The 144,179-nt window shown below is 39.1% G+C and overlaps 1 protein-coding gene across 3 annotated transcripts; it reads right to left on the bottom strand.

Moving 5' to 3' along the window:
* Positions 1-3,426: 3,426 nt before the first annotated feature.
* Positions 3,427-110,219, bottom strand: VCAN (versican). 3 transcript variants are annotated; one of them, XM_059694161.1, is made up of 15 exons: positions 109,675-110,219; positions 96,674-96,749; positions 90,019-90,393; positions 86,416-86,590; positions 86,203-86,330; positions 69,798-70,091; positions 59,862-62,498; positions 40,754-45,982; positions 37,447-37,560; positions 35,517-35,630; positions 30,215-30,373; positions 28,644-28,726; positions 10,269-10,413; positions 5,529-5,711; positions 3,427-5,385 (listed from the first exon to the last, which is right to left on the bottom strand). In XM_059694161.1, the coding sequence occupies exons 2-15, from the start codon at positions 96,741-96,743 to the stop codon at positions 5,258-5,260; spliced, it is 9,834 nt and encodes a 3,277-aa protein (XP_059550144.1). In that variant the 5' UTR covers positions 96,744-96,749; positions 109,675-110,219; the 3' UTR covers positions 3,427-5,257. The 3 variants fall into 3 exon arrangements, with proteins under 3 accessions (XP_059550144.1, XP_059550145.1, XP_059550146.1); XM_059694162.1 differs by lacking the exon at positions 59,862-62,498 and having other exon boundaries at positions 109,675-110,212; XM_059694163.1 differs by lacking the exons at positions 40,754-45,982; positions 59,862-62,498 and having other exon boundaries at positions 109,675-110,211.
* Between the last annotated feature and the right edge of the window lie 33,960 nt (positions 110,220-144,179).

Here is a 144,179-nt window from a genome sequence, read left to right on the forward strand (position 1 = left end):
TCAAGGAAGAACTAAAACCTATCCTCCTCAGACTACTACAAAAAATTCAAGAGGAAGGAACACTTCCAAGCTCATTCTATGAAGCCAGCATCACCCTAATACCAAAACCAGGTAAAGACAACACAATGAAAGAGAATTACAGGCCAATATCCCTCATGAACATAGATGCCAAAATCCTCAACAAAATCTTAGCAAATCGGATCCAGCAGTACATCAGAAAGATCATACACCATGACCAAGTAGGATTTATCCCAGGGATGCAAGGATGGTACAATATCCGCAAATCAATAAACGTGATACATCACATAAACAAATTGAAAGAAAAAAACCACATGGTCATATCAATTGATGCAGAAAAAGCATTTGACAAAATTCAACACCCATTTTTGATAAAAACTCTCAGCAAGGTGGGAGTAGAAGGATCATACCTCAACATAATAAAAGCCATATATGACAGGCCCACAGCCAACATCATACTCAACGGACAAAAACTAACACCATTTGCCCTAAGAACAGGAACAAGACAGGGATGCCCCCTCTCACCACTCCTGTTCAACATAGTACTGGAAGTGTTAGCCATTGCAATTCGGCAAGAAGAAGAAATAAAAGGCATCCAAATTGGAAAAGAGGAAGTAAAACTGTCCTTATTTGCAGACGACATGATATTATACATACAAAACCCTAGAGATTCCATCAAAAAGCTACTAGACTTAATACATGAATTTGGCAATGTAGCAGGATACAAAATTAACCCCAAGAAATCTGAGGCATTTCTATACACCAATAGTGAACTTTCAGAAAGAGAGATTATAAAAACAATCCCGTTTACCATTGCACCGAAAAAATTAAGCTACCTAGGAATAAACTTAACTAAAGAGGTAAAAGACCTCTACTCAGAAAACTACAGGAGGTTGAAAAAAGATATAGAGGAAGACATAAACAGATGGAAGAACATACCGTGTTCATGGATTGGTAGAATCAACATCATTAAAATGTCCATACTACCCAAAGCAATCTATAAATTCAACGCACTTCCCATTAAAATACCAATGGCATACTTCAGAGATCTAGAACGAACTCTCCAAAAATTCATCTGGAATAAAAAAAGACCCCGAATAGCTGCAGCAATCCTGAAAAAGAACAAAGTAGGTGGGATCTCAATACCAGATATCAAGTTGTATTACAAAGCCACTGTTCTCAAAACTGCCTGGTACTGGCACAAGAATAGGCATATAGATCAATGGAATAGAATAGAGAGCCCAGAAATCGGCCCGAACCAATATGCTCAATTAATATTTGACAAAGGAGGCAAGAACATACAATGGAGCCAAGATAGTCTCTTCAATAAATGGTGTTGGGAAAATTGGACAGATATATGCAAGAAAATGAAACTAGACCACCAACTTACACCATACACAAAAATAAACTCAAAATGGATAAAGGACTTAAATGTACGACAGGATACCATAAAAATTCTAGAAGAATCCAAAGGCAAGAAAATCTCAGACATATGCCGAAGCAATTTCTTCACTGATACAGCTCCTAGGGCACTTGAAACTAAAGAAAAAATGAACAAATGGGACTACATCAAAATAAAAACCATTTTTGTTCTTGTTTGGCATTTGCTCTCTCTTGTCCAGCTGGGATCCAAGCATACAGAAATGAGTAATAATGGGGAAAGATTATACCATCTTGAATGACTCATTCAAAGAACTTGATAAACTTTCCATTTAGGCTTGTTTTAGAAAAGACTTACTGGGTGAATTCTGGTTTGTTTAGCAAATGGCAATTGCAGCACAATAAAAAGAGGATCCACACATATCAGCACAAAAGCATCACTGTGGGCCTTTTACTTCACTGCATTTGTAATATTAGGAAAGAGAAACACATTAAAGGATGTTAAAGTTATCATTGAAGCTACATGATAACATTTTCTTGCCTTCATCTAAAATACATTTTCTCCTGTGGGTCCTTTCCTTGGCAGGTATTCATGTACAGGTAATGCACAAAATCAACTCTGAAATTCTGTGCAACCTATTACATTTTTTTCTGTCCATTTCCCAACTCCATAACTTTATTTTACATGTTTTATGACTTCTGGGCTTTTAGCTCAAGGCTAATCCAGTTCCTACTTCCTGCACAGTATTGAAAATTCAGTTAAGATTGGCAAAGGTCCACTGGTCATCACATTAAAATGATGTGCCCTTCCCTATACAATCTCTCTTACCTCTTCTCCATTTCTGTTGCCCTGAAAGGTCACCTCTTCTTAAATAGCCACCTATGTAGTAGGGGCACATTCTCCCCCCCGCTCCCCCCCATATGCAACCCTGCTTTTAGACATGAAAAGAAAGCCACCTCCAGCTGACTTCGAGTAGTGCAGGTCTCCTTAAACTTCTCACTCTGTCCAGTATTCTGGGTGATGGAACATCTCACAGTCTGTATTATTTGCACCTAAAGCAATAAATATTTGCTTAATGAAATTATTAACATGCAAATTCTTATATATTCTTTTGGGTAATTTTTGCTTCCAGTTCTGTGTAAAAGATATGACAGGTTGCACATGGAAAGGACAAGCTCAGCAAGGAAAAGAATCTCTTATTTTCTGAATCTATTCCTGCCCCACTCTCCTTTGACATTCCCAGAAAGAAACCTTGATATAAGTTTCAACTCACCTTTGTCCTTTATATCTTCTGTACAACTGCAAAGCATATAATAGATTTGTTCTTCCAAGTTGTCAATAAAGATATTGAATAGAATTGGCTGTAAAATAAATCCCACGGGTTGTTTCCAGTATAAAAATTTATGTAGGCATAGACCTACATCTCCAGGGCCTAGTACAGTACCTGGCACACAGTAAGTACATAATAAATAGTAAATGAATGAAAAATGAAGGAATGGTGGTTAGGAACTTGACATCTTCCGATCATTATTTAGATATGATCTTCTAACCAGTCAATTTACCTCCTAAATATATAATAATTGGAAACAATATATTTTATATTTTCTTGAGAATGTCATGCAGGCTCTAAAGATTACCTGCATCCACTTCAAAGTAATTATTAACTCTGGACAATTACTTGGGTTGTCTACACCTGATCCCTCATCAGTCAGAGTAATGGCAGGCTTATTGGGAGACGATGCACAGAAAGCACTCAACCTGGTTCATGGAAAGCATTTGGTAAATCTGAGCTATCACTTCTCCTTCTGCACATGTCTCTAATACTTGAGACTAATGCATAGGTGTGGAGATGTAAACAGTATTGGAATCATTATGTCCATTTTTGCAGTGACATATACAATCATCTCTCTGTTAGCCACAAAATCATTTCATGTTAGCAGCTTGTACCCGTGATGGAACCAGAATGTGAAAATGTTGGTGCACATCAAGATTTAAAGTTGTAAATAACCAGACCAGTCACAGAATAGTAAAAGAAGGACTTTAGGTTTCTTTGGTGAAACAAAAGCAGGTATAAAAAGTTACAAAGTTTTTAGATTTTCATTCACAAAAAAACACACACAATCATTCACATTTTACACTATACATGGTATAATATAAATACAGGAAGTATTATGTGCATTGCAATAAAAGAGGGAAAAGTAAAACCTAATAGGGCCACACATGGTTGCTCTGTGCTCTGGAACACTTGGTGGTGGACTACAGTTAATGCAACAACCAGGGAACTTGCTCAAAGACACTGTGAATGATTGTAGCCACTGTGCTACCTTCTCAACAAAAGAAGGTTTCGTGAAAAGAATCAATGTCGGGGCTGTTCTTTTGCTATTTGCATTTCCTAAGTTGTCTACTTTTCTCAAGATTATTCTTACTGAAATTAGGGAAAGACTCCTAAATGCCTTCTTTTCATGACAGATGTTTATTTAAGCATTAAATTAAGTGGATAATAGTTCAAAGTCATCTTCGGCAGTCAGTTTATTCAAATAAAGGGGAGAAAACGAGTGGGAGGTGATAGGAAGACATTTTAACACATACACCTAACTATGTCTATATATATATATATATGCTCATTGCTTAGAATCGGCAAACACCATTTGCTGAAAGCTATACACTTTTCCACTCTTTTCATAATAAACACTTGATGCATTCTATCCATCACATTATTGAATCAGGGACAAAGTACCTAAGATTATATGGTTCCAAACTGTGTGAGAGAAGTACAAAGGCTAACACTGAAAAATAACTAGCACACTATGTCAATTTTCAGGTTTGGGGGAAAATAACATCCAATAAATTAAATCAGTATGGCTTACTTCATTTATTTATGTATGCTTCACAGCTGCAGCATTCATACATGAACATTCAAAACTTTATAAAAGATTAAAATGGTTATATATACAAAATTTCTTTCTTTGAACGTGTGTTGTTTTAACAATCCCCCACCCTCCAGAGCCCTGGGTCTATATCCATTTGAAATGTGTTGATCTGGAACCTTGCAAGTTAGTGTTACGAAAGCCATTAAAAAGTAGACCTGGTTGAGTTAATAATTAGCACTTCGACCCCTAAAAATGCTCCTGGTCAGAGAAAAGTCCTCCATTCAGGCCTTTCTTGTAAGTGAAGAAAAAGGAATGCAGCAAAGAAGAGTTCCGCATTGCAGTCCTTCATCCCATCAGGTCCTGTTAGCCAGGCTTCAGCAGCACGTGAAGCCAACTGCAGCTAAGGCTGAGATGGTGCAGTGTGGCCTACAAGACTCTGTGTTTGTTAGTTGTCCAGGAAAAGCCGTCCTCAGTCTTGCTGGCAGTCAAAGGGCACGTGAAACCATTTCCAGCCTAAACAAACTACCCAAAGCAGCCAAACCAATGATTAAAGACCGCGGAGGCTCCATAATCATCATTAAATATGCCAGAACTCAGTGTGACTTCTTATTTTATATACAGGATTAAAATCAACATTAAATCATCTTATTTACATTGCCATTGGTGCTGAAATGGAGCTTTTTAAATAGTACAGTAGGCTGGTATACATTATAAAGTGGTCTGCACTGGAGGCAAACAGAAAACTGAAGACATCAGATAGGCTGTAAATGGTTTCTCTCTGCCCTGGTTCTCTTTCATCTCATTTGCTCTCTTTTTGAATGCCAATGCTTTCTTTTAAGATGTTTGGGGAGCGCAGCAACCCCCAACTGACTGGACGGTGGTCCATAAATCCAGACCAACGGATAATACTTCTCGAGGTGATAGGAAAGGCACAGGAAGTTAGGACTTTGGCTGAAATGATGAAAACACATGTTCGCCATTATAGGGATCAGCGCCTGGACTCCTGCCACCTTCGGCTCCAACGGTGATCGTGTTTTGATGTATTTATTGAATTGTCCTTTGATGAGGAGGAATTTTTTAAGTATTTCTTAGAATAAGTCCTTTGGTATGCAGATGCTACATGGAAGGAAAAGAAAGAAAGAAAGAAAACACAACAATATTACTTGCTCCATACCCTAAACTACCAGTACCGCAGCTGTAAAATGGTGTCTAGTAGCTGTTATAGCACGGTTGTCCATTCCTTCTAAAGTACCACTTACGGTTCATGCAGGTAATCTTAGGCATAGCCCAATTTCCATTCCCTAGGCAACGAATAGTTGGAAGGTGACGTTGAATGAAACCAGCTTTGCAGTGATATCTAATCAGGGAGTTGATTTCATAACGAGGTTTCATCTTTCCAAAGGTCTTGGCATTTTCTACAACAGGGGGCTGGCCGCAAGCAACTAAAGAAAAGTAAATCAAGTTATTTCCAAAGAATCTAAATATTTCTATCAGTATGAGCCTCTTTTTATCTCTTTCGCTACTTATGAAACCAATCTAGCCCCATCATAAAAAGCAATCAGAACTCACAAATTGAAAATATTCAAGAAAAAAAGGGTAAATAATGAGGCTCTGGGCCCAATTTGAATCCCAGATTATGTCATCTTGGATTGCATTTTATTAAAGAACCATTTGGCTAATGGTCATTTTTTCTGGAAAAATTCCAAATTAAAAAGTACCAGTTTCATGTAGCCAGGTGGTATTGTCTTAATCACTAACTCAGTTTTTATTTATTCCCCATTTTCACTTGGAACAATAATAAATTTGTGAAAATTAACTATTACTGTCACTTTCCTGAAAACACTTAAAATCTAAAACAACATCATAGATTCAAAATATGGGTAAAAAACATGGCCAAATTGATACTCTTAAGTATCAATAAAATATCTCTGCTTCTATTTACTCTTTTTTGACTTCTCTATGAGACAAAGGGAAAGTCGGGACTTAATACTCATGCTTGATTTTGTAATTATCTTAAAATTTAAACTCTTGAGAAGGGTAATGAAGGTAAATTTTGGAAAATTTATAATTTTTAATTTACAATAAAAATTCTAAATATCAACAAACTTAGCAATAGTAAAAAAAAAGAAACCTTGCAATCCAGAAATTCAAGAGGCTGGGCAAATTGATTCAACTGAATTTGAACTTAAAGTTTTATTCAACGTGGTGTACTTGTTCTAAATGATATGCTTTAAAAATTAACATTTGTAATTAGCAAAAAAAGTTATCTTTAATGAAACATGAGCCAAGCATCGCTTTTCACTCACATAGGACTTGTCACTCAGATAGACATAACCTAAAAATAGATTATAAAATCACACTATATATAAGAAATTAGAAATATTTGTACATGTATTTTATCTTCACAAATTCCTAAAGCAGAGATTTCTATAATAACATATCATTTTCAATTAATAAACTACACAGTGTATGTGGTTCAGTGATAACTCAATCTGGATACCTGCACTTCTCTTGTTATACTATGAAAAGCCTATACCAAAGTCTAGATACTAGCAAGTATCAGATAGAATGAGACCAAACTGACATGGAAGGTTAAAAATTATGAACTAGATAGTTCATTATACTTAATTCTGTGCTATGTTGACAAATTAGAAATTATCTTTATAATTGTGGGGAAAGTAATGTTGAGATTTCTTCAAAAACTAGTTATATATGAATACCTATATGAAAGCTAAAATAGTTCAGTGAATATGGTACTGGCAACGACAGCAGATAGACCAGAAGTAGATCCATACATGTATGCATGATATTTGACAGAAGCGACATGGCAAAGCAGTGAGGAAAAGTAGCTTTTGCATTTGGACAATTGGGTATTTTTACGGAAAAAGTTTACTTGGTTTCTTACCTCGGAGAATACAAGGAAAATCAATTCTAGATGGATTAAATATATAAATATAAAACACAAAACTATAAAACACTTAGTAAACAACATAGAATATCTTTGTGATTTTAGGGTAGTAAAGGTTTCTTGAGATGAAAAATGGTTTAAACCATAAAGGAAAATGTAACGAATTGAAGAATTCTGTTCATCAAAAAATGGCATAGGGTAAGAGTAAAGACAAGCTACAAACTTGGGAGAAGATATTTTCAAAATATCTAATTATCAAGATATTCATAATCAGAATATAAAAAGAACTACAAATCAATATATAAAAGAGAAGCAAACGTTTTTAAAAAATAAGTAAAAGACATGAACAGAAACTTTACAGAAGAAAATCCATAAAAATAACCTATAAGTGTATGAAACAATATTAAGGGAAAGTATCCAAGAAAATGCAAATTAAATAACAAGAAATAACATTTTATACCCACCAGACTGGCAAAAATTTCAAAGTCCAAAAATACCAAATGTTGGCGAAGATGTGGAGTAACAGGACCTTCACACATTGCTGGTGGGAGTGCAAACTGGTACAACCACTTTGGAAAATAATTTGGCTGTTTTCTAGTAAATTTTATGGTACATATATCCTATGACTCAGCACTTCACTCCTGGAAAAATACCCTATGAAAGCTCACAAAAGTCTACCTGGAACAAGTTCAAAAATGTCCACAGAAACATTGCTTACAACAGCAAAAATACTTACTATAGCCCAAATGTCCACTGGCAGGAGAAATGATAAATACGATGTTATATAGTCATACAATGAAATACCATACAGCAGCAAAAATGAAGAAATACAGCTACATGCATCAACATGGATAAATCTCACAAACATAATACTGAACCAAAAAAAAGCAAGGCACAAAATACATACAGTATGATTTCACTTATATAAATTTTAAAAATTTGCAAAACTAAATAATGTGTTGTTTACACATACAAACATATGGGGTAATACTAAAAAGAAAAATAAGAAACTAAGTCATCATCGATGGTTGGAATTGGGAAGAAAATAGATGGGACTAGAAGGAACCTACAGGATCTCCAGTGGATAGCATGCACTGAGGTGTTCTTTTAAATATACATATGCCTTTTGTATACATTATAGTCCTCCTTTATGGGTATTTAATTAAAAGTAGAACTATTTTGGTCTGTATGTTTTAAGATGCCTAAATTATCAGAAAGGAGAAATGAGTATGCTTTTATAAAAGTCTATAGACAGTTATAAAATTCACATAATTCCCCAGAGAACTAATTAACAAAGAATTAAATCCACATAAATAAAAACCAGACAATAGGGAGATAAAATACAAAGATCATTTTGTTTTGTTTGTTTTCTCCTTTAATGAGGTAGAGATTCAAAATGTTATGAATCTCTTTCCCCATTGGGAAATGTAAATTGTGATGCTGGTTTTGGGAATCCTTTTTAGTTATAGGACAGTGGTTTTCAACCTGGAGTAGTTTTCTTCCTCCCCCTCCACAGGAACAGTTGCAACTCCTAGAGGCATTTTTAGTTGTCACAAAGCAGAGGAGAGGGGCGCGTAGTAGGGAGAATGCTACTAGCCTTCTGTGCAGAGAAGGCAGAGAAGATGCCAAGCATTCTGCAATGCCCAGGACAGCCCCTCACAACTAAGAATTATTGGACCCAAAAGGTCAATAGTGCTGGTGCTGAGAAACCTGCTACAGGAAAAATTAACATAGCATATAAGAATGTTAGCATCATAAAATGAAAAGCATGACTCCAAGGACCATTTGGAGATCTGAGAATGCAAACATGACATTTGGATAAAGACAAACAGCTCATTAAAGGCTTCTTACATTACAAGCAGGGAAAACAGACACTTGGTTTGCTATTTTCACAAGTCCCATTGCAGACGTGCTGAGGCAATGCACAAAGTCAGGAAAGCAGCTCATGTTGAAAGGATATTCACAATAAATTCTACTTTAGATCAGAGAAGAGCAAAGTAATCACAAATAACAATTGAGTTTTATCTGAGCTTTGTGTATCTTAATGTTCTCTTTGTTCTAATAGCATTTCTCATTTTTGAAGTTTCCTGAAATATTTACAGAGTTTGAATTTGTATTTTTATTATTTTTATATTTTAAAAAATCAAATGGATTTTATATTTTGCATGTGTACTTTGAACTCTTACTTGAGGTCTAGCTCTAGAGACTAAATATTCACGCATTAACACCATTGCAAACAGGTTAAAAATGTTTATGGAATTACTATTTGTTTAAGGAAGAAGTCTATACAGCTTGCCTTAGAAATTCAAACATACTGGTCAGTGACAAACACAACACATTTTTAAAAAATCAGCATTCTTAACTTTATCTGTTTAATGTCAACCAAGCAATTCTCCTCATTATGGGGCTTATATTACAACTGTTTTTACTTGATTGCATCTTGAGGACATTCAACCACTTCACGGTTTATAAGCATACAATAAGCTTCTAAGGAAATGATTGAAAAACTCAAAGTCTGCAGAGACCAGGCCTTTAGAAACAGGGAGGACTGAATAAGGACTGCAATCGACTGAAGACCACGGCCCCGCTGAGGAGAGCAGAGGTTTTCAGCTCCAGTGCTTCAAACCATGGACACATTTGAAAGGGTCAAATGGGTACCAGTTGTTCTTTTCTTTCAAGTAAAAAAAAAAAATCTATAATATTTTATGATTTAACAATTTTGAAATGTTGGCAACCAATTCTTTAACGCTTTCTTCATCAAAATAAACAGGTCTTCAACCCTCGTGCCAGCTGGTGTGTGTGTGTGTGTGTGTGTGTGTGTGTGTGTGTGTGTGTGTGTGTTTAAAGGTACTTGGAGGTAATTTTTCTGCATAAATACTACATTGTTATCTTAAGCACCTGAAATCTATGGTGTCAACATTACAGAAAACAAACTTTTCAATTGCATGGAAAGAATGAAATATTGCAGAGCAACAGATGATGCACATGACATATGCAGCTCGTGTCTTAACGAATGAAGCTTAGTCTTACTGAGTTTACCTGATAATGAATAGGTGGGTTAAGTAGACATTATTAATGGGGTAATGATTACCTGTTCCTTTCTTGCAAGTATAGGTGAGATGGTAATTGCAGGGAACATCATTCCACTCGCCGTTCTCATGCCAAATGATGACAACACAATCTTCTCCAGAAGAAAAGAAGCTGTCTGGCTGGTTGGGCCTCCAGTTCTCATATTGCTACAAAAGCAGAGAGAAAAAATGATTCCTTGATAGTAGCATATTACAAGCATGATAGTGGCACTGAATCACAATCAAATTAGAATGGACTAAACAGTTTCGATTTAACCATCTAGCTAAAATGATTTTGGTGGTAAAGAAAAAGACTTTTATACTTGAATGGATAATATATGTATGTATCTCAATGTCTCTCTTCAACAATTATGTATTTTTCCTTTGGCAATGAGATATAGCTGAGGAATTTTATTCTACATTTCTAAATATATAATCAGTACTCAATTTAAGAACTTAATCATGTTATTATTATTGTTAATTATAGCAGCATTAATGAAAGTGGAACAAATAAAAAGATCATAATCTTATCCCTCTGATCCATCATTTCCCTCTACCTTTATGTGCACATAGAATTTATATGATTGTGATTATAGTACAGTCAAATTTGTATGCTCTCTTTTTTATGTTACCACTATAAAGTATCTTTCTTTGTCTTTTTTTAAGTGATTGTTTTATCCAAATTCATTTATTTGGTTAAAAATTGAGACATATGATGTATATATTTTATGTATTTACCTGTTATACATGTACACATCACTTTATAATTAAACTTTCTGAGTTACTCTGTTTTAGATGTGATCTTATGTGCACCATACAGTTGAGTTTTGCTTTATGATCTAATCTGGAAGTTGTTTTCCTCTTAATAGGAAACGTTTACCACGTGTATACATGTTGACAAGATAAGCATTTAAAAATGTATCTTGCTATATGCCTGGCCGGAGTGGCTCAGTGGTTAAGCATCGACCTATGAACCAGGAGGTCTTGGTTCGATTTCCTGATCAGATTGTGGGCTCGATCTGATCCCCCGTGTAGGGCATGCAGGAAGCAGCCAATCAATAATTTTCTCTCATCATTGATGTTTCTATCTCCCTCTCCCTCTCCCTTCCTCTTTGAAATCAATACAAAAATATATTTTAAAAAGTAAATATATCTTGCTATAAACATGTTTGGGGTTTTTTTGTATAATGTGTATTCAGAAACTAATTGAAAAGAATTTTATTGATTTGATGTTTTTCTACTGGTACCCTTATATCTCTATCTTTAGATGGTATCTATCAATTCCCCATTCTGAGCAATGATATATAACTGGAAATCTATTTTGCCTTGATCATAATAATAAATGCTGTTTATTCAGCACATATGATGAATGAAGCCCTCTTCTAGATACTTGTTATGCATTATCTCTTTCATTGTTCTAACAGGATTGAGAGTAATTTCAACCTTACAGATATTAAGCACCCAGGGACTCTTTGGTTTATGTTCAATTCTTTGTTACTTTAAAATACTGCCTCCATATCAACCAATAATTATATGAAAAACACAGCCCCTATCCCTATCCAAAAATAACAAGCATTGATGAGATGAAAATATTATTGAACTAAAAATAAGAGTTCACTTTGCTAGTCCTGAGTCTCCTAACTAGAATGTGGAATGGGACAATTTTGTTTGTTCAATGTCTTTCTCACTCAACTTAAGTATCACTTTCCTACTATGCTTTGCCTACTGTGGTTTAACACAAATCTAACGCTGAAAAGACTGTGGACAAACTTCCTTCCAATGGTAGAAGTAGCTTTATGTAATAGTGGCTAACATGATTATCTTTAACAGATCTCTTAGCCTTTCCTGGAATGAAATTTAAATGAAATAAGTCTGTGATCTGAAACAATCAGTTAAGAGATATTATTTGAGAAAGTTAAAGTCAGAGAAGAAAGCACTCTGCCTAAGGATTAAGGCGATTTGTTCTCGATTCAGAGAATGCAAAAAAAATGGTGCTACTATTTACTCCCAACAGCACCATGGCCATGTTTATGTGTTTTTAAAATGCATAAATATACTAGAGAATACCTATACTTTTTATTTCTTCTCAGAAAAAAGTGTCTTTTAAAACTTTCAAATATGCAATAAAGCTAAATCTTTGATAAAAGAATTAGTAAGAAGACTAAACTTTGAAAACCTCAAGATTAAGAAATCTACTTTTCCTTCCATCTCTTTGCTTAGCTTTGCTTTAAAGTCTTCCTGAGTCATGCCAAAATTAAGATAGGAGGCTAGAAATTTTGGCTTTATTGATTGATTGATTTTTTAAAAGAGTCTTTGAAAAGTGATAAAATTGCAAAGAACCAAGGGAGGCTTAAAAAATTGTTTTGTTAGTTTTTGGTTTTGCCAAAACACAGAATGAAGGTTGTTTTTATTTCTCTGGTGGAAACCAAAATGCAGAAATTAGATGGATTTATATCCAACTCTAGAAGACTTCATCAAGCCCTGAGTTACTCCCAGAGGGCCCTGGGTAGGAAGCTCAGGTCAAATTCACCAAAGTACTCTGACTGGCAGGTCTCCCTTGGACCAGGAACAGACCTTTGCTCTGAACTGGGTTTCTAATGACTTACTTATTTTCCTTTTCTTTGTATACTTCCCTTCCCTTATTATCTTTCACCTGCCACCCATCAACCCTTCTTCCCCCTACTCTCCTTTAATAAATAATAGACAAGGAGCAACAAAGAAGAGATACAAAAGTCATATTCAGTCTGTTGCTGATGTATAACTAATTTGTTTAACAGATTAATTAAGATAGAATAAAAATAATAAATAAAAAATCGAAATGTCTTAAAAATAATAAAAATCTATGATTAATTCCTTTTATGATCAAAGATTCCAGGCCTTCTTAAATATTTAATTGGAATTTTGAGCTCAATACTTTCTAGCTTACTTTTTAATGAACTTCTTACAAGCAACCAGAAAATGTCCTCAGAGGTGGAAAATGTCCCAAATCCTAAAAGTATCTGTGCGATGCTTCCCCTTTCTTGTCCCTACCCACACTGCCCATCTCCCTTTCTTGCTTCATTTTTCTTCATAACACTTATCGTCTAACATCCCACATGATTTACTCATTTATCTTATTTTTTCTCACTAGTAGATTATAAGCTCATTGAGGACAGGAACTTAGGGTTCTTTTATTTAATACTATACCCTCGGTGCCAAGAACTATGCTAGACACATACTGGTATTGTTTAATAAATAATCTGACACTTATAAATAACAAACCACAGAGTGTGTTGCGTTCTCCCCTATCTACACCTACCCCGAAGCAAAGATGTTGCTTGCTGCTGGCTAATAATGGGTGAGACGGGCAATCGCAGATACCACAGGTGGAAGTAAACAACTTCTCTGGAAAACAGCTGGCAATCCATATCAAGAGCCTCAAAAAGTTCCTACCCATGGACCCCATAATTCCACTTCTAAAATTCCATCCAAAGGTAATTTTAGCTGAACAACACTTTATCTAAAATACTATTTATACTACCAGTAAACGGGAAACAACCTATAGGGTGAACACATATTCAATCAATTGGGGTATAGCCAGACAAATGGAATATTGTATAACCATTAAATATCCTGTCCTTGAAGAATATATAAGGGGACGGTAAATACTAAAGTGTTAAGTTAAAATTCAAAAGCAAAACACTAAAAACATACAATGATCCAAATTTGACACATACCCTCTGATGCGTGTGTGTGTGTGTGTGTATGTGTGTGTGTGTGTGTGTGTGTAAAAGGCCAAAAGGAACTGCCGTAAGATGTTATAAAGTTTATATCTGGGTGATCTGAGATTGAAATTATATCTTATTTTTTGTATCCTTACATACTTTCCTACTTCCCTAGAGTGAGCGTGAATTATTTTTCTAATCATTTAAAATGAGCATTGTAAAAGGATCTCTGCACTATCAGAAAGGAGTTACAGGTTTCTAGCTAGCCCTTTTCCAATCGAACCTCAACAAATACCACTTCAAGTTACAGGCATTGGCTGCCCTGGATTTTGCAGCTGACATTTCCTCCTGATCTGAACAATAACCATCTCATTTTCACACTGAAATGAGATTCAGATTCTCAGGGTGCAAGCTGCCCAGACTCAGACCTCTGGTAAAAGATTTAATTGTTTTTGGTGGGAATTACATTTGGCTTGCAACGGTGATTTAAAACGTGTGTTCTGTGTTGTTGCTTGGCAGAGCTGTGGCTTAATGGTGCAGGACCAAATTTTAGGTCTGTGGTTTTTACAAGAATGTCTGATACCCACAAGCATGTCACACTATTACCTCATATCTGATAGCTCCATTGTGCGGATTTATTTTGGCTGGGATGCTTTGATTCTGCTCCATGTTATTGCCAAATGGAGTTAGCAAAGGAAACTCGAGTTTTCTGAACAACTTTCTTTGTTCCCTTATAAATGCTTTACAGCCTTATTTAACATCACTTGCAGGGAGAAAGAGCATAAAAAAAATAAATCTTTGACTTTAGGTTTAATAATGTGTGTGTGTGCGTGTGTGTTTTCACAACAGTTAAATGTGAGGGAGTGATCTCTCCTCAGGAAAGCAGTTCTGAGTTAGAAGAATGTAATAGAGCCTCTTTTACACACACAGGGCTTCATGCACAGAGAAATAAAGATTCTTGGAATGAGCAGAGAAAAATTCACCACTCCTATATGGATGTTTTCCCCTTCACTTGGGATTATAAGCATACATCCTGGGTGATCTAGTCTGGATCGGTCCTCTTCTAGGGCTGGATGGGCAAACTAAGAATTGTTCCAGAAAACTAGCATGATTTGGGGAGAATTCATTTTAACTTCATTGAAAAAATAAATGCTGATCAGACTTTCCCCCTGTTTGTCTGTGTCTCAGAGACTCATGTTACCCACCCAGAACCCTGAACTCTTGCTGTCTCCCCCAGAGACCAGGATTAGATCAATACGACACCAGAAAGAGGACCCTAAATTACTTTCCATCTCCAATTACTTCTGATGTAGAGAAAACTATGGCATGAAACTCGAATAGTTGATTAGAGAAAAGCCAGCTAAAATGGAACATTTTCTACATGTTCTGTGACAAACTAGCATCTATTAAGAGGCAATATGTGATAAAGTTACTTTTCTTTAAAGTTCCAATTAAATGACTACCAGTTTCTACCTGTAAAAAAAAGTGGCAAAAGAGACAATCATTTCAAATTGTATTTAGTAACTTCTCAGTTATTGTTTTTTCCCTTCCCTCCCCATTGGATTCAAGTAAGTCAGCTGCCAAAAGCATAAAATGACTAAAAAAAAAAACCTAGCCAAAATCGAACATCTAAGTACAGTTTTCTCACATGAAAATTGTCTCCATAAACCAGAGAACCCATTTTGAACCATTCCTAATACTGAGAAAAACTCAGAGTAGACTGAAGTTATTCATCAAATTTTATTCCACTTTATAAATGCTTAGGTTACTCCAAGTGATCCATATTTTACTGTCAAAAATGTATTCCTGTCTTACATTAATATAAGGATGCAGAGTTACTGTGCAGGTCTACGGGAGCACACAGAACTTCTCTGCCGGCCACATTCTTCACTCTCAGAGAGTGGCTAGTTCCAGAGATCTCACAGGGAATTTACTAATTTTTCTCAAGCAGAATTATTCTCTCCTTCCTAGCTCTTCACAAGTCTCCAACTTGATTCAATTAACATACTACAGGAGCCCTGACTGTTTTTGCTCAGTGGATAGAGTATCGGCCTGTGGACTGAAGGGTCCCAGGTTTGATTCTGGTCAAGGGCATGTACCTTGGTTGCGGGCACATCCCCAGTAGGGAATGTCTAGGAGGCAGCTGAACCGATGTTTCTCTCTCATCGATGTTTCCAACTCTCTATCCCTCTCCCTTCCTCTCTGTAAAAAATCAATAAAATATATATATTTTTAAAAATAAACATACTACAGGAAAAGTGTATGTAGGGGTGGGATCTCTGCTTTTGAAAGTTATGGGCAATCTACTAAAGACAGACAGGTTTACATCCTTTCAAGGTGAACTCAGATTATATAGTGTCTAGGAGTCCCAGCTGTGATTCAGAGATACCAGACATCTTTTATCTTTAAAATACACACCACAAAGCCATGATCAATGGCCCTAAACTCACCTCAGATAACTAGCATTACAAGTAAGAACAAAACAAACTGATGATAAAGTGTAATGTAACTAATTGACCTTTTCCGTATGCAGCAATAGATAACTGCCTTTTCATTCAGTTAAGAAAGCATTATTTCAGAAACATTAAAGAGTTAGAAATAAACCAGGAGCTTTCTTTGCTTTACTTTGAAAAAAAAAGGAGTTTGCTCGGGTTCAGTTTTGAGCTCTGCTTTCAGTTAAAGGAAACACGACTGACCAGTATCAGTCAGTTACTGCTGTAACAGTCACATCCCAGCTGCCCCTTTAGGTGATACAGATATAAGCAAATTGATTTATGAGGAAATATGCAAACAGCTGGGTGGTGAAAATGAAAGGGTGGAGCAAGGAAGGTTCTTGAAGCAAAGAATGGCTTTTTCTTATCTGTCCATGCAACATCCCAAAACAGTGCTCACTTTTCCACATAAAGCTTTTTTTAAAGTCTTTGCAAATATTATGCTAAGCGAAATAAGCCAGTCAGAGAAAGACAAGTAACACATGATCTCACTTATATGTGGAATCTAATGAACCAAAAAAACAAAAACAAACAAACAAAAAAAACAACCTGATGAACAAAAACGATCCAGAGATATCGAAGCATGCAACAGACAAATGTATTTAAGAGGAAAGGGGTGGGGAAGTGGAAAGAGATTAACCAAAGAATTTATATGTATATATGCATAGCCTATGGACAGAGAATAGTGTGAGGAAGGACTGGGCTTGGGACTGAGTTGGGCGAAGGGATCAATGAGGGTGCGGAGAGGGAGCGTGACATCTGTAATGCTTTCAATAATAAAGATAAAAAATTTTAAAGTCTTTGAAAAAGAATGTCAATTCAAAAATAAAAACCTTAAAGATACAAGGTCATGCTTCAACCTCTACCAGAGAAAGAATTCCCAGAACATTAAATGGTCTTATTTTTAAATTCCTTTTATCAGCATCTTAAAACTAAGAAGTTTTCAATCCAAACATAATAATTAGCCCTTCTTCATAATATTTGATCCATTTCAAATCCTTTTCATTGCAATTTTTATCATTTCTTAACTTTATCAAATAACTATCCTATATAATAAAAGCCTAATATGCTAAGTGTCTGGTCAACTGGTTGGCCATTCAACCAATCAAAGTGTAATATGCTAATAATAAGCTAAGGCTGTTCAGCCCCTAGCTATGGCATGCACTGACCACCAGAGGTCAGAGAGTTGACTAGTCGACCTGTCGCTATGATGTGCACTGATCACCAGGGGGCAGACGCTCCGACCGATAGGTTAGCTTGCTGCTGGGGTCTGGACAAGACAGACCGGGACTGAGCGAGACAGACCAGACACACTCTGGAGACCTCCTGTGGTCCCTCCCCAGCTGGCCAATCTCCCGCATCCCTCCCCAGCCCTGATCGTACACCAGTGAGGTCCCTCAGCCTGGCCTGTGCCCTCTCACAATCCGGGACCCCTTGGGGGAGTCAGAGAGCCGGTTTTGGCCCGATCCCGCAAGCCAGGCCAAGGGACCCCACTGGTGTACAAATTCGTGCACCGGGCCTCTAGCCTATATAATAAAAGCCTAAGCCACTGTTATGGTGGAATGACCAGAATGACTGATCGCTGTGATGTGCACTGACCACTAGGGAGCAGGTGCTCAATGCAGGAGCTGCCCCCTGGTGGTCAGTGCGCTCCCACAGGGGGAGTGCGGCTCAGCCAGAAGCTGGGCTCATGACTGGCGAGCACAGCTGCCATGGCAGGAGGCTCTCCCAACTCTGCAGCAGCAGGTGCAGTGGGCCAGGATGAGCATGAGTGGCGCTCAGCCCCCAGCCCCAATTCAGGCTCCTCCCTGGCCTTCTGCCACTTGGCACACTGCTACATCCCCCTGAGGGGTCCCGGACTGCGAGAGGGTGCAGACCAGGCTGAGGGATTCCCCCCACCACCCCCCAGTGCACAAATTTCATGCACTGGGCCTCTAGTAAGGAATAATCAGTGGACACTAACTAGTTCTTCTAAAGAGACATTCTGTTTAGAATCTCTTAGTTTCTTTCCCCCTACTAAAAGGAAAAAAGAGTTTTCACAGACACTAGATAAAATGAAAGGTCATCCTTTTGTATGTCATAAATTTAAGATTTACCACCATCTCTCTCTCTCTCTCTCTCTCTCTCTCTCTCACACACACACACACACACACACACACACACACACACACACACAACCTGTGTAGTAGATAAGTTCCCACCATAAATATAATAGAGAATATGCAAATGGTTAATAATTAGCATAGTAGACTGCAACAGAGCCCTTGAGATGGGAAAACTAAGCTATTCATTAGACAGATTTGATAGCTAATCAAACAGTTCTTACACACTAGCAGCCATTGGGTTCCAGTCTGAAAAAAAGGTACAAATCATCTCATATTGTAGCTCTTCAGGGACTCTAATACATAACTGAAACTGCAAGTCTTGAACTCCATCTACCTATGTATCACCTACCTGTCCTAAGTATATTTAAATGTTTTTCAGCTGAGATGGAGTCACCTTTTACTCTTTAAAATTCACTATAATTTAGAGAACCTTTGATGGCCAATTAAAGACTCTATGTTTTAGAACTATTATGAATATTGTCAAGCACATTTGAACAATTAATCACGCACATTCCATTGAAAACAACATTCTTGACATTTGCTCGGGGAAGCTATTCTATGATATAATATATTATTGTAATTTGGGGGAGAATTTACTAAAGCATCAAGTAAGAATTTGGGTGTGTTGTTTTTTTTCCATGAGCTGTCCAGTCACCATTTTCACCTACTCTGCCTCCCCCCAAACACTGCTAATTTAATTCATTGTAAAACATTTTCATAAGAAAACCAGAATAGTACTCTAGGTTCGCATACCAAGGGAACTAGCCAAGGAAAACTTTTCACTGGTTTATTATTGTGTATAAAGTAAAGATACGGGAAAGACTAGTGCTAATATTTGCCTCAGTTGCTAGGATTTTACTAAGCACGTGACTCCATATGTTTGCTTCATGCTGCACTTGAAAAATCATCTTTTTTACATTTAACTTGCAAGTTCACAATATCAAGCAATTTGTGCTAGAATTTTTAAACTCTACGCTATAAAAACTTAATTCACAGAGACTATTATTCCTGTATAGATTTAGTTGGCGGTCTGGGAATGTGAAGTTTTGGAACGCAAAATACAATATGGCCACTAGGTGGAGATAGCCATCCATCAATCTATTATGAATTACCAACTCACTGTTAACAAAACATAATTTAGAATACAGCCCCAGAAATCATGTTCATTTACTCCACGTGGCAAAGAAAGATGAAAGGATCATCTGTGATATGTCGTCTCAGATGTGAGGGAAAGCATGAAGGAAACAGGGCTGGAAGAGGGGCCTCAGCCTGATCCTATTTGCCAACTTGATTGCATTCGATTCTGTTCGAGGCCATTGTAGCCAGAATCAGAATTTTCTATTTGACTAAAATGTTCATCTACAACAGCTTATTTTCCTGCATTTGGCCTTTTTAAAGTATCCATGGTGTACATCAGTGGTGAAATCGTATCAGAAGCAAAGCCAAATCTATAGAATCCGCCTAAATAAAATCCTTAGAACAGGGCAGGCCATCAACACCTCTGCACACCAATGAATGTCAGCAGTGTGATTCACATTTAGTTTGGCGTTAGGTACAAACTTATCTGAAGTAGCTGTGAAAACATGACACCTGTACTAAAAGCGGACTTCTCTTGTGTGCAAACTCCTATCACCTGTGCTCCCACAGCTACAAATGACATCCCAAAGCAGTCCATGCCAGGGGTAAGCAGATAACCACCAAAGTATAAAAGCAAATGCCAAAGAAAAAATACTTTGCCAAGAGGCCAGCTTACTCGTTTGAAACACACGCTGATAAGGACCCACCTCTTCCCTAAATAAGGAACTCAGAATGACCACGCTGGGCCACCCCCAGCCTTTCAGAACACAGGTCAAACATTTATCTGAAAGAAAGCTCGGGGGAGTACTTATTACAGAAACCAAAACATTTGGGAACTTTAAAATGCCCTTTTCCCCCCTCGATGGCTGTGGGACACAATAGACGTTTGTTTGCAGTCTGTGGAGGGTACATTAAACTTTGTTTTATTTAACTTGTTTGGGGCAAATGACCTCCCTGCAAGGTAGGGCTAGACCCTCTCCTGATCCTTGTAGTTGCATAAGGTTACTCTGGTCTGGGTCCTTATTTATTTATGTTTTAAGGGAGGTTATGATTCTGCTGTTGTCTTTTAGTTGAACAACCGAAAGGGAAAGAGCAGCTTTGTTTCAAAGGAGAAAGACACATTTGTTTCGGTGTCACTGCCTTAGGTTGGCAGCCTAGAGGCAGATCTTGCAAACATGAATATGCTGAAGGGAAGAAAAACGAACTTGGGGTCTCCTGATAGTTGTTAAAGTGGCAGTGTGCCCATTATTTTCCTAGCTGGCAAATCTCTGTGTGGGAGAGCCTATCTGCCAGCTCTTGAGCACAGCACTAATCTTGTGTAATAGCGTGAGCTCACTGCCCTACAAAGGCAGTAATTATCAACAGCATTTTCCAAAGGATGTGAGTTCCTCCCACTGTGAGACCACTGGAGACAGGGCCCCAGGCAGAGCCCCTCTGAGCCACTTGCTTTCATTCAATCCCCACCGTGAACGGGTGGGTGCCAGTGGCTCCTTCCCCCCAGGCTTGTTTGCACAGGTCTTCCGTCAGGAAGTGCTCAGGATCCAAAAGCAACTGAAAGTGCCAAAACTCATTCAACATTTTTCTTCTGCCTTTTTGATGGTTATTCATTGCCTTAGCCTTATTAGCCATGAAATTTTGATGTCTGTATGTGACTTTAAAGTTTCAGGGAGCATGCTGGAAGAGCATCTGTGAGAAGGAACGGCAATGCATTGATCATTTACTTATAATCTTCTCAATTGGGAAATGATGTTCCGGGGATGGGCAAATGTTGTTCTTCCAGTGTTTGACCCTTCACTAGCCATCTGCCCTCAAGGAAAGGCAAGGTGGAGATGAAGGTTTTATGTTCCAGAGCTACTCTAGCGCACCTCATATTACCCGTGTAGAATCAGAAGGACCGGGGCTTGGTTTCAAACCAAACTGAGCTGCAGCACAATGAAAAATTGTCATTAAGAGCTCGGTGGTCTTCTGCAGAAAAGAAACTGAGAGTTCTACTAATGAGGAATGTGTTAGAGGCTGAGGAAACTGCATACATTTTCCTTGGCTTTTAGGTTAATATAATGAAGCCTGTGAGGTTTGACATAATTAAATTGACACCGTTATGCAGAGTGGCTTGTTCACAGAGAAGTGGCATTTGGAGCTAAAACCCATAGCACAGCTGACACACACCCATCTGCAAATACTTTCTAGAAAGGCTTAGATTTTCAGGTGGCAAGAGGAAAACTTAAGTTTTGGGCTTGAAGGTTTGTTTTGCATTATTGTTCTGCTAAAGCATGTGTAATCCTTTCAAACAAGCAGAAACCTACAAACAAGCTTAGAAAACACCGGAATTAGTTAATTCTCCTGATTCTCTTTTCAATGTCCAAGACATCTGGGAGAGGGAGGAGGCCAAAGCCTTTGTGTTTATAAAGGATAATGATGATCCATTCCTGCAAAAAAGAGCAAGAGTTTATGGCCTGCAATTTGTTACTCCTTTTCTCTGCCCCTTTTAAGTGTCTCTTCCTGGGTTAAGGGCTATTTCTTTATTGTTTCTACCTTTTTCAAAGCTGGTTTTTCTCACAATACTTTGCTTGACAGACTGATGTGTTTATTTATGAAAGAAGAAAAGGCACTCTGGATTTAAAGTCAAACCCACAACCAATCTGGCTATTCTTACACGTCAACTCCAACCAGTAGGGCGAGTGGGTGCCCCAAATTCTAGGTGTGCCAGCTCACCAATGTTGGACCATGCTTATTAAATGAAATAAAAATTCAGTTATGTTCTAGAAATATTTTAAAGTAGGACTTTTTTTAAGTAGCAAAGGCTATCAATTAGCTTTTTTGTAATCTATTTCGTAAGTATCAAGGGACAAGATGAGTTGGCTAGACATTGATGGATCTGTGAGTTAGCAACTTGTTCAAGATTACTAATTCAGGAGATTCAGACCCGTGCAGAGGAGAAGAGGTCTGTGTGGACATGGAGAGCGAGGAGGAGGAAGTCATGACTACTTCCTAGGAAGCCCTGACGCCAGCAGCCTTGCAGGGGTCAGCTTAAGTGCGAACAAAGTGAGATGACTGAAGGGAAAATGTGCAAGAGATGCAGAAAATGTCGAAGAATAAATTCAGGATTTGGTGAGTTTTTTTTAACCAAACACATCAAACTTTCCTAAAGCTCCTCAGCATTTTAAACAGGGAACTAACTGGGCTGTCAGTTCTATTCAATCCTCCACCTCTGGACAATGCTACCGAAGGTGGCATTTTTCTTTCAAGTCGCTGTGTCTGATCCATGAAGCATCAGGTCTCCCGTGGTGACGGGTTAGCTTTGAAGGTGCTGGGGAACTCAGGGAAGGAATGAGAGGAAGGAATTGCCTCTGGAAGCCTCATTCCTGGGGGTCAGAAGCCGGAGGGAGCAGGATGGTAACAGCTTTAAATCTCTGCTGTCCATGGGTTGATTTTAAAGAGGTAAGTAGTGTGATTAAAGCACCCAACTGTTTCTAATATCTCCCTGATTGTGGTGTCCATGGACACTCTGTAGTCTATAGTTCAAGGAAAGCTGTAAAAATGATTTTGCTAGAAAGTAAAAATGTTTCCATAGTGTTTCCTGACGTCTGTGCTTAAAAGGACAGTCACAGACAGTGGATGAATAAATGAAGCTCTGTCCAACCTTAGGCAACAATTATCCTTGGTCAAACCTGCAGAGGGGCCGTGGTGGAAATGTTTGCTTTCCACCTTTCCTTTCCAAAGCTCATTGCAAATGTATTCTTGGGACAACCATGGACACAACTGTTATCATTCCCAGTGGGAACACCTATGTCCTTTGCGTTAATAACTTTTGTAAGACACATTATGCTCGGCTATAACTTTCTGCTTGTGAGGAACATTGTTTTCTTGTCACCATATTTTGAAATCTTACCTATTATGTTTTAATGTTTTTCATCTTGGTACAACTTTAAATAAAATAGTTAATTTAGGTTAAGCAAGAATTGCCACAAAGAGATTCAGCCAAAAGACTTACTTGGTCATTTCAGGATTCATAAGATAACAGTGAGTTGGTTGAACAATTAATTTATGGATATTGATTACCATTCAAAAAACATTTGTTAGGTCTCTATTTTTGTCAACAACTCTGCTAGGTGTTGAACAAATAGAGATGAAAGTTAATCTCTGCCTCAGAGAGCACAGTGTCAGGAAATTTACACCACAGGGGTCTGTGGTAGGATGGGAAGAGGCACAAGGAACCGCAGGAACACAAAAGATGAGCATTTAGTCACACCCAGCTTGGAGGGCTTCCTGGAAGAAGACCTTTAGCTAAGCAAGGTATTGAAATGCTTCTTAAATAAAATGTAGTAAGGGGCATGAACATTCTAAGCACTAGGGCAAGTGTGTGCAAAGAGCTGCAGGAGTGAGGGGTGCTGGCTTATTCTTTGAGATGGGATTGCTTAGGAAGTGACAGGTGGAGTGCATGGACTTGGTATGCCATGCTCATCATTAGAGCTTTCACTGAAGGCAATAGGAAGACACTGAAGAATTTTAAGAAGGGAGTAACAAGAGTTTAAGGCAAGGAGAAAGGAAGGTCACAGGCACCGCAAAAACAGATCTGGGGGGAAACACTTCAGACTAGTCATTCATTTAACAATTAGTTAAGGCAAGAACTTAAAAGTCAGATAATAGTATAGAAGCTAGATAAGAAATATTTGCTTAAGTTTGCCAGCTTTAATGTGTATTTAACTTGGATGGTTTAACTTAGTGTCTTTGAAGACATTACTTGGGTGACAAGTGAAGTAATTCATTATTGAGGTTATTTGTCAAGGTTTCCAACAAAGCACTTGGGGCATTTCACTGTTAGAGATCAATAGTCGAGTTAAAGAGTAACTGGTAGTAGAAATAACTGCTGGTAGAAATAACGTAGTAGAAACCCAAGTGACAAAGTGAAAATGTCAATGTGTTAAGAGAAAATAACCTCCATAGAAATCACAAGGCGAAGCCTATAACCACTTTTATCCATGAGCATTCTTTTGTGAAATTTATTGGGCAAATGCATCAAATAAATCATTTTTTAAAATATAACAAAAGCAAGAGTTTTGCACTTGGTTAATTATATATCAACATCCTATTATAGAGGCCAGTAATGTGGAGTGAATTGACCAGGATCTGAAGAAGAGAGGCAATTTAGGTAACTTGGACAAATAACATTGTTAAATTAGTCTAAGCATGTAATTAAATTAGTCTAGCTGTAAAGCATGTTAAATATGATATAATTATGCTGCAAGTTGGAAGCAAAGTTTAATTATTTCAAGAGAAGAAATTATTGAAATTGAGACCTAATATAAACTTGTTTTTACTGAATATTAGACTGAGTAACCAAAGATAATATACGGTAAATAGCAAAGGTTCTTTTTGTTTCAATACTGCTCTACCTCCCAAGAAGGATAAGCAATGATAAATCTTTCAAACAAAAAGTGGGGGAGGGAAGAGGGGGCAATCACTCTAAAACATAAACAAAGTCCTTAAAATTACACACAGTCAAGTTAACACCATTTCCAAGGGTAAGCAGATACTGCTTTCTTCGATGAAGAGTTTACTACTAAGGGTATTTTCAAAAGCAAGACACTTGGAGTAAACAGCGAAACAAAGGAGAACTCTTTTATTCAGAGGCCTGTGCACATATGGAACCTGTTAAGGGGATGGTGGCTGTAGAAAGAACTGTAAACGAGGGTGAGACACCTAGCCTGTCTCAGAAAGGAAGGGATGGAGGCAAGGGTGGTTTCAAAAGCAAAAAGTGGGCCAGAGATCAGTCAGATGGGAGGGAGACAGGCTGTTGGGAAGATGGTCTTTCTGTTCCAAAATGTTCAAAGTTAAGGGACACTCCTTACCACACTTTCATTTCATACAAAGAATGAATTGAGAGGAAACCGAGGGCCAGTCAGAGTTTTTTTCTGGAGTTACTTGTGTCATTTCTTTGATAAACTTTGCTTGTCAGTGTAATTCATTTTCTGCCTTCTTCAAACCAAGGCCCCCACTTGGTGTGCTCTCCATCACCCTTAGCTTTCAATTAAAAATGTGAATTAATTAGAGTAAGGTTCCTGTTTACAATGTACAGTTATCAATGGTTATCTTCCTCTGGAAATTCCTGGGAAAGATCAATATTTTTCGACAAAGTGCAATGATTGCTTATTTACCAAGTTTAGACTATGAAAATGATCATTTCACAATCCACTGAAAATTAACAGACACAGACAAAAAAAATGATTAAGTTGGCTTGCTTTGGCTTAGTGGAATAATGGCATCTGATGAGCCAAGTGAACTGGAATGGCACCTGACAGGGAAGATAAATTCCCTAAGATATGTTACAGGTCTTACATGCCTGCCAGGTATGTCAATATTCAGTCTCATTGACCAAGCTCACAGAGCTTCTAGGGCCTTATCATGGAAACCATGAGAAATAAAAAGCCAGCAAGAGAAACACTTCTTTGAAGAGCCGAACTGCTAATGGAGAGATCAGAATAAACACGTAGGAACATGCAAAAATGGTAAGAATGAAGACAGACAAATCAATTCTATGTAACCAATGAGAGATTGCACATAGTCAGGGACTTGGCCCAATCAGGTGAGCATGTATGTTGCAAATGACAGGCTTTACACATACTCCACTCAGCCAGCTGCAGCTCTTCTAGGCTCAGGGCCAGCACATACAGGGAGACTATGTGGTCTGGTTCTGCAGGGCACGAGTAAGTACCAACCTGAATGGCCACCTGCATCCTTGGCATCTGTAATATAGTTGGAAGCTCACAACTACCTGCACTTTCCACTGCGCTATTTATAAAGGAAAGTTTGTGAGAGGAAGACCCATTGGTGGGTATCCTATAAACCCAGTTTATCCCAAAGAAAGCAGTATGCATCCAATAAGCAAAAACACATTAAATGCCTATACTATATAATCTGCATTAAGAGAATTATGGAAACAGTTTTAACTATTGTAATACACAGAAAAATGTCATTTTAATTTTTATGTATTCACTTACAAATGAATAAAAACAAGTCTCTCTTCCATTAAAATGAATATAAGGACTTAAGTCATACCAATAATAATCTAATTGACCAAATTGATCCCCTTAGGTACAACAAAAAGAAAACATACAGATGCAAAAACTGCACATACACCACTGAGCAAGGACAATTAGAAGACAAGACTAATTGACCCAAGAGGTGTGGTTCATATATCTTATAGCAGTGGTTCTCAACCTTCCTAATGCCGCGACCCTTTAATACAGTTCCTCATGTTATGGTGACCCCCAATTTCATTGTTACAAATTGGACATAATTAAAGCATAGCGATTAATCACAAAAACAATATGTAATTATATGTGTTTTCCGATGGTCTTAGGCGACCCCTGTGAAAGGGTCGTTCGACCCCCAAAGGGGTTGCGACCCACAGGTTGAGAATCGCTGTCTTACAGGAATATGTTTTATGGACAATCTACTTTCCCTATTACTTCTGAATCCTGCCAAAGAACCTACTTATGAACTTGAACGAAAAACAGTATTGATTAAACATAAGGGATCATGACAGGGCAAGCTTTATTGCAGGATTGCTAAAGGAGGTCTGTGGCTTTGGAAACAGGTCTAAGTTCAAATACTGGCTTCACCACTTGCTAGCATTGTGACTATGGGCAAATATCCCAACCTCCCTTTCTTTACCTGTAAAACACCTAATGCCCCCTGAGAGGTTATTGTGGGGCAAAAACAAATGCAAAGTGCTTAGTAAGAGATCGACACAGATGAACTAGGGAGTATATCCACAAGGGCACCAAGAAGCTTCCCTGAACAGAGTACAGCTTCCAGAAACAGAGATTACTCTGGCATTTGTTCTAGAGCGTGATGGGGAACCTTTTGAGCTCGGCATGTCAGCATTTTGAAAAACCCTAACTTAACTCTGGTGCCATGTCACATATAGAAATTTTTTGATATTTGCAACCATAGTAAAACAAAGACTTATATTTTTGATATTTATTTTATATATTTAAATGCCATTTAACAAAGAAAAATCAACCAAAAAAATGAGTTCGAGTGTCACCTCTGACATGCATGTCATAGGTTCGCCATCATTGTTCTAGATGAACCTTACATTTTGCCAAGCTCTATAGATATAGGTGAATGGCAGGTACTGAATGAAATATAAGCAGCTAAGCGGTTCACAGCCAAGAAAGAGCTTAACAACTATTTTCAATTTTTCTTCTTACTTATTTACTAGGTAAATTAGAATTAAATTTACACTTACTGTAGCCAGTGGATCCCAACTTTGTCTGCACTTGAGAATCAGAGGTTCTACAGTAATGACTTTGAGCTGAGGCCTAGGCACTGGTTGTTTAATTGCAGTCTCCTGGTGATTCTAACAGCCAGGGCCAGAACCACTCGTATAGCTAACCACACTGGAACTATTTCTAAAAAGCACCTTTGCCAATCCTAACTCAGGAACCTTAGTACAGCCTACTCAAGACTGTTGCCAGTATAACCACTCCTTTCTTTATGAAGTAGAGAAAGCTAAAAAGCATATAATTAGTCAGCAGAGTTTGAGTGGAAGGAAATTCATAAGATCATCATTCAAAAAAATTTTTAAGATGAAAAAATAGGGCATTTTGCTTGGATAAAAATGAGCCATGCCTTATAGCAGATTTCCAGCGCAATTATTTAATAGAGAAAGGTATCTTTTAAAGGCATTTTATTTTACAGTTATTCTTTCCCTTTTTATCTTGAAGCTATGCAAAGCCAACATAACTATCTGAAAGACAGACTTGAGGCAATTCTGATTATGTGGCTTCCCCGTTCAATGGGAATGTGATCCAGTCCTCTTATCAAGAGAGCCACCGTGATTGCAGGACTGGTGGTTGGATTGATTCTCATGGAACTCTACTCTAACTCCCTTTTATTTCACTGAGTGACCCTGAGCAAGTCACTGAACTGGTCTCCAGTCTAATGCGCCCTCCACACAATGCAATCAGCACACAGTACCAAGTTCCTAGGAATCCTTTTCATCAGCAGCTTACCAGTGTGCTGCCATCAGTCCAACGGAAGTCATGCTCAAACATCTTGTCATTGAGGCCTATCCACTGGTAGTCGTGGCCCAAACCTGAAAGATGGTAAATAACATGGATATTTTTATTACCTTCGCAATATATGGATGAAACATACAAAAAAATATTTTCAGAATGAATCGTGCATCCTCTTTTCTGGATGGATTTTTGTTGTTATTCGTAAACATTTTTCATAGTCTGTCTTTTGTCCTTTTGCCCAATGTGCTTTAAACTAAAAAGCTAATTTTCAAACACTGTAAAACATTAAAACATGAGACATAGACATTATTTTTCTAGCACTTTACAATTATTTAATGGTTTTCTTCATCCTTACTCTGATAGAAACTTTTGATTTATTCTTTTTATTAAGTTATGCTATTGGTGACCATGCAGAGAGGCTCAGTGGTTGAGCATTGACCTATGAACCAAGAGGTCACAGTTCAATTTCTGGTCAAGGCTCATGTTGAGGTTTTGGGCTCAATCCCCATTAGGGGGCATGCAGGAGGCAGACAATTGATGATGTTTCTCTCTCATCATTGATGTTTCTATCTTTCTATCCTTCTCCCTTTCTCTCTGAAATCAATAAAATATATATATGTATATATATTTTTAAAGTTACAACATTGGCAAAAATTCAGTGACCCAATAAAACATGACAGATCTTACCCATGCTAACCTCACTTTGAAAGCCACATGTTTCTTCTCAAAGCAGTTTAGACAGTGAATATCTAGACCAAACAGTCCTGCAAAATTTCCTCAAAATTAATTGTTTTCACCATAAGATGAGTTATTGGCAAGCATACCATGCAAAAAAGTTAAGTGAACCTCTATCCAAATTGCAAATTAACAATCACATTTCTAAAAGATAGGAGCCATCATGAGAACATATTTAATTGAGCATAAAATAATGTTTCATGAGCAAAAAAATTCTACATATTTGTTACATGAAAGCTAGCTTGCCTTCCTCTTTGCTATAGTTTAAAGAGTAAGTAAACAGCTTTGGTAATAAGTTGCATTAGTATTGTCTCTGTCTATTCATGATCTTAATATGAAGTCCTCTTGCTATGGCCTAAAATAATAGAATTTTGGATGAGAACTAATTATGCACAGGAGATAAGAATAGGGTTCTATAAGCAATTCAGTTTGAATTACTGGGACAAAAATAACTGAAAGCAATTTTCTCTTTAACTTTAGACAACATATGCATGTATTCTAAATAGACTATGAAGGTAACCATCAGAAGAATTAGATTGAACCCTAAGATGCAGCCATTTTTGTAAGTAAAAAGCTGATCAAATAGTATGCTGTTTCACCTCTTATTGCAGGCCATCCAAGAAATGCCTTCCTATGTTATAGTTGAATATTCCCCCAAATGGGGGACTCATACCAGATATATGATTTTAAGTAGTTCATCGATGAAGGATTTAATAAGTGGAATCACAACTGAGAAAGTGCTTGTTCTTTTTAATTAAACAGGAGAGAAAGCTAAGAAGGTGGTGAGAATGAATGAATCTTCAGGAAACCAGTGTATATTTGGTACATACGATTCACAAATATTTGTTCTTCGTGAGACAGAATGCTGGTGAGATGGGCGCCCTGCAGACGGCATTCCCGTTCGGCTGCATCCCACGTGCGTCGATGGGCAAAGTACTTGTAACACTGCCCTTGGAATTTGTGCCAGCCATAGTCACATGTCTCCGTGTCTGGGAAGAAATAAGGCAGAGGCTTCTTAAACACATCTATGTCATCTAAACTTGGCTCACTGATCCAAGTGCTAACTGAAGACCCAAGGCAATATCAATGCAACATCCCTGAAGTAATGGATCCATAAAATGTGGCATGATGACAAAAATATTATGATAAAGAGAGGCCAAGTGATTCCTGCCAAATGGATGGCTGTACTGCAGGTCCTCAAATAAGATCTTGTTGTTCCATTCAACTTTGTTTTATTATAACATAGATGGGATGCTATAGGAACTTAACTGTTGTTTATAACCGTCAGCCTATGGTTAGACACAGGCCTGACACACTAACCTGAAATAAAGACATCATTTCACTTAAAGTCTCAGAACCCTATGGAGGATGTTAAGTGAGAACTTACTGTGCATCTTTGGACTGAAAAGACAGCATCTAACTGCAGTGTCCTCAATTAGAGCCAGCGTTAGCAGGAGAGAAGACTGGAAGAGAGGCCAGCCAAACCTCTTAAGCTGCAGTGTCTACTGACTTACTGGTGAAATAGTTGGGGCTAATTCCTTACCAATGAAACTTTTAGTGATAAGAATTTGGCTAATAGGATTCTGGATGCTTGCATGAGTACTTCAAAGGTCTGGAAGTAGGAGTAGTCCTTTCCCACTTCCCAGAGAGATAGCTGGTGGCCAGTCTCTGGCCAGGTAAGATTTACAAAGAGAAAAAAATTCTTCATCGGTAGCAGCTTCTGGGATACAGCTAAGGCTGTGTGCCTTCTTCCCAAAAGGAGCAGGAATGTAGGTAACTGCAAGTGCAAATGCATCTGGATTTTAAGTTTATTAAGAATTATAAAACCTGAGCTCTTTAACTTCAGTCCCAGTATTCCACTAAGCCCATTATATATATATATATATTAGAGGCCCAGTGCATGAAATTTGTGCATGGGGGGGGGGGTGTGGTCCCTCAGCCCAGCCTGCACTCTCTCCAATCCGGGACCCTTCAGGGGATGTCCAACTGCTGCTTTAGGCCCGATCCCGCAGGGTCTCGCAATCTGGGACCGCTGGCTCCTAACCGCTCACCTGCCTGCCTGCCTGATGGCCCCTAACCACTCTGCCTGCTTGCCTGATTGCCCCTAACCACTCTGCATGCCTGCCTGATGCCCCTAACTGCTCCCTTGTCTGCCTAATCCCCCTAACTGCTCTCCCCTGCCAGCCTGATCCCCCTAACGGCTCTCCCCTATAGCCTGATTGCCCCTAACTGCCTCTGCCTCAGCCCCACCACCATGGCTTTCTCCGGAAGGACATCCGGAAGATGTCTGGTCTAATTAGCATATAACCCTTTAATTAGTATAGATATACATTATTTTGTTTCCTCTTTCACAATAAGCAGACTATAACCAGTATTCTGGTAGGATGAAAACATTTCTTCAATATATCTAAATTATATACTGGCAGTGAGTGTCAGCTATACTTTCTAGATTGCCAGTTTTGATGTGTTTTCATAGGAAAGCAGCCTTACTCATAGCACTGCATTTTCAGTGGTAATCTTCCCTCAGACTCACCCACTGACAAATGAGGTTAAATTCTGTATTTAATAATAATTAATTGAAATACTTTTTTATTTCTACAAAACAATTCTCACAAATATATGTAGTTACATGCAAAAACTAGCAAAACTGTAAAGTTCATAGCATTTTAAGCACCAAGAAAACTTTCTAGATTACCTAATGACCATCCATTCCTCCCCTTACTTTACTGATCTATGAAGAAAACAAAACCTTACTCCATGAAATAAATGCTTGTTTTATGTACCAGACTTGGTGGCCAAATTGAAAGTCAGATTGACTGTCACTCCATTTACTCCTCTTTCCACAATTGTGGGAAAGCCTGTGGCCTGAGAGATTAAATTTATTTTTCCCTGGCTTCAGTGATTTAGGCCATACTCATACGACAGATGCAACTGATCTCTGAGAACAGTCTTTAGTTCAGTTTAGTCTAACTGGCCTGTTGTTTAGCTACAGCCAGCTGACTAATTGATTTAAATCATGTGCACTGGAAGCTTTGCGTTCTAGGAAAGTGCTGTATGGAGACCACTAGATCTCACGGGAAAGGACACAGGACATAGCTTGCTCACTTGGTATAAAAGTAGCACTCAGTGCCCAAGAATGAAGCATATTTTGTTACTTGGATGCAGTAATTTTCTTTTTGAGGAATTCTCAGGGAAGAACTCAGAGCTGAGCTATGAGAGGTGGGGAAGAAACCAATCTTCATATATGAGGGGGTTGGTTTACATGGGAGGACAACTGGAAAAATTTTTAGAACATTCTTGCTGCCAAAGTCAATAATGTGATATTATAATAGCATAGTGTTCCTTATCCTTGGAAATTATAATTTATTTTAAGACACATGGCTTAAAATTCTGGAAGATCCTTAACTTATTTATTTTTTGTGAATAATGCATCACAAAAAAGTCTTCTATAACACTCTTTCTTATCTTCTATTAACCCAAGTGATTTTTGTCTGGTTTTATCTTTTATCATTAAAATAGATTACCACTATATTTCCTTTAACCCCCCCCCCAAAAAAATACATGATCATACTCTTCTGAAAGTAGGTATCAGAAGCAGTCTGTTTGTTTATCCCATCTTACCTAAAAATAATGTAACACACATTTCATTTCTCAAAAGGCAACTCTTTTGGGTGACACAGCCTTAGAATACATCTGACATGAAAATACTTCTTATGTTTTAAAACTCCTATAATGCATAGGTTGCATTACAAAGTCCCAGATTCTGTTGTGCCTGTGCATGTTGGGATTGGGTTGGGGGAGGGTATGACACTTCTGCTCATGGTCACGGAAAATGAAACTGTCATTCAAACAATCTCACACAAAAAAATCGATTCGCCTTATGATATGTAGGCAACGTTTTCAGCACCTCTGACATATAGCTGTCAAGTCTTAAGTTGTCAACACTTGGGCACTTCTCACTGACAAGCTACGTCCCTGACTTTAGTGGGGGCCATCTGTGTGTCTCTCCACTGTTCTAAGACCCTCTTCCAGATCTCAAATCTGTTATAATTCCACCAAATTGCAGCCCCTATTCCAGAGTTACTGGGACTTGGGATGTTACTAATGAGAGAACAGAAAAGGTCAGCTGAAGAAACAACAACACAGTCATCACTGAATTTGGACAGAAAACTGTTTAGACAACAATGCTGCTGTGAATGAAGAAAACATTTGCTCTTAGGCAACCTGAAAAGAGCAGAAAAACTCCTTCAGAGTCCTGCCAATAAATCACAGGAGCACAGCTGCATTTGGTAAACAGACCAGGATGAATGTTGCTCATCATGTGGATGAAAGTCTAACTCACTGTTAAAAAAAAATAGAGAACGCACCTGAAAGTTAGGTGGCACTGGAAATGAGAGAAAAACCCAAAACCTTTTCTTTCTGATTTTCCTTTAAAGAGATGGAAAAGGTAACTGGCCCCAAAGTCCCTCTCAAGGATGTGTTACCGCATCAGGTACAGACATAAATAAAATGCTTATCTGTCAGAGTTACTTTAGAAGGGTGAAGATATTGAGAAAAACCTAGGCTTTCAAAGGCAGCTTAGGTTCATTTTCCCCACACTCGCATTCTAGCTGTGTGACCTTTAACACATACGCACTTGTTTCTCGCTGAGCCTCAATTTCTAACCCATTTACTCATAGAAATACTGTGTCAACCAAATGAAATGATGTACCTGGAAGCATTTTATAAACTATAAAGTATCCCACAAGTAGTATCTCTTTTTATTCTCTGCCAAGAATTATGCTGAGTCGCCAAGATCAAGGCTGTGTTTGTGTTGTTCAGAGCTCTATCTCCAGTGCCCAGAACAGTGCCTTGAAAACAGTAGGTGCGCCATTAACACCTGTTGAACAAATGATTTTTGAATTGATCCTTGTATTTGGAATAAGTGTGATTTTTTAATTGCTCCTCATATTTGGAATAAGTGGAGCAAGAATCATTTAAACAAATTTTAATAACTCGAGTATATTACCCTATGTTTTCTTTAACAAATAGCATTTTTCTCACTGTTTTCATTTAAGAAGGGAAACAGTGAGAAATTGCTTGGTCAATTTTCATATTTACCTTTTAAAATTCTAAAGCAAATAGATTCCTCCTTTGCAATAAAGAGAAAAGGAAAAAAATCTAAAAACTCAGCCATCAGCTATCCCCTTCGATTGGCAATTTAATACAGGCTCCTTTTAGTTTTGTTTAATTGTGGTGATGTTTGGATTAATGCTAAAAAGTAAAATGTAGGGCTAGACCAATGTGTTCTGAGTCTAATACATTTTCCTTTTGTCTGGTGGAATGGAAGTTTGGCATTAGGCACTTTTGTCAAAGCCAAATCACTGTATGACTTTAAGTAGAGGAAATTGGCGTTCCAAAGCTTAGTGTGCTGAGCATGTGATCTGTTTCTGATGCAGGGACTAAGAAATGTTACCATTAACCACCTAACATGTACTCTCACGTGGGCCATAAAATGCAAATTACAGGGATCAGGAGATTTAAGCCATCGTGAACATAGGCCTTTCTTTCATTCAGAAAAAGTAAATGCTTCTTCAGTAGGAAAATTCCCTATTGAGCAGATTCACAATATCTTTTACGTAGTGTTTGCCAAGTCCAAGTCAATGCGTTCTAACAACTATATAAACTCATTCTCCAGAGATGATTGACTAAGAAAAATAAGTCCCTTGAGTCTCAAGTGCGTAGGGGGAGAAAATAAAGGCAACTAACATTGAATTCAATACTACCTGGAACAAACCATGAACATGGATTAAGGTCTATTCCTAATTTGTCCTTTGGAGGAATACATATAACAATGTTCCTTTTGTTGGCTAGATGGTTTTAAATTTGCTCAGTGTGCCTGTCTGCAATTGCATCCTATCAGTGAAATAAAAATGATCAAGTCAACACTATTTTTCAGATGTTGTGAACTATGGACACATGAGGAAACCTCAAGTATTTAGGAACCTGTGGATTTCCTCTGCAGGAAAGACTATGCAGTATGGCCAAAGGACTAAAAATATCCAAGTCATTATGACAAAAGACTCTCCAGAAGTAACATTGAAAATGAAGTATCAATAAAGTTCATCCTACAAATGTTGCAATAGCTCTTACCTTGCTCACAAAGTGCACCAACATAGCTGGGAAGACAGAGGCAGCTGAACGTATTAAAGCCGTCAACACACGTGGCTCCATTGCGACAGGGGTTAGAGTGACATTCATCGAATTCTGAAATAAAATCATAAAAGGCCACAAAAGAACTTTCAAAACAATCGAAGGATTCTAGTTACTGTGAGGTTGCTAGATAAAATACAAGATAGCCAGTTGAATTTGAATTTCAGATTTAAAAGAAAAAATCTTTTAGTATAAGTATGTCCCATTTTATAGTTAGGACATACTTAGAGTGAAAAAATATTCTTTTTTTAAATCTAAGATTAAAATTTAACTGACCTTCTTATATTTTTATTTGCTAAATATCTGGAAACCCTAAGAAAATTTCAACAATTTAGAGGAGGATCACTGTGTCCATTTCTTTTAGATGAGTCACATGAGCCCTAAAATGGATCAGGTTTTAGTCTAGCCTACCCACTCCCAATCCTGGCTCATGCTCCGATTTCCTCACTCCTGAAACACCGACAATATCTGGCAGGCCGCCCAAGCCCTGGGCCCTTCCCTCTCCAATATCTCCTCCATTCTGCCGACGGTCGCCTTCTTTGGACACAGTCATAATATTACTCCTTGGCTTTCAGACATTCCATAGATCCCCGCTGTCCAGGACAGTTGTCCTTAGAGTGTGGTGCTGGGACCAGCGACAGCAGCATCACCTGAGAATGGTGGAAATGCACACCCCAGGCCCACCCCAGATTTATCTACTGAATCAGATACTGGGGCTGGGGTAACAACAATCTGTATTTACCCGGCCCTCCAGGTGACTCTGATGCACACTGAAGTCTCAGAACCACTCAACTAGAGCATGAGGCACAACTACTGAGCTATTATTTTGAGACAAGCACTCTTTCAATATGAATGTTAGGGATTTTATCCCAATATTTCCATGAGCCTTCTTTACTCAATCGTTAAGAGAAAAGCATCCTGGTACCTCTAAAAGAAGCACCCGACCGTTATTATATTCCATCATTTCTTTCATCAGAGATAAGGTCTACAATTAGGCAAATTTAAAATGGAGTCTTGCCCTAGCTGGTTTGGCTCAGGGGATAGAGCATCAGCCTGGGGACTGAAGGGTCCCAGGTTTGATTCTGGTCAAGGGCACATGCCTGGGTAGTGGGCTCAATCCCCACTGGGTGGTGTGCAGGAGGCAGTCAATCAATGATTCTTTCTCATCATTGATGTCTCTCTCTCTCTCTCTCTCTCTATCCCCGCCCCCCTTCCTCTCTGAAATCAATAAAAATATACATTTTTTAAAATGGAGTCTTTTTTTAAGAAAAGGAAATCTAAATAAGAATGAGAACAAAAGGAACTGATTCCGTAAGAACACAGTTACATTCTTCGGAACTAGAAAGAGAGGAGGAGGCCTGCAATCCATACCTGCTGGAGGTGAAGGCGGGTGAGGCTGGCTGCTGGGGACAGCCAGGCAAGGCTCTCTCCCACTTCACAGCAGAGGAGCAAGTTATCTCAAAATGTTACAGCTAAGCCCCCTCATTTTAAAATATAGCTTTGAGAAAATTTGCTGTATTTAAATTGTTTGTTTATTGATATTCACATTTGGGGGATAGACTAAAAAAGTTTGTTAATATTTATGCAACTATACATTTGTAAAAAGCCTATCTGTAAAATCCACAAAAAGACATAGCTGACCTGAGTAAGCTTCACTGAGTCTTAGGTATATTAACAAAATTCAGTAACCAAATGACCCCATTTCCCACAATCTACTTGTCACTCTATGACTTTAACTTCATTGAACATATAATTCATCTACACATGGATTTCTCTGAAATCCTCTGGTTGATTCAAGCAGTATAAATACCCGCCCCACCAATATCTCTTTTGTAAAAGCACTACACCCTTTCAGGCAAGGACATCTTACCAAGTTCACACTGGTCCCCAGTGAATCCCGGCACACAGGTGCACACATAGGAAGTTTCAGTAGCATAGCAGGTGCCTCCATTGAGGCACGGATTCGTTTTGCAACGATCAAGTCCTATCGTGTTCAGGAAAATAAGAAAAGCAATTAGGCCCATCTCTAACTTTCAATGTATTTTAGCATAAAATGTCACTTATTGCTACCATGATATATAAGTTTTACTGTAGCAATTTAGATACACTACACACAAAAATTAACATTAACTTTACTCTCTGGAGTGTTTCTTGACATAACTAATTATTACAAATTGGATCTATTCATTTCTGGGATTCAATCATCATTATTTTCAACAATATTTTGCACAGTATCTGGCAACTAATATATTCTACTGCAGATTTAGTTGGCATGATAATGGCAATTGATTTTAGTCAAAAATGATTACACATATGTGCACAGTGAATGGAAATGTATTCTTTTACACGAGGTTAGTTCATGTGAAATGGTTGGATACACAGAACATGCATTCTTTTTAGCAGATTGGCTTGTTACCATCATTTGAATTATTATTGCCTTTTACCACTTAATGCTCAGAAACTGTTTTTCTTCGAAAGTGTGCACTGAAGTCTCTTCTGCTACATTAATATGCTTTTTCCAAAAACACGTTCCAAATGTACTCCTTTAAACTATACTTGAAGAAAAGCAACAAATGGATTAAACTCTACTGTATAAAAACAAACCCAAACACAAAAACCTCACCTAACATGAAACCCCCAATTTTTATTGCTATGTTTCTCATTAAAACACAAATAAAATCAACACTCCTAGCAGATAAATATAAAGGCCAGAGCCACAAATTTATGAGGAGAAACAGCTTAAAATGTTTTTAAATGGAAAATGCAAATACTTTTACACTATTTGAAGCACATATATTATTCTATAACAATTCTTGGATAATTGTCTTTATATTAATAGCTTACATTTATTAGAGTTTGAGTATTTTTCTAGAGATGCCTGTTTCAAAATGTTCAAGAATCTAAATAATAGTTGAAAGTTTTACAAAATAATTGTGATAAATAGGTTATATATGAGCTACAACTTATGTTCAAGAATCTTGAGACCCAAAACCCTGAAATAATTACACATGAAAAGAAGACCGTCTACTTATGAAACATGAACTTAAGGAACATTTGGATAAAGAAGGTACTGCTAGTAGAAGATAACAGTCTTTTTCATACAGGAAAGTCAAACAAACTTTCTGAGTGTTAACTAAATTCTAGACTACTAGAAAGACTTGACAAATTCATATTTGCATGTGTGGGATCAATTTTAGGTTAATTCAGATGCTTACACCAACTTCAAAAACTACCCCAACTCTTCTAAGATTCTTTCTCATGTAGTCCTAAAAATATTTAAAACCTCCCTAGCCGTTTTAGCTTTCTGCCTTTCAAAGTACTCTGCCTAGATGATGAAGCTACAGTCAACAGCACATCTACACACTGGCCTCAGCGCAAAATCAACATGACACTTAGGAGAAGGCGCTTGGTGAAACTGTGATGTGCCATATAAATGTGATGCACTATTATTGTTCCCTCCACAGACACCCGATACCACACTGAGAGTACGGGACAAGGACTTGACAAGAAAGTGGGTCTTTCTGTGAACACAAAGTAGCTTAAATTAGAAAAAAATTATGTTTATAATTTTTATTCTTCTGTACACAGTTTGAATTAACCTCTGAAAGTTAAATCTGCAACAGATAGACCAGGCAATGCAATATGAGCGTCCAGTTACTGAATTAACCTAATATGATGATCTGTTTTGCAATGAAGACGCAACATCTAATTCTAGGTAAACATTGTGGACGGGATAACTGGTACACATTTATTATTCATTTGTCAAACTTAATTCTCTCTCAATATTACCAATGATTCCTATATCATATTTTCACCAACCTGAAGTATATTGTAACTAAATTGCAAATGGACAAATGTTGGCCAGATTACATGCTTATCATTTACAGATTAAATATAGGATGATAAAAAAAAAGTATTCTTCAGCCACCTTTGATCAATTTTATTCATAAAATAGTTCAAGTCATTTATAAAAAGTTGCATGTTATGACTATTTTACTCTATCTGAAGCACAACAAACTGAAGTGGTACAAAAGATAATATTGAAATGTTCAGAAGGATAATTCTAAGTGAGGCCATGCTGTAAAGCATATTCATTACAATAAAACTTATTTTGAACCAACACAGCCCTTAAAGTACTGATTTTTTTTTTGTAGGTAGTAGCTAGGTGGTGATGGTTACTTTTGGATTCCATTGAAAATATTATTCAAATGATGTTCCAGAAAACACCATTGCAGCAGACTTCTCAACATTATTAGGCTTGAGTAAAATTAAAATAAGTTCTACAAAATGAATAGTCTAAGATTTCTGGTTTACATATAATTAACTATCAATTATCCACTTTTGTGTTATAATAATAGGAAACCAGCTAAGAACAGTGAAAAGACCATGGACTTTGAGTAGGGCTGATCTCAGTTCAAATCCCACTTTTCCATAATGTGTGTGGCTGTGCAACCCTTAGCAAATTACAGAACCTCTCTTAAAAACGGGGAGAGCTGTACATGCTGTATAGCCTTTTCGTGAAGATCAAATGAGACAGTCTATATGACCTAGCATAAAATTCATGCTTCCTGTTCATTCAGTAAAAAAACAGAAATCCTCTCTTGACTGACGGAGCTCGAATAAACACTAAATGAATACCCACTGAGTTAGAAGCATTGTGTGGACTACCTGAAGCAAGAAAATTGAATAAAAGTATAAATGGATAACTGATATTGCCCAAACTATGTGAAATGTTTATTAGAGCTATTTACTACTGTCAAATTTTAAAGGCCTGACAAATTTTGATATTATCATAATAGCACTTATCAATAAGAGATTTTTAAGAATATATTTGTTTTCTGTGTGACTATGGTACATATGACAAAACAATACTTGTGAGTAAAACGACAATGAATTTTTATACCACTAACATGCAATTTTTCCATGGTGCGATTATACATTGTTTCTAAAACCCAGAAAAATAAAAGGAACATCTATAAAGCTCGGAAATGATCGATACTTGCTTCCTTTGCCTCTCATTATGGACTCAATACTGTGTGCTGATCTACTGTTATGTGAACAATAGAGAAATCTCCACTGATTTAACATCACAATAAAAATTATACAGATATACATATGTTGGGACCAAGGGACTGTTTCCACATTTGGAAACAGATTTATCAATGTCGTGACCTTACCTGGTAAATAGACTGCTGTGCCTTCCACTGACTCTTCATTCATGTCAATCAGGAAGCCGGTTTCATTAGAAGTTTCCAGAAGGTAAAGTGGTGGCGTTGGAAGTGAAATCTTTAACTCTGCAGTGTGCACTGTTGCCTGATTATTGGAATCAAGAATTCTTGCTGACACTTGCTGTCCCCATGCTGCCACTGTGGAATCCTGCCCTCTGGTCAAAGCTGCCTGCGTTTCAGAGTTTATTTCCAGAGAAGGAACCGTGGGCTTCTCAGAAGTCTGTGGGCTGGGCTGAGGCACCACACCTGCCCCAGTCCCAGCGGTTGCAGAAGCGGAAGTAGGGTGTGGCCCCAGTGTAGCACCTTCTGACTTAATTTCACCTGCAGCTGTGACAAGGGTTTCAACCTCAGAGGTTCTCATACTAGAAACTACTTTGGTTGTTTCTCCAGAAAGTTGAACACGGGTTTTGTTTGGGGAATCCTGGAGAATCTCAGATCCTTCTTCAACAATTAATTCTGTGGGAAAAGCTTCCATTTGTTCTAAAAAGTTAGGTTTAGTTTCGTCTTCTGAAGATTCTGACTCTGTGTCAAGAGGTAAGAATGGAGGCCCAGTTATGTGAATGTGCTCTTCACTTGATGGTTGGAAAGTCACCTCAATATTTGCAAATGTTCCTGGGGACGTTTGAGATGTGCCAGCATCTACACCAGGCAGAGCACTTGGCTGAAGGCCCTCTGTGTGTTCAGACGCTCCACTGCCTAAGGGCACAGTGAACGGAGATGATGTCTCAGGAGACAGCTTCACAAAGGCCAAAACTGGTGATGTTGTATCCGTGTAAGCTGGGGGATTCGATCTTTCCATCACATGAGGTCCTTCTGTTAAACTCTGAGCCGTAAAATGGACAGTGCCAGTACTTCCGTGGGGTGTAGAACCTATTAGTGTAGAATCTATTAGTGCCTCCCCAGCTCCTGAAGAGGATTCTGGCTGAAAAGAAGGACCAACGTATTTCTTTTCCTCATACTCTTCCTGTGTCTTTTCCAAATGAGCCACTGTTGATATTACTTCACTTTGGTCTGCAATAGCTTGACCATCAGACAAAGTGCTTGACTCAAAGATGTCTTCCAGGGCTTTGGCTTCAGTTTTTGGTTCTTCGATATTTGGGCGAACTGTGACAGACTTCCTAGGAATGGGCAGAGATGTTGCTGTGGGAAGAAAAATATCTAATTCTGTTTCTGTGCTTGGGATGGGGATCCCAGTTGTGAAGATAAAGCCCATGTGATTGAACTGGCTTCTGTCTTCAGAAGTCATGGATTTGTTATGTGCGGCCTGAGTGTAGCCCGCCAGAAGAGCATCACCAGAACTTTCAAAGTGTTCCCCAGTTAAGGAAAGGTTGGCATCTGCCTCGTGTTTCTCTTGAATTTGAGCGCTGTCTTCATTATTGACCTGTGGTCCTGACGGTGTCTCTGGGTCTATGTCTGTTTGCATTCCAAGGATGTCTTCATACATGGGTTTAGTGTGATCAATATCTATGATAGTATTTTTATCTGATGTCAGCTCAGGTAGAATTTCAAGTATGGTACTCTCTGTAATTGTCAATAACAAATCCTTGTCCTCTTTGTCCAGATCTATAATAATATTTTCAGTGGCTTTTTTCCTGTCAGGTTTTAAGGTGGAATCCTCAAATCCCCCCAAGTGGTGGTGGAAACTATCGGCACCCTCGGTGGACCTCTTATATGACACTGTGTTGGACACTGTGATGGTTGGATCTGGGGAGCTTTCATTCGGCTCTAGATGAAGAGGTGGCACCATTGAAACTGTTGGGAACCCGTCAACAGGAAAGCTTTTAGCACTTGGATCCCCAGGATGTTTCTCCAGGGGCCTATTAGGAACAAATGTGGTGCTTCCTTTCCTGGTTGCCTGAGTAGTTCCGGAAGTGTGGACTAAATCAACTACATCCAGTTCCCCAGATCCTTCTCCGGAATATTCACGAAACAAGTCAGATGGTTTTGTTGTGGATGTAACAGATCCTTTGGCCATTCCAATACCAGAAGTTCTAGCCAGAAAGTCAGTAGAAGAGGCTGCTGCTTCTTTAGTTTCTGCTACTGAAGAATTCTTGTTAGAGACTTGCCCAGTGGTAGGTTGTGGTTGACTACTCTGAGTTTCTTCTTCCCAACTCTGAGTCTGATTTTGAGGCTGTTCAGTGTCTGTGGAGAAGGTGAGAGTTGCTAAAGACGGTCCTTCTGTCCTGGTGTCACTTAAAATTTCTAGTAAAGTTGTGCTGGATGCTGTCTCACTATGTTCAGAGGTGCTGTCTGTTTTAGAAATGAGTGGTCCAACTTCATTTGCCACATTTTCCATTCCCTCATAGTCTTCAGTGGTATCTCTCGAGATGCTAGTTTCTAAGCTGTCCACTTGAGAAGTCTTGGGATATAATGTGCTAATGATTTGTTCCATTTCAGTAAAATTCACTGACACTGTGGTAGGCAAAACTTCTTCTCCTGATCCCAGGCCAGAGAATAAATTAGTATCTGACTCTTTAATTATTGGCTTTATAACTTTGGGGAAGAGTTTTATATTTTCTTCCTCTTTGATTGATGAATCTGTAACTATACTTCCAGCTAGTATAGATTCAGTCACTGAGGTAGTAGCCAAGAAAAAATGAGATTTTTCAGTAACTTCGGGGAGAGTAGTGAGGGGTTCCAAACCCTTTGCTCCTGGATCTGGAGTAGACATGTCAACTAAGGAAATGCCTTCCTTTCCCATTTCCTCACCAGCACCATACATTTTCTCTGTTGTTAGTATAGAGTAACCTGTGGTTTGAAATCCAGTTTCATAAAAAATTGTTTGTTCTGGTGCAACAGAGCTTTGGGGGGATTCAACAGATTTTTGTTCTTGAATCTTTTCCTCTGATACTGTTTTGATTTCAATTTCTTGTCCTACAGTATTGACTCCTTGGCTGGACCACAGTTTGGTTGGCTTTATCGTCTGGGAAAAGTCCGCTGAAACTGTGCCATCGACCTTCACGTCCCCCTTTTCTGTTGGAGCTTCAGTACCTTCGGCTTCTGCTCTTGGTAAACTGGTGGTTCTCTTATCAGCTTCTTGGATAGTGCCTTCTTCTCCCAATACTTGGTCAATAAATGGAGATTCTGTACCAAAAACATTTCCCACAGCACCGGGAAACACTTGGTCAGCAGAGCTGCCGGCTGAGACCCCTTGCCCACCTGAGCCCTCGCCTGAGGCCGTGAACTCTTCCCAAGGGAAGGCTGAAGTGCTGACAAAGGTGCTCCCAGGTCCTTCCGAGTCAGCTGTGCGATTGACGTGGCCTGAAGTAGGGGTTAACAATGGTGAAATCTGGGTATCCTTAAATGCTGCACCCCCAGAGCCTTCCATCATTACTGTTTCTTCTTCCGTTACGATTTTAGATACTGTTGAGTATTCTCTGAAGTCACCACTGAAATCTTCCTCCAAAGGAAAATCTGTAGAGAAGCCCTTTATTTCTGTCCCATGATTTGATTCTACTGACGCCTCTGATATAAGGCTGTCCTTGGATGTCTGGCTTATAACTTCAGTAACCTCTCTGTCCATTACATTACTCAAATCTAGTCCTGGTGGCTCAAAGGGGAATATAGTTTCCACACGGGGAGACATAGTACTAGCTATTTCCTTTTTAATTTGAATTTCAGACTCTACTTTTAATGAAAATGAAGAAACAGCGGTGGTTGCTGGGTCAGTGGCAGCTTCTCTTGAGCCCTGCTCCATAGAGAGAGAGACGGGGCTACCTGGCACAGTGGCCTGCCCTTCCTGAACTCCAGGTTGTCTGCTACTGCTGGGCTTGGTGGTCTGTGGCTCCAGATTGTCGAAAATATCTGTCTCCGGAAAGAAAGGATTAGAACTTGTCATCTCCCTTTCAGCCTGTGTGGATGTTGTTAAGGACATAACGCTGTTCCTGGTAGCAGATGTTGAATCACTAGCTGTAGCTTCATTTGAGTTTTCTAACGCAGAGGATAAAATTAACTGGTCTGATCTCTGTGTAGGCATATATAGCTGAACTATAGAAGCTGTAGTTCCCTCCTCCTCACCTTCCCTTTGCTTTCCCTCAAGAGACGTACTGAAAGCCCACTCATACGTGTCTGTTTCCTCTACAAATTTTGTGGGCACTATTTCTGTAGAAGGTTGTTCAGAAACCAAGGAAACGGCAGTTGCAGGAACATCAAAAAGGTTGTCTGTGATCATTATCTTGCCAGTGTCTAAAGTAACCAGTGTATCTGTAGTATTTCTCTGTGATGAATGGGTTACCACGGTGAACATTTGATCTTTATCTTCTTCTTCCCCAGAGCCTTCTGGAATCAGAATTGAAGAATTCCCAGAGATCTCTACCATTTGTCCAGGGGTTATTCCCGCCCAGTTCTCCACAGTGGCCAATGGGTCAGCAGGCCTGAGGGTTCCTGTTAATGTGACTGATACTTCCTCCAACACATTTGCTGACATAGAACTTGGAACTGTACTTGGAGTAGAGGTGATAGAAGTACTTTTTTCTGCCTCTTCACCAAGTGTTACTTCCGTGGTCCTTGAAATGATCGTTTCTGGGGGTTCTTGGTTGATGTCAGCATCTCCTGAAGACTCTTCAGGAGAGAGGGGTACAGGTTCAGTATGTTCAAGCACCAGACTATCACGGGCAGGCTCAGAACCTTTGTCCGAGAATGATTCTGGTCCCTCTGTGGCTTGGCCTTTGTGTGATGGGACTGTGGGGAAAATATCAGGCTCACCACTTGAAAAATGTTCTGGTGTTTCAGGGTATGTCTCAGGCTTCCATGTCATTTCAAGCAATTCCGTCGTTTCGTTAGATTCACTTGGTTGCACAGCCGTAGATGATTCTGTTTCAGACATGGGGAACTCAGGGGTGTCACTCTCACTGCTGTCTGAAAAATTCTGAGAAGGTGCAACACTTTCAAACTGGCCACGCCTAGCTTCTGCCACCTCTGGGTCCTTGGGCACAGTGGTGACCAGGTGTTTCCCATTTATGTACTGCACTGATGGGGTGGTCGTGACGTCAGTAGCATTTGCACAGTCTTCGTCTTCCTCCTCGTCTTCCTCACTGTGGTATATATCTATGTCAATTAACTCAGGTAAAATGGCAGCAATTAGGTCGTGCTCTGAATCTGTTTCTTCACTACAAGGTTCATCTTCTTTAGATTCTGAATCTATTGGATGACCAATTACACTCAAATCACTCATTCGACCTGAAAAAAACAAAGAGTTTTCACAATACTTAAATAGAACAGTTGGCAGCGTATGACAGAAGAAACTGATAGCAAGGCTGGCAGTCACTCACATACAAGGAAGGATTCAAATCTTTTCACATTAAGTACAATCATCCTTCTACACATAATTATCAGTCTTCCGATTTTCTATTTTACATTAACAATGGGAAAAATAAATCCAATTTAAGATGATAGAAAGAGGGTATGAAAACTCTTTAACACGTTTAACAAAGCAGCGTCATAAAATGAGACAAGAAAGCACATATATACATTGTAATCGTGACGTGGGAATTCATCTTTGTGTGAACTGAAAAAAATGAAAAATTTCACCAAATCATACAGAAAAAGTAATTGATTATTGTCCTTCATGTAAAGGGGATGCACAGACACTCTTACTCAATAAGGAAATGAGAAGAGATTACTTCTGGCCTCTTGTCATGATTTGTCCTAAAGAAGACTTTCTAGAAAAGTTGAGGCGAGGTTTCTTTCTAGCCCTTTCACAGCAGTGACCACCCCTCCCACAGCAAGTGAAACTAGCCTTAGCTGCCTAAGTTGCAGCCACCTCCCCGACACAAAGGCAGAAAGCTTGGATGGGGCTTTGTGTGATGCACAGATTGTTTCCAAAGCACAAGAGAGGAAGAGCTGTCCCACGTTTACACCTTTATCCCTCATGACATGATGGATAATGGGTCGATTATAGCTCTTTTTAAAACATTTCCTCCAAAGGACGTTTAAGAGTCACATCTAAACATTTGAACTTGCATATTTTAATAACAGATGTCCTTAGAACATTCCCTAGGTCACAAATTGCCACGAGGCACAAACTGCTCAGCCTGATTGACTTTCCTGCCTCCAGAAATACACCAGCAAAGGTCCTTGTCTGGGCACCAGGAAGGAGGAAATTCTGGGCCCTCGGTCTCATTAGAGTGGAATTTAGTTGTCTTGGGAAAGGGTCCTGTCCCTACAGCTGCCCTGCTCCCAGCATCACAGCCACGTGCAAAGGTGCCCATGGGTGCACTGTCCCATGAAGAAGACAGAGTAAAGCAAGGATTGCACAGTCTCACTTCCAACCCCCAGAAATACTGTTGCAAAATTATTTTCAGCCTAGCCCTGATCCATGCCACAAATGCGCAAGCTGAACCTGAGAAGCTTACAGGGGAAAATATGATGATGGAGCCACACCTGTCCCCCTCGGTAATAAGATGGTTCCTGTTGTAACACGCTGCTCCCTTCTACATATGAAAGATCAACATCTAGCATTTACTGACAGTCAGAAAAGAAAAGCCCAATTGAGAGGGAACCAGTCTTTACACATCAACATAAACACAGATATATATGAACCATCAATAAAAACTCTATAAAATTTCTTCTGTTTTTAACTATGGTTTGTTAAAAAAAAAAAAAAAAAAGCTCAAGACCTTTATGTAACTAGAAGACATCTACTATATTTACATTTATCCCTTTCACTCTAATAAAAGCAAAAATAAAACTTCTCTGTGTCCTATCTTCACTGTATTACCTCCATAAAATACTACTTTGTAGGTCTGGCTTACTCTTACCCCAATTACACATCCTTCCTCATTAACTGTCACATATTACAGTTCTACAGTTCATTTCTTATATCTCAATGCCATTCCACACCATACATCCAGCCTTTCAACTATATAAATGAAGGCTTATGGTTATTCAAATAAACAAACATTTCATCCATAGGAGAAGTGAAGTCAATGCACAACGCCAGTATATAATAAAAATATAAAAGGAATACTGATGGTTTCTGCCACTGTTGCAACTACTCTTCACTGCCAAACAAGAAAATGACTAAATGTCTTACCTTTTTCCAAAAAGCATAATTAAATGAGTAAGATCATTCAATATTTCATCACTAATGTTACAGTGACCTCATAGTGCCTCATATGTATATGTTTTAAAAGAGGACACAATAAAATTTTCAGGTAATAACACTTTAAATGACTTTGGTAAAGCCTACCTTTTCACTATAAAAAACAGAATGAGAGAGAAATATGCACACGTGTGAGAAAGAATACATTTTAAATGCCTTTTGTAGAAATTAATCTCTTGAAATATCACATCAACAATTTTATTTAATCATCAAATTAAGTAGTCTCTCACTGCTAATACTATTTGAACATAGTTGAATTACACTATTTTGTACTTTATAGATTTAATTGGAGCCTCAAAAACATGCCTGCCTTCATGTTTATACCTTCAACCCTGTCTTCATGTTTATACCTTTATTTAGGAATAAATAAAACTAGAATTCGCATTAAGTATCACACCACAGACAATAAACTCACACAGTAACTTTCATTTGAATACAGAAAGAATTTTAAATAAGAAACATGCATCTGTGTCAAGAATACAAAGAATCCCCACCACATTCTGTACTTCTTTATCAATTAAGGAGATAAAACTAACCATCCAAGCTACTCCAGCCAAATGCTAGGATCAATAAGGAAATAATTGTTCAATATTGTTTATTTATAAACTCTTGGGCCAGGAAAAGGAAAACTCATTATAGAACTTATTATAGAAACTTATTACAGAATTTATACGGGTTTCTAAATAAATTCCTTATGTTTAAAAATAATATTTAAGAAAACAAAACACATAAACATATACTATGAACATCTTGGTGAATAATTATAGAGGAGGTTCCATCAACTATGATGTTGGTAGCTCTAAACAGTAAGTAGAGTGGAGAAAAGCAGAGAGAAGATACTAAGGTTGCCAGTGTGTCAAATGTCAACTTGTCAAAGAAACTGACACATTACGATGTTTGCCTAAATGTTTTACCAAAGAATGAATAACTTAAAAACAAAGTGTTTTTCTAGAAGAACTCTAATTGAGAATATACACCTTATATAATAGTTTGATTAGCTATCAACTCTTATTAATTCAACTAAATAAAGACCCTGGCATTCACTTTACATTCTCTAGTTTTAGTTCCAATGAACAAAGTATAACATTCCTTGAGTCCATATTCCACTTGGATAATGAATCCTAACATTTCTTACTATTCATAAAACTATAAAGATTTCCCCTAACATGTTAAACCATCATATCAGAATATTTCACCAAAGACTCAACTGTTAGGTGCAGTATATTCCATTTCCTAATCTAAATAAATATCACAATATTTCAATCACAGCAATATAAACATTGCATATTGTTCATAAACACACTCCGCTTCATGCTGGTTTTGCACATGAATTTTAATTCACGACCAAAACCATGCATGCCACCCAATTGTATTATCTCTTCAGAGCCCATTCATTGCACAGAATTTATTGAGTACCTCTTATCTACCAGACGGTATAGCAGACACTTGCCTACCAACTTTATAGAGACCTAAGACTTCCAAGGTATCGTCCAAGTATCTTCCAACTCTCTCCCTCTCTGCTCTCTCAGGAACAAATGCTCTTGCCAATAGGTTAGAGAAACTCTTTTCACACTATTTTAAAAGGGAACGTTTGAGTGTACCTATTGCAAATGCTCCAAACATTACATTTAAATTATAATTTCTTTTTCCATCTGCTTCCAAAATATCAGATCTCACTTGCCTTTACAATAGTAGAAAACACTGAATCATTTTAAGCTCTTTTATCTTATTCTTCTCACTCTACCATGAAGCTGGCAATGACCATAGAACTATCAGCACATCATAATAGTGATTGAAGAGAAAAGATTTATTTTAAAAAGTGCTCATTTGATATGTTACAAAAATGTTCCATTTAGAAATTCTTAAATAAAACAAAGAGGTAAAATGAGAGTTGAAATTATTTTGTGTCCTTTTTCTTAAAGGAATATTCTCACAATTAAGCAACAAGTATTCATGATTTCAGTACATTTTGTCAACTTCCAAATGGTTCCATTGGATTTCTTAATATCGGTTTGAGGGTGCGGGAAATGTTGATTGCCTAGGGCCGTGGTCAGCAAACTGCGGCACGCGAGCCAATGCGGCTCTTTGGCCCCTTCAGTGTGGCTCTTCCACAAAATACCACGTGTGGGCGCGCACGTACAGTGTGATTGAAATTTCATGGGCCATGTGCAGAAGTAGGTATTTTGTGGAAGAGCTGGTATTTTGTGGAAGAGCCACACTGAAGGGGCCAAAGAGCCGCATGTGGCTCGAGAGCCACGGTTTGCCCAGCCGCAGTTTGCCGACCACTGGCCTAGGGTTTTGAAGTTAATTTTTTCTGCCAAAGGATTCTCTACAGATCAATTTACATATTATTATCTCAGTATAGCCAATTTGTTCTCATACTTTTAAAATTTTCAAATTATGAAATCTGTCTAGTGGAGACAGGTGAATTCTTCCTGCCACTGGTCTCCGGTCATTGCCATCTTACATCTATCCCCTAATCCTATTTAGTCCCCTTTGTTTATTCAGCTGCTGAAATTACTTCTTCATCCCCCTATTTTATCACCACCCCTTCCACCCACCACACATTATCCAAAAGCTGCAAGAGCTATAGTTATTGCAAACTAGCAAAGTTTCTTTGTAGGATGTGGCAGGGGAGAGGGGGACACCTGTGATATTGTAAAAGCAGGTATATCATTCCAAAATTGTGATCTGCTCTTCGTTGTACTAACAGTGCACCCTAATGGAGTAATTAACGTTCCCACCTCTTGGGTGAACAAGTCCTTATAAAAGACTGCTGTATTTTAGAATTTTATTCTAAGAGTAATATAACTTTTATTTAGATTTCAAGAGTTAAACCACAGAACTCTACACAGTGTATGTATAATCTTTTCTATGTTTATACGAGTGTATTTTAACAGCTTGACTTGAATATACTGGTACCACGGTTAATAGATTTTTTTAGTGGCCTTTCACACAAAGCTTATTGCTAGCTGACCTCAAATTATTCAGCAAGTATTCTGAAGTACTTCACGGTAGAGTTTTGTAGACATAGCACAAGTCTCCCAGTCATACTGTTAGCAGACACGAAACACAGTTGCTAAGATGCACAGGCAGCTGGCTAAAGTTCATGTTCTCGTCAGGGGATTTTACAACTTCAGTTTAAGAGCTTTCAATTAAATGTAAGCACATAACAATCTACTTAGCAGAAATATATTAGTATCACATTTCTTTATTAAAATTGATTTTATTTTAATGAGCAACAAAAAAGATTTTGTTTCCTTATTTTAAAAATACAACAAACAGCCATACTGCAGTGTGTGAGAAATACTCACAGCATCTAAATAGAAACAGCTTGAAGTTCTTTAGTAAGTTTAGGTTTTCTGATACACACCTATAGATCCAGAAACCAGCCTGAAACAAATGCTTCTATTTCATTCATCTTTGAGATGCTCTTAATGAAAATACAAAGCGAACTGGCTTCGTATGAAGCAAAGAAAACCACCTAATGTGAATTTCAACCAGGTTACCGCAGACATCCTTTCCTCAACATTTGCAAAATTTGAGACACTAAAAATGGCGCCAACTCAGAATAATAAAAACAATTTGACCTTAGTAACCAAGATATAAATACCCTCCCAAAATTTTATCAGATATTTTTGCACCTTTAATTACCATAATGATTGGCAATCATGTGGTACTATAGCAATACTCAATCTCCCCAGGAGTGAGAGAGACTGAACTAAAGGTTGGGAGATCAACAGTGGATTATGCGACCCATCTCTCTCTATTACCTCTGCTGGCCGAGGTACGCTTGGTGTGCCACCCGGGCATGTTATCTTACACTGACAGCCCCTTTCTTGCTGAGTGAGAAGCTCAATATTTCTCCATTTATCAGGAATTACACCCAGAAAGGGCAAAATATAAGTATGAGCAAAATAAGCATTTCTGATGACCTTACTCTTACGAGGCAAACCTATTATGGGGATGATAAACGGGAATCTCCCCTTTTCCCAACTTCAGATAATTCTCTAATAATGCTGTTCCCTCAAGAGGAAAGAATGTGTTTAGATACCGCCATCTGGTCTAAGTGTGCTTAAGGAGATATCTCTGAGTGTGAGCTTGGGCTTATAAGAAAGGCCCAAGCCACTTCATAACTCCCAATTAAAGAGTAAGGGCTTTGCTGGAGAGCATAATCCAGTAATTTTGTGATCTTCAAGCATTTCTGAACAACAGGATAAAGAGCTACATGAAAGGGAAGTGAGCCACATTATTTGGGTTTTAAATGTTTCCTTAAAAGCAGAACAAATAAAAAATAATCAAGGGCAGTACTTTTAAAATCTTTTTCACTTTAGTTACCTAGCATTGTCAAAGCTGGTTATAGTTGATAGATGGATAGATAGATAGATAATAGATAGATAGATAGATAGATAGATAGATAGATAGATAGATAATTGATAATTACCAGATATCCTAACACCAGAAAAATGCTTTGGTCAGATTCATGGATTTATAATTTAAATAAAAACTGTGACTAATATAAAATAACTGCCTCTAATAAACAAATACGGGGGTGGGGGGCTAAATAGGTTATAGTTGTGAGTACAAAAAACACAGTTTATTAATGTATTATTACTTATTATTATATTTTCTATAGGAACAACTGTAAACCTATTTTTGCCCCATCATGTATATATACTTCTTTTCTAAGCCTCCAAAATTATGGCTACTAAGTTAAACTTCACCAAACACCATTTTATTTTTTAATGATGCCACTTCTTTCTTTGAAAATTAGCAGTCGTTTCTGGTCACCTCTACCATCTGACTTCTTCAAAAGAGTGTTCAAACATCTCCATTAACTCCCCACATCTATCCTCTTCCTTCAGTTCTCTGTGATTCTCTGCTTCTCTGCGCTGGAGACCAGCAGCTCCATGTCCCTATCTCAACATCCTCATTCCCATCTCAGACGTCCACTCAGGAAGAGCCCCCTGCCCCGACTTGGAACGCTTCCTAAGTCCTCCTGTGAACTTCTCCCGCACACTGAGTATGAAAGATCCAGCTAAGGCCCACCCTTCTCCAACATTTCTTCTCTAACACTCCTCCGCCCTAACTAGTGCTGCTTTTTATTGGTACGCCAAAGGACTCTGACATATTGTTTCTTATTTATAAATCCCCTCATTGTCGATGGGGCGAAAAAGAGACACATGTAAAACTTTCAACAACGAAGAATTTTTTTAAAATCCCCTAATTTTTATATTTTTATCTCACCTCCCTTACTTACTTCCATATTCTATAATTAAAGTGAAAGGATCCTTTGAACATGTAGTGCTCCTTAGACTCTGACCACTTAGCCCTTCTTTGGGGAATTTTGTTGGAAGAATGTCTACACAGTTATTTATCACCAAGAATGAAAATTTTCATTCTATACTTGTCTGCTGCTCCCTTTCAAAGATTTACATTTTAGCCTGAAGAAAAGGTTGTTCTTCGGCTGTAGTAACAGCCCCAATTCGAAACTATAACTAAAGAACCATACAGATAACTCAAACACTAAAAACTCCGAGACTTATAAAAATCCAGGTAATCTAAAGGTGCAAGCACAGTCTCAGTATTTGTAATCATTCATTTTCTTTCCAAATCCGGCATTCTTTATAGGTTGATATCGGGGTGATAATCCCTGTTTTCCTCAAATTAAAATACATACTTTTGTATACTATGTACATCAATATAGTCAAGAGAATCCTTAAGCCAAAGCATACATAGTTCCTTTTAATTTCCACGTTGATAGAGAGAAGGTAACATGGATACAGCCAAGTGAGGTATGCAGTTCTGGGTAATTCGAGATACATTCTCCACCCTTCGATATTACTTTGACCCAATTACAGTTAATCCTGAAGCTTTAAAACATATGTCAATGATATATGAAATATGTTTCACATATTCCTCACTTACAGATGCCAAGATTCATTTAACATTTGTGACAAAAGCTACACTTCCCAAAATATGCTCAAAGACCACTATTTCGTTCAGACATAATTTTTTCCTCCTTAAAATTGGTCAAGTACATTTTAAACTGGCAGAGGCTTAGAGCAGCCCCCACCCCAGGAATTTTGGTATTTCAGCCACTGCCTGTAGGTAGAAAGCCTTCAGCTTATCAGTGGTTTTGAACCCTCACTGTGCATCACAATCTCATGGGGCACATTAAGAAAGACAGATACTAATTTAAAAATGAAGCAAAATTAAGAAAAATAGCAATGCCTGAGCTCCACCACTAGAAATTCGGATTCAAGTTGTCTGATGGGAGGTCGGGTGGAGGGTATTTTTATTTGGAGGTTCGCTGGTTATTTTGTGAGACAGCTAGGGTTGAAAAGCAGTGTGGGCAATACTGATGCACTGGGTGATTCCCTGGTGTCTCTCACACCCCAGCATGGATGGGCATCCTGGTTGGCGACATGGAGCCTGGCTGCTGCAGCTCTGGGGCCTCCCAGGTAAACTGTGCGGTTGCCTCGTAAGGGGACAAATGTTCAGAGTTTCCTGGGAGACCAATTCTGAGACTTTGCCTGCTAAAGATGCTTTTCATAATACTTAGTTCATATTACCTCTATTTTTCCTTTTACTAAAGCAAGCAATTTTCCTTCATTACATACTCTTTTGCTTACTAATTATTTCAAGTTGCCTTCTCAACTAATCTATCAATTGTATTATTTTCTTTACCCTAGCCACACAGTCGTTTGACTGAATGATTATTTCAATAAGCCTCTAAAATATTTCCTTGAGGGTGGGTATGAAGAGATAGGCAGAGAACGTTTTCTCTTCAGGTAGTAAAATGACTCCCCTACAGAGCAGAGTAAGGGTGAGATTGCAAAATGCTGAAATATGACAATTATGCTATATTCTATTAAAGTCCACAGGTTATACATTAGTACATTTCCTTTTCCTGTTCTCAGTTTAGAAAAATCAACTTTCGGAAACCTAGTGTATGCATCATATGGTCAAAGCAACAGAACTGTCCTGTGAGATACTGGGAATACTGTGGTACAGGCAAGCAACGAGGACACTAGGAGCCAGCCAATATGTGTATGCCGATCATACGTGTACACAAGCAAGTCGGGGTATAATACCATGACACAGTCTGTTAAATGTTCATAGACACAGATGCTGAATCATAATTAAACTCTCCCTCTCCCTCCAGGGATTTTTCCAGTTTAAAATCTCATACTTTAAATTCTAGCAAGTATTTAGAAGGTTCTTCATAATTTATTTTCTTCTCAAGAATCAAATTACTCTTTTTTAAAATAAGTATAGTCTTCTTGTCAATAGCTAGATGTTTCCCTCCTAATTCATACTCAAAACTCTAAACACTGGCATATCTCTCTAAGGGACACCATTTTTAATGCAATAAAGTAGATTTTCAGTTGTCCACATGACGCCTTAGGATGAATGTTTTACAGTTTTCTATCGCTTCAATTATGTTGTAAAAACATTCGAAGTACTTCAATATAAATAAAAATTGTACAACAGTTTTTACCAAAACACATCGCCATCCCTACTGCTCCCAACTAGGGTCATTCTTATAATCCTTCCATTCATAAAACCACTGAATAACCAATTCTTCTTTTTGTACCTGACAAACTGGTCTCATTGAGGTGTAAACTGACAAAAATAATCACTTTTTTAAAAAACACAAAATTTTCAGCTTTACCTTATTAAAATGAAACCTCAGAGAGTATTTCTTTTATCCCTATTGCTCCTCTCACCAGGCACGTCTGTCCCCTTAGCTACGCCCACCAAGCCACCCCCCTCCAAAAAAGTGCTGACCACTGTCTGGGCCTGTGAATACATTTTTTATTCATTGCACAAATGAATGATCTAAGAGCTATTAAGAAAGAAGAATGTAATCCCTGTGTAGAGAACTAGAGGGTTTCCTTGACAACAACAAAAAGACAGCAGGGAATGCCCATGTGTTCTATGAATATGCAAGGAGAGGCTGGGCCCAGTACCTGCAAAAATTCATAAAGAATTCGGAAAAAGCTCTTTTTCTCTGAAAAAAATAAAAAGGAATTGGTAGTTACTAAAATCATAAGCCCAATTTCCACACATGAAAAAGCTAATGAATTGTATGTGTGGGTCCTACAGAATCAAAACTATATTTAAATACTATATTATAATAAGGGCTGCAGCTGCTTCTGATCTGCACCCTCCTGGCATCACCCAAACAGACACTGTCCATGGAGGATTAAAATGCTAACAAGTGCCTGCAGTCGAGCAGATACTGCAGTATAATTACCGTTGGCTCCCCGAGGTATAAAGCATCTTGAGTTTTAACTCGGTTTTTACCTATTTAGTACAAGACAGTCTAAATCTCCCTATATTTAGAAGTTCAGCATAAAATAATTCCTAAAGCTGAGAGGGGGTTCATTTGTGCTACGTGGTTCTCTTGTGCCAAGCACTGTGCTTGTAGCAGCATTCTCATGGGAGTCACTTCTGAATGATGTAAGCAATATGTAAGCATAATTTTCAATAAGGAAACCAAGCAAAGTAAGTTCAAATTTAGAGGCAAAATTATCTTACTTAATATCTCATTGATTTTTAATATCCATTACATTAATAATTTTATATCTCTTGACATTTATATCATTTTAGTTTAGTATTGGCTTTACACTTCTTGCCTTGCACTCAGATTTAGAATGATATAAATGATAAAATAAGCAAAAAAAAAAATCTGATAAGACAAATAACATCAAGCTGGCCTGACAAATATTATGTAGTTTATATGAATTTGTTTTAAAAAAAAAACACACACACAAAAAAAACACTAATAAGCCACCTATTTTAAGGTTATAATTGTGAGCATTTGCATAAAAATATTTGCATATTTCCAAGGTATTCTTTGATGTAAAGATACCAGTATATCATTGTTTTAAAAAACAGTCACAGTTCTGTTACACCAACTTGTGACATTTCAGATGATTTAGAAAAAAAGCATTCTTTAAAAAATAAAATAAAAGCCCAGAATTGAGGGAACTCTTCCTACACCATTAAACCCTGTAAACTTCATACATGTTCACAAAGAAAACCTTTTAATAATTTTCCAGAATGCAGGTGTGCAAATTACTCCTGAAATAGACAGGAGTCATGTTTTCAGTATCCCCCAAACCACTGTTAAATATACCCCATAGCATTTTTCAGCTCATAAAACTTTTATGAGCTGAAAAGTTCCTTCAGATTTTTTAACTGCTAACTCTAGCTGCCCTCTGGCAACAGCACCCTAAGTTGCTATTAAGATCCATTTGAACAAATATAACATAAACATGTCCTGAGTAGCATGTTTTGTTTAATAGTAGTAAAAAATATATATAAAGATTTATAAGATTTGCTGAGTGTAGAAAAAATTATGAATGTCTTGGTTTAGTGTAGCATGGGTGGTATTTTTGCTTACTTGGATATACAGTATACATAGAGGTTGAGTCTATGTTTGTGAATAGATTTATACAAGTTCATACATATACCAAGGATTTTCCAGTCTGGAAAAATGTGCCTTGATACATAAAAAGGTTGCTTTTTTAGGCACATACGTATTTTTTCTTTGTTAATGTACACCTGCCTTAGAACTCATTAATTTAACATCTGCTTTAGGGCTTTCCCTTGCCAAAGTTCAAAATGCTTGAAAAATTAAGTTTCTCATAGGAAACAAGTAAAAGTAAGCAGTTGTATCTGAGCTAACCTCATTGTCTTAATAAGGCAATAAATAATGCTTTTAGTCATAAAGAGAATGGCATATACAAACTATACAAAAATAATAAAGAGGGGGGAGATGAGGGAGAGGAGGAAAGAGAGAAAGATGGAGGGAGGAAACTAGGTAGATATAGGCTCACCCCACGCACTCACCCACCCATGCCAACCCTGAAACCCTGTCCTGATGAAGATAACCAAATAATCTCTTTGCCCAGAGTTTTCTGACCACTTGTTCTCAGTGCTGAACAAAAATTAATTTTAAGACAAATCTTGGCCCCATGCTTTAAAAGTGGAAGAAAGAAAAGGAACACCAAGTCATGTCTCCTGGATCCAGCTAAGTTAAGCTCACTAGTCAAATATAAATACGCACCTTTGTATAAATGGCTGCTGGTGAGGTCACTAGACCCTCCATTTCGAGTAACTGTTTATAGACTTAGATTTTTTTTTTTCCTGCAACTGCCAATTCTTCCAGGGAGATGGGGTTTCACTTTTCCATTTTTGTAATTTGGTCACTCTAACTTTAACAGTTTCCCATGTAGAAGACTTTTAAAATGTAGAACATTCTTTACTGTTTTCTAGATTATTTGATTCAACTTAATATCTACACTAACAAAAGAGGAATATAAATTGGGAAAAACTGCTGTGTAGTCAGTCATTCACTAAGTGTTGGCAGTAGCTCCTTTTCATTTCTCTTCACTTCTTCTTCCTAGTTATACCTTCTTTTCAGTTTTCCAAGCCTACTAACAGCAATCCTCATCCCCACTACTTGGCAACTCATCTTCTCTCTCCAACTCCAGTTCCCAGAGGCAGGAAAGGAATGTAGGAAATACGCTATGGCCTCCAAGAAACAGCATTGTCAGTAGGAAAATAATGCTCCAATCCTGGCCTCTTCCAACTGTAGTAGAAAGTGAAGATTAACTTCAATACTCTGGGAATGTATTCCCTTCTCTTCTATTTACGGCCCCGGCAAGAGCTTGTACACTGAGAAAATTTTGGACAGCAGAGCTGTGAAGACAGTAGAGCTGTGAAATCTCCATCTACAGAGCTGGAGGCCAACTGATATGACAACAGAGTTACCTGTTTGTTCCCAAAAAGTGCCCTCCTGGGAACTCTAATGACGATAGAGTTACTCTTAAGAAAAATAACACTCTGAGGGGCCTATCTCAACAGTAAGAGAGAACACACCACATTCCTCTAGCCCGTTTTCCCAGAGCTGTGTCAAGGAAAAATGAGTAGCCGTTCATTTAATTCACATATTAACACTAGAATATAGCACCTTAATTAAAATCAAGGATCTTGACTCCTAACTTAGAAAGAGACAAACAAACTTGATCTATTGAACTGTGTAGTCTAAACTCAGCTTACCAAAATTAAAAGATGGTGTGGTTTTTAGAAAGGAACACAGTATGTTTGATAATGAAAATTGCAAGTATTAATCAATGTAAAAAAAAAACACAGCATTTAAACATTTCACCAGAGAGATAAATAAGCAAAATATAAAGCATTCCTAAAGATGAAACAACAAAACCATAAAATAATAACATGATAACCTGGTTTTAGGAGAGATAATGCTGACATAGCCATCTTCTGAAATGATATTAGATGCAATGAATTATAGCAATTCCTAGAACTGAGCTAGATTGTATTTGTCCTAAATAGTTACAGCCTCATTAAAATACACAAGAACAACAACTTAAAAACATTTGGAACTTGCATGAAATAACATTTAAGCAGCAGACTATAACTCACCCACAAGTCATATAATAAAAACAAAACAAAACAAAAATCCATAGCAAACCTTTAGATGTCTTTTTGTCAGCCCTAGGAATGTGAAAAGGGTTTTAGCTGTCCACAATGTAAGTACTGAAGGTTAATAGTTAAAGACCAATGGAATGTTAACACAGTCTAGTACTACACTGAGTAGTAATGCATGGGAAGACATTGAAATTAACACACTTTGTTCTGCATGTTCTGAAGTGATGTAACGGGATGATTTGGTTATATTAGATGACAAAGCAGGGCTTCTTATAACCTTTAAAATAAAATTGTATCTAACATTCTTCCAAATTCTTTAACATATTCTCCAATGCTTGTACAAATATGTGAAGCTAAAACACAGAACTTTTTCACACTCCAGATATCTTCTAATGGCAGCATTTGGTAAGTTCACTTTTTTTCCAAAAGAAATTTTCAAGATAAAATGCTGATTGCCTTGACTGGTATGTCTAAAAAGCAAAGACTTACCTGTCTTGTTTTCTCTGACCTCAATAATATAAATATTTATGTCAGGGTGGAATTTTGTCCCCGTCGGGGGTTCTGGAGTGGAAAGTGCCTGAGGACGGAAGGCCTCTTTGCCTTCTACAGTGGGCGGTCTTGTTGGCTGTGTGACAGGAGGAGGACTTGAAGTTGTGAAATACTCTCTATCGATACCGGTTTCCATTTCCTTATCCTCAAGGGTAGTGGGAGGAACATGCGATGTTGATTCCGCAATGATTACCATGTCACTGGTTGTCTCTTCACCGGGTTCTCTGTCAATGAGGGGAGGTTTCTCAGTGGGTGCTAAAGAGGGCTTGAATGCTGAAGTTGTGTGAAGTCTCTCTGCTGAACTGAAGGCGGTAGTCATCTCACTTGGAACTGTGGCTTTAATTGTTGAAAATTCTGGGAGTTCTGTGACTTTGGGCTTTTCGAATAATCCTGAACCTAACTCAATATAATCTAAGGGTGTTTTCTCTCTTCCCTCAGTAGTGGTTTCTTCTGTAAGCTGGGTAACACTGGTGCTTAAAGGCGATACAACTCCCCTTGGACTAGTACCTTCTCTTTCATATTTTTGTTCAGCCCCCGGACTTAAAAATACTGTTGGCCCCGTGCTTGGTGTTAGCCTTACAACTTCATCTATTTTTGCTTTGTGCTCAGTGACAGCACCAGGTAGATAAGACAGAGTATGCTCAACTTTTCCAATTGGAGTTGTTTCTAAAATTGGGACTCTCTCAGAACTCGTCACCCATCTGTCTTCAGAAACAGTATATGCTGACCCATCACTTTCATGTTCATCCAAAGGTAGTGTTGCTTCCTTGGCTGTGCCAGCTGTAGAACCAAGGGCAGGAACTGTTTTTTCTGGAGTCTGATCTTTCCAAGGAAATTCTTCCTGAGTTGTTCTCTGTGCAATTTCTGTTGTTGTTCTTATAGTTTCAGGAGAAATTGTTGCTTCCAGGTGAGTCTGATCAATGGCATGTATGTCTTGAGAGGGTTCACCTAGAACTTCACCTTCTGATGGAGCAGAAGGTACCAACACTCCCCATTCTGTCTTGGGAATTACAGAAAGAGGAACGGTATGGGAAGTGCTTACATAAGTAGACTCCTGGGTGCTACTATAATTAACGAATGTTGATCCTTCCATATCTGCAGTGTGTGCAAATTGAGGGACAGTAGATACAGGCTCAGAGACATCCATATCTTCTGCTTTATCCAAAGCACTTCCTTCTACAGTTGCATGAGCAGCTCGATCTTCCATGCTTGTGACAGGGGGCACTCTTTCTTCAGCTGTAGAATCCCTCAAAGTTGACTTTTCTGTAATGCCAGTTGATGTAGTTGGCTGAAACCTAATTGTGAATTTCCCGTGGTCTGTTGAGTCTTCTTCAGTAAACTTTTCTAATGGCATTTGAGTACTATCTGGGATAAGAGTAAACTCCTCTCCTCCATCCTGAGTGAAACCTGGGATTTCTTCATCCTTTCCACTCAATCCTGTAGTGGTGAGTAAGGCCGGGGGCAATTTTGGAGAACGTGCATGTTCTGTGGACTCCAACGGCTTTGAGGTTATACTATCTTCATCCCATGACCATTTTGATACAGTGACTACCTCTACACTTAAAGTGCTGTGGGTTGAATGCACTGTTGTAATTCCCTCATCATACTTTGTAGTGTCTTGATAGCCATCTGTTCCTAATCCAACTGGAGTTCTTGTAAAGTCTTCCTCCACATCTCTTGCCACTGTTGGCACAACGCTTAGCTTTGTTGTTGTCAGTGCTGGTGAATCAAAGGATTTGGTCATTTCCACCAAAGACTCTGAGGAAGCTGTAGAGAGCTTCATTCCAGAGAAGTCCTCTTCCTCTATTTTTCCTATAAATGGGTCGACGGTGACCTTTTCCTGTATTTCATCCTTGGTATAAGTATCCGTTCTCAATGCTGGTATTAGTTGACTGGGGGTGGTGTCTTCTGAAGTCTTAGACACTGTAATGACTTCGGGTATTTGGCTGAAGACCAAGGTGCTCTGGCCAGATCTAACTGTAGATGTTCTGTCTTCACCATCATCGCCAGCTTCTCCCAAGGTGAAATAGCGGGTTGTTGTCACTAAATCAGAAGTAGTGCTTACTCTTTTCTTTTCAGTTTTGGATTCCAGGGTCATTGTTGTAGATACAAAAGGTGTTTCAGTTACAGGGAATTCTGTGGAAGGAATGTGCTTTGATATTTCCATAGATGTTACCAAGGGACCCACTTCTATTTGTTCAACTTGTGTAACTGATTCTTGTGTTGGCATGTATTCCATGACACCATTCCACGAATCAGTAGCATGATGGGAGGTGACAGTTGTACTTTGGGGCACTTCTTCCCTAATTTCAGATATGGTACTCCCAGGAGGTGTGGGTGAATCAGTGGCTAATCTGTGTGTGACCACTGGAGACTGAACTGTGGATTTCTGTTCAAAATTGGCTATGTTTCCCACAGCAGGGAACTTTGTTGTAATGACAGGTAAGTCAGTAGTTAAAGGGGTGATTGGTGTAGTTCTGTCAGGTACCATTTGTAGTTCTTTGGATAAACTGTGTGATGCAGTTTCTGTAAGGATATTCAGATCGATGGTTGTAGCCTCTGATATATTCTGTTTGGCTAGAAAATAATTTCAAAGAGTTGATTAGACAAGGCACTAATAAAAAGTTGCACGTCCAGTGTTTGTTAAATGCTGCTGTGTATTTTGGAGTGACCCAAATGTGTTTTGTGATGTATGGGAATCTAAAAACTACTTAAATTAACCCAAAGGCAACTGAACATTTAATAGTCACCAATTGATCACTTGTTTTATAGTGTAAGGGTTATCATTGCTTTTACCCATTGGTGTGAATGACTGTTCCTGGTTAAGGAAAATGAGTATTATCTAGTTTTAAAATACGGTGATGTCCAAAAATATATATGAATGCAGAGTTTGGAAGTAGTAGGTAGGTGATTTATCAGAAACTACAGCAGCAACTTGAAGCCTAGTAGGAGAACTTAATGTTACTCTTCTGGAAGCTTCTGTACCCTGCCTCTAGGTTTCTCTCTCCTTCTCAAGCTGCACAGTGACTCAGGGGAGAGGGAGTGCCTTAGATTGCAAAACAACCAAAAGCCACATCAAATGTCCCCAAGTTACACATAAACGATTACATTGTCCATAATGCGGAGGGGCTTCATAAAAACAGGATATTAAACTTTTAAAACCACTCTTCACTGATTCCAGGTGTTGGGCATTTGTCTTCCTCCTCCTTTCAACTCTAGTGGAGCCTCGTTCTAATAAACAATAAAATGTTTTTGGCAGAGGCTACTTGGCATTTGTTGTATTTCTACATTTTGTTCTAATGTTCTACACAATGTGCTTGTAGCTCTTAAAGGTCTTGGTTCCAGGGTTACTTTAGCATGAGACGCAAATGTAGAACAGGAAGTACCCACAAGATATATTTTAGGTCTGTAATTACAAATCACTGGAAACAACTCTGAGCATCAGAAAGAATAGGCTCAGGCAATAAAAAGTAACATGTCATCAGAAAACACTACATTAGAAGGCATCCAGATTTACAGAGAATGGCTTGGCCTGTTTAAAGACATTTAAATTGTGTGTAACAGTGACAGTGTTAGAGACAAGATTCCTTCTCAACATAGAGGGGGAAAGCAGCAGCTTCGTACAGAAAGATTCTGAGTTGCCCTAGCCGGTTTGGCTCAGTGGATAGGGTGTCAGCCTGTAGGTTCGATTCCAGTCAAGGTCACATGCTTGGGTTGGGGACTCCATCCCCAGTAGGGGGCATGCAGGAGGCAGCCAACCAATGATTCTCTCTCATCATTGATATTTCTATCTCTCTTTCCCTCTCCCTTCTTCTCTGAAATCAATAAAAATAATTTTTTTTAAAAAGAAAGATTAGATTCTGGGTTATTTGTGTGCTGTTTGTTTTTTCAAATTCAGACTTTCAAAAATCAAAAATTAGTTGCCACTAAACTCAGAAGGAAATGTTCTGAGGAAACCTTAGTCATTGCTTTGCTGTATCTTGTACAACTTAAAACTGGTTGTATGGGTAATGCCTGTTCCCCCTGATAAGAGTTGTAGTATCTGTAGTATTTATAATATCTTGTGTCTTACTCTTCATCCCAAAACAGGAGTCCTTGGAAAATAAAATTGTATACCTTTGGGCTCCATCTAGTCTGTCAAAATGTAATGATGTTAGATCAGTGAAACTGTTCTAATACTAGAATGGTAAATACATGTCATTATATATTTGTCCAAACTATAAAATGTACAGCACAGAAAGTGAACTTTGCTGTAAACTATAGACTGTGAGTGATTACGACATGACCTGTGGGTCTGCAACTGTAACAAAGGTAAGGGGAATGCTAATAACGGGGGAGGCGGTGCCTATGGGGACAGGGGATATATGGGAAATCACTGCATTGCCCACTCAATTTTGCTGTGAACCTAAAACTGCTCTAAACGTAAATTCTATTTTAAAAATGTAATGATAAAATGATGTCATTTTGTTGTAAATCAGAGTTGAGCTATAATAGCCCAGATTAATCAACTTTATAATGAAAACTTGGTGAATATATTACAGTGCATTTAAACAATCCTTAAAGTCTGTCACTATTTATCCTTCTTTAGTAAAACAAAACTAAATTTAAAAACAGAATTGAACTCTTCAAAATATATAAAATATCCTTTTTCTCCTTTTCTTATTTTTTAAAGAAAAGCTCTTTCTACATTCATTTATTGGAAGAAGCATTAATCTATTTTGATTGACATGAGCAACTTAAGGAGCCAAAGTGTGGTTGACTGTTTTTCTTTTAATTCAATTCTCTATAGCCTCTGAAATTCCATCACTGTTACCTCATTTAACTGCCAAATATCATTTTTGTCTTATAAGCGCATTCTTTGGGAAAACAGTAAAATGTACATTCAAAGAAAGTTACCATGGAAACATAATATAAACACTTACTACACTGCATATTATAAAAAATTATTCATTATTATTAACAACAAAAAAGGTAATTTTGCTTTTTCCCTCTGAGTATTTCATAGCTGATGAGATTAATTTAACAAGAGGTGATAACTGTATTAGGGCCAAACAGAGCCTGTGAATCAGGTATCCTTAGGTTCCAAGCCCAGTTCTGTGCTAGCAACTTCTACAAGGCTATGCAAACACTTGACGGTGTTTGAAAATGAAGGACTCATTTAAAACACTAACTATGTCGTTGTCAATTATTACGATACCATTTGGTGTTGGCTTCATCTAGTCCTGGAACATAGTGAAGTGACCGTAATATGAGTCTGAGAGGATCTCCCTTGCAAAGCCAGGATTTGTTTTATATATATATATTAAAAGGTTTTCAATAATTTTAGAGCCCTGTTAAAATGTCTGCTCATAATTAACTTAATTAATTATACTACTTGGAATGAAAAAGCTCAAACTTCCTTTTTGGGGTTGGGTAGATTTTTCATCAATGTAACAGCCGATTCCCATCATAACTCAGCATAGCTCCTCTTCTGGGCCATTTGTTTCAACCACTTGCCCCACCCCGAAAAATCTTTTTTAAAAAATACAAATATCTTTGAAGAGGGTTGTGAGTATCACCGTATTAATGGTGATTATTATGAAAGTGAGAACACAACTCTAGGCTATTCTATAGGTGTCATTCCAGAAGCACTCATATGGAGACGTTTACGTCTTGGAAAACTACCAGTGTCCCCTCAGCTTCATTGCCGAGGGAGCCAACAGAAATCAGCATGCTTCTTTTCCCACAAAAGCTCCTTCCAACCTTGCAGCTGTCTACCACACAGATGTTTCACATCACTGTCCTTATGGCATTTTATGTTCTATGGACTATCTTCTCCATGCTTCTGTTGGGAGACATCTGGCAGATTTTTCTAATAAAACATAAAAACCCAATTACCAGTGTGATAGTCGATTTAACTCATACCCATTAGCCTACATTATAAGGAAATGACTAACTTCAAATTAGTTCTTCTAGTTTAAATGTTTTATACATAAATAACTGTAAACATTGGAATCACAAATAAAGTGGATTCTCAGTAAGTTTATTCTATCTAATAGTTGGGGGGAAAGTAAAGATTGAAACAGTGAGATTAAAATGCAAAACTTTTAACATAGTTTATAAGTGAGTGAATGCTAACATATTCAAATTCAATAAACAGAAAACATTTTTAAAATATCAATAAGGGAAGAATAAATGTTGGTGCCTATACTCAGATTATGATCTAGGTCATACAAAAAATAAACTGACCAAAGGTTAGAAGGGCAGGCCAAATTTAAAAGTAAACAAATATGGCCCTAGCTGGTTTTGCTCAGTGGTTGGAGTGTCTGCCAGTGGACCGAAGGGTTATAGGTTCAATACCTGGTCAAGAGCACATACCTGGGTTGCAGGCTCAATCCTAGGTCCCCAGTCGGTGTACATATGGGAGGCGACCAATCTATGTTTTTCTCACATCGATGTTTTTTTCTCTCTCTCTCCCACTCCTCCCTTCCCCTCTGTTCTCTCTAAAAAGGTCAATGAAAAAAATATCCTTGGGTGAGGATTTATAAAAATAAAAGTAAACAAATATGGATGAAATAGCATATAAAGTGGTGGGTACTTATTTAGCCTTCTTTAGGCCACTATTTTAAGTTCTATAATTAATCAAACAGAGAGATATAAAAAAAAAAGGAGGGCTCAAAGCAAGATCAGATGATTAAAGGCTTAGGCATTGAAATTTCAAAACAAGGAAATTATTTCAGTTAAGGAAGACATTGAAGGAAAACTGAACAACTGTGTTCAATAAGAGAAACAGCTGTTATTTAGATTTTGGTCTCTAACTTAAAAAGGAAAAATGGGCTCCAATTCTAATCCAATGGATTTATATAATTAGAAAAACTATCTGGGTGACAGTAATAAGGTATTAGAATGGGTTTTCTAGGAAACATGTTCTACTACCTGTCTTGAGATCATTAATAACATCAAATGAGAGGTTACCATGAGTCTTGAATGCTTTTGATTCACTTAAGTTTGGGGTTGTATTGGGTGAGCTTTCAAAGCCCTGTATAACCCTCTAACTTTCACAGAACTCACTTAACTCTGAGGTCAGAGAAAAATCAAAAGTGCATAGTTTAGTTTAATTAATTTACTGGTTTTTAAAATTTATTTGACAAGAATAGATTCTAATTATATTTATCACCAGCCATTATTAATGTTCTATTTAATGATTTTTAAAGGAAAAGGGAATTATAGCAAAGTAAGATTGGGTACTATTCATTCACCAGGAAATAACTATAAAAACACTTCCTACATTTGGTAAAAGCAAACGAGAAAAATATGGTGATATTTCTACATTCCTCTACTTTACCAACCAATTGTACATCTCTGAAATCATTTTTTGAACTGTCACTAGGGCCACAACTCCTACAAAATTTACCCTATAGAACTTAGTCACTACTCAATTATGTGGGGAAAGTGAATGACAGTCAAGTCATTTGAGAATATTTTTCAAATTATTATATACATATGTGTGTGTGTGTACACATCTATATACAGGGTGGGGCAAAAGTAGGTTTACAGCTGTTCATATGGAAAATAATACAATGATTAATAAATAATAATACAAGAATAAATTATGTTCAAGTGCTCACAACGGTAAACCTACTTTTGCTATACTGTGTATATTAAAATAATTTTAAAAAAATAAATCAGCAATTTGGGGAAGCTGTTGGCATTTCATGTGCTTTAAAAAAGGTTTTTATGTTGACTCAACATTCTAAGCTTTTTATGCACCGAATAAATTTTGAATGATAGGTTCTTAAAGGTAGGGAAGAAATAAAGAAGAATCTAGCCTTTAGTTTAGGTGGGACAAAACCCCAAATTTGAACCATTATATTTGCAAGTTATATATTTCCAAGTTATATATATATTCATTTGAATTAGAAAGAAAATAATAGACCTAAACTTTCCAATTTTTCAAAGATTTTCATGTAGAGTTTTAGTAGGTGGTGTTTATATTTGAATCCAAGTAGCTTGTTATTTCATACATTCATGTGAATTCCTCATTTAAACAAATAATTTAAAACACATAGGATGGATTATTTGTGTCTACAGACAGGCTTTGATTTAAATTTTACCTTCAGGGAGAAAAAATGTTTAAAAGTTTTCTAGTGCCACAAGAAATATATATAATCAAGGAATGTAGTGAAGTTGAAGAATTCTACTCTTTCCCTAATTTAACCTCTCTAACCCCTTCATCCCAACATACACCAAATCCAATTTTATTCCTTAATCCTATCAGTCACAATGTAAAACTGATCATTGAGCCTGAACTACTCGAAAATCACTGTTATGAGAATGTGACTTAAAAGAAAGTTTATCTTTCCACTTTTAGGAATAGGTTTTGTCATTGTTGTTTGTTTTCCCAAAAATTAGCAAGAAAGACTTTCCTATTGTTTCAGGGTTTAGAAACAAAAGCTAGTATTTTCAATGGCTGTTTATTGCCCATTTGCATCGTGCTAATACACAACATGTGGCTTTAACACTCAGGAAGTTGAGTTGTTAGGAGGAGATCCAAGCAGAGGCCTCATAGTGGGAGGCAGCAATGTGTGAAATAACACCTTTCCAGTGTACTAATATCTATTCTGCTGACCACTCAGATCCTAGCTTTGTCTTTTTGGTTGATGAAGAATGCCTGTATATTTCACTTTAGAAACCAATTACATTAGCTATTTTCTACTCATTTCAGTTACATGTTGCTATAACAAGATGTATTAGAAGCTTGGTAAAAACTTTTCACTATGCCAAAACCGGTTTGGCTCAGTGGATAGAGCGTCGGTCTGTGGACTGAAGGGCCCCAGGTTCGATTCCGGTCAAGGGCATGTACCTGGGTTGTGGGCACATCCCCGGTAGGAGGTGTGCAGGAGGCAGCTGATCGATGTTTCTCTCTCATTGATGTTTCTAACTCTCTATCTCTCTCCCTTCCTCTCTGTAAAAAAATCAATAAAATATATTAAAAAAACAAAAAACTTTTCACTATATTTCAATATAACATGGCTCTAACTTAAACACAACTCAAGGTCACCCAAAATTTTGGGAGATCTTTGTTTAGCTGTCACAATATAGACCTGACAGTAAATAACACCAGACTCTGGATTATTTGCTTGTTTAATTAAACATTCTACAAGTATTATATCATGAGACTACTATTGATAAAGTCACTGAAGGTCAGTTGAAAATTTTAAATAAATATATCATGAATGTTGAAAATTGTTATTTAACACCAATTTAAGTAGCAAACCTAATGAAGATAGCAAAAAGCATATATTGTATGTCAATATGATTCTAGAGAATTATTATAAGACACATTTCCATTACTTGAAACAAAATGGGATAAAAGAAGATTTTAATTTATAGCATGATTCATTTTTAGGTATTAATTGAATGCTATGATTATCTATGTCAGTTCCAAGTACTCACCTGCAATTACTGAGATTTCAGTTCTCCACCATTTCAAAGAAAGACATACCAAACAAAGACAAAATAAACAGACTCAAGGTCTCAACTCAGCCACAGTTGACCTTGGCATTATAGCACCAACTATCTAATTGCATTTAAGTACTGAAATTAATATAAAATAATGACTCATATATATGTTTTGTGGTGCAGTGGGGCACCATTAAGACCTTAACTTGACATTTCTTCATCCCCTTTAAAAAACCATTTGTCAAACTTCACGCAGTTATAACCATATCACTGCTGTTCCATCTGCATGCTTTTGAAAGTTACTGTACTGTTTCCACTCTGTGCACAGACTGCAAGTTATGGGATCCTTCCCAATCGCTAGGTGAACATCAATGCATGCCTTCGAAGTATTTTTGTTTTAAATCTGTAACTTTTAAAAAGGTATCAAACACTTACGTTTGAAGCAGTAGGCATCAAATCTGCTATCAGGGGAAGGGAAGCCTGTCTGGTTCTCAAAGCGATACAGGGTTCTCACCCCAAGCAAACCACCTCCACACTGGGCCTTGGCCACAGTCACAGGGTGGCGGACGCTGGCGTCCATCAGCCACCCGTAATCGCACTGGTCAAAGCCATTCCTCCAAGCCGCGTGGAGCTCCCCCACCGTCGCCAGCCGGGCATCCTGGTTTTCACACTCTTCTTCGGCCTCCTCATAGGAGAATCTATTGGGAGCAGTGATGTGGAACACATCACCTGAAATAAGAAGAGGAGAGAAAGCCCTAAGTTTTATTATTCATCCCTTTACAGTTTGGGGTGATGGGGGGAAGCATGTGATACTTTTTCATGGCACGGTAGCAGCTTCTGACACTTTAAAGCAGCAGACATAACGGTTACTTAATTATGTTACTATTCGTGCATGATAAGATATAGCACATACCAGAAAAGTTTCATATGTAAACTTGCTGATCAAATGACTGCTTCTATGGCCTATGGGTATATAGAAGCAGTTGTCTGATAACAATGTCATGATAATTAAGATGAACAAACCTTTCCAAGTGAACCTTTGGATTGTTGTCTAGGAAACGAGTTTACTCTTTAACGAAAGAGCCAGTGATGTACTTACTAACTAACATTGCACGCTGGGAAGGGAAAGCTGTATGGAACCGTCACTGAGGCTATTTCACTCCGTTTATCCTACAATCAAATAGTAACTCTCTGACCCTCCTTTTCATGTACCACTACCATCAAAATGGATTAGCTCCCATCAACTCAAATAACAAAATAAGAAAACCTCCAGGGTTTGAAGTCAGGAAGGGAGGGAAGCAGAGTGGAGTGCCCTTGCCTGCCCTCCTGTCCCAGGCTCAGAGCTGCTGGGATTGGCATGCGGGTCATGGCCTGCACATGGTCAGGACCAAGAATGAATGGGGACCATCAGCTCCCACTCAACCAACCAAAGGCACCAGAGTCCCCTCAGGAGGAAGGGGGGGCCTTTTTTCCAGCTTGCTCTGTGCAGGGTAAGTAACTTTTGCAACCTGTCTGCCCAGAGGACTCCTTTCTCCGGTTTTCACAAAGACCCCACATGTTCTAGCTATCAGGGGCTCTCACGAAGTTTGAGAGCCTCTTATATGTGTTTATTGACCAACAAAGAAAGGCTGAACATTTACTTTGCTCATCACCAGGCCCATTTAATGGGGGACATGTTCATTATCATTTAACGTGCATTAATAAAATACTCTGGAAAAGCCAGTTTGTTATATTGGAATTCTCCTTGGGTAAACTAACAAAACAATTGGCTGAAATGAATTCAATGCAAATTAAACGATGCTTTCCAGACTTGAACACAAGTGGCCTTTTAAAAGACAGAGGCAGAATTAGAGAATACCGAAGCAAACACAGCAGGCAGGAGGGAGAACATGAAATGAAAGGGAGAAGGAGCTAAAATATTGATAGCCCATCATTTTCGCCACTGTGGGTCCTGTTTCCCTCTCACTGAGGCCGCTGGCTGAGTCTGTGAGATATTGGACAATTGGGACTTCAGAGCTCTCAAAGTTTGGATCGTCACCTGACAGAACTTCGATGTAACAAGCTGTTGTTTAAAATGAATAGAGCCATCACTCTCTCTCTCTGTGACAGCTTTATAAAACAAGAAAAATAGCCAAATCACACACATCCGCTTTTCTCACTATAAATCTAAAATTGCTACTGATGAAATTTGGTCAAATCCAAATAAGAGCTCTTTGAAGAAGAGAAAGAAAAATGACTTTTAGCTGACTGAAAAAAATAAGGTGGGAGGTGAATAGGTTTGTCCTTAATGATCTAGTCTAGCAAAGGATAGTCATCGCAAATTCAAAAATACACCAGCCGGCCTGCTGTCTCAGTGAGTGAGCATCGACCTATGAACCAGGAGGTCACAGTTCAATTCCTGGTCAGGGCATATGCCGGGGTTGTGGTCTCAATCAGGGGGTGGGGGTGGGGGTAAACGGGGGAGGAGGCAGCCAACCAATGATTCTCTTTCATCATTGATGTTTCTATCTCTCTCCTTTCCCTTCCTCTCTGAAATCAATAAAAATATATTGTATCAATAAATAAATAAAAATGCACTATAAGAATATAAGTTCCTCCTGCCTGCCTTCAATGTCACTCTCCCTAGTAAGTTTTAAAAGCATAAGGGTCACAATACCAGTCACAGAGTATGCATTCCGTCATTTTTGTTAAAATAAGTGCCATTTCAAGTTCTTGTTAAGGAACAAGGTGCTCTTTTTCTCCCCTCCTTCCCAGGCAGCACATTAACTAACGCTAATCCTGCGGTGGGGCTGTGGGGAGCTGCTGTCTGGACAGGTGATTGATCTCACCTATGGGTTTGGCTCAAAGCTACAGGGGGAAAAAGACAGGCGGCGAGGCTGGTCTGAGCTGCCCGGAGCAGCCTCATTCACTCCGCCTTGCACTTGCAGTAAGCCTGAAAGGAATGCAAGTGTGAAAGAGGGCAGCATGCCAGCCCGCTTCCCTCCCCTCTGAGGTGGAACACTTGCGTTTGTTATTACAGCTGGCGTGTCGTTTGTGTTGCCTTAGTTTCCTGCAGTGCGAGGTGCTTCTACTCTGAGGTAAAACTACTGTTCCTCTTAGGTAACAGGAATGATCAGCCAACCAGAGCAGGGCAACGAAACATAATTAATTGAGTAAAACTGCTTCTCCAAACAGCTATGTTAGTCGATCTGTTAGGGGAAATCAACTTCTCCAAATGCGGCCAGACCAAAGAGCTAATGAAGAAAAATGACGGCATGATTTCACGGGTAACTGGTTTTCCTGTCTCGAGCAGCATACGTGTTCGGGGTATTAAAGGAAAGAAAGGTTTCAGAAGGTGATGGCAGGTTAAAAAGAGAATTCTCTTATTATTATTCAATCATAAAAATCTACTTATGAAGCTATATAGAAACTCTTGTCAAATCTGATTTTATGTCAAAATAGTAATTATATAATTCATTTTTTGGAGGATACAATTTCCATCTACCTATCCAATACCCATAAACTAAAAATTTTATTTATTTGATGAAATTCTGTTATTCCCTAAGGCCACCTATTTTTCTTTTTATTTATATGTAGGAATTTTTCAAACAATAAAAATGAAATTTTAAAAATATATATTGAAAGATACATCACCAGTGGGTTTCATGTATCTCAGACAAAAAAGAAAATGAAGATTTAACTGACATTGAGTTTACTTTAAGGTGAGAATTACTATATGCCATAATTGTTGTTTTATTTCAAAAGAAAAAGAAAAATTCTCTTTAACTCAACTCCAAAAAAATAAATATCTAAAACTCCTAAATCATAATTGCTTAACATAAACATTATCTTGCCCACTTCAAAAAAAACAATGATATAGTGAGGCATCCACATTATAGAATTAACTTACTATATATTGATACTCCTATGATTAACAGTGAATCCATATGCAAAGTGATAAGTCAAGTGCCCAAACTATTATAGCCAGGACATTTTGTACTTTTCTAAAATATGCCAGACTATCCTGGCATCAGTTTCATTCTAAAACCCAACCCCCACCACACACACACACACACACACACACACACACACACAAACACAAAGGTAAATCAATGGGTAATGCACAGATAGCAGTAACTGAACTAATTTATATTACTAAGAGTTCTGGATTTCTAAGGCATCTATAACTTTCTGTCAAGTTTTTTTTTTATGTGTGTTTTCTTATTCATTAGATGCCTGGACTTAATTAGATAACCCATTTGACGTTGTATGACTTTTATCTAACATAATACAAATGTAGATGACCCGCTGTTTAAATCAGAATTAATCTATTAAAAACTTGTTGTTGAAGATGTGGATCAGGAATATTGTTAACTTACAGTTTAAATTCTAAGAACTTAACTTCCAAAAATGTCTTCCACAGAAAACTGGTGAGCTTTGAGATGTGACGAGGTATTCCAGAGAGAAGAGTTCCATGCATAATTGCATTTAGAAAAACAAATACAAGTCATTTGACAAGTTTCATTTCTGCAAAACTTCTCAGAGCATTTAATGTTACAGTATTTATTGGGAGACGCATACCATTTGACCATATAATTCTTTTTCACAGAATACTACTTCATAGTCCATGGATCTGTCTCATGGAGTAGTTTGAAAACATTGCTCTAGAAGAGACATATGTGTTTCAATGAAGAGGGACCTCAATTGATCCATAACTCTAACTTAGTATTAAGTTTCTGGTTGCCTATTCGTCAACCTGCTCAAGATAGGAGCAGAGTAAGTGGACTAGGTAACCACACAGAATCAAAGCAGGAGCCAAATAACTAAAGGGAGTACAAAGCAAAGGGCATATTAAGTCCGTTGCCACCCAGGGTTGCTTCAAAGACTGCAAGTGAGCAAAGCAGGGGGCGGGGCACTGGGGCAGCGTGGTGATGAAGCCTCCAAGACAGTTTTAAAGCCAAACACAGAAGGAGCTCATTTCCTAAAAAGATCTTTTTGTAAAAATTAAAACAAGATACAGCCAATAAAAGCATTAGACTTTCTCCTCTATAATAAACCATTGGCACATCTTTCTTTTTTTAATTTTTTAAATATATTTTATTGATTTTTTACAGAGAAGAAGGGAGAGGGATAGAGAGTTAGAAACTTCGATGGGAGAGAAACATCGATCAGCTGCCTCCTGCACACCTCCTACTGGGGATGTGCCCGCAACCAAGGTACATGCCCTTGGCCGGAATCGAACCTAGGACCTTTCAGTACGCAGGCCAATGCTCTATCCACTGAGCCAAACCGGCTAGGGCTGGCACATCTTTCCATACCAAATCTCACAGAAAAACGCAGGTCATGGGCTAAATACTGACTGCTTTTATACTGAGAAAGCAGTCAAAATATTAAGATTTTCAAAAATTTTATTGATCTACTTTCAGTGTTTAAGTCTATAGTCAGGAATTATCTACAGATCAAATTATATGTTCTAAACTACAGCCCAGTGGAATGAAATTAGACAGATATTAAGTCTGGGTCCGTAACAATAAAGTAACTCCAGTCTTGGTCCAAAAATGAATGATCACAAGAGGATGCACCAAGCAATAAAAATCTAAGGTCCAGAGGCACAGCCAATTCAGGAACCAATGAATAAAAGAGAAAGAGAAAGCAAACATCTCTCAAGAGAAGCAAGCAAAGCAACTCACCACCTTTGCTTAGTTTCTCTCCAACATGACTTAATTGGCCATGTTGTGTAAGTTCCTACCCTGAGGCCATCTTAAAGGCACCTTTTTGCCTCTGATGTAGGCAATAAAAGTTCCCTCTGAGTTTTTATCCCAGTACCACCTGCAGAGGTGAGAAGGGGGAACTTTCTGTGAGAGAAAATCTTACTTTATTAGCACAGGACAAGGCTGTGTTCTGTGTCTACACCTGAATACTTGTAACTAAACAATTTCATGTTATTTTGGATTTACTAGACAATTGCCTTTCTGGAAGGCAAGCAACGCTTTTATAAGTTGAACCCACCATTAAGTTCCAGAAGTGCCCTTGTCAAAGCAGCTGCACCTACAGGACACTTTTATGAAATCTGTAACTAGAGTACAGATGTGGAACATGTCTCTTAATGTTGCCTACCTATGAGAAAATATTCCATTTTTCTCTGGATACAGAGAGCAAATAAAATGTCAGAAAAGAAATACATAAAATATCTTTTATAAGTAAGAATTCATCCAAGTGTATACGTATGCATTCACATTAAAATACATAAAATATAATGTAGAACAGAAGGTTTCACACACAGACAAATTTGCATATTTCATATCAAACATATATGCAGTATTCTTAATGCATACTTTTCCAAATTTTCCAGTTAAATACTGTGACTCTGAATTATTCCTGATATTTCAACTGCCCAGGGATGTCCTGGAAGAAACTGGAAGACAGTGCTGGTGAGACTTTAATAGCTGTTGATACTCCACAAACTCAATTCATCTTAATCATAGGAATTAACATCATCAGAATTATTAAGAAAAAAAAGACACACTTTAATTTGACAATTAACTGTTCTAATACCCCCTAGAAATTTGACCATGCATATTCTTTTTCATCACTTCTGATTGCTAAATGAAAAGCTGTTACCTGGCTAACTCAAAAATTACACCTACTGAAAGGGCAAGCAATGATAAAAACAAATCAAAACATAAATAATGACACACACTGTTCAAAAGTTAGAGTTTATAGCCAGGAGTAACTCAGAAAGATTAACAAGACAGGCTATAGCAAAGGTGGGATAGGCTCTCTCTCCCGTGCTGACAATTCCTTGTGGTCACTAAGGTGAAAAGGGAAGTTGACATCAGCAGATCACAGATAATACTCAATTCTTCCCTAGACTGAAGCTGATAGGCTGCTTTCTTTGGCAGTCTAAGTTGAGACCTCACCAGTTTTCCAGCTGGATATATTTGCTGGGTAGTGTAATAAATGTTTATGCTTCTTCTGTTTATCTGGGCTCATAGCCATCTTTCCTGAACTATCTGGTCTGAAAATTAGTTCTTGAAAACTAATCATGATTCCCTTTGTCCATCTGAGAACAGGTATCCCTGATTTTTTTTTTCCAATATAAGGAAGTTCAAGATTTGTACATTTCCTTGCTATTTGGATCAAAAGGCACACATAATTTAATAAATGTGTGCAAAAGTGGATATATGGGGTGAGCTGCAAGTAGTCACATGTAATGAGTTTCTAAATGCCATGCAGTAAAACCACTTACAGTATATGGCAAGTACCATGGTGATAAAAACAATTCAACATAATTATTATTTGCTTTGAAGTTTTGGACTTTTAAGTTTTTTCAAAGGAGGTTTCCTTTTCTTTTCTTCCTCATTCTCTCTCTCTGTCTCGTTTTTGCCTGAGTTGACATACACAGATCAAAGCAATGAACGCTAATGCTCATTATCCTCTGGATCATGAAACCCATCCGCTGTACATGTTTGGTGAACACCTAACACACACGCTTTCCAGGGCCAATATTTGTAGATGACTCAAGAGCATGTCAATGCCCCTCAGATTTGATCTTCTACCTTCACAGAGAACACCAACCTTCTGTTAACAGTCACAAGAAAACCTCCAGGTTCCCTCCCTTTCTGGTGTTGGGCTGGTGATGTCTCTGATTTGAGGAGCAATGAGACTGGACAGCCAGGCCAGCACCTATCCACCTTCTCCTCGCCTTAGGCTGAAGTAAAAGCTTAATGTGGCTGAAAGTGTAGACTTTGAGTTCTGAAATTTGTAACCTCTAATTAATTATTGGAGAATTGTCATTAGTCAACTTTGATTGCCAGTTAACATTATCTACATCAGATAACATTCATGGGGAAAGGGATTCATGTATTTGTCAATGTGCTACTACACAAGAGCTCATGTGCGTCAATTTGAAGGGCTGAAAGACACAGGAAAGCCCCAGTAAAATTTAAACATACCTGTATTTGTATGATTTTCAGGATGTTATCTCATTCTTTCCCATTGACAGAGCAGTAAGATTTTAATTAAAGTGACAAAGAAGTTCTAAAAGATTTCTGGGTGTCTGAGTCTTCAAAATATATAAGAGATTGAATGTGTTATTTGGTCTGACAGGCACAGTATGGCTGCAGGACAGCACAGGAGGATCAGCCTAGTTTTTTGTTTTTGTGTGTGTTATGTGTTTTTTTAAATTTTCACAGTTGAGAGGTAAATAGCCACTGTATTTCCAAAGAAGCTCTTTGAATTCAGAACTCCAGGAGACCTTGACATCAAAACCTTAAAGCAAATGACTGTCATATGCTTCAAGGAGTTTATGTCAAGCATTTATACTTTTTTAAATGTAACATTATAAAATGGAAAAAAATTATTGTAGAAAGTTCCAAGGATTCCATTAAAGAACTATTAGAACTAATAAATTCAGCAAGATTGCAAGATACAATATCAAAATATAAAAATCAATTGTATTCCTACACTTGCAACAAACAAACAGAAAAAGAAATAAAGAAAAACTCATTGACATTTGCATCAAAAAGCTGAATTTTAGGACTAAATTTAATAAAAATACTACAAAACTTATACTCTGAAAGCTAAAAACATCATTGAAATAAATGAAAGAAGATCTAATAAAAATAGAAAAACATCTCATATTCATGGATCTAAAGAATTAATATTGGTGAGATAGCGATACATCTCAAATGGACCTAGAAATTCAATACAATCCCTATTAGAATCGCAGCTGGCTTCTTTGTAGAAATCAACAAGCTAATTCTAAAATTAATATAGGAACTCAAGGACCCAGGAATAGCTAAAAAAATTTTGAAAAGAACAGGAAAACCAAGATGGAGACATAGGTAAACACCGGAGATTGTTGCCTCGCACAACCACTTCAAAAATACAACTAAAAGATGGAACAGACATCACCCAGAACCACAGGAAGGCTGGCTGAGGGGAAATTCTACAACTAGAAGGAAAGAGAAAAGCATACCGAGACTCAAGAGGTGCTGTGCGGAAGTAAAATGCGGAGGTGCATGTGGAGCGGGCTGGCAGCTGAGGGCGCGGTTGTCTGTTTCAATCGGGAGGGAGTCTCAGGCTCTGAGATCCAGTTCCTGGCGAGTCTCTGGGGACTCAGACTCAAATGGGAGAAGCGGGACTGTCTGGCATCGGTCGGAACTCAAGGACAGCTTTCTCTCCGAGGTACTTGCAGCGGTTGCTGGGACACTGAGAGGCAGAGCCTCTGGGGACGGGACTGAGAGCCGCCATAACTGCTTGCTCCGCCTGCCCTGTTGATCCCCTGGGACCCGCCCTGCCCAAGCCCTGCACAGAGGCATTTGCTGGATAGCCTCAGGAAAAGGCTAGATTAGCACTTCCCTAGAGGACACAAGTTCTCCCACTGCAGACACAGCTGATTCTCACAGCCAGTTGGCCTGGAGGTCAAATCCCCCTCAGTGTTATCTACAACAATCAAGGCTTAACTACAACAAGACTGTGCACAAAGACCACTAGGGGGTGCACCAAGAAAGCATAAAAAATGCTGAGACAAAGAAACAGGAAACAAATGACAGAAATGGAGGAAAGCAAAATGCTGGATATAGAATTCAAAACCACACTTTTAAGGTCTCTCAAGAACTGTCTAGAAGCCGCTGATAAATTTAGTAAGGCCCTCGAAAAGACTGGTGAGACCGCCGATAAATATAGTGATGTCCTCAAGAAATCCAATGAGACCCTAGATGCTGTGATAAAGGACCAACTGGAAATTAAGCATACACTGACTGAAATAAAGAATATTATACAGACTCCCAACAGCGGACCAGAGGAGCACAAGAATCAAGTCAAAGATTTGAAATGCGAAGAGGCAAAGAGCACCCAACTGGAAAAGCAAAATGAAAAAAGAATCCGAAAATACGAAGATAGCGTAAGGAGCCTCTGGGACAGCTTCAAGTGTACCAACATCAGAATTATAGGGGTGCCAGAAGATGAGAGAGAGCAAGACATTGAAAACCTATTTGAAGAAATAATGACAGAAAACTTCCCCTACATGGTGAAAGAAATAGACTTACAAGTCCAGGAAGCGCAGAGAACCCCAAACAAAAGGAATCCAAAGAGGACCACACCAAGACACATCATAATTGAAATGCCAAGAGCAAAAGACAAAGAGAGAATCTTAAAAGCAGCAAGAGAAAGAAACTCAGTTACCTACAAGGGAGTACCCATATGACTGTCAGCGGATTTCTCAACAGAAACTTTGCAGGCCAGAAGGAAGTGGCAAGAAATATTCAAAGTGATGAATACCAAGAACCTACAACCAAGATTACTCTATCTAGCAAAGCTATCATTCAGAATTGAAGGTCAGATAAAGAGCTTCACAGATAAGGAAAAGCTAAAGGAGTTCATCACCACCAAACCAGTATTATATGAAATGCTGAAAGGTATCCTTTAAGAAGAGGAAGAAGAAGAAAAAGGTAAAGATACAAATTATGAACAACAAATATGCATCTATCAACAAGTGAATCTAAGAATCAAGTGAATAAATAATCTGATGAACAGAATGAACTGGTGATTATAATAGAATCAGGGACATAGAAAGGGAATGGACTGACTATTCTTGGGGGGGAAGGGGTGTGGGTGGTGCGGGAAGAGACTGGACAAAACTCATGCACCTATGGATGAGGACAGTGGGTGGGGAGTGAGGGCGGAGGGTGGGGTGGGAAAGGGGTGGAGGGGGAGTTATGGGGGGGGAGAAAGAGGAACAAATATAATAATCTGAACAATAAAGATTTAATTTAAAAAAAAAAGAAAAGAACACAATTGGTGGTCTCACATTTTTCAATTTCAAAATGTACTACAAAGCAATAGTAATCAAGACAATATGGTACTGACATACAGATCAATGGAGTGGAATGGAGAGTTCAGAAATAAAACCATATATCTATGATCAATTGATTTTCAAGGATGTGGCCATTAAATGGGAAATAAATAATCTTTTCAACAGATGGTGTTGGGATAAGTGGATGTATACATGCAAAAGAACGAATTTGAACTTTTACCTCACACCATGTATAAAAATTAACTCAAAGCAGATTAAAATAAAAGTAAAATTTAAATGTCATGAAACTTTAGAAGAAAATACAAAAGTAAGTCTTCATGACTGGGGATTTGACAATGTTTTCTTAGATATGACACCAAAAGCACAAAGAAACATTTTATAAACTGGATTTCATCCAAATTAGAATTTTTTGTGTTTCAAAGGGCCTATTGAGAAAGCAAAAAAAAAGACAACTCACAGAATGGGAGAAAATATTTGTAAATAATATACAGTATCTGAAAAGTCACTTGAATCTGTAGTATATAAAGAACTCTTAAAACTCAATAATAAAAGGGGAAATAACCCAATTAAAAATGGGCAAACATTCCAAAAAGACATTTATCTGAGAAAATATATAAATAGCCAAAGAGCACATAAAAGCTTGCTCAAATCATTAGCAAACAGGGAAATACAAATTGAAACCACAATCAGATATTATTGCATATATTATTGCATACTCATTAGGATGTCTATGATTTTAAAAAAAAAAAGTCAGATAAAAGCAAGTGTTGGCAAGAACATGAAACAAGCAGGACAATACTGCTGGTGAACAATTAAAGTGGTGTAGCCACATTGGACAACAGTCTCTAGCAGTTCCTCAAAAGGTTAAAAAGAGAGTTACATTTAACCAACAATTCCAATTATTGTAGTCAAATCAGTAAGGCAATCATTACTCAAAAAAGAATTTGCATAGTTCCATCTGATAAGTCAGAGATCTGGGGGAGCTGTGGAGCACTGTGCTTTTCCTGGTTTGTAAGGCTGCCTTGTTGCTCTGCCAGGGAACCTTTGGTGGCCCTGAGAGTTCACTGCAGTGGAACAGAAAAAGGGGCACATCCAACCACTTAACCTCTCCGGTGCCTCAGTTTCCTTATTTTCAAAAAGTAGGGGCTTTTTAAAGAATGCCTGACAAGCAGCCATATAATAAGTAGTGTCCTTCCGTACTCTACCTATGGCTACCTCACAGTCTATCTATTGAAGTAGCTTACTGAATGAAGGTGTCATCTACCAGAGGCGCTTTAGGGTGCCCTGCCTGCTGGCCTTCATCAGTGGCTCTTTGCTAGACCAAACACTTAACAGAAACAACGCCCGGTTCAGTTTCAAACCCTAACAAGTTATGTTGGTCTCCAAAGCCTATTTAAGAAGCATAGCCCTAGCTGTGATCTATGATTCTGTGAGTTCTACAGAGAGTAGCTAGAACGTTTGCAGCATCTTCTAGTACCAACCTCAATCAATGTAGAGCGGTTCTGTAATCCAGAATCAATATTTGAATCATCTGCTGACCCACAGTGCGCAGGAAGCTCTTCCAGCTAACTTAGGGCTCTTCAACTCAATAAGCCCAGTATTGCTTACTCTTAAATAACTCCCATCAGTGCAATATTCTGTAGATTGCATGCTACAAATTCTATTAAAATCAAAAGTCAATCTGAGAATCTACAGGCAGGAAACCACATAATTTCCAGATTTGATATCTAATTTTAGTCCAATTAAAGGTTCCAAAAGGGCCAGAACTAAGCCCTGCTCTGAGACCTATTCAACAACATTCAGGCCTTTACCTAAAGTTTTGCTTTTCACATCTACACGAGCTCATACAATAACAAAGCAAAAAGGTTATATTTTATTCCAGGTCAGACACGTGGATGAGATGGAAGCATTAGACAAGTCATGGAGGAGACAAAGCTATTCTGGATTTTGACACAAGGAAGAAGCAGAAAAATTAACCCGTAATTTGTGAGTAGGTACAAAGGAACCAATCCCAGAGAGGACAGCGCAAGAAAGGGAAATTATTGTGAGAGGCTGGAAAGGAGGAAAGAGTATTATTATATTAATAGTATAATTTTTAATAGTATAATAATAATTAAGAGTATTATTATATTCCTTCTCTAGGAAGGAATTCTTTCTGAGACATCACAGAAAAGAGTGAGAGGAGATATTTAAAGAGAAAAATTAGTATCATGGTGATACAATAAAAGTGAAAAAAAATCCTTAGTAAATTTGGTGAACATAGTTTGGCATTTTTTCGAGATATTAAAGAAATGGAAGGGTGGTGGAGGCATTCTCAAAAAAGACAGTTTTGGGAAATACCGCAATTACCACCAAGTATTTCTTGAGTAATTATGTATCTATTACTGGAATAGGTCCTTCATTGTGGTTGAAAGTTATAGAGGACGTTTCTGGCCAGGAGTTTACAGAAGTTTTGCAGAAATAAAACTAGTAGGTAATATTTTGCATCTGATGACTATGAAGCAATTAGGGGATAATTAAAGACCAAAAATATATGGAACTAGGTCTAAGAAAAGTGGGAGTTCCGAGCCAGGAAATCTCCGTGTGAGCTGGGAGAGCCAAGGATGGGCTCTTGGAACCAGTGTTTACAGGCACAGGGACAAGCAGAATGTTGGGAAGGCCAGGGGCATGAGTTCTCTGAGGACCAAAGCAGAGGTGCGGGAGGGAGCAAGCACTGAGTCTGTAAAGGATATTGTACTCATACGCATAACTGTGTTATAATCACCACCTCAGAGTAAGAACCAGATTCACTTTTCTCTTTTATAAAGAAATACATGTCAGGATGAATATGGTATTATAAAACAAGAAATAAGAAAAAAAAACAGAAGGTTGACATCCTGTCAACTAAATATCTTTGATGATAAATAACTGCATTAAAACAAAATTAATTTTCTTTTTGAACTAGATTTCATTTTATACTTCACTGGATTTTTCATTAGACCATCTGGAATAATATATCTTCCAATTTGAAATAATTGTACCTTGTTCGTAACTGTGTCCATGTTCCATGACACACATTCTGAATACATCAATATCCCTCATCTTTACTGCCCTCACCACCTCTCTCACTCACACCTGGCTGTCAAAACATAATAAAATATAGGTGGGAATTATAATACCCATGAATATAGCAATTAATATATCTTAGGAAGAATTTTGGCTTACTTCAAATAATCTTATACCAATCTGGCACTGAAATACCAGATATAATTTTATATTGTTAATTTTCCACAAGAATGTTTATCAATTCACAATTTAGCCAGTGGTCTTTACTTCAGAGGGAAGACACACACACTTCAGTAAAGGAAGGAGAGAGGCATTACAAGAATGATCTTGTAAGTGACTCATTAACCTCCCCACTCCACCCATCACTGCCAGTCAAATTTCAAGTTAAGAGAGAAAAGCCCAGTGACCCAAAATTTGCTAATTATTCCAGGGGACAGAAAACAAGGATGAAAAAATTTCCAGCACAATGTCATTGTAAACATACTGAATATCTGCCAACTTTGTTGAGTTCCTTCTACAAAACAAATAAAAACTTGGTCCCTCTTCTGGTACAAACTTCAGTCAGTGCTTGAATTAGTAATTATACTGATTCTTTTATCTTTCTCTTCCAACTTTTGTGGGTTAAAACAAAAAGGTTCAAATTCTGTTGCTTTGATATAAATACCCAAACTAAATGTATGCTATATTGCACATATAAATTTTCAGTCATCAAATACGTGGAACATCTGTCCCAAGTAACTGTATAAAATACAGCTGGGTTACGTTGGGTCATAGATTGGTTTTACAAATTACAGTTGCCTTCAAAGTGCTGTTTATGGAGGTGGGAAAGGACTCCTGTAGACTAGTAAATCCTTCTGTTTGCAGTGTATATGCACACTCTCAGAGCTACTCTTCCCACAGAGCGCAGTTCTCCTCACACACTAGTTGCAATATCTGAGCAGACAATGGGGAAGCCAGATCTCAATTGTTCAGGGTGGCTAAAGATCCCCAGTGGTCCTGCCAAAAGTACCTCAAGCCATATATTTGTAGAGGGCATGGAATTTCTAGGACTCGTGGAGAAACAGGAAGTCCTCTGGTCTTGGAAAAAATGTAAGGAGTCTGTAGCCTTAGAAAGTGGGGTTTCGGTTGTTCCATCTGGATAAGACTGAAGAACAGACACCCAGAGGGGCCCTTAGGCAATCCATCTGGTAGCACTGTGAGTACATAAGCCTGTTTCTCCATCAAGTAGGCTGGCTTGTGATAATGTTTTTTAAATATATTTTTATTTATTTCAGAGAGGAAGGGAGAAAGAGAGAGAGAGAAACATCAATGAGAGAGAATCATTAATTGGCTGCCTCCTGCACGCCCCCCGCTGGGGATTGAGCCCACAACTTGGGCATGTGCTCAGACCTGGGATGGAACTGTGACCTCTGGGTTCATAGGCCAATGCTCAACCATGGAGCCAGGCCAGCCAGGCTTGTGATGATTATTCATATTTGGATCAGGCCATGGATTTGTACCTGAAAGCCACCATTTCAATGATGTTTGGTAAAGCTGTTTTAGGTAATTAGAACTTATGTATACTTTTTCAAAACTACCTTTGATTCAGTTCTAGTTTTATCAGAATTCCAGAAATTTTTATAATTATCACTCTGAAAAATACTATTCTAAATTAAAACAACAGTGATTTAAAAATTCCACATTACTGAATTTCTATACAAATTTCCATCTTACTGAAATAGCAATAGCCAAATTCATTTCCTAGAACTAGATTCTCCTACCAACTCTCTCCTATTAAATGGAACTTAAAGTAAAGGAAGAAAAAAAAACTATGTCATAGTTTGGACTTTACATGTATTTTTTCCCCTTTGTCCCTACACGAAAAGGGAATTGCTAGTATCTGAAGTTCTGGTTTAGAAAATACATTACCAGTCTGAAATGAGAGTTACAATAAGAATGTTAAGATGCTAGGGAAACACACTTCAAAAGCCTTCTTGTAGGCAGCCCCTCTGATTCAAAATTAGTCAGGAAAATATAAGCTGCTTCTTTTCTAGCTCTCCGTCTCTGAGGTTGCTTATTCAATTCATAAAATCATAGAATTATAATATTGGAAGAGACCATGTCAATTGCCTAGTCCAATCTCCTAATTTTACAGATAAGAACAAAGAGATTATTGGTTTTTATGTGTACCCAGCCAAAATTAAATGTACAACTCAATTCAATACTTCTATTTATATATTTGGGCTTCTAAGATATCTGTTGATATGAATGAAACTCCATTTCTAAAGTCACAGAAACTTGTATTCCATATGTTTAATAATAAAACTTCATTGCATCCCTCAGATAATGTTGCCACTATTGAACTAGCCCTTGTCTTTAGGAAGCTCTAACTCATGCTAAGTGAGATGTGATCATCTAAAATCAGTCAGACTCTAAGCATCTTTAAAGCAATGCTTATAACTTACCTGGCTTCACATCCCTAACAACTAGCAGAGTACCTATCACAAAGTAGGTGTCTTTTTTAATATGTTGACTGGCCAAATGAATGAATGATTGCTCTGAATATCTGGGTAGCAAAATAAACAGAAGTGCAACATGACCGCCCTCCTGGGCCAGCTAAGGTTGTTTGGTTGTGCTCTAGGGTGTTTATCAGCACTTGGATTCACCATGGTTTGTCATCACAGGATTTTACCTGAAGTTCTCACAAAAATAGGTACCACCCTTACAGCTTTCTATTCTTAATACTCTGAAAGTGTATTGCAAATAGTCCAACGGCAGCAGGACTGAAAGAAAACCTGCTATTAACTAAAGACATTTCTAAGCTGCATAACCATTTACACACTCCTCCTTCTCTTTCCACTTTAAGCTTATTTCACCACAGAATCATATGGTCATTTAAACTCAATGTTGCTGTTTGGAATTTAAGCAAGCGTGAAGACTTCTTTTATTCCAACATGCTCCCTGGCTTTCCTCAATTCTCTTAGTTCAAAGGACACTAGAGAAATGTAAACATCTTACCATCCAGATGGTCCACGTAGCAATACACGTCGTAAGTTTCATGAGGAGAACGGAATCCATAGGTCCTGACGCCTTCCTTCCCCATCATATCTCCATAACAGCCTTCTCGAGGAGTCCGGATGGGATATCTTGGGAAAGAAAGGACTAATAATTAGTACTTTATTCTCACTCCCAAATTGATGAATTAAAAACTGTGGCCCCCAGACATCTTACCTAACGGTCTGATCAGACAGCCAGCCTGCATCACACTGCTCAAATCCATCTTCATAGGCAGCATTGAGCTGCTCTGGACTTGCTATGACCGCCCCAACATCCAAACAAGCCTTCTGTGCATTCTCAAAATTCAGAGTGTACCTGCTGGTTGCTGCCCTGTAGTGAAATACAACCCCTGCAAAGATAGCAGCAAACAATTACTGGCATGTTCAAATCTCCCACAACAATGTGCAAAGTTTCTCACTGGAGCAGTATATCAGATTAATTGCTAACATGGTGATAACATCATGATAATTCTTTATTTTTACTTTATGTAGCATTATGCAAAATTATGGTGCTATGAGGAGCCCCGGAAATGCCATTCACCTAGGTGTCCCACTTTGCTCCATTAGAAAGTTTCCTAGCCACAAATTCTCTGTTCACACATAAACAATCTAAGATTTAAGCCACTAAATCCCAAGGGGTGCATAGTTGACTTAATGCATGATCTATTTAGACTATCATGGGAACACTGGACAACTAAAGGGAGTAGGTATTGCAAGAGATACAAAGAGTTAAGGGGGTCACAAGACCTGCTTCTACTTGATGACTTTTCCCACAGCCAACTCAAAAAAACAAAAAAAAACACACACACACACGGAACATTCAATAACATCACTTCATAAACACTCTAGACATACAACATGAAATATTTACTTACAGAGACAATATGTTAAGGTGGAAAAGATATCACACTATGTATAAATGAGAAGTCTTGTTTTAATTCCTAATTAGCTCCTTGATCATATACAAGTCTCTAATCATATACTGAGCCTCAATTGCCTCCCCTAAAGCGTAATTAATATTGCTTATGTTATTTGACTGATATGACATTCAACTTAGGTAAAGAATTTTAAAATGTTGGCTAGGCTACTAACTACTATTCAAATGTGTATCATGTTCACTAACTGACCAGCATAGTTAGGGTCTCCCCTATCACAAATAAATGTAGGGCTTTTATCCCAAAGAAGTCATGAAATAAAGTTCTCCCAATGCCACGGGTAGAAGTCAGGAATCCGGCATTTGCCTCAAGTTCCATTTTGTTGTAGTTTAGGAGCTGCATAAACTAGTAGTTCTTGCTGAGGAAAGAGGGCTGAGGAAAGAACAGCCGGGGGTGGAGCTGTGAGTCCTCTCCTCCCACTTCAGCAAGAGCATCTCCATTTTTTAAAAATATGTTTTCATTAATTTTTAGAGAGGAATGGAAAGGGAGAGGGAGAGGGAGAGGGAGAGGGAGAGGGAGAGGGAGAGGGAGAGAGAGAGAGAGAGAGAGAGAGAAACATCAATGATGAGAGAGAATCATTGACCGGCTACCTCCTGCACTCCATACACTGGGGGTTGAGCCCGCAATCCGGGCATGTGCCCTGACCGGGAATCGAACTTGACCTCCTGGTTCATAGGTTGATGCTTAACCACTGAGCCACGCTAGCTGGATGAGCATCTCCATTTTTAACTGGAGTAAATATGGTGACTTATTTCTATAAGTCTGCAAAGTGACTCAAGCTAATGTGCCTGAGAAGTCACTGGAAAATAGAAATTGGGGCAGCTGGGTCTCATGGATAAGATTTTATTGAGTCACATCACAGAATGAATTTTGGTTTCTGAACTATCTTCCACTCTCCTTTTATTCCTAATGGTTTACTGGGGTTGACAAGAGTCTATCGTTCCCATTCTGACTTCTTTTTATAAGAATCTCCGATATGCTCATCCTTAGACTCTCTCTCTGAGGCGTGTGCCAATAAAATAACTATGGGGCAACAGGCTAGCCATGTCATAGATAAGGACACCGGATCAGGACCAACACGAAAAGACCTGCGTAGATGCACTGACATCTAACATTTGTCTTTCCATTTCTAATATTGTAAAAAAAAAAAAGTCATCAAATGCCTTTCAGAAAATTTGTACCTTTATAGAACTAATCTGAAATTGCCAAGAAGTATATATGGTGGCACTGGGGAAGTATGAGACATAGTTTGTAATAATCCCTAAGGCTTAAGCAAGAATTTAAACAGTTTTGGATTAGTCTTATGTTGATGGACGTTCAAATAGTCTTCTTGCTAATTAAAAATCTTCCATGCGCATTGACAATTGGCAGTAAGGGCGCACAAAGGGGCCTCCATGACCAAGGCAGGGAATATCAGCCTGTACAAGTATCTGCAATTGTTGGGAGAATTTGAAGATCTCATGGGGCTAAGGAGATTAAGCAGAGGATTTTCATTGTTTCAGAAGGGCAAGGGGCAAATCCATTGCTAATTCTTTAATGATGAAAATTGTAAGAAGTTGTTAAACTCCTTTGTGGATTTTCAATATATGTATATTTAATATATTTATATTTATATAGTATGTATTTATATACATTGTTGTATAAATTTATATATAGTGTGCATCTTACACTATTACCCATCTATCTAGAGAAACAGTAATAGAACAAAACAATTCTATGCTATCTAAAATAAATGATAAAAAGCTTAAAAGATGGACGAGTCCACAGTATTTAGTCTATGCCTGGTTAACATAAAAATAGATTTATGGGAGAGAGCTATAGAATCTGATTGTAAAAGGATGTCCAGAAAATTAACTTGTTGCATCTGAAATTTAAAGTATTTCCTTTTGGCTACACAAGAAAGAGTTTTAATAAAGCCCTTTGTATATATTCCTGAAAGGTAAATATAGGGAAATGGAAGGTTGGAAGAAAACTATGTTCCATCATGTCTGGGTTCGAGAATTTTGCTTAGTAACTTGCCAAAATATTCTTCTTCCAAGAGCTATGGCATTATGAATGTACCCAATTAAAGCAATTTTTCTTTGCCTTGTCTCCTAACTTAAATTCAAATGACATATAAACCACTACTGAAAAAAGGCTAAAACCCAAATATTTCATTGCAGGACTTAATGGCTAACTATGTATTAACCTTAAAAAAATTCACTGAGTTCTTGTTTTGATCCAATTCAAATATTTATTGAGTCCTTTTAGGCACTGTGATATGTACCATGGTACTTATTAAGTGCCTTCTATCTTCAATGTAAATTAAGATAAAATTTATATTTCTTACAGGTGAACTCAAAGATTTTAAATAATGTTAGGAATGTGAGAAAAAAAGAAGTAAAGGGGATTTTATCGTGTGTGTATATACATGGATATGTGTATATGCATATGTGTGTATATGTATATGTGCATACATACACACACATGTAAAAATTAAAATAAAATAGATTAGCATGTACAGTCTTAAAAAGCTATCGACAGGTCTCAAAAACAAAGTAATGATCTTGAACTATATACCATGTCTTCATATTCATTATTTCTAGAGTATAATGAATCATTGTACATTATTTACAGACTACATTGAATCATTGAAGTTGCTGTGCAAAAAGTCACCTCCCTGGCTCCCCTACCACCAATAAATAACAGTTCATTTTGGTGAAAGACATGGACTGTTGGGATGACTGATGGTTTTTCCACTTGTCCAAACCCCAAACAAGAGATACTGTTGAGTTACTGTTCCACAACACTTCTGAACCAGGTATCATGTTTTACTACCTTCTTATAGATTCCAAAAGCCTTACCGTCCACCGTCAATGACACTGTCTCCTGCGTGTCTTCAATCCCATACATGACATCGCAGCGGTAGAGGCCCGCGTCACTGGCAAGAAGTTTGACCATGGTGAGTGAGGCATCACCCACATCCTCGGGATGTGTAGGCACAGACACTCTCCCCTTGTAGTCCTGGCCAATCTTGATATTCCCATCTTGAGCCACAAGAACAGTAGTCTCCTTTAAATCCTTTCCACTCTTGTCCAATTCAATCTTAGACCATTTGATTCGGAGAAATTCGCTGGTGTTATAACTGGGTGGTAAGGTAGGCATGGTTGAGAAATGACAAGGTAGGTTGACTTTTCCAGAGAGGGAGCCCTTCACAGGTGGGCTTTTTTCCACTTTGACTAGAAGAAAGAGAAAATACCAAATTAACATTCCTAAAAAAGCCCAAACTGAGTCTATTTAATATGTGAGTGGAAAAGAAACTCTTATCCATATCCTATATAATAAAAGCCTAGTATGCTAAGTGTCCGGTTGTCCAGTCATCCATTCAACCAATCAAAGCGTAATATGCTAATGATATGCTAAGGCCACTCAACCACTCACTATGACATGCACTGACCACCAGGAGGCAGACAGTCAACCGGTTGACCAGTCGCTATGACGTGCACTAACCACCAGGGGGCATATGCTCTAACCAGTAGGTTAGCTTGCTGCTGGGGTCTGGATTATCAGGACTGAGCAAGACAGGCTGGACAAGCCCTGGAACCTTCCCACGGTCCCTCCCCAGCTGGCCAACCTCCCGTGTCCCTCCCCGGCTCTGATCGTGCACCCATGGGGTCCCTTGGCCTAGCTCCACCCTCTCACAATCCAGGACCCATTGGGGGATGTTGGAGAGCTGGTTTTGGCCTGATCCTGCAGACATTAAAGGCTAATATGCAAACTGACTGAATGGCAGAACGACCGGTCGCTATGACATGCACTGACCACCAGGGGGCAGACGCTCAACACAGGAGCTGGCCCCTGGTGGTCAATGCACTCCCACAGGGGGAGCGCCACTCAGCCAGAAGCCCTGAGCCAAGCTCACGGGTGGCCAGCGCAGCGGCGGTGGTGGCGGGAGCCTCTCCTGCCTCCACAGTAGTGCTAAGAATGTCCTGCAAGGAGCAGGCCTAAGCTGGCAGTTGTACATCCCCTGAGGGCTCCTGGACTGAGAGAGGGCACAGGTCGTGCTGAGGTACCACCTCCCCCCACCAAGTGCATGAATTTCGTGCTCCAGGCCTCTAGTATGAAATAATGAGAATGATTTTCTACACAGAGAATAGTATATAATTTCAATAATGTTCATAACAAAGACAGGGATAAATAATGTTCATTTTATCCACCAAAAATATGACATTAATTTTAAATTATTTGCAATTCAGTGTTTAACATGGACAAATAAGTAATACTATAAGGCAAGTATAGGACAGCAAGTAATCAAGGCCAAAATAAGATTAGAATCAGCCATGCAGGTTGAAAGGACTAAAACAATACTAGAAAGAGCAGTTAAAAGGTAAATTTATGTCACAGGTCAGAAGATGAAAAATGTTTGTTAAGATAACTGCCACATTACCTTAAAGGAAATGAAAATAAAACTCAAAGAGGAAGTGAAAATTATAAAACTACTTCTGGAGACTGGAGCGGGGCAAGTCTAACACTTAGAGGGACCCTTTTTGTTCAGGGTTTGAACCAAAGGCTTTCATCATAATGACAAATCCAGCTGCAATCACTTTGCAGTGAAACATTACCTCTAGATTATATCCTGGGGGAAAGTTGGCAGCTGTTCACATAACCGTCCTAAAGTATTAATCAGCACAATGTCTTTCTGTTTAAGCCTTTAAACTTTTAATGAGAAAGAAGGCATTGGCTACAATTTAACACTATTACATGCAAAAGAAATTTTCTTTCACTCCCTCCCCACCCTAGCCCCATCTTCCAGTGTCTACTAATTGGGCAGACAATATTTTGGTAATAACAATAGAAATTATTATTAATATACAAGCAACTTACACTTAATGAAAATATGATGAACAAGTTAAAGGTAGCCTCTAGGTGGAGTGAAATAATGATTTTTAATTAACCAAATGATGTATATCTAACACTTAGTATGTTAATGGTCAAAGGTGTTGGTAACACACATGTGAATATGGACATGCATCAGAAATTATATAGCTATCAATATAGCCCTGTGGATTCAGTTGGGGATAAGTCATTTTGAAAATTGCAGGAAGATGTGAAGATATTATGATCTTTAAGAAAAAAATACTCCCTATTGCCAGAGATTGAAATTTAACTTCAGAAGGACTGGCCTGTAAAATCCTTCATGTGATACAATTAAATATAAAATAACTAATACAGTTTTATATTTACTGTATTGATTATAGAAACCAGTAACCATTCCAAATTTATAATAATCATTGCTGTCATAAATTTCTTTATCACTTTATCAAATTATATTAAGCTTGTTCAAAACAGGATTTAAAGCACTCAAGATCAAATAAACATTAAATGAAGTGTGCTATTAGCTGAACTAAGTTAATCTTTAAAATGTTACAAACACTATTAATATTTTAGAATCTAGTAGCAATGGAATAATTCTATTTTTAATGGCCTCCTTGACTTACAAAATAAATTCTCTTACTTAAAGCTCATCCTGAGTGAAAATGGTCCAATCCTTCACTAAGGATGCTCCACTAAGAGGAAGTGACACTCGAGATCCCAGCTGGCTGGTGACACACCTGGGCCAGAACACAGATCTCCTTACACCTAATCAAGGAATCTTTCAGCTTTGGTATCTATTAGGATCTTCCTTTGTCCCTGAATTAGTTTTGTTTCATTTCCAGAGTCTGTACTTAGCCTATTTCTAATCCATCCTGTTTTTTAAATTACGTTCTGAACTGAAAACTGTTAGCAATTCCATGATCTTTAAAATAAATCTATAAAGTCCACAGAAGACTCCCAGAGAGAAACTACTACCTGGTACATAGTCTACTAATTCAGAACCCTCTAGGGAGATAATGACTGCTTTATTTATTTATTTATTTATTTATTTATTTATTTAGCCAAGAATAGGGGTCCCGAGAAGGGAAGAGGTGAGAATTCTATGACCTAAGAATCTCCTAATTGACATTTATCATTATGTTCTAGAAAATCTTATCTTCCTTCCTGAAGGATTATTTATATGATTGACTTCACCAGAAATAAAGTATTGCTTTTTATAATGGAGAATAAACAACTTTATCATCAACCTCAATGGTGGTATAAATTATAAGACTCTTTATCACCTCCTTAAAAATGATTCTAGGGCAGTGGTCGGCAAACTGCGGCCCCTTGAGTGTGGCTCTTCCACAAAATACCACGTGCGGGCGCGCATGTACAGTGCAATTGAAACTTTGTGGTCACACTCAAGGGGCCAAAGAGCCGCATGTGGCTCGTGAGCCGCAGTTTGCCGACCACTGTTATAGGGTAAGTGACTTCCAGTTTCTTAATATTTATTACTAAATGATAGTTCTTTTCATAGTTTTAGATGTGTAGGGGCAGAAATGAGATTCAGCCCAATCTATCCAATCGGGAGGTTTCAGAAACTTAGAGCATTTCTTAATAACTCTGCGGTAATGAAAAGACATATTGGAACAAAATGATGTCAAAAGGAAAACTTTCCAAGGGCTATGTATTGTCCTGGATGTTTATAGGTACAAGAAAAGTAAAAGCTTTGGTTAGTTAGATATAAACATATATTCCATATAGAATCCAGGATTAACAAAAAGCTGTGTGGTCAGCTCTTTTGTGTATGAAATCGTGGGTCTTAATGTACTGGGTCACAAAAACCAAGTTCACTAAATCTAAATATTTTAAGAAAGAAATTAAGTAGTTCAGAGGATAATGTTTATAGACTATTCCTGTTTAAAAAAGAAAAATGCTACCTGCAAGAACTTGTCTGAAATTCTGACAATCCAAGTAATAAAAATGAATGCTAAAAAAAAGTTCACTGTTCCCACCAGATGGTTAGTGATCTAAATGAATACAGTAAGAGAGAAATAAATAATGAATAACCAATTATCTTTCATTCTCTGTTAGTAAAATTGTAGAAGAAGGCTAATGTGAATTCCATCTACATCATTTGATCAAACACACATATAAACACAGAGACCTTGGCCAAAAACATGTCAGATTGAGAGTATGGGAATTTATCTCTTTCTCAGGTGATAAACATTATTCTCTTGTTTATTTATTTGTGGAGAGCGGCTCCCAGGTGGCTAAGTGATACAGGCTGCCTGAGATGCAGCAAGTAAACAAAGCTTGATCAGGTGCATGTAATTGAATAGATTCGAAACCCATGAGAATGTTGAAAACATCTTAACCACCCTTTACTTTGCCTCGTGGAATCTGGATATAAAATAAAGATTCGGCTTGTAGGCAGCGCTGTCTCTCCATCAGAGAGGGTAGCATCCCATCAAGACCCAGCTTTATTCTCTTGTCTGTCTTTTCTTAATCCCTCACCGCCCCCTCTCAGGCTCAGCGAACCTGGCTGTGCTGGCGTGGCACATTTATTTACTCATGACTATGCATGACTCCATTTATTAATATTAGAAGAATATTCAAATAACCAGATCAGTGCTAGATAATCAATATAATGGGTATTGTTAAAGCAAAGAGCTCTTTGTGTATTAAAATAAAGCCAATAACCCGTATGCAAGATGTTCCTTAATGTTAGTTATTGACTTTTTGAAGGCCTAAGAATAAACAGAAAAAAACCTCAAGATGTAAGTACTTGTGTTGACTCACAACTAGGTACTGCTGTGTGCCTAAATATAAGCTTGGTAAATCTGTTTTATGTGGATTTTATGTTTTCAACTTTGCCTCTCATATAAAAAAGTAAATTCTTCTGAAATTAGCCCCAACTAATTGCATCTCTTAATTATGATCATAGTTTTATTTTTTTAAAAAAAACCTTTATTTTTGGAGTAAAGTATATAATACAGTGATAGATATACTATATATGAATGGATGGGGTGGATGGATGAATAAATAGGTGGATGGATGGATGGATGGATGGATGGAGTGATACTTAAACTTTGAATCTTAAAGAATGAGTTGAAGTAGAACTGTAAAGAACAAGAGAATGGACTACCAAGCAGAAAAAATTACTTGTGAAAAGACATGTAATATGAAAGTGTGGTGGAATTATAGAGTAGTTCAGAGAGTCTGAAGTGTAGAATGAGTTGAGAAAAAAGTGGAAGTTGACTCTGGAGAGGTACACTAGACAGGAGTAGATCACTGAAGTTCAAGGCAGTAACATTCTTCATGGACCATAGTCCACAAATTTGGAATTATAAAACATTCATTTGGTGCATATGTAATTTAAAGCTAAGAAAAAAAAAAGTGCATGTGAACTTATCCAGTTACAGAGGGAAGGCAGGAGAGAGGGAGAGAGGGAGGGAGCGGGGGAGGGAGGGTAGGAGGGAGAGAAAGAGAGAGAGAGGGAAGAAAGGGAGGTAGGGGCAAATACTTGGCTCTCAGTCTTCTCTTTATTTTCTTGGTTTTTCTCAAAATCTAGTCTCCTGAGAGTTTGATAGTCTTTCTTTTTTTTTTTTTTTAAGTAGGAAAGTCTTTGAGTGATATTGAAGAAGATGGAAAAATTGCCCAAGGACATATATAGTTGGCCCTCTGTAACTGTAGGTTCTGGATCCACAGACTCAACCAACTGAAAATTGAAATTTTTTAAATCTTATGTTGTTGCTGATGTGTACTATGTGGTTAAATTTAGGTGGTTGCCTCTATACTGAACATGTACAGACTTTTTTTCCTTGTCATTATTCCCTAAACCATACAGTACAACTATTTACACAGCATTCACATTATATTAGGCATTACAAATAATCTATACATGATTTAAAGTATATGGGAGGATGTACATAGGTTATATGCAAATATGCCATCCTATATAATAAAACGATAATATGCAAATTGACCTTAATGGTGGGATGACCGGAGATGACCGGTCACTATAACGCACACTGACCACCAGGGGGCAGACGCTCAACGCAGGAGCTGCCCCCTGGTGATCAGTATGCTTCCATAGCGGGGAGCGCCACTCAGCCAAAAGCTGGCTCATGGCTGGCCAGCGCAGCAGCAGTGTGGTGGGAGCCTCTCCCGCCTCCATGGCAGCACTAAGGATGTCTGACTAACGGCTTAGGCCTGCTAAACTGTTAGTCAGATATCCCCCAAGGGACTCTGGGCTGACAGAGGGATGTCTGACTGCCAGCTTAAACCTGATCCCCCAGGGAGCAGGCCTAAGCCATCAGTCAAACATCCCCCAAGGGGTCCTGGACTACGAGAGGGTGTAGGCCGGGCTGAGGGACCCCTCCCAAGTGCACGAATTTTCATTCACTGGGCCTCTAGTGACATATAAGTGAATTGAAAGCCCTCCTGTTTCTTTTGGCATCTTGTTCATTATTTTGTTTTGATTGATTGATTGATTGAAGACCAATTTTCAGCCTAATAATATTTTAACTAAACATTTTCAGCACTGAATAGATTAAAAAAATCATCCTTTATTCTAGTGATTCCATATTGCCATTTCATGCCCCAATACTCAAATTTTTATTTTGCTTAGCAACAAGGAAATTGTTACCAGACACTCACCTTTACGTAGTGCATGGGTTGCTATTAAGGTAGAGCACATCCATAAGATGCTCTTTATATTAATCAACATCTTGTCCTGAAAATGAAGAAAAATACAAAGTAAATCATAAGCATTCAGGCTTATGGTGGGCCATAAATCACAAGCTATTTGTACACTACGCGTATATGGAATCAAAGTAAAAGCAGCAGCTCCTTTTGGATTGTAAAATCAGGAGAGAAATTATAATAGAAGAGGCTGTCCTAGCACTTTAATGATTAATTTGACTCTCTCCCAATGCAGTAATTACCAAAATAATTCCAGAACCTGATTTGGGGGACATAACAACATGAATGTGTGGGACAACCACAACTGGGTAGGCTGTAGGAAGAACAGTCAGGACCACAGCCTTCTTCCTAGTGGCTAGGAACTGGCACAAGAGAGAGGGTTGACCACAAAGTCTGCTTGGAAACAGGAAATTGGTCATAGATGGAGTGAGAGAACATAGGGAAGCAATAGGGAGAGATGTTGAAAGAGGATTTGCATCAAATGTGAGTTAAGAAGAAGCCTGGTGGTTCATGCACATGATATCAAAACAGAGATTAAAGACTTCAGCAGGTTTTTTTAAAGAACAGACTCAATTTAGTTTCTAAGAAGCTGCACAAACAAAATAAATGTATTATGAGGAACTGTTAATTACAAAAAAAAAAAAAAAAAAGCAGTGCTTGCCAGGACTTTTAAAGCCATTCTAATAGTTCTAAAGTTGGAAGGGTAACGAACGAAAGGAAACACCCTGTTCTGAGTCAAGAAACCTGCCCTTGCTTTGCCATTAATTTACTGTGTGACTTTGGGGAAGTCGTTTCAACAGACTCAAATGTTCTCTTCCAGCTCAAATTTCTAAGAAGCTGTAATTACGAGGAGGGTAAGTACTAGCGTTGGGGACCATCTAGAAATCAAAGAGCCAATCTCTGAAGGATTTTGAAGATTATTTGATCTCCACAGTCATGCCCTTCTCAGCCACATTTAGACTATTCTATAGTAAGCAATGTCGGTCAGCTACAAGTAGCCATTTCTCTTTCTCCTTTCCAACAATACTCTGCTTCCATTCTAGTATCTACCCTCCTTCACACAGACATATATTTTAGAGGACCCTGGGTCAAACCCCAGCCAAGGGGTGATCCTGACTGTCCTTAAGGAAATCCAATTCCTGTCACCAGTGATCAGTTTTGAAATAAATGTATAATGCGATTTTGGCCAATGAAATGTGAGGAGATCTCTGCAGGGATGTGAGCAGGTGCTCCTGGGAAAGGTATATTCATCTTAAGAAAACAAAAAGAAAAGATGGTTGCTTTTCTTCACTGCACATTATCATGATAGGATAATTCTTCTCAAGCTGTTGTAGCCATCTTTCATCCATGAGTGTGTAAGATAGCCTCAGGGGGTGAAACTCAGAAAGGCTCAGGAGAAACAGAGCTTAAGCCTAGAGTGAGCCATTCCTTTGAACTTTCTTTTATATGAGAAATAAATTCCTTTCTTATTTAAGCCCAGTAAAATCAGGGAATTTTGTTACTTGAGGCTGAAGGCACCTGACTGACACATATTTGAGTTGGTGTCCTAAATAATTTCCTAACACTTTCCTTACAAATTATCTAAAATCTGTATTATTTAGGAAACCTAGATTGAAAACCAAATGCTATAAGAATCTAAGTCCAATTTAAGCTCAGTTTCAATCTCATAATTTATGCCAGCTATTTATTTTTCCTAGATGTTATTCTCCATTTGATTGTTTTATTTTATATATCTTGAAATAAGTGTGAAAACAAAATTATAAGATTCCAGATATTTCCTAAAGAGCATTTTTTTTATATTTTAGTGATTTTTTACGGAGAGGAAGGGAGAGGGATAGAGAGCCAGAAACATCGATGAGAGAGAAACATTGATCAGCTGCCTCCTGCACACTCCCCACTGTGTATGTGCCCACAACCAAGGCACATGCCCTTGACCGGAATTGAACCTGGAACCTTTCAGTCCGCAGGCCGATGCTCTATCCACTGAGCCAAACCGGTCAGGGCAAGAGCATTTTTTAACTTAACACATTACATGTGTATTTTTCATCTATAGGCCATTTGACAACTCACAGTGAACAGTTGATAATCTTAATGTAACCTTGACAATTAAATTTACAATTTAACATATAATTGCTGGGATATGCTAATAAACAGTGTTTAACACTAACTGAGAAATTAGATTTCTACATTTTGGAATTATTCTAAGATACCACAGCAAACAGAAAGTATACATCTATATCTCAATGCCATTACAATATTTCAGGTAAAAATAAAGACATCAATTTCACACACTCTATAGTTAAAAGTTTCCATAAAAATGAAATTTTAAATTATATCATAAAATGCTATCAAAGAAAATGCATTTTATGAATATTAACTGAATCCAAATAAGAAAACTTTCTATAAATGTACTTATAAACAATAATATCCTATCATCCTGAATGTTTATAAGCATATTGTTAAAAATCTGGACTCCATGGTCAAGTAGCCCTGAATTCAAGTTCTGAATCCTGTACTTATACTCTGTGATTTTAGGTAAATTACTAATTCTTTCATTTTCAGTAGCTAATTAATTGTTAAAAGTAGTTCTTAATATCCCTAGCCAATTTGGCTCAGTGGCTAGAGCGATGGAAGGGTCCCAGGTTCAATTCCCCTTTAAGGGCACATGCGCGGGTTGTGGGCTCAATACCAGTAGGGGGCCTAAAGGAAGCAGCCAATCAATGATTCTCATCATTGATGTTGCTATCTCTCTCTGCCTCTCCCTTCCTCTCTGAAATAAATAAAAATACATTTTTTAAAAAAGTAGTAATTATTGGAGTGATTGTAAGAATTGATAAAATAATGCATATGACATATAGCTCAGTGATACATGGTGTACTCAGTACTCAATATTTGTTATTGAACTTACTCATTCAGTCTTTCTCAGGTGTTCTTTTCCTGGTTTCATATAACTGATAGTAAAATTAAAAGTATTTGAAGCTCTTATATTTGATCATTATAAGCTGGGCTACTACTATAGGGGATGTGTGCAATTCTGTGCTTACAATGAACTATCTGATGTGCTTTGAATCAGTACTTGTAAACATGTTTTATCTCCTCTGTAGACCTAGCTCTAGCAGGCAGAGCTAGTACCATATTCAACTTACTAATCCCCACAATAGTTCCACAGTGCCAGGTTTAGAGTAGACCCCTGAAGGAGATTCATACACCAACCAAATGCATAACTAATGCTTCCATATTCTATTCAGAAACACACTTTTAAGCAGCAAAGTGCCAATAATCCTTTATGAATATGGGCAAGTAGGCTAATTAATACCTGAAGTAGATTTAAATCAGTCTAGATGGTTATTCACCATGACACAATAATATCTGATGTTTGTCAATATCTAGACCAGCCATGGGCAAACTACGGCCCGAGGGCCGGATCCGGCCCGTTTGAAATGAATAAAACTAAAAAAAAAAAAAAAGACCTTACCCTTTTATGTAATTATGTTTACTTTGAATTTATATTAGTTCACACAAACACTCCATCCATGCTTTTGTTCCGGGCCCTCCGGTCCAGTTTAAGAACCCATTGTGGCCCTCGAGTCAAAAAGTTTGCCCACCCGTGACTATTGGATCTCATAACAAACCCAGAGTAGAGATGTGATCCTGCCCCAGGAATGGATCTCCTGCATCCTCATCTCCTCCAAGACAGACACTCAAAGTCTAACTCCATGTACCATACTTCATCCTTAATGTAACAAGTATTCTCACCACTTGCCTTAAAATTGCCCTTAAGACAAGGATAAGGAATGAAGCCAGTATATTGAAAATATAAGGGAGAGATACATTGGTCACATTTTAACTACATTTGTAAAATTATGTTTAAATAAGTTGCCAACATGTAAAACTTTGAGTTTTCATACTAAGTTTCACATCTCTGACTTTAAAAAAAAAAGTTCAGATCTAGCAACTGTAGGTTCATCTTAGAGCCAGTCACTAGCTCTAAGCAATCAGCAGCCTCTCAGCTTGGCTCTGTGTGCTCAAGGTTATCACTGACTCCATTGGGCTTCTCATCCATTTCTACTACATGCCTGTTCCTTGTAGGCACCCAAATTTACAACCCCGTGATCTAAAGGATGGTCATTATCTCTTTAGTAAATATCTCAGAGTGGCTTACTGAGCTTAGTTGCCTGAGACCATGGGCATTCATTCATTTCTCTAATTTTCTTAAGGCTATGTCCAAGTGCATGGTTATTAAGGCACACTATTTCCCTTCTTGATCCTACTAAGTGAGAAACTTCTTTTTTATTTTGTTTTTTCAGCACCACTCAAACCCCCATTTCTATTTCTCTGCTCTTCCTGTCAGGCTTGTAAGCATAATCTATTAGTGATAACGAGTCTGTCTACATAGAAAGACCTGGGAGATAGGAGAACCCGTGCCTATATTTAGCATTCTACTCCAGTAAAGTCAATGAGAAGAGGAGAAAGTCTTTGAACAATCAAGACACAGCTGACTGTGGCTGTCTAATTGCCAGGGAGACACAAGAGACAAGGTCAACCAGACTCCTATCCATGAGAAATGACTGCAGAGAGAATAAAGGTCACTCCAGGAATGGGCTGCCTCAGAGAAAGAGAGCGCCAAAGTTCTAGCAAACAGACTTTTAATATTCTCCCTCGATCTTGGGGAAGCCTCACTGAGCAAAGGGTGACTTAAGGACACAAATAGTGGTTTTGTCTTCCGGTCTTTGAATTAGTTACCTCAGACAACCAACTGTCTAGGACAGTGGTCGGCAAACCGCGGCTCGAGAGCAACATATGGCTCTTTGGCCCCTAGAGTGTGGCTATTTCACAAAATACCATGTGCGGGCGCCCACGTACAGTGCGAAGTTGACTTAAAACTTTAAGTAAAGTTTATTAAGTTAATTTTAGGGAACATTGTGGAGTGAAAGAAGATGTAGTGTCAAGGATTGAGAAAGGTATATTGAGATGGTTTGGACATATAGAGAGGATGAACGAAAGGAGATAGACAAAACAAGTATACAAGACGAGTGTGGATGGGAGAGTTGGAAGGGGTCGACCCCAGCGAATGTACCTCAATCAGATTGAGGACGTTTTAGCAAAGGCCAGCTTAGGAGTACACTAATTAAGTTAATAACAATGTACCTACCTATATAGTTTAAGTTTTAAAAATTTGGCTCTCAAAAGAAATTTCAGTCGTTGTACTGTTGATATTTGGCTCTGTTGACTAATGAGTCTGCCGACCACTGGGCTAGGACACCTCAGCCACAAAGTGGATGTAATGAACATTGCCTATTACATTGATCTTGATGCTTTCTTGCAGGAGGAATTGTCGTAGTACAGAGAGAAATCGCTCATGGTTTAAACATGAACTCTCATGAATTTACTTAATAGGAGTAATGTCGCCGTGTGAATTTATCCTGTGACTGGATTCCTGAACCTGGACTTGGCTAAGCTTTTTCATGTCATTGCCCCTTAGTACTGCTCTGTTCTCTGCCTGGATAACTTTTTCAACAGTCTATGGAAAACATACAGCACTTTCTATCCCGTTTCCTATGCTCGAGTTTCACCATTGCCCTTTATCAATATTTTTAGGTATGTATTTGGAAATTGCCTTTCTCTCCTCACCTCCAGGAGAGTAGTCTTTGGTGTTTGTGTTTACATACACTATTTGGTATATTACTTCCTTTACTTAATATTCAGTGTATCTTGCAGTCAGCAAATATAGTCTTTCTATGTTATTTTCAGCTACATAGTGTTTCATTAGATAAATGTAGCATCTTTTGTTTCACCAATTCCATGATGATCCTTTAAGGTGTTTCCAACTTTTTGTTATTAGAAAAAGTACTGCAAAGGGCAACCTTGTCCATTTATCTTGGGTGACATTTGTTCCAATAGCTATATGATAATATCTAGAAGAGGAATTGCTGGGTCAAAGGTTATATGCATTTTTCTCAAAATTTGATAGCTATTACCAAATTATTTTCTAAAAAGATGACCCTATTTACATTGCCACAGTACTGTATGAGATCCAATTGTCCCACAACCTGTTCAACACAAACTTCCATCAAACTTTTTATTTTTAATGCTCTGACTGATGAAAAATGTAGCATGTCATTGTAGTTTTAATTGCTGTTTCTTTAATTATGAATGAAGCTGAGCAATTTCTCATAATTAAAAAAAAATTATGCATATTTCTGTTTCTTCCAATTGCCCATACATAATTGCCTTTATGTTACAGATAGTTTCCAAATGTGCTATTTGTTTTAGTGTAAATAATTTCTTATGTAGTCAGACTTGTCAGTTCTTTTTAGAATTGCTTCTGGGTTTTATCTTTTGTTTAGAACAGATTTATCCACTCCTAGCTTATTATTTTAAAAATCCCATGATTTCCTCTAGTTCTTTTCTTTAAATGTAATTCTGCACGTTTCATATTTGATCCATCTTAACTTTATTTTAGGATAAGAAATGAGGTAGAAATTGACTCAGACTTTGAGTGAGCTGATCAATTATCTCCATACCATTTATTGAATAATCCTTTTCCACTTAATTTTCATGTCTATTTCAGTGTATTTCTGGAATCTGTCTTCTGTTCAATGAAACTTGGCAGTTCTTAAAACAATATACATCTATCTAACTCATTTTATATATTGAGTAGGAAATACACAATTTATGGAATACCGTCATTATTAAAGTTATAGAATCAGATCAATCTGAGTCCCCCATACATATATAGTAACACCACTTATTTGTATAGTTTTTCTTTTGCAAAAGCCTTTCCACAGGTATTCATCCTTTAATGTCTATAACTGTATATTCACTTAATTGATTCTGACACTAAAGGTCTAGAAATTCTGTCTTAATCTGGTTTTCTCAGTCTACTGCTCATCCCACTACACCAAAGGTAATATCAACTCAGTGATCTATACTAATAAAAGGGCAATATGCAAAGTAGTCAGCACGCCCTCATGCAACGACCAAACAGCAGGGGCGACCAGGCCGGCAGGAGGGGCAGAGAGGGGCGACCAGGCTGGCAGGGGTCAGTTAGGGGCGACCAGGCCAGAAGGGGGGGTGCCGGGGTCCAGCCCCAGCGGGTCCAGGGGTCCCCAAAGGTGTGGACGGAGTCGGTGAAGAAGGAATGGTCTCGATCTCCAGAGAGGTTCTGCTTCGGATCTCCAGCCAGGTTCTGTGGCCAGGTCCTGGTCAGGTTCTCTTGCCAATCTCTGCAGTCAGGTTCAGTCCAGGATCCCTGCCATGCTCTCTCGCCAGGCTCTGCCTCCAGGCTCCGAGGCCAGTCCCTGTCCAGGATCCTCCGGCATGCTCTCGCCAGCGAAGTTCTTCTGTCTCTAGAGAACGTTCTGTGTAGGTTCTGTGCCTAGGCTCTGTCTCTCTTGGTCCTGTCTTCCAAGCCCTGTGTCCTTAGTTCTGTGTTCTGAGTTCTGAGTGTTTCTGTCTTGTTACAACTGTATTTATACCAGTTGATTCAATCCTATCAATCTCTATTACAAAGGTTAGGGCGTTTCTTATCTCCATTCCAGGGAGAAAAGATTATGTAGTTTAAGCATGATTGTTCGTAGTTAAAGGGATTAATTACCCGCCTGGCACTTAGTTGAGGGGTTTTATTCCCTCCCTAACTTCAGGGGAAAATCCCTACCTGGGGAAAACAACCTTTCTCAGAGACCTTGGTTAAAACACATAGTGCCAAGAAGGTGAGCAAACATATTAAGAACAGTATGCCATATATGCCAGGTCCCTTGAAACAGCAAGCATGGACCGGCTCCCGGCAGGGGGGCAGTTATGGGTGATCAGGATGGCAGGCAGAGGTAGTCAGGGGTGATCAGGCTAGCAGGGGGGGCCTTTAGGGGCGATCAGGCAGGCAGGCAAGAGGTTAGGAGCCAGCGGTCCTGGATTGTGAGAGGGATGTCCCAGATTGGAGAGGGTAAAGGTTGGGCTGAGGCGACCTCCCACCCCATGCACAAATTTCATGCACTGGGCCTCTAGTTTAATAATAAAAAGATTGAAACTTACATATTATATATGTATTTATTATGTGATGTAATCTTATTTTTATAGACATAAGGACCTCTTAAAATTCTTAGAAGAATTGGGTAGAATATATATATATATATATATATATATATATATATATATATATATTTAAATATGTATTTATACCCTTTTATAGATGATAGAGCTATAGAGCTGTCCAGAGGAATTTCAGGAAACATAATTGACAAACATATTAAACAAAGGTAATTTTCACTAACCATTGAAATATAACCACTTCTGGCATATTCAGTGATAAGAACTTAGCAAAGTAAAAAAATATATATATATCCTGGAGAACATATGCATATATATGTAATTTACCAAGTCTAGGCTACCAGAGGAAACTGGCAAAAATTCACTCATTGAAGTGGAAGTGGAGCTCAGCCAAGTCATTAATCTCTACATCCCCTTGTTCTGATTCCAAACCAGAAAGTGTATGGGCCTTGTGTTTTCTGGTAAAGTACAGACCTACGCAACAATCAGCATGTTTTCCTAGACCGGAGCTAGGAACCCCCAACAATGAGGGTTTGTGAGTCCAAACTGGTTACTCTAGGTGGGTGGTGAAATAATAGCCTACTACAGTCATTCATTCTTTCCCTCAAATGAACCATGTGTCCTGAAAAGTTCTGCTCAGTCACAGGGTAAAATCCCATTTTACATACAGTGTCTAGGTATGTTTGCCCATGAATAAGGTCAGCACACATGTTTAAACCCCACTAGGAAAGGAGAGCTTAGTTTTACAACTGATGGGAGACAGCCTTGGTTGATCTTTGTGTCCTCAAAGGCTCTGATGCTCAATTAGTGACCAATCATTAACCATGAAGTACTTAAGCATAAAATGTGAGGAAAGAGAAAACAATGACTGTCTTTAATATCAATTATATTTAGCCTTAATTTAGCTCTTTAGGTCTTTTCCAAAAAGAATTTACAAGGATGCAGATATAGATATCTTAGGATATCAGAAGCATTCCCCTCCAGTTTGTAAGTGTAGAGAAAAAGAAATCTGTATCTGTAAACATATGTAAATCTAGGAGGATTCTTTTCAAACTTCATTTTTTAAAAGCCAGAAATATAATGTAGGAATAGCTTTTTATTTCTTTTTAATCTACTAAGGAAAAACAATAACTTTGAATTTTTACATAAATTCTTAAGGATTATCTTGACTCTCATCCCTCTTCCCACCACCCACAAAGAAGATTAAGGACTGTGGACTTCCTGCTGGAAGAAGTAATTGCTCAATCACTTTGGAATCCACTGGAACCCTTTGCAGTATTAACTAGTCAAGGCAGACATATGCAATTGTAAAATATTCCTTTCTTTCCTTAGAGCTCAGAACTAGAAGTCAGTCTCTGATGCCTTCTGCTTGATATGCTGACACTCCAAGTTACACATTGCCCAAACTGGGGACCGATCTTATCTCAGCAAACGCATTGTTGCTTCCATGGGTGCCTTCCTATTTTTATATTAAACTCACCACATACTTTATATGAACATTTGCAGGATAGATCTGGCATAATTGCCAAGCAGTACTTAAAATAATCTACGTCACAGCTTTTAGGAGTCAAAAAGAGAAAGAGGGTTAATTAGATGTCAGCATGTGAGATTGAAGAAACCATTAAAACCCTGCAAAGAAACAGGAGAGATTAAAATACAGCTTTTAGTGGCAGCGACTCATCTGCGCCACATTCCCTCAAGTCACTGGTTCAGTCATTTCATAAGCATGCGCTCAGCTCCCACTAAGGACCGGCGCACTGGCTAAGGCCCCTGATGCCCAGAGACCGCGCCTACACCCGCTCAGCCCCAAAGTATCTGTGTTCATGGAATTCTGTAAGTTCTGTCAAAAAATGGCAATTGCTTGTCATTCCAGACGAACTCTGTATGACAGTGATTATCCTTGTAGCAACGACAAAAAGCGGTCTTTAAACCGACCCCGACGTATTTAATGCAGGAGAGTCTCATTTTTCTGCCAAATACAAAAGAGTTTGCTTGGAGTAGGTCTTTCCTTCTTCCCAGTCGCAAAGCAAAAACTCCTCCTACCGCTCCAAAGAAACAAGAAAAAAAAAAAAAAGCCAGTCTTTCAATAGGAGTGTTTAGCGCCGTCTGGAGAGGAGTCGGGCTGGGGCTGCCTACAGCACAGCTGCCAACAACCATCGGGCTGGGGGCGCAGACGCGGAGCTCCCACCACGTAGCTGCCCCGCCTCCCCCGCCCGCCCCGCCTCCGTCCTGCGAGGGGTGGGGGGTGGGGGCGCTCCATTGGCCTCTGGGCGGGGACCTAGGAGGCGCCCCGCCAGCCTCCAGGCTGAACTGAGGGCTGGTTCGCAGAACCGCTGTCTCGGAGCCGAGAAGTCACACCCGTCTCGGGCCGCAGCTGAAGCCCCAGCCCACGTGGCGGCGGATACTGAACCGGCGGCAAAGAGTGCGGGTCGCGGCCCCGGCTGAGCCCACCGGGGACCACCCCAAACCGTGTGCTCTAAGGGGGCTAGCTCCTCCCCTACTCTTCCACCCTGCACGCGTTTCTTGTCGCTCGTGGGATTAAAGAACTACGTTAACAAGAGACCTGAAATTCAGCCCAAAACTTAGAAACGCTTCCCGTCCGCTCCCAGCTGTTGGCGCGCCTCTGCCCCATCTCCGGTCCTGCCTTCTTCCCTTCCCCCCATTGTCCCCTTCCTTCCTCCTTTTTCCCCTGGCACCCTCCTTCCAAACTTCCATGTTCCTCGGAGGCCGTAAAGTTGAGGGGGTTTCAACTTTGGATTAGGGACCCTTCTGCAATGTCCTGGGGCGGGGCCCTAGCATTGGGTTCAAATGGTCATGGGACTTAGTTACATTTCCAAAAGTTAGGCACTCTGTATTATCTTTCTTAAAGCGACGGCCAAAACTGAGCACCAGCCCCCAACCCCCCAAAACCGGGATCCGCCGGGCTCCGTGTGTTCGTGAGCCCCGCTGCAGACTCGCCGCGTGGCCTAACTGACTCGGAAGAAGGCACTTGTGGGCTTTGCATAGGCAAGGTCTCCCTCCTGCGTCCTGCAAGCACTTAGATTTATGTCGCAGGTCCTGAATAAGAACACGAACGACTGAAGGGGAAGATAAGGTCGTCCATCCTTGTGAAAACCGCTCCTTTCACTGGGTGGGTGGGTAGGAGGAAGAGACACGCTTTCTTCCCTCCGCCTTGCTGGATTTCTCCATCAGGGGGCGCCCACACCCGCCACAAAACTCCCTATTCCTAGACGTCTGGGTTCGGCAAGTCCTTTGCACGCCGCTGCGGGCAGATCCCTAGGAGCGCGCCGCCTCCCTCGCTCCTGGCTCCTCCCTTCTGGCTGGCCTCGGCGGACACGAGAGGCAGGGATTTCACACTAGCCATTCATTTGTCAGCCTTGGGGGAGGGGACGCAGGAGAGAGAGAGAGACCGAGTAGCCGAGGCTGGGAGAAGGGAAGAGAGGCAGAGAAGATGGAGACAGAGGGAGAGACAAAGATGAGACAAGGGACCCGGTTGCCAGACTGCCTTTCTGCCTGTGAGCGCGCGCAAGGCGGGGCAGCTCCCAGGCTCCGCGGAGCTTTCTCCTCCCTCCCGCAGCATCTCCCCGGGACCAGCAGGACTAGCTGCGGCGCAGCTGGATCCCAGAGCACATAGTTTAGGCTATGACACTATTTTTCGAACTCGTTCTCCTCTGCTTAACACGCTGACCACTCCACGCCCAGCGACACAGACAGCGAGCCGGGACAGCCCTGATGCCCCCTAGTCCGCAAGCACCCGGGCTGCCGCCCAACAGCTCCCACGCCTCCGCAGGGCGGTGGGACGCTCAGCCGAGGGCGTCCCGCGGGGCTCCGGGCACTCGCTCTCCGCGGCCGCGGGACCCGCCAGTAAAGTTGCTCAACCAGGGCCGAGGGCTGGGAGGGGGTGGGGAGATGGAAGGAAAAGGAGGGCTGCCGTGGCCCGGGCGAGAGGGCTGGTCCTGGAGGCTCCAGATTCGAGTCCCCGCGCCACCTTTGTCTGTGGAGCGCTCGGAGCACAGGTTTGCTCATTGAGACGGGAGCGACAGCCTCCACTCCGCTCTTCACAGGGAGACAAACTCTTGCACATCCCTGCTGGTTCAGGGCGAGCTTTTCCCGCCCAGGCGCCTCCCAGACCTCCGCGGCGCTCCAACACCCCCACCCCCATCCCCTGCTCCTTCCCGGCGGGTCGCTGCGCACCGCGCGCAGGACAAAAGAACCCGGGGGCACCGGGGGGAGCCTTGACAGCCCCCAAGTCACCAAGGAGACGCAGCCCCAGGGCCCGGGACCTCCCCGGGCCGGACCTCCCCCAGACTGCCTGCGGGCGCAGGGGGGTCAGGTCCGCACAGGTTCTGGGCTGCTGGGGCGCGGGGTCCTCCTGTCAGGAGCTGCCCGGGAGCCGCTTTCCAGGAACGCAGGGAATTGACCGCACACCAGGGGCCGGGAACCAGGTGGCTTGCACCAAAGCGGCTTCGGGGACTTGTATGTGGGCAAGTCTCGGAGTCCCCATTCAAACTTTTGCCTCAGCAGGTTAACAAAAAAAGATCAAGATATACCAGGGTCCCCCCTCTCCTCTCCAGCTCAAGACCCAACGACTTTTCTAGGGGTTCTCCACCATTCTCTTCCCTCCCTTCCCCCAAATCCCCCCCAAACCCGTTAGTACTTCTACCCCCACCCCACCTCGGGCTTCTTTTGTCTGCATCTTTTTCAGCACCCTGGTCCCTCCGTACTCCTCTCTGCAGACGTCCTTCTGAAAGTTACCTGCATTTTTAAAGTGCATATATTTTCTTAACGTCGCCCCACATCTACTTCTCTTTGCCTTAAAGCCTTTTATCAACTGCAATGTATTTCTTTCTTCTACGCTTGCTTTTTTTCCATAAGTTTTTTTTAAAGGGGAACAAAAGAAACGTGATTACCTTGAAAGGCGGCTTAGTGCAGTTTGTGGGAAACAATTCACCGCAGAGCTGCGCGAATGGGCTCGGCGTGCCCGGGCGGGTCACATAGGAAGCGCGGTGGCCTGGGGAAGGGTGCGGATGGTGCGGGACGGCGCTGGAAGATGCGGGAGGATGCGGGGCTGACCACAGATCCCAGCCCCAGCGCCTGACGGCAGCACTTAATGTTCGCGGCTGTTTCGCCCGCCCGCCTGGAGTTCCTCCCCAGAAAGGCTTGGGGCAGCTCGCCTGCAAGTTCAAATGCGGGTTGTGACACCCATCGTCATCATATCACTGTACCGTCAGCACCGAGGAGGAGACTCCGCGAGGAGGAGGAGGAAGAGGAGGAGGGCTCATTCACCGGCTCCTGAAGCGCTCCGCTGCTCCAGCCACTCCTAAGAGCCCAGGCTTGGAAAGCAGCGGAGGGGCGGAAGGCAGCTCCCCGCGCTCGCTGCAGGGACCGCCTGCCTCCCTCCCAGGCACTCCCACCTCTCGGCGTTTCTTCCTGACAAGTACCAATCGGCTAGGGGACAGCAGCGCTCCCCATTCAGCGACTCACTAAGGAACATCGCGCTGTGCGCCAGGAAGCCGCTGCCCTCCCACCCCGTCCCCACCCCCACCTCCCCGCCCCCGCGCTGCCAGTTCTGGGTTAGGGGGAACGAGCCCCAGGCTCCGGTGGGGCAGGCCAGTTCTAGACAATTGAGTGCCGTCAGTTCTTGGGAGCAAAGGAAACTGGAAAATCTGCACAGAACTTGGCTGCAACGTGTTTACGCAGCCACAGAGCCCCCCCCGTCCCATCTGAGGGAAGTGTCAGGCGCTCGGCTTCGGCCAACCTGAGACACAGAAAGGAGATCCCTCGGAAACGTGGAGGGAAAGCATAGGAATCGCCCGCTGCCTTCCGCGGGACCTGCCCAATGGGAACCCAGCGGCATTGCGCAATCCACAAAGCCCCTTGGTGGTAAGGGCTGCACAGGAAGTTCTCGTGTTGGACTCAAACAGATCCTCTTCCTCTGACACAAACCTACGTGAAGTCTAGATTCTGCGTTTTCCTTCTTCTCTCCCTCCCTCTTTCTAAGTATCCCTCAAGGTAGAGTGTTTCATAATTTTTCCGAGTGACAGAGACTCCTTGGATATATCATATCAATCACCTTCCTTGTGATCAGGAAGTGAAACCATGATCATATTGATGTGATTTTTGTTGTCAGCCAGGCCCACCCAACTACATAAATAGCACCAACACATGGAAGAGTGGTGTGCATTGTGTTACAAAAGATTTCCAACAGGACCTTACAGAGCAAGGGGTCAACCAGTTGACACAAAGGATTTCTGCCCCTTAGAAAAAGAGGGACTTTGTGTTTTCCTTTTCTTTGAAGTCAAGTATGCCCTTATACAATGGGGACAAAGTAAGTCCAAGGTGCACATCGGTTTAACACTGGGATTACTGGGAAGGACAGCAAACACTTCTTTCTGCACAGATATAGGAGCATCTTCATAATTCTCCCTGGCCTCTGCTCAGGAATTTATATCAATCACAATCCCTCAGAACAGTGATGTTTAAAGGAGAAGACCCTCTTTCACTCTGAATTCTTTGAGTAGGTTGGCTGGAGCTCATATTTTAAAACTTGTAGTAACCTAGACTCTTGTCCATGCACATCTATAATATTTCTTTTATGAGTTTCTTTTGCAAGTTGTATGAGTCCTGTGTACAGTTTTTAAGTAATAAAAGGTGGGTTTCAATGCTCAAAATGGACATGTGTCATTTCTTTATCAGTGGATGACATGACTATTAATTATAGGGTGTAGAAATCCATTTGTTTCCACAATGATTTATTCTCATAGTTATTACACTACCATTCCTAACATTGAAATTCTATTTCATTAAATATTTAGAATAATAGTCATACCACAGAATTGGACTTCAACCTTCACATTGAACAGATAAGCAAACTAAGGCCCAGAAAGTGATTTTCCTCAAGTCACATGTTTAACAGCAGAGCTGGAACCAGAATGTAAATCCTGACTCCCGGTCCAGTGATCTTTTCAGTGCTCCTCATATCAATGTTATAATCAAGATGACTTCACTCAGAAAGGGAGAAAAATGAAATAAAAGGATTGCTATTGAAATTTATATTCCAGAATCAGTGTAGACCTTTCTCTGAAACACTTTAAGGTATGCATTATTCTCATTCTTAAATGTGAGTAAACTTAGTTGAGTTCCAAAGAGTTTACGTTTCTTGCCCAAGGCCACTTTCTAAGTGGTAGATCTGTCGACCTGAAAGCTCATTCTCTCTCTGGTATCCTGCTCTCCCTTCATAATACAGATCAATAAAACATTTCTACAAAGGAGATCTACAGTAGAAACCAGCAACCAATAGCAGGTTATATCCATTTTCAGGAAAATGTTAATAGTTAACATTCATTATAAATAATGCCATCTGCACATGATGGAACATGATGAAAAATTATGGATCAGATACTCCTTACATCCTGAGATACTTTCCTTTATCTTGCCAAATGTGTTTCTATAGCCCGCCAACGTTTATGGTTCTCTATAGTGTCCTTCCATAGACATTACAACTCTTGTCCAATTAGTTCTACAGGGCAAAGGCATTTTCTCGGGCATACTTAAATAGTCAGAACATGGATCTTGTTGAAAAGCTTTATGCTACATGCCCTTGCTCTGACTTGTTACATTATTATTTAGAAAACCAGACACTTCTTCAGGCTGTTATATAACTGCAATGGAATGACACCCCTGAATATCCGCTTTCTTTCTCTAAGGCATATTTTCACCCCTAGCTACCTGTAATAGTGAAAAAAATAAAAAGGAGAGAATACTAGGTACATTCAGAATAGAGACTACAGCTGTATTATTTTTGTGTAACTGTTCTTGATCTCTCTCTCTCTCTCTCTCTCTCTCCTTCCCTCCCTTCTTCCCATCTTCTCTTTTATCAACTAAAGAGAATGAGAGAAGAATTATTTCAGATTGCCCCATGTCTGAAAAATCATCAGACATTTTTGAATGGGAAAATATATTTTTTCAGCTTTTATAACCAAAAATGTGTTTGCCTACTACACCCAAGTCTGAATCAAACAGTAATTCAAATATCCTGTGACCCCCTTTATATCCTGTCCTTGTACTGAGGACGTTCCCTATGTAAACTCCACAGTCTGGGTGGAGATAAAGCAAGATCTTCACTCTTGGTGCTGGTGGCTACAAGAAACCAGAAGCCAGAAAGTATGTGCCTTGCTTCCTTGCCTTGATCTTGTCTTTAGGAACTTGGCTGCGGTCAGTGGCAGCCAGCCAGTGACTTGAAGAAGAGAGGTGTAGTTGGCAGGTTTGTCTCCAGGGAATTTCATTATCTCCGTCTAAACCTCCACCTGAGGGCCTTTGGGATCGCATGTCAGTCTTCTCCTTTTTTATTGATCAGGTGAAGTGTTCTGAGACATGGTATTATTTGTTGCTGCACTAGGGATGATGACAAGGTTTCAGTCTTATCCACATTCAGACAGCAGAGTTCACATTTCAAGTCCCTGATCTGGCTGGTCCTAGGTACAAGCAAATATCCTCTCTGGGTGGTGAAAGAATTTGACAGGTTAAAAATGCGCCTTTAATGAACTCCAAAGACCCTAGAAAAAGGAAGCCAACCCTCTAAGATTGCTTCATTTAAAAAAAAAAAAAACTTTTTTAAATTTACATATTAGGGACAGATATTTTATCCAACATTTTAAATCCACTTTGGTTTTTGAGAAAGCGCAGAAGTAATGGAAGGTTTTTGTTGTCTTCTTTAAAAATTAAAAGAAACCCTTCAAGAGGCAAAGTGTGGTGACAATCTCATTATACTTTAGCCTGAAGTCTATAAATCACTTAGAGAAATTAAACACAGGCAAATATCCTTGAAAGCCACAAAAAAATTGATTTCTTTCCCAGAAATCAGATACCGTCTTTGCTCCCCAACCCCCCAAATCAAAATGTTACAGTAAAATGTTTCTTTCAAAAAAAAAAGAGGGTTTTTTTCCCTTCTCTGCTGTAAATGTCTTGTTCATGGTTGGGCAGATTTCTCCAGGACTTAACTGGAAGACCATCTACATCACGGCAGAACTATGCAAGCCAAAGCCAAGTTCCAACATGGAGTGATGGGAAAAAGGCTGGGCTGCTGAGAGGAGATGACTTCATTAGGGAGAAAGAGGCTCTCTGATTCTGTCCACGGGGCAGCCAAATGGTCCAGCACATCTGCACTCACCCCCGGGAGGCTGCCTGGAGCAGAGTATCAAAAATGCCATCATTTTTTATAAAGAAAAAGATCAAGGCATAAATAAAGCAGCCCCACTAAAGTGAATCAACCTTACTCCTCTTCTTAGTCACTTTCTCAAACTCTTTTTGCCCCTCCCCATAGCCTGAACAATATAGGTCATGTTTTATAAATCATTTGGCTGAACCATGACAAAATGAAGAATCTGTTTTCTGAACACAAGGAAGCGGCAGAGATCTTGGAATCTGTGTGGCAGGGCAGAACAATTAGAGACTTTCTTAAGAGGCAAAACTTTCGCAGTTGCTGTTTATTTTCAGTGAGTACCAGACTCCATTTATTTAATTGGAGTACAATGGGACCCAGAGACAAGAAGCTTAATGAAAGCACTATGGATGCGGCAAAAACGGCCACCGTGGCATCATTAGTTTCTCTGGGGAGCAAAAGCGGAAGGCAAGACAGGAAACCAGGAAGTTCCAAATAGTGAGAAGAATGTTTGGAGAGCTCTAATACAGGTATCGAAACAGGGCAAAGAACCAACACACAGGCGCTTCATTTTATTTCACCAGTAAAAGGAATTGCAGGACTAGTCGAATGTCAGAGACTTTATGCTCTTGCCACAAAATATGAGTGATCACATTTTTAACCCTATGACTCAACGGAGATCAAATATTTGTTATAACTCAAAGAAAAAAGAAGAGAAGAATATTTATAAGACTCAGCAAATACCACAAACAGACTGTACTCAGTTTTATTTATATTTTCTTTGTTCAATTCAATATTTATTGAGCACCTTCTATATGCCCTGTTTAGACCTTAGGCATTAAGGCATTATTCAATAGGTAAAATACTCCCATCCTAAAGGAGTTTATAATCTCTATAGAAAAATTAACTTATTAGAGTAGCCAAGGTTATGATTTATCGACATAGTGACTAATGAATTTAGAGGGAAAAAGTATTTTGTGTATGAGTCCATTGGCTGGTCTAGTCAACCATCTTTTACAAACATGCCAAGACTACAAATGGATTAGGGAGATGATCGCTCAACAAATCTTTCTTTACTGGGAAATCTCTTTCATGTACATATCCTACCAACATTGAATCCCAAGCATTAATCTTGTTGTATATGATGAAATTGGGTTTCTTATTTTCCCCTAATAAAAATGTTTGCTTAGATGACGTACTCAGGGTTCACTTTGTTTCCAGAAGTCTTCCAGAATTGATAAACCAAACCAAAGTTGAATGGTGGAAGGAAAGCATTAAAGTTCATCCCAACAAGAAAAGGTCAGAGACACTGATAATTCCAAGAACACCAGAGTGAGTCTCTGCTGGGCAAGAGTATCAAATGTACCCATTAGAAAACAAGAGGAAAGAACAACGTGGTAAAAATTATTACTATTCTTAGTCATCATAAAGCTGAAATAAATTGATTAAAACATAGTATTGAATTTACTGACTTCTTTCAAAACTGCAGTTGTCAATGTATAATGGCCCTTCCTATGCCCCGTTTCTGCGACACCTATGAGGCCTTTTTGTCTTTTCTTTTTCCTCTTTGTTGGTAGCTGCCTCCTCCCTCCCATATCTATTCCCCCCCCCCATTTTTATTGAGATATAATTAACATGACATTGTGTAAGTTTACAGATTATAATATGATAATTAAATACCTGTATATATTGTGAAATGTTTGCCACAATAAAAGTTGTTTACGACATCCTCTGCCTCACACAATTACCTTTTTGTTGTTGTTTTGGTGAGAATATTAAAGCTCTACTCTCAGAGCTGCTTTCAAGTATACAATACGGTATTGTTAACCATAGTCACCATGCTGTACATGAGATCTCTGGAGCTTATTCATCTTACAACTGAAAGTTTGTACCCTTTGGTCAACATCTCCCTATTTCCCACACATCTTCAGCCCCTGACAATCACCATTCTACTCTCAACCCAATAAAAAGGCCATATATGACAAGCCCAGAGCTAAAATCATACTCAATGGTAAAAGGTTGAAGGATTACTCATAAAGATCAGAAACAAGACAAAGGTGCCCGCTCTTGACAATATTAGAAGTCCTGGCCAGAGCAATTAGGGAAGAAAAATGAAATAAAAGATGTTCAAATCAGAAAGAAAGAAAAATTGTCCTTGTTTGCTGATGACATGATCTTAAATAAAGAAAATCCTAAAGACTTCACAAAAAAATTGTTCGAGCTGATAAATTCAGTACTGGTTCAAGCTACAAAATCAACATACAAAAATTATTTGCATTTCGATACAATAACAACTATCTAAAAAAGAACTAAAGACGGCAATCCCATTTACAATAGCAGTGAAACAAAACAATACTTAGGAATAAATTTAACCAAGAAAGTAAAAGATCTGTATACTGAGAACTGGTAGACACCATAGAAAGAAATTGAAGAAAACACAAATAAATGGGAAGATATCTGTGTTCATGGATTGGAAAAATGACCATACTACTCAAAGCCATCTATAGATTCAATCCTTATCAAAATTCCAACGAAATTTGTCACAAAAATAGAAAAAAATATGATGTCTACCTTAGTTTGGTTTCCCACAGAGGTAAGCCCTGAGACAAGGATTTAAATGCAAGTACTGTAGTTTACCTGGGAGGTGAGTCCTACAGAGAGGCAGGAAGTGAGAGGGAAGGGAAGGAGGCTAGTGAAGGGTGCATGTCAAGCAGGTTGCCACTATGGGCAACTGGAGTTTATTCCCACTGGGGAAGGCAGGGAAACAGTGGGCAATGTGTACCTCAGGGGTTTCCCAACTGAGAGAGAGGGAGCTGGAGCATTTATACACCAGTCCTGGGTGGAAGGCTTTTCCAAGAGGTGTTTTCCCCTGCCAATTCTGCATTTGAGGGGTAGACTGGGCTCCCGTGGCCTGAGAGAGCTCTCAGGTTATAAGATGCAGGGGCTGCAATGAGGAGGGTCAGCATGCACAGAAATGATAAAGGTGAAGGGATATGAGTGGGGCATCATCACATATGCCATAATTCCCAATCTTGTAGTCACCACCAAGACTGACTAGATTGTGGGACTGGCTACAACAGGTTTCCTACCTTAGTTGTGTGCCGAGCCAGCTCAGCCAGGTTCAGTGAGCCTGAAAGGGGGCAGTGAAGGATTGAGAAAAGACAGACAAGAGAAAAAAGCTGGGTCTGGGTGGGATACTGTCCTCTCTGATGGAGAGCTAGCAACAGCGCCACGGCCTGTAAGCCGTGTCTTCATTTTATAGCCAGATTCCACAAGGCAAAGTAAGGGCGTGGTTACAAGGTTCTCGTGGGTTTCAAATCTACTCAATTACATGCACCTGATCAAGTTTTGTTTACTTGCTGCCCCTCCTACAGCAGTGGTTCTCAACCTTGGCTGCACATTAGAATCACCTGGGAATCTTTTTAAAATCCTGATTTCTGGGCCTCATCCTCCGGAAATTCTGTTTCTTTGTTACTAATGTTGTGGCCTCACCCCATAACAAAGACACAGAATTTCCGGAGGATGGGGCCCAGAAATCAGGATTTTAAAAAGATTCCCAGGTGATTCTAATGTGCAGCCAAGGTTGAGAACCATTGTCCTACAGCCTATATCACTTAGCCACATGGGACCACAGGTTCGGACAATAGGTTCAAGCTTACAACTATAGCCTTTGACTATAATTGTGCCAGGAGGGCTTTGCCCTCCAAGCTAGGACTTGCACGTGGCCATGAGAGGACTGTGCCCTCTCATTAGTCCCAGGCTTGAACCTGTCCAAACATTGTGGCCGCTTTCCACAAGTTGAGACAAGATGAGGTGGCAAATCCTAGCATATCAGGGAGGTGTGTGAACCTATTCAGTGGCTCCTCCCTCCTTCCCAGAGCATCTTCCCAGCCTCGCACCCAGTACTGCCCCTTTAGCAGGATCTTCAGCCTGAATCTCAGTGCCTCTTCTCCCACACAGACCTGGCTTGACTCCCTCACATGTGCCTCAACTCTTAGGAAGAACCAGCCAAATGAGGCTTGAAACCTCTTGTCCTGAGAATCATAAATGAATCTTAAATTTATGGAAATTAAAGAACAGAAGGGCTGTAAATGTGTCTAATGCAAAGTCATCTTACTTCAGACTTGGGGTCATTGGTGGAAGCTCCGTGATGATACATGCAGTTCCTTAGCACATGCCTGGTCCAGGCTAGGAACCAAATACATATGTGTTGAATAGAAATGGAATGCCTACATCTGTCAAGTGTTTTCTATGTCCTGAGAATATCAATGGAGAATAGAGGTAGAAATAGGAATAAAACATACCTTCTGCTTCAAAAAATGTGGCAAACTCAACTGCATTACCAAGGTCATGAGGATACCATAAAAGAGTGAAACAGGCAAAGAATTAACAATAGAGAATGGTGAGGAGCATGTTACTTAGTTCCAGCCACTGGTGAGGTGGGACTGTTGGTTCAGTGCTTCCCACTCTTAAAACATTAAATAGGCCAAACAAAACTGCTCTTTGGGCTGCATTCCACCGGAAGGACCCTAAGATTGTCCCCACACATTTAAATGTTCAAAGGGAAGGCTGATGGCAAGCAAGCAAAAGTTTATCCCCTTTATCTACTCTTTCCTTTTCTTCTTCTTTTGTATTTCCTATCAGTAAACACCCTTATGAATCCTCAAGAGGCCAGTGTGTTCTCCCAGAGGCCTAGGGAGGGGAAGAAGCAATGACAGGAAGAGTTCAAGAAAGGAAGGAGACTGGTACATGAGAACTTCTGAAGAAACAAGGAAGACTGAGACCAAAAGGTGGCAGACAGGCAAGAAGCCCCCTTCCTGCCCAGCTCCCTCCTCTGAGCCATCTGACCTCACCACATGCTGCCAGCAGCCCTGACTCCACTGGAGCCCCCATTACAGGGGCCAAGAAAGTCAACGTTGCCCTTGTGGTGGAGGGATCCGAATCTCCAGCATCCCAGTGGCAACAGTGGTTGCAATTGCCTAAGGGGTCTGGAACAATCGCACGGTTGACCCTGCACATCCTCCACCAGTAGGCTCCACAGAATTTGATATCTTGCGACAATGTAGTCTGAATCTAAAAGAACGATGTGAAACTGGCATGTCAGGCTGTAAATAAAATAAAAAAGAATACCTATGGTGGCAAAGTCGATTGCATTTTGGAGGGGAAAGAAGTGGGGAAGCAGATTTCAGAGTACTCACACCTGAGGAGCAGCCAGGAACTTGATAATGATTAGGAATTATTTCCTAATGTGACCCAAGTAAAATTTCAATAATCTGTGGTAGAAATTTTGATTATTGTCTTCCCCACCAGCACTCAAGATGAAGAAAGGAAGACTCCCTGGCAAGTATCTAAAAGTTGGAGAATCCACCATCCATTGGCATCAGATTTCACCTCCCACACCTCGCCCCCAACCATTTCTTTTATAGTTTCCTAAATCAGAATAAAAGTTTGTGGTGAGGAATGTCAATTTCAACTACAGGATACAATGAACATTAAGATTTGAAATTATCATATTAAAGATCTACTCTCAGATTGCATAAGTGTCTTTACATTTGGGTAGAACATTAGCATTTTCAAAGTTAATGTTTATCAAGTCACAAAATGGCTAATCCCTAGTTGGCTTAATCCTTGAATTGTCCCTGTATAGTATATGTGGGAAATATTAATGGGCCCTCTGGCAGAGACTTCTAGCTGCTCCCTATGTTAAAAATATACCCAGGATTTGATTTAATCAGGCTTGGTAAGATAGCAGACACGGAAATGATTATCATCTAGGGATTCACAGATCCCTAGAAATAGATGCACAGCATGCCATGTAGGGCCCTATGCAGCAGGGACAGGGACAGTCAGGGGCCAGAAGAGGTATGAAAGCAGAGCCTGACCTGGAACCTTTATTGGGGTTTGGGGGTAACCCATACCTTTGAGTTGCTGTGTACAAGTATGCAAGCATCTTTCACATTTTACTGTGCACACAACCTTTGCCTTGCACAGCACAACCTCTGTACTGTACATGGCAGCCCTGAAAATAGTCCCATTTCCTAGATGAGGACAAGAACTCTCAAGGAGGTTTGGCCATACCTTTAGTATATCCTAGATCCAAAGCCCTATAAGGATTATAGAGTCGAAAGTGGATAATTTGCCAGTTTCAGTATAATATGAAATACAGTAGCACATCAACCTTCTTAGGCAAAAGGTAAAAAATATGTTAAGGACTAGAATATTTAATTACTTAAAAGTAATAAATTTAAAGAAAAAGGGAGTTGGATGCAAAGGAACAGGATGCAGTATCTTCTTAAATCCAACAGCCAAGTGCCAGGCCCTGCACAGGGGCAGTTACGGAGCCTGCGTGTGGGTCTGTCATTTGCATGCATTAGGATGGAAATTGAGCGTCCATAGTTTCCTTACACGTCCCGGGGAAGTGATTGCACTTCCCAAGATCCCTTTGTACTCATAATTACTTGATTTGTGAACCAAATGTGTGGTTTGAGGATGGAAATAGGTATACAGTAACTCCAGTTGGGAGGTCCAATTTTGACCTCAATGATGAGAGATTTTTTTTTTTTATAAAAGCAAGATTAGATATAGGATTCAAATTTAGTTTATTTAAAACATTTGGTATTTTGAATTAATTTATTTTAAGGGTCCAATTTGATTTTCTGTACTTAAAATTGCTGGGAGATGCAGTTAAGTGATAATTGAAATAATTAATTTTCAATAAGAAAACAAGTACAAAGTATCATTTTTATCAGTAGGATATATCATATCAACTTTGCAGTCTTAATAAAGATAGTGTCAAAATTTTGTATTTAAGTAAATCATAGCAACATTCTATTATTATCTGCTAGTTGTTCTAAAACACACGTACATAATACTAACCACTGCAATATTGAATTATACCTCCGCAGACCTAACAGATGCTTTTTGAAAAATGCCCTGGGATTCATAGTTTAATTCACAACAGTTTTTCCATTCCTTGAAAAGTCATTTTCCCCCCTTGTGCAAGTATGTTCCATAGGAAATGGAATAGTCTTAAAAGCAAGTATTCTTTATTGATTCAGATGTTGTCCTACCCATAACTAGTGCTGTATTACTATAAACATAAACTGTTCTATCTACTATACCACACGTTGTAATTACTAGAGGGCTTTCAACTGCTCCCTTATTGCTTAAAAATTAGCTTTGCATTTGCAAGGCAGAGATGGCTCCCACCCCACTCTGAGAGCTAGAAGTGACTCCACCTGTGGCCTGAGGCAAAGACTCCTGGGTGTGCTGGGCTCGCATGGCTGCTGGTGGCTGACATGGGGCAGTACTGTGGCTATCTTGAAATAATGATTTTGGAACAATTTCTACTTAAAATGCTGGGTAAAGGTACATTCAAAAAAGTTTGCAGCCAGTCAAATTGAATAGGACAAGTGCCATTAGGTTTTTTTAAAGGATGTTCTCATTTGACAAAGTAAATGCACAAGGCTGGCCATTGAGTTCTAACTTCTATTTTGGAGACAAATCTAATCATGAAATGATCTCTCTGTTACGGAGACCAAAACATTTTGCTTCCAGGAAGCATTTATCCAAACGATACAAAAGATGCTACAATCTCAAAGGTGCTTGTTTTAAACTTCTCTTTCATTCTCCAAATATGATTATGATAGGAATAAACACAACGACAATAATAGAAATAGCCACCAATTGTTGACCAAGATATGATCGATTCCCACTGCTCCTTCCCTGTACACTGTACCATGTTAGTCTTGTACAGTCATCTATTGCCACGTGTTTTGGAAGAGGTAAGAGAAAGGGGCTGAGGCACAGAGAACAGGAGCCAGATTATAGCACACAAGCTCAGATATGTCTTATGAGAGCATTACAGTGTGGATTTAGTGTGATGAATTTTATTCTTATTGTCAGACCTGAGAGACCATCTGGTACAAAGCATAATTTCCTCTAGGACAGCGATTTCCAACCTTTTTTCTTATGGCACACATAAGCTGATTACTAAAATTCTGTGGCACACCAAAAATGATATATTTTGTCGATCTGAAGAAAATAGGTATCATTTTGATGCATTCACACCAGACAGCAATTGTGTTGGCTGTTGTCATTTCTTTATTTGACAATCCAAGGGAAAAGAGGCCAGTGTCCCTGACTAAATAGTCAAATATTGAATGTTTTAAAAATTCTTGAGGCTGAATATCACCCCTCAAGGGAAAGGTTGCTTCTGAATTTCCAAAGAATAGATTCACTGTAACTTCCCAGGGCGTTGTTTCTATTTGGGGAAGGGGCCACTTCTCCCCCCCCCCCAACCCCCCCCTCTTTACCAAGCTGAAGCTGAACAGAACATGGACTGCCCAGCCTGCACTCTCCTAAAAACAAAACAAAGCCGGGGGTGGGGTGGGGGTGGGGGGGTGGCAAAACTACTTATCACACTTAAGTGGCCTCAGGCTTAGTTAAGTGCTCTGCAAATCCTTACCATCCTGGACGTCCTGATAAACACTGTTCTGGGGACATTTTATTTTGATTTTGATAATTTGTCATATACCTCATGCAGCTTTGCTAATGAACACAGAAAAATCAATTGCTGTTTTGTTCCATTGCTTGTTCAATGAAAAGCTTCTTTTTACCTTCCTATTCCCCCCACCCCCCCTGCCGCCATGTTTCAAAGTAACACAACACGATAGCATCAGCCTTGGGTTTGAGCCCTCACAGATAGAAATGTTCTTGACATCGGCTCAATAGGACTTTGTGTAATAACTTTGCCCATGTTCTCAGACTCCTATCAGTCCCAGAGGTAGTCATAACAAACACGATCTGAAGCTTCAGAATCTTCAGGAAATTCTGGCCTTTAAGAAAAGGAAAAAAAAACCAAAACAACAACAACAAAAACTGTCTTTGGAGGTTTCTCTAAAGCCAACGCAATGTTTACAAATTGGGCCAATAATCTATAAAAATAAAACCAGGGATTATTTTAAAAGATAGCTAAGAAATCTTTGTTTATACAGTACTAAAAATTATAGAGAAAATTTTCCAACAAAAGTAAGACAGTGATTTCATTAGAATAGGACTCCTTATAGGAAACACGAACATTAAAATGTTTGCATTTCAAGTGTTCTTACATAAAGTGGAAGTGGGATTTAGAAAAGTAGTTTATTACATTTTCATAAAGTGTAAAGCTTATAAAGCATGTTTAGTAAACATCAATTCATTTGAGGTGGTCTTGTTACCATGTCACATTCAGCTTACCGGGAAAAGTTTAGTCCAGACCCAAATTATTTTCATTTTACTGATACACCACTTAGAGATACCATGCACTTAGCAATCCTAGGTCACACACACTGTGCCCTGAAGTGTATATCGCTGCTAACCTCCTCAAGTTCATCTATTTTTGTTACTTCTAGTCCACAAAGCACGATGGGGTTTATGTTTTGTTATTTCTGGAAATTACAATAGCCTGATGCACTCCTAATGAACACTTTTCATGTTTCAGAAATTTCCAAATCAAATATTGATGATTTTTTTTACAATAAATTGACTTGGAACTTAATTTCCCTGTGGCTTCTACCTTTGAAAACATCTGCTGTTTTATAGCATCCTGCTTGCCTTCATATAGGTTGTTTCTATAACCTGTAAACTTCTTTCCCTGTTCCCACCTTTGTTTATCTGGGGGGGGGGGGGGGAGTGACCTAAATTTCAAGACCTGGATTAAGCTTTGGTACTCCATGGAGTTTTTCTGAAGTGATCTCCCTGATGTACCCCAACCTCACCTCCTCTGCTGCCTCTCAAAAGAGGTAGCTACCGTAAATTACATGTGCTTCCATTACTACATTTATCCCAGCAATGCTACAGTTCATGGATTATATAATTACATGAGACTTTAAAATCAAGGACTGTTATTTTGTTTGTTTGTTTGTTTGTTTGTTTGTTTGTTTTTTCCCCTGTACTTGTATCTCAAAATTTTGGAGCAGTGCTTGATACCTAAATATCCTAAAAAACTACTTGGTAGAAAATAAAAATAAATGATGAGAAAGAACACACCTAGTTTCTATTTCAAAGATATTTTTGTTTCCTTCTCAAAATGAAGTAAAATCATTAGTGCACATATTTCATCATTAAAAAATCATTCATGATGCCGAAACCGGTTTGGCTCAGTGGATAGAGCGTCGGCCTGTGGACTGAAAGGTCCCAGGTTCGATTCCGGTCAAGGGCATGTACCTTGGTTGTGGGCACATCCCCAGTAGGAGATGTGCAGGAGGCAGCTGATTGGTGTTTCTCTCTCATCGATATTTCTGACTCTCTATCTCTCTCCCTTTCTCTCTGTAAAAAATCAATAAAATATATATTTTAAAAAATCATTCATGATTATGCTAAGCATAATAAGCCAGTCAGAGAAAGACAGACACACATGATCTCACTCATATGTGGAATCTAAAGAACAAATATAAACTGATGAACAAAGTAGATCGAGAGACACAGAAGCATGGGACAGTCTGTGGAATCTCAGAGGGAAGTGGGGGGGGGGGTGAGTGGATAGGTGGGTGGGTGGGAAGAGATCAACCAAAGAATTTATATGCATATATGCATAACGCTCAGGCACAGTGTGGTGAATAGTGTGGTGAATGCCTGGGGAGTGGGTGCAGATATGGACTAGAAGGGGTCAATGGGGAAAAAAAGAAGACTTGTGTAATATTTTCAACAATAAAGATTAAATAAAAAATTATCCATGGACATATAAAGGTTGAAATAGCAATAGACTGCCTAGGTTTGAAATGTGGCTTCACCACTTTACTAGCTAAATAATCTGAAAAAGTGATTTAATTCTATTCTCTTCCCCAAAAGAAGTCCTCAATCTACTGATCCTTAAACTAGGGAGATTATAACACTACTTACCTATTAGGGGGGGACTTAGCCCAAGGCCCAGCACATGGGAGCAGCTCTTGTAAATGATCAGGTATCAGGCTAGCAATCTATTCTCCTTTCAAAAAGCTGAAGAAAAATCCTCATTTTGTGGTGGTTTTCCTTCCTCCTCCTTCTTGTCCTGCCCCTCTTCCTCCTCTTCTCCTCCCCCTCCTCCTCATCCTACAGGTTTATTGAGATATGACTGACAAATATATTGATGGGTACAAAGTTGCAAGATGAAAAAAATTCTGGCGATGGTTGCATAATGATATAAATGGACTTTATGTCACTGAACTGTATAATTCAATATTATTAAAATGGTAAATTTTGTGCTATGTATATTTTACCATAATTTTGTACATTTAAAAAATATTTTAAATGACATACAATAAGCTTCACATATTAAAAGTTTACAATATATTTTTGACAACTTTTGGCATAGGTATACACCCATGACACCATTACCATAGTAAAAACAATGAACATATTTATAATCTCCAAAATATTCATTGTGTCACTGTGTGTTCCTGCCCTTCCTCCATCCCCACCCAGTCAACCACTAATCTTTCTGTCACTATGGATTAATGTATATTTTCTAGAATTTTACATAAATGGAATCAATATGTACTTTATTTTGTCTGGCTTCTTTCTTGGAGATTTATCCATGCTGCCGTATCAACAGAGCATTCCTTTTTATTGCCGAGGCGTATTCCATTGTATGTATTATATCACAGTGTGTTTATCCACTCATCTCTTGATGGACATTTGGGTTGTTTCCAGTGTTTTAGCCATTACAAATAAAGATGCTATGCATGGTTGCATACAAATCTTTCGAAGGACATATGTTTTCATCCTCTTGGGTAAATAACTAGGAGTGGAATGGCTGGATCTGATGGTAGGTATATGTTTAGCTTTTCTAAGAAACTGCTAAATTGTTTTCCAAAGTCGCTGAGCATTTTACATGACCACCAGCAGTGCCTGAGAGTTTCAGGTCCTCCATGGCCTGGGCAGTTGGCACCTGAGAGAAACGCTCTCCAGGCAGTGAACTGGACCCATAGTAAGGCTTAACTTATTCATTTCCTGTCCATCGAGTGTCACTATTCTTTCCTGCCGGATGTCCAGTCACTTGAAAGCCACTGTTTCATATATTTTGTCCAGTTTTCCAGTGCTTCTGGAGGAGGATAAATCTAGGCCCTTCTATTCCATCTTGGCCACAAGTGTGAAGTCTTGCACTTCTTCATTCGTATGGTGTGAACAGTTAGATTTACCAAGTAAGCCAAGAAAGTTGTGATCGTTAAATGAAATTGCAGTCATATTTCATGCCTTCTAATAGTTCGGTTTACAATGGACACCAAATGATTAGTCTACTACTTATATTGTGTTACATGTGGATGTTGGATCTCTATTACAAAGTACACTGAACATAAGAAAATGCAATTTCTTACCTATTGGTATGGGGAGAAGAGAAGCAAGGGACATAGATCACTTTTGCATGGCCAGTTTGCTGATTTCTTACTATTTGCACATTAGCACCAGAGAAGACCGTGGACTGTGGAGTTGCTTAGTGCTGCACCCAGTCCATTGCATTGAAAGAACTTAATAAATGAAGATGCTTGTCGATTCAGTTTGGGTAACTTAGAATCCCAATTACACCTAAGCTGAGTTGCGAAAGCTACTTCTAAGGAATTTTCACTTCACACTACTTTATCTCTGATGAGGTTCATCAAGCAACTCTCTCATTAAATTGGATTTTCAGAGAACCTGCTTGCCCTAGGAACTCTGCTGGCTGATTAAGAGATACCACCTTATGCTTTGCATCTTTTCTGGTGTCAACGGGCTGCTTCATTTGTTAAGACAGTACTTCCTGGCTTTGAGGAGTTAGTGCAAGCTTAATGCAGTCTTCCAACAACCCAAAAGGAAGGTCAGCCCCTGACACACTCTTATCTGGGGCACTGGTTATCAGTGCTTGGGAGGTCAGAGGGGATCTGAGTGTTCTAATTAGTGCACATTTTAAATACCCATTTCCTTTCTGTTACCCACCTCTACATCATTTCAAAAGCCAGTTCCGAGGAGAAAATTATTCTAGCCTGTGGGTGAAACAACTGGTGTACACACATCTGAGGTGGTGGAGGTGGGAAGTGGCAAACCTTCCGGGGAAGTGGATGGTTCCCAGAAGCTTGATCTGTCCCTGGGGGAGCCTCTCCCAGGTGGGGGGTGTCCCAAGGCAAAGACGAGGCCCGACTACAAGGTGCTCATTTACAATAAATTCCTCCAACGCAGGTTCAGACGGGGGATGAAATGGGGAAGTGAAATACCCTCACTATGGATAAAGACCCGAAGAGAAACGCGCCCACTTCTCAAGAGCTTTAAACATTGGAGTTTTTGATGCCTACAGGCCTAAGTAAGGCAAAACAGAAATAATAGTGAAGAGTGAAAGAGGAGAGAACGCTTAAGTTGTGTAGGCCAAAGACTTTAAAAACTATCAACTCAATGTTTTATAATTATTGGAAAATAATATTTTAATATTTTTCCACTTTTATTGTGGTAAAATACACATATCATAACATTTATCATTTTAAATATAATTCAGTGGTATTAAGTACATTCACATGATTGTGCAACCATCGCCACCATCCATCTGTGGAACTCTTTTCATCTTGCAAAACTGAAATTCTTTAAGCATTAACCATAATTTCTCATTCCTCTGTCCTAGCCCCTGGCAACCACCATTCTATCTTCTGTCTTTATGATTTTGAGTATTCTACACACCTCAGATAATTGAAAAGTCTAGCTTTATGCCAGTGCTGTACTGTTTTGATTACTGTGGCTTTGTAGTTTTTGTTTCTTTGTTTTTATTGATTTCAGAGAGGAAGGGAGAGGGAAAGGGAGCTAAAAATATCAATGATGAGAGGGAATCATTGATTGGATGCCTCCTGCACGCCCCACACTGGGGATCAAGCATGCAACCTGGGCATGTGCCCCGACCAGGAATCAAACTGTAACCTCCTGGGTTCATAGGTCGATATTCAACCACTGAGCCATGCCAGCTGGGCTGTAGTAATTGTCAAAATCAGAAATTATGAGTCTTCCAGCTTTGTTCTTCTTTTTCAGGATTTTTTTCTTGGCTATTTGGGATTCCTTGAGATTCCAACCACTTTTAGCATAGGTTTCTCTATTTCTGTAAAAAATGTCATTGGAATTTTGATAGGAATTGCCTTAAATTTGTAGCTTGCTTTGGATAGAATTGACATCTTAATAATATTAAGTCTGATGGGGAACTCAAGAAGTTAAACTTTTTTAGTTGTAGATATATAGCTAACAATAGGCTTGGCAATTAATGCATAAAGAAAGCTATTGTTCCAGGGGCTGGAAGGCATGACTGGACCTGCCCAGACTTTAGCAGCCGGGAAAGCAATTGACTTTCATCCCCAGGAGGACTGCAGGTGACTAAGGTAGCTCCAGGGAGAGAACATCCACAGCACAGGGTGCAGATAAAGAGTCGCCAGTCAGAGATGAAGGGATGCTAGGAAAATCTACAAACTGCAGCTTCTATCTGATTAACCTCCTCCCTGAATTCCAAACCCTTTACCTACACTTCTCTTCTCCTTATGAAAAGGGTTGGCTTGAGATGACATGTCAGACTTCCTTTGTAGGTTGCATAACCCTCCCTCTTCTCAGATCACAGGCCATCTGAATAAAGCGCCATAAAGATTCAATCCTTGCCCTGGCTGGTTTGGCTCAGTGGATAGAGCTTGAGCCTGCAGGCTGAGGGTCCTGGGTTCGATTCCAGTCAAGGGCACATGCCTGGGTTGCGGGCTCCATCCTCAGTGGGGGGCATGCGGGAGGCAGCTGATCAATGATTGTCTCTCATCATTGATGTTCTTATCTCTCACTCCCTCTTCCTTCTTCTCTGAAATCAATTATATATGTAATAAATGATTCAATCCTTGTCTCTCCTTATTAGTTCTGGGAGTGACTGGCAGCGGGAACACCGACTTTTCTGGTTTCAAGTCTCCCAATTCATAAACACAAAATGTCTTCCCATTTATCTGTCTGCTTTAATTTCTTTTCAGCAATGTCTTTGATGCTTCGATGTATAAGTCCTCCACCTCCTCAGTTAAATTAATTCCTAAGTATTTTATTCTTTTTGGTGCTATTGTAAATATATTTTTATTAAAAAATTTTCAGATTGTTTTTTGGTAATTTAAAAACCAATTTTAATACCAAATTAGAAATAACATGAATAGCTCTGGCCATGGAAATAACTTGAATCTAAAATTAGAGTCAATTCACAGGTTATGAATTGAAGCCAACTGAAAAAAACAAAACAAAACCCTATTAGCTCCCTTAGGTACTCCAGGTTGAAATATACAAGGTGATTAGTCTGTGTTGAATAACTCCTCACTCTTTCACTTCCCAGGATTATAATGCTGGCTGGCTGGAGTGAAGACAAGCAAAAAATATCTCTACATTCAGTAGATATAAGATGCCTCATGCCCTGATAGGTTTGGCTCAGTGGATAGAGCGTCGGCCTGGGGACTGAAGGGTCCCGGGGTTCGATTCCGGTCAAGGGCATGTACCTTGGTTGCAGGCGCATCCCCAGTAGGGGGTGTGCGGGAGGCAGCTGATCGATGTTTCCCTCTCACCCGATGTTTCTGACTCTCTGTCCCTCTCCCATCCTCTCTGTAAAAAAATCAATAAAATGTATTTTTAAAAAGGTGCCTCAATTTTTTTTTCTTAAAACTGCTTTGTCAACCTGAAATGGCTAAATTAACCTAATCATTTCCCTTAGAGACTATAACTAGTGCAAGCAGATGTGGATTACCATTAGAGAGAGGTGTGTATTAGGTAACAATAAGAAAAACATTCTTGCCTGGTCAGTGTCTCTACAATGGTTAGAGCGTCAGCCAGGACACCAAAGGATCGCAGATTTGATTCCCCATCAAGGGCATGTACCTGGGTTCCAGTTTGTTCCCTGCCTTAATCAGGGTGCACTGTGGGAGGCAACCAATCAGTGTGTTTTTCACATAATGTTTCTCTCTCTCTCTTTCAGATTTAAATAAAAAAGCATTATTTGAGGTGCATGCCAGTACTGATGGTGTTTAACTCTTGGCTCTCTGGATTGGAGGTGTGGGATCCCTGATTTATAGTTTCCCAATTTCCATGGTCAATTTCAAGTTACCAATATAGTGTCACTGAATGTGTACTTGGGAAGAGGCACACACAGTTGGCCCTGTGCTGGATGATACCAGCCAGGTCCGACTCACCCAAGGGCACACCTGAACTACTACAATGTGAAATAGTTGTAACTTTTCTGTAAGAGAAACAGCTTCCCCTCTGACATCCTCATCCAAAGATGCCTGCTCTCCTAATGCCCCCAAGTTTCCTGAATCCTGGCCTTGTTTCTTATGGGTCTCTTCTGTTGCCAGGCTCTGCATCCCAGATCTAAGCCCATACTTCCCAACTTTCTAATCTTTACATGCTATCCTCTTGAAAATGATCCTTTAAAAATATAAATACAGAATTCTTGCTTCAATACATATACTTCACAGGGAAATTAATATAATAATGAAAAAATATTACTAATTATGCCACTCTTCAGAGATAACCACTGAAAAATTTTGATGCGTAGCTTCCTAGGCATTTTTGTTTACATATTTTCACATTAATGTGTATATACACATCTATTTTAATATATTTCATATATTTACAAATGCATAAAATAACAAAAATACTACACCACATGCAATGTTTTATGATCATTTTTTAGCTTCAAAAATATCATTTCTTAACTGAGAAACATAGAATTTAAAAAGGGGAGGTTATATGGTAGAAAGTAGAGAATCCAAATTTGTTTCTCAGAGAGCTAACTCCATTAAATATGTCTTACAAAAAGAATTCCCTGATTCTATAAACATTAAATACTAACCCTTCTTTGAAAATTCATAACATACTTCAGCATAGTAACTATTCTAAGTATTCCTGTATGTTTTACTCAGTGTTTACTGAGTAAAATTATTAGAACACTAAATACTAATGCTATCAATATAACAATATAGCAATACTAAATGAAATAATTAGAAAATAACTTCTTTTTCATGAAATACCTATTTCACAGAACATTTTTTGAAAATTTAAGTTTCTGTCTGGGTGTACAATGACTTATTAATCTAGTCCTCTACTACTGGTTATTTAGGTAGTTCCACCTGAGGTCTACTGGCACAAAGCTGGGGTGGACAAGTTGGAAGCAAGGTAGCAAAGGTGTGCACACTTCGCGTTTCCCTCCAGAAGTTTACTCACCTAGTGCACTCTCTGAGCCCTCAGAAACAGTAGTTGGAATATTATTGTTAGTCTATACAATAGCGTTTATTCTTCTTCTAATGAACATTCATTTGCTTACTAGTCTCCCACTCCATCTTCAGGCTCAGGAGGAGGGAGCTTTATTTGTTATTGTCCTTGTTTGGGTTTGGTTTGATTTGTTGATTTTTTTTTTTTTAGATGTATTTGCCGTAACATCATTACTACTAGCATCATTACTACTTTGTTAAGTAGGAATTGTTACATTCTAGAAACATAAGTCATTGATATGAAGATAGCTAGAGCAAAGAGCTTACAGCTATAGCAAAAAGTGGAAACAAAAAGTGACTGTATCCCTGCATTCTGCTTTCAAACACAATGGCTTCTTAAAAGAATTTCTAGAGCATGCTACTTATGCTTGAAAGTAGCTTAAATTACTGAAGAAACAGTAAAACATTAGGAAGGAGTTTAGTAATCTCAGCTTAATTAATATGCTTGTTAATGCAGAGATGAATGTATAAAAGCAGCTGAACATCACCTTAAATGTTATAATGCATAATTCATCTTCGAGAAACCTAGATGCCTTTTGGCAAGTTTTAAAAGTTATTTTTTGGAAAGCAATTTTGCTTCAGACCCTAGTTCAGGCTTCTTATGTTTTATACCTATATTTTTTCTTTTTCCTGAGGGACTATTTTTCTTAAACCTATCTTACTTTTCTACTCTAAAAACATTTCATTTAATTGCTTCCTCATTTAATCCCTCAAAAATGGATAGATGCTTGGAATTTTTTTATTAAAAAGAGCCCATGTAGTTGAAATTAGTGAGACTAGATGAGTTCATGGATACCTTTAAATATCTTTGTAATCCGAAAATTGGCTACAATTATTATACTCAGTGTCTGACAAGTCAGGAAACATAAGGTAAATCTATGTTTAAAGAGTGTAAAGATTATGTTTCCATATAATATGCACAATAATACTTTTTCTTAAACCTCTGGACAACTTTTTAGATGCAGTATCTCTAAATTTAAACAATGGGTCCAATTGATCATCTGTAAAAGAACTCTTAATACACTATTTTCTCTATATTTCCTGACTCAAGGACATTAAAATACTTGAAAAGCCTTCAGTTAAACACACATGCATATTGTTTAACTGAAGACTTTTCAGATCTTTTAATAACTTCTTTATGGAAAGTTCCCTGAGGTCATGGACATCATATCCCTAGCACTTACCAAAGTACTTATCACTCATAGATGTCAATAAGTATCAGCTGGATGAATGAATAAATGAAGTTTGGGAACCAACTAAATCTGTTTGGTGCTCCACTTACGACATAATCATAAAAATTTAACTCCAAATGAAACTTGTTTTGACACCTGAAACAACCCAATAATGTGAACATCCTTTGTAGCCTTCAAAATCCAGTGTAAGCCTCACTCCCTCTACGACTCTTTCTCTTCCTATTCTAGTTGCCATCAATCTTTTCCTCTGAAATGTTATAGCACATTGAGTCTCTACCACAAAACTTAGCGCTGAATTATATAGTGCCTTAAAGAATTCACTACAGTATGTTTGATTTATGAGTATTTGACTTCTGGCTATGTACATACTTAGTGTTCTGTGAATTATAACTATCATATTATAACATGCATGCAGTGTGCAAATAATTCCTCTCAATTATTCTTGTACTAGGGGCCCGGTGCACGAAATTCGTGCACTGGGTGTGTGGGGGGGGGAGTGTCCCTCAGCCCAGCCTGCCCCCTCTCACATACTGGGAGCCCTCAGGCGTTGACCCCCATCACCCTCCAATCGCAGGATCGGCCCCTTGCCCAGGCCTGATGCCTCTGGCCTAGGCGTCCGGCCCAGGCAGCAGGGACCCGCAGTTGCAGCGGCCCCGCGATCGTGGGCTTCGCTTTAGGCCCAGGCAAGGGACCCCTAGCTCCTGGGACTGCCAGCTTCGACCGTGCCCAGCTCCCATCGCTGGCTCCACCCCTACTTCCTGCTATCACTGGCCAGGGCGGAAAAGGCACCTGATTCTCCGATCATGGCTGGGGGGCAGGGCAAAGGCCGCCTTTGCCCTGCCCCCCAGCTCTTAGCTCCCCCCTGGGTTTCCGATCACTGTCAGTGGCAGGGGGCTTCTTCCTGCTTTCCCTTTCGCCTCACTGCATTGTGCCTACATATGAAAATTAACCTCCATCTTGTTGGCAGTTAACTGCCAATCTTAGTTGGCAGGTAATTTGCATATAGCCCTGATTAGCCAATGGAAAGGGTAGCTCGTACGCCAATTACCATTTTTCTCTTTTATTAGTGTTGATGATTAATAACTGTACCCCTTTATATTGCTAAGGTTCATTTAAAACTATTATATCATTTGGTTGCACAATGGTGTGGTGGGTGTTGGTGAAATCATCCCCATTTTATAGATGGAGAAACTAAGAACCAAGTAAGTTAAGCAATGTCCCAATGATTAGATATTCATTAGATTATGAGCTAAAGCCCAGCATGCACAGCCCATTTACTCGCTTCCCAGTCTGTTTTCTGAATTGCTCAAGGTAAGCCTTCTTCTGACATTCAGAACCCATCCAGTTCTCCAGCCTTTGTATCCCAGAAACTAGTGTCTAGACCAGTGGTCGGCAAACTGTGGCCCCTTGAGTGTGGCTCTTCCACAAAATACCACGTGCGGGCGCACACGTACAGTGCGATTGAAACTTCGTGGCCACACTCAAGGGGGCAAAGAGATGCATGTGGCTCGCGAGCCACAGTTTGCCAACCACTGGTCTAGACAATTAGTGATTCACGAGGAAGAAGGGGAGAGAGAGAAAGAAAGATGAAAGAGAGAAGAAAATATGAGAGATGTAGAGAAAGGGGAAGATGCGAAGAAGTAGAGACCCAGGCTGAAGGCCTGGAGGACTGGAGGCCTATCTGGCCAGCAGATGTGTTTTGTTTGGCCATCACAGAGCACTTTTTTTTTTTTAAAGTGAATTCACTGCCAACTTTTAAAATGGCAAGTGTTCTCATCTATATTTCTGGCTTCTCTTGAAAATATGAAACGAATGGCAAATTAGGCTCAAATTTCTGCATGGTGACAATTGGCTCCAGCTGAGCAATGGCTGCTCCCTGAAGGTAGAATGTGTGCCCTCTAGGGCACTTCAGTCCCAATCTTCTCTCATTTAATTCCAGGTAGCTGCACTCTTCCAGCCCTTCAGGGATTTGTGGCTGTTTCTTCAGCATAAAGAAATAAGATAAGACTTATTTTATAACTATCGCTACCCTTCTATAGCTATCTTTAGCTTTAATGGGTTTATTTCAATATGCACATCTTATTGGAGGGCTACCTGAAGCCAAACTCCTTTTTTGCTGAATAAATTCTTTCATTGAAAAAATATTTACTGAGTGCCTACTAAGTACCTGGCATTGTTTAGAAATCAATCTCATTACTTCAAAGTTATAGTTTAGATTTCCCCTAAAATGAGAATTGATTACAGATAATATCCAGTAAAGAGTCAGCCTTATGACTAAGATACCAACACTTTTAATAATACACAATTTGGGATCAAATTTAGATAATGACTTAGTTATCAAATCTAGGCATAGCTTTAGGGATTCCAAATGATGAAGTAACACTATAGTAGATCAAAATGCTCAAAAGCGTTTATTTGAATATTCTAGATTTCTGATGTTGTATTCTCAACTCTGTTAAGACACAAAAAACAATACAGCTCTTTAATTAGGTTTGCCTTAAGAAGCCAGAAAAACTTTGGTTTGAAGGTAAACAGATGAGCCAAAGCTTATTACCTAATTCCTTTATGTGTTACCCAGAACTGTAAATGAAGAACAAGGTGAGAGCAAAGCAGATGCACACAGGTAAGTATCTCTAAATCACATCATCATCAGACATCTCATTACAGATGCTATCACACTCTTCTTAAAAACTACTGCATTTCATTAATCCAATGTGGCTATGCCTTTAATCTCTACATTGAGGATACTCGTCATAGGATTTAAGATCTACCAGGGTAATCCAGGATAATCTCATTTTAATCCCTAAATTTATGACCTATGCAAAGATCCTTTTTTCCAAATAGGATCACATTCACAAGTTCTATAAGACATGGACATATTTTTCTTTGGGGAGGGTCCACCATTAGAGAGACTATGCCATGTTTTACTGTTTGAGCTCTTGATACACCTGGTAGAAATGTTTATACCGTACAGATGTACAATTTACACTTAATTCAATGTAGTAGTCATGATTAATTCTATAAAGGGTTTAACATAAACTTTTTGCCTTAATTCTGCCATTATTTCTATGAAAAATTTAAGTGTGATTTATGACATGCTTGCTTATCTGTTTTCCATGAATATTTAAATTATTATTTTTGCCATTTAGATAATATAGTAAGCTCTGAAAATCCAAGAACTGTGACTTATATTTATTTATGTTTTCTACTCAAAACTTAAAACAGCCTAATACATTTAGAAAGACATTTATTGTGTGCTTATTGATTAGTACATTCATTTTGAAATTAGCCTTCATCCATGGTCTCTGAAGAGATTTTGTTAAGAGTGTGAATGTACTGTAGGAGCAAGGGCAGCTTTTGTACTACAGTACGTTTTCGTTTGGGGACAGAGAGTAGAATTACCAAGGCTAGCTCTTGGCTTGTAAGTTCTTAATTATTTCCCCCAACCAAGTCCTTCCATTTGGCTGATTGAATTGACCTACATACCTGCTTCTAGAAAACATAGGTAAGAAGAGTAAGCCTGTGGTCTGTACATGAACAGAGGTACTAGAACATGGCTTAGGGATCTTGACAGAATCCTCTGAGTGATTTAGTTAGCAGTGAGGCTCTACAGAATTGCCTCTGGGAAATGTGTCTATGGAACTCATATTAACACCTTAGTGAGAACTGGGTTGAAAGATTTTCTTGGAAGGAAGAAGGAAGGAAGGAAGGAAGGAAGGAAGGAAGGAAGGAAGGAAGGAAGGAAGGAAGGAAGGAAGGAAGGAAGAAAGGAAGACAAGGAGGTAGAAAGGAGGGAAGGAGAGAGAGACCTTTAGTTTGAATATATATTAGGATCAATAGAAGAGTTTTTTTTAGGTTGAGAAAACTTTCAAAGTTTTTTGAGACATTCTAAGAGATGTCAGAGAAAGAGAAATTAAACAAAGTCTTTAGAAAAGTAAAGAACTCTTGCACTGAGTTGGTAGTTGCCAGAAACAGAAATTAAAATAGAATTGTCATGAGCTTGCTGGAGGCACTTAGTAGCAGAGGAAAAGTAATGAAAAGGGAAAATATGTTTGTGGAGCAGGCTGGAGAAATAAAGACACTCAGAGCTGCACAACACGAATATCTGGTCAATCTGAGGCTGCTGGAAGGAGTCATTAGTGCTGGTTAAATGAATGTTTCTGCTGCTCAAATAATAAGGTACCTTCGAGGCACCTGAAGCTGGGCTGACGTTGGTAGCAATCCTCTGGGTATCTCATCAATTAACTAAGACCACTTTCTCCTAGGCTCCTTTAAGCCTCCACCAACAGAACTTGTGGATTTTTTTTTTTAAGGTGGAGAAAGAACACCTAGTTTAATCATATCCTTTTGCTCATTTTAAGTAGAGGTCAGTTAGATTCCCTTAAGTTCAGTGAAAACATCCAGGCAAAGATTCCACTTCACACTGAAATAACTCTACTAATCCAAAGCCCCAGATTAGCCTCTACATGGTTTTCCTTTAAACAAGGAAAATTTGTAAAACTTTGAGCGTGTGGTGAGGGACTGGATGAAAGGTTGGTTTCTATGGACAATTCTGCTTAGGAAACGTGTGAACTCTACTATCCCTTTTCTGTCTGTCTAGTCAAGGCGTCTCTGAATGCTCAAGGATTGTTTTCAAACCAAATTGATAAGAGACTAAAATGTCCCAGTCTGAGTCTTCTGGACCTTATCTACTTTTTTAAAAATGCCCATCACCCTGTGAATGTGAAAAAGAAATAGGTAAACATTAAATCAAACATGGTCAGAAAGACATTTCCTCTTATCACAATGAATATCTCTGAGATTTTCTGGAAAACAAAAGCAATGACAAGGTTCAGATGTATGTCTGGTGGAGAAAGGAGAAACTATGGGTAGGAAGCATCAGCCACAGAGAACAAAGCTCCCTCTTGTTCTGGTGGGGAAGGCACTGCCCAGGAACGTGTCCACTAGGTGGCGATTCATCTCCTACATTAGCCCCATCATTGGAGACTATCTGCTAAGCATAGTGATGGGTGTAAGAAAGATAAATATGGATCATTTGCTTTTAAAATCACTTTTCTGTGAAAAAACACAGTTTTGAATAGTGGTGAGAACAATCCAGATCACTCTTTTAGGGTGAAAATTGATTACTCTCATTTCAGAAGATTTCATAATCAAGGTTCTGGGTATTGAGCAGAGTTGAGCCTGAAAGTAATAATCTTAGCTATGATTCCAGTGATCATCCTTATTTAGCAGATGAGATACAAAGAACCAAGGATATCAAATCCGTGGTCTCAGATTATAGTATTAGTGAGAGGATCAGAATTAGATTCCATGTCACTTGAGTGATCCTGATCTAAGTGAAAAGCTTTCGTCAATAAAGGTGCTTATATGCAGGTTAAGTCCTAGACACAAAGCTGGATGCTGAAGTTGCAGAAACAGCATGTCTTAAATCAGCCCTCATGGTATAGTTGGAGAAACAAATAATCTAACAGGCCACAGCAATACCGAGAATGCATTGAATAGTGACCAGTCACATCTGCCCAGTGCTTAGGGCAGAATATGTTATGTGACATAGCACGGGCAGGCTCTAAGACAGTGGTTTTCAACCTTCTGGCCCTTTAAATACAGTTCCTCATGCTGTGACCCAACCATAAAATTATTTTCATTGCCACTTCATAACTGTAATGTTGCTACTGTTATGAATCGTAATGTAAATATCTGATATGCAGGATGGTCTTAGGCGACCCCTGTGAAAGGGTCGTTCGACAGCCAAAGGGGTCGTGACCCACAGGTTGAGAACCGCTGCCCTAAGAGAAGTGAAGCAAACTTAAGTGTCTGGGAGAGAAGGCGAGTTCAGGAGCTGACCAGGGACTCAAACAAAGGCAAAGGCTAGGTTAAGAAGCCAGGGTTTTGGTTACATTAGAACACACAACGCCAGAAGTTAACAGTGAAGCTGTGCCGTACCAGGCTAGCCCCAGCACCACTTGGAGTCATTTTGTGGCACACAGTGAAAGCCTGGGCAAGCGGGCGGCGACTAGAGTTCGCAGGAGTCGATCACCAGGGAAGCCAGAGGACCAGGCAAGGCAATGAACAGAAAACCTTGACAGGGGAGCTGAGCGGCCCTTGGTCAGGTAACTGAGTAAGACACAGGAATCTGGGGTGCAAGCCCATTTTGCCCTAGTCGGGAAGCATCTGATGTGCTTTCTGCTGGAACAAGAAATCGTTGGAAACTTGAGCAACCTGGAAGCTGCTGGCAAGCCCACACAAGAAGGGCTCAATTCCTTCATTATTTCTTTTTGTTTTTCTTGATAACGGTATGTAGAGATTGAGTTGGATCCCCTGACAATTGCGTCTAGCTATGGTGTTATCTATATCAATATGCAAAATTTCAAAAATCCATGCTCATTTGAAAACATATTCAAGAAGGTTTGGTGAAAGGGAGGGCAAGAAGAGGTATTGCAGGAGGGACGTGGCGCTGGTGAAAAGAAGTTGTCTTGGAACCCATTTGTGAAGAATCTCTAGCTGTGTGTGACCTCCCACGTATGTGCTGCCAGGAATAGTTTTTAATTGAGAGGAAGCATTGGGTCCTGGGAAAGAGGGAAGCAAACACACAAAGTAAATGGTCCGCGAGGAAGACAAGTTCTTCCTTTATTCTAGAAAGTGAATGCCCGAACAGGCTATTATTAATCCACTCCTACACAAATTTTGCCTCCAGACCTTACAATATTTGCCCTTTTTTTTGGTTTGTTTCTGACAGGAAATTGGCTTTTCAGAGCAGGGAGAAAGCCCCTAGGTAGGTCTCAGATCCTTATGGTGTAATATCACCGTGAAGCAAGGCCACCCTAGGGCAAAGCTGAGTTTTCTGTTGGGCACTGACTGTATTCATCATCTCTAACTCCTGTGCTGAAATGTTTCATTCAAACCAAATATAAATCTTGGCTTATTGTTGGTTTAAATTTATCAAAATTGTTCAAATGAGCCTAGAATATGCCACTTATCCGGGACATTAATTTCTGAAGATATGATTTACAATGTTTTTGTCCTAAAACAATTTTGTCCAAAATTGTTTTAATAAACAATTCAATATGGCATGGACCTTGGGGAGGGCTTGTGGGTTGCCGGCATTGTTCTATTTCTTGGCCTATGTGATCTATGTGATGGTTCTGTGGTATTTTGCTGATAATCATTTACGTTATGGTTTATACTTTTCTTCATGTCTATGTTTTTGAATTTGTGAGGCCCTTCAAGAAACACAGTGAAATGCTAGCAAACTCAATACAGTACTACTCTTCCCCCTTATCTATGGCTTTGCTTTCTGCAGTCTGGAAATATTAAATGGAAAATTCCAGAAATAAACAATTCATAAGTTTTAAATTGCGTGCTGTTCTGAGTAGCGTGATGAAATCTCGTGCTGTCCCACTCTGTCCCACCCAGAATGTGAATCATCCCTTTGTTCAGTGTCTCCATGCTGTGTATGCTACCTTCCTGTTCATCACTTAGTAGCCATCTCAGTTATCTGGTCAGTTAAGAGAGAGAGAGAGAGAGAGAGAGAGAGAGAGAGAGAGAGAGAAAGAGAGAAAGAGAGAGATACTATAACAGTATATTGTCATAATTGTTCTATTAGTAGTTACTTTTGTTAATCTCCTTCTGTGCCTAATTTAAAAATTAAACTTTATCATAGGTATGTATGTATGTATGTATGTATGTATGTATGTAAAGGAAAAACATAGTATATACAGGGTTTGTTACTTTTGTGGTTTGAGGCATCCACTGGGAGTCTTGGCATGTATCCCCCACAGAGAAGGGGAGACTAGTATATCAGTGTTCCATGAGATCCACTGACAAATGAAATACTGGTTTCCAGCTCTGTAATAATAATTTATTTTATAGTGCATTCTTCCACTGTCTTTTTAGTGACTTGAAAACACTTGACAAATATCTTTTTGCTTTCATTCCTGATACCTCCAGGTGAGGGGGTGTTGGCCAGTTAACCACATGGTATAACTTAAGAAAATGAGAATTCTGAAAGCAGTTGCTTCCATGTGTAAACTCTATCTTTGGGACTCTCACGTCTTGGTTTTGGACTTTCTCTCTGAGGAGGAATATGTACTTGGCATAGTGCTGTGTGCCATTCATTCACCTCAGGAAAGTTACCTGACCTCCAAAATCATTTGTCCTTCTGTTAACCTACTCCAGGTGTGTTAGTGACAGAACATGAGACTCAGGGGCTCCAGATTCATGTTCACTACAACAGACTGTGTTTTGAATCCTTTCCTGAATGTTCTGCTAGTTTAAACTCATCTTCTGTCAGCCTTTGTTAGACAGTGCCTATATGTCTCCTCCATACAACACTAGAAACAGTTCATGTGAGTCTAGCACTGCCAAGTTTAGATACAATCAAAATTTGTGGTTTCTGTTTCAAACTGATCCTGAACCTTCAGTGTTTGGGCATGTTTCATCTTGGCAAAGATTTGCTTCTTGTTTCTAAGAATGAACTATTATTAGGCTCAAAGACTTCTTGCCCATCTAATAATTCTTAGAAAGGAAATTATCATTTTTGTGAATGAATTTAGCAGGGTAAACAATTATGATAATAAAATAAAGTCTGAAAGGATCAAATAAAAAAACAGAAAGAAAATGTACTTGATAAAAATCATTTGTATTTAACAGAAGTCTAAAACATTCACAATAGCTTATAATTTATGTATTTAAAATGCCAAAGAGAAAAATCAAGCCCCTGAAACTGACTTCTAAAGAGTCTTATTATCATGAAACTCAATGAAATAACTTTTATTTAGTTTATTAAAAATGAAAGCTCAGGCTGGAAACCAAAATCTCCTTTGCCAACAATAAATAACTACATGAAACCTTTGCTACTAATTCATCTAGCTTTTTTTTCATAATAAGTTAGTGCCTTTTGTTTTTTGGTACCAAAATACTTTATTGAAAAGAATGGTGCAAATGCAGGAAGAAAGGAGAAGTGCACGTTTTGGTAAAGCTTAGAAGTCACGAAGGTGACACAAATGTAAATGTTCTGCACTATGCACCATGGGGAGTTGTCCCCGGAGGCCATGGGGAAGCCAGCCTGGAGCTTCACTCCCATGGTCACTGTCTCCCAGGAAGTGCTTGTCCAAGATATACACTGTGATGGTGGATGTCAGATCCGCTCTCTTGCACACATTTATTTACATAATCACCCATTTTAAAAATGGATTTTTCCTGCTTATTTAGATAATAAGTCTCAAGAAAGTCAAACAAATAGAAATCATTTATGTCCATAGCTAGTTTTTCACTTCTAGCAATAACAGATCCACGTATCATCCAGGTGCTATGCACACTGCATTGCGATCAGCCTGCTTTCCTGTCATTAGGGTTGGCCTTATTGATATCTTGAGGCACATTTGTCCACCTGTTTGGTTCTGCAGTCCTGGTGTTCTTTCAGGGCACCTGCAAGTAGGATGTGGTCATCATGTCAGGTAATTAAGAGGAGGTGGCTGATGCATGGTGTTGCAGTGATGGGACCCTTGAGCAGGTTGAGTCTAGAATATGGTGGTGGGGTGGAGGCATAGCTCTGAGCAGTTGATCAGAACCAAGCTCTAAGTTTCAGCCAAGCATGGCTGAAAGAGGAAACTCTAGTCATTCTCTGCCTCTAGCAGCTGCCCACTTACTAAAATGTTCACATGTAGTTTTTCATTGAGAAGAAGATGATGGACTTCTGCTTCTGGCCATGATGGGGTAGCAAAGACCAGATGCATCCTTTCATCTTAAACAACTAGAAAACACGACAAAATCAAGGAAACAATAATTAATTTTATAAAATTGGACAGCAGGAATCACAGGGCCATTATTCCACAGAAGGGCCACAGAAGGGATTGCCTATTGCCTGGAGGCAGTTCATAAGCAATAGCACAGAGCAATGTGTAATGTACAAAGCACATCTGTTTCACTGAGTTGAGGAGATAGAGACCAGGGTTTAGGGAAGCCAAGGAAGTTAGAATTCATGGGACAGTGTCAGGGGAAGGATATGTAGAGAGAAAGAGAGAGGGAAAGGGAGAGAAAGAGGAAGAGAGAGAGCAAGAACACACTCCCGGTATCTAAGACTCAGGGGGTTCCCTTGAGTCTTGGCCTGAGTACTGATCCTCACAGCCATAAAAGGAAAATAGTCAGAACCAGGGAGGGAACCACTAGAAAGCAACATGTGAAACAATTGCAGGAGCTCTCACAAGGGTGGGAATATTTCTTGCTTTAATCAGTTAGAGTAGAAAGATCTTGTAGTACACAGTGCCTTGGGTAGAGTCCTCTGAAGGGCATTGCCTTAGTCACGGGGCTAAATTGGCTGTAGACTAAACATTGTTCTATACCCGACCTACAAAACCTTAAACGCAAATCAAGAAGGGCTCAACCCATTTCTAGTATTTTACCTGAATGCCAAAAAAAAAAAAAAATCTTCAAAGAAAACCAATAAAACCTAGTAAACAATCATGTAAAACTCATACCATCTGTTATCTAATAAAAAATTTCTAATCATAACAATTTTCTAATCATAAAAAGAAGCAATAACTTGATCAACAACTATAAGAATTAATTATGGAAACAAACACATGTAACAGAGATGGTGGAATTAACCTACATACAAGGACATTGGAACAGCCATTATCAATATGCTCTCAAATTCAACAAGGTGGAGAAAACATGGACATGAGAATGAGAGAAAAGAAAGATATAAAAATTACCCATATAGCATTCCTAGAGCTAAAATCTAAAGTATCTGAAATAAGATATAGCATGGATGGGATTAACAGCTGATTAGATGCTGCACAAGAAAATAACAGCAAACTTGAAGTGATAGCCATCAAAACTGTCCTAAGTGAGAGAGAGAGAGAGAGAGAGAGAGAGAGAGAGAGAGAGAGAGAGAGAGAGAATGGGAGAAGAACAGAACTAAAACTAATAATCAAAATCTTTTTAAGCTGTAGGATAATATCGACAGGTCTGACACATACTGTATAGAATTATAGTCTCAGGAGAAGGGGAGAAAAGTGAACACAAAAGTATTTTAAGAAACATTGGTAACATTAAAGTCTGTTTTCAGACAAATAATTTATTATCAGAAAAACTAAAGGGAATTCTTCAGACAGAAGGAAAATTTGGATCTGTAGAAAGGAATGCGGACTGTCAGAAACAGTGGATATACGACACATTTTTTTCTCATTTTTAATATGTTAAGACAAATATTTAAAGCAAAAGTAATAGCTAGGTGCTATGCTAGGTGCTATTTGTGCTAAGATAGAAAAATGAACAAAATTAAACCCAGTCCTTGCCCTTGTGGTGCTTACACTCATCTGAGGAGGATCGACATTGTTCCAATAGTCACAATAAGTGATGTGAAGTAACAGGAGGAGAAAAGTGCTCTTCTTATAAAGGATGTGTTCTCTAAAAGAATAGAACACAAGAACCTGACCTAGACTGAGATAGGCAGAAAAGGTTCCCTGAATCTGAAATCTAAAGGATGAACGGGGTTAGCTAAGTGAGTGAAGAGGTTCGGTTCAGACAAACTGACAGCATATCCAAAGGCCATGTGTCAAGTGTTTCTTTAGGGACTTAAGACTAGTGCAGCTGGGAGGAAGAGCTCAAGAGAGCTGATGGCAGGCAGAGGTCTGGCCATGCAGAGTTTTAAATGATTTCAAGTGCTCTCATCTTCATCCTAAGAGCAACAGGAAGCAATATGCAGGGGTTTGGGGAATGAACTTTGGAGGAGGGCAGGTGGAGAGTGGCTTAAGCAGAAAAGAATTTTGAAAATGTCACCCTATCTTCAATGTTGGGAGAGTTGGACCATCGATGTAGGATGA

Source organism: Myotis daubentonii, chromosome 4 (genome assembly GCF_963259705.1).
Source record: "Myotis daubentonii chromosome 4, mMyoDau2.1, whole genome shotgun sequence".
Lineage (NCBI taxonomy): Eukaryota > Metazoa > Chordata > Mammalia > Chiroptera > Vespertilionidae > Myotis > Myotis daubentonii.

Coding starts and splice junctions, on each gene's coding strand:
- VCAN (XM_059694161.1), bottom strand. CDS start 96,743: ATGTTGATTAATATAAAGAGCATCTTATGGATGTGCTCTACCTTAATA. Junction 86,331..86,415: donor CTGTCTGATCAGACCGTTAG/GTAAGATGTCTG, acceptor TTCTTTCCCAAG/ATATCCCATCCGGACTCCTC. Junction 70,092..86,202: donor CTACGTGGACCATCTGGATG/GTAAGATGTTTA, acceptor TTCTTATTTCAG/GTGATGTGTTCCACATCACT.